We start from the raw sequence: 121,896 nt of genomic DNA on the forward strand, positions 1-121,896 counted from the left end.
GCTTAAATTTTATATAAATTGTTTGAATATGATTTTGTTGATGAACTCCTAGTATTGATTACCCAACTGAGAAGTACTGTTTTTGAAAAATCATTAAATATTAGGACAATTTGATTCTTGATTGGCCTCTCATATTTGTATCAACCAAGAAGATAAAATTATGACATCAGATAGGAATGTTTTTATTTAATATTTTCCTGAATTGAATGACATTGCTTTTGCCTGCAAAATAATATGTTGAGTGAGGAAGGGCATCAAGTATCCTTTGAATGATCTGGTTTCTCAAGAGTTTGACATACATATTCTTCTAATAAATTGAAGAGGTTTGGCATGTAAAAAGGTGTTTATGAAGATTCAATGTGTGTTATAATACACAGAACTTGAAGACCTCATTGTTAAATTTAGTAGACATTAATTATCTTCATGTTCTTACACAAGAGTAGTTTTTAGAAGAAAGATGCTAATTTTTATGTAGCAGCTCCTTATCTAGATGCATAGTACCTTTTCCTGCAAACAAATATAATCCTTTAATCAGAGGACAGAATAAGCCCATCCTTCACTTAAATCTTCATGTAATTTGAATGCAAGTGGTTATATTGGGACCCTAGAAACTAAGAAAAATTGTCAAATTAGGACAAAATTAGCACCTCTGCCTCTCTCTCTCCATCTCTTACCCCTCCCCCTCTCTCTGTGTCTGACTCTCTATTTGTCGGTCTCTCTGTCTGTCTGTCTGTCTGTCTGTGTCCCCTATCTGATTTAGGAAAGGTAAAGATCCTTTCCCAATCTGTTGGTGGTCTTTTTGTCTTATTCTCGGTGTCTTTTGCCTTGCAGAAGCTTTGCAACTTTATGAGGTCCCATTTATCAGTTCTCGACCTTACAGCACAAGCCATTGCTATTTTATTCGGGAAAATTTCCCCTGTACCCATATCTTCAAGGATTTTCCCTACTTTCTCCTCTATAAGTTTCAGTGTCTCTGGTTTTATGTGGAGTCCCTTGATCCACTTAGATTTGACTTTAGTACAAGGAGATAGGAATGGGACAATTCAAATTCTTCAACATGATAACTGCCAGTTTTGCCAGCACCAATTGTTGAAAATGCTGTTTTTTTTCCATTGGATGGTTTTAGATCCCTTGTCAAAGATCAAGTGACTATAGGTGTGTGGGTTCATTTCTGGGTCTTCTATTCTGTTCCATTAGTCTACTTGTCTGTCACTATACCAGTACCTTGCAGTTTTTATCACAATTGCTCTGTAGTAAAGCTTTAGGTCAGGCATGGTGATTCCACCAGAGGTTCTTTTATCATTGAGAAGAGTTTTTGCTATCCTAGGTTTTTGTTATTCCATATCAATCTGCTCTTTGCCCTTTCTAATTCATTGAAGAATTGAGTTGGAATTTTGATGGGGATTGCATTGAATCTGTAGATTGCTTTTGGCAAGATAGTCATTTTTACTATATTGATCCTGCCAATCCATGAGCATAGGAGATCTGAACAACATTATGAAGTAACCAGTATCCCAGAGCTCTTGACTCTAGCTGCATATGAATCAAAAGATGGCCTAGTAAGCCATCACTATAAAGAGAGGCCCATTGGACTTGCAAAGTTTATATATCCCAGTACAGGGGAATGTCAGGGCCAAACAGTGTGAGTGGGTGGGTAGGGTAGTGAGGGGGGAGGGTATGGGGGACTTTTGGGATAACATTGGTAATGTAAATGAGGAAAATACCTAATAAATATATTTTAAAATAAATAAATATAAGTAGACATTAAAAGCAAAAAAAAAATGGTATTCCATTTGGGCTTGAAAAATGAATCAGATGATATGTTTATTGGTTTCTCTATCATAGGTGTAGTTCTCTTTCAGAGGTGAGGTTTGGAGATTGATCAGCTAATAAGACTACTTGTTTGTCTTTCAGAGATGTGTATCTCAGCACCCATACGGTGACTGAAAACTCTCTTTAATCTAGTTCCAGGGCATTAATTTCTGTCCCCCATAAGATCTATATCCATGTGGTACACAGTTACATCTTCAGTGGAAAGCTCATAATCATACATTAGAGTAAATGAATTTGAAGTTAGACTCAGTTAACACTGACTTTGTTTTAGCCTATTGTGCATTCAGAATGTGACACGTGACATCATTCTAACCTTTACTTGCTTTTTTTTTTCAGATACTTGAACAAAACACATGAAAAGGAACAAACCCATGGTAACTGATTTTTACTGTGACATGGACTTCAAAGAGAAGTGTATGCTTAGCAGGGTGGTGGTGGCACATGTCTTTAATCCCAGCAAGTGGGAGGCAGAGGCAGTCAGATTTCTGAGTTGGAGGCCAGCCTGGTCTACAGCATGCTTTCAAGGATAGCCAGGGCTTTACAGAAAAATCCTATCTCAAACAAACAAACAAACAAACAAACAAACAAACAAAAACCAAAAAGCAAAAACCAAAAAGCCAAACACACAAAAAGCACAAAACAACAACAACAACAAACAAAAAAAAAAGCAAAAAAAACAAAGAAAAAAAAGGAAAAAGGAAAAAGAAAAGTATATTCTCACTTAATATCTGTTGAAAAGAAAAAAGGAATAAAATTATTGTAATGCTGTTTTGAAAACACTAACAGGTTTCTTTCCATGTGAAGTAACTTCTAGAAGGTACACTTATTTGCTTTCCCCTTGGGTATTTCCCCTCTGAGCTATATAAAGTCTCTACAAGCTTAGGAATATTATCTCACGGAAGCCAGGCATTGTAGCCCTGTTGTGGAATGGATTCCACACTCAGGTAATAGCTTTTGGGACAACTCCTACTTTGGTGGTTAGGGACTAACATTGGGACTAAGAGGTACAATGAAGGGGAAGCATTTGAGCCATAAATAATAAGCAAACAAAGAAGGTACTTATTTATTTTAGTGCTACAGTTTGTTTGCAGGACTTGATAATCTCATGCAAATATTCTAGCACAAAGATGTAGCAAAATCAGAGTGTTAGCATTCTTTCTAAACTCCTCAATACAGTTACCTGGCAACAGCCAGGTATGCCGGATTCATTGTAAAAGGGGCTGTTCCTCTAGCTCTTACCCTCTTTCTCTATTACCCTCTTACTCTCTTACTTTCTTCACTCTCTACACCTTCTCTCCCTAGTCCTGTACTCCTCTTCTTCCTCCCACCCACTATTTCTCACTCTCTGCATTTCACAGATTCTACTCTCTTAACTCCACTCCCCAGACCATAAACACACTCTGTTCCATACATTAGCCCACAGAGCCAGCCCCTTCTACGTCATCCAAAGTGCACCTCAACAAAACATATTCTGGTTCTTTCTTTCATTTCTTTTTATAAAACACAAAACTTCAGACTACTTTTTTAGGCTAAATGTTGCCTTTAATGAGGTAATTGTTCATTTAGGATATGTCTTGACATCTGCCAATATTCCAACAGGTAAACACACACACACACACACACACACACACACACACACACACACACACACACATATTAAGTAAGGTGGTGAGGAGTGTGTGATGTGTGTGGGTAGTGTCTGCATTTCTGAGGAATATGTGAATGGATATGATTAATGCATGCATGCATGAAATTTTCAATGAAAAAAATAGCCGCCTGTCAGTGGCACAGATCAGCAGTAGACATCTAGTGGACCACTGGCAGCTGCAGTAAACAGAGCAGGCAGAAGCACACACTTAGAAACCCAACAATCCCATGGCCTCCCCTCAGGAGCATCCATTACAATGTACAAATGTATAGTGGACAGAAGGGAGTGACAGAGAAACTGAATAGCTTGATCATTATGGAGAGAGGTAGAACTAGAAATATGAGGGTATATCCTCCTTAGAGAATCCAGCCTTGGACTTGAGGCCATGGCAATATCCCAGTTTACACAGGGCCTGAAGATGTCTGGTGCTGTGGCCATGAATCAGCATGGATCCCTGTCCATGTGTGTGGCTCATATTACCACTAAAAGTCAATTGGATATCCCTGGTCTAGACTGCAAAATTGGCACACAGTTCAAGGGTTTTGCAGAGCTGATGCCACCTTTCACCTGCTGCAGCCATTTGAAGAATACGTTCAGCACCTCACATGTGCATCATAGTAGAACTTACCCCTGTGGTGAGGTTATAGGTGAGCCAGCCTAGAGTGTGAGAGTGTGTGTGTGACAGTGAGATTGGGAGAGCTGTCACTGCCACTCACCTTCTGTGAGGCATCTCATCCTCATCACCTGAGGAAGTCAGGAGAGCTGTCATAGGAGTCAGGAGTATGGGAGTACCTTCTCCATCCCTTATCAGCTGTAGCATTCAGGAAAAAGTACCCAGCATCTTAACTGGGAACTACAGTAGAGCTGGCTCTGTTCTCCTGGATGAGGCATGAGATCTGGAAATCTGACTGTGTGCCTTGTTTTCTGCAGCACTGAGTCATGCAGCTGGGCAATGCTGGAGGATTTGCTCTCATGGTGCAGGAGCAATATAGTTATCCAGATGCTCAACTAAATGACCAACAAATTCCAGATCTAAGGTATCATGTCTGCCCACCACAACATCTATCTAATTTATGAACTTCTAGAATATGGGACAAAGTTGGTCCTGCAGATACAAAACTGCAGGATATCCATGACAAAGGGCAATGAATGAAGGTTGTCTCAGTGAGGATACAGTAAGGATGGTATAATACAATCCAGATGCCTTCAAATGATGCATTGAAATGAACCTTGGCAAGCAAAATGTGTGGACAAAGGGGTACACAATGAGACATATTGTGACATACAAAAGCTTCCCAAATGAGATGTTTGCTTTTTTTAACACTATTTAAAAAATTTTTGTCTTTTTTCTTTTCAATTGTGGGGAGGATGTAAGGACCAAGGGTAGATACAAAAGGAAAGAGATATGAGTGGAGATGTGTTGCCAATGTGAATTTTATAAAAAAATTATTAGAAGTGAAAAATAATACTTGTATTTAATCTATTTAGCAATAAAAGTGTAGAAGCCATTTCTTTTTCTAATACAATAAAGGTTAGGGCTTATTTTTCATCGAGTTTTTTCTGAGTTCTTTCTGAGTTCTTTCTGAGCTGGCACTTGGGCTTTAGTTCCATATGCATATATATATAGAAGCCTCTGAGTAAATATGTAAATAGATTAGACAGATATTAGGCATAACAAGCAAGTATGTGATAATGAATGCATAGTATGAACATATGTTTGTTTATGCATATTTGCTTATGTAAAAACTTTTCCTTCTGCAAGAGACACTCACTTCTTGTGGTTTAATAAAAGTTTATTGGCCTAAACCTCCTTCCAACCAAGCAAGCTAGAATTCAGGTTTCTGGGCAATATAGAAAAAAAAAAAAAACACCAGAAATTAATTCTTTACTTATTCCTCTGCTATCATGCAACCATTGTTAATCATGCAAACCAGCAGTTCTTAATGGTAAAATAAGGAAGGAAGTTTTTAGGTTAATTTAGAAGCTATCAACACACATTCAGTGTAGTTAGAGAGCTATAAAGCCAGAAATCATCACTCTTGAAAACTCTCAAGAGACCATCAGCCCTTAGAACACATTGTACGTCCAGTGCTTCATCTGACTACTTGCCAGGATCTTGGAAAAGGGATAGGGCTTTATAGAACATTCAAGGAAGAACAGCCAACTCTGATTTTAAGAATTAAACTCAAATAATTTGGAAGTTTTAAGGATTCCTAAGCCTCTAAGTTTCTATACATATTATATTTTCTCTCTTTTAACTAAGATTCAATAAAATATTAAAGTAAATACATAGATGGAATAATTTAGAATATTCCAAAATTAACAATGAAAGACTTCTAATGTATGCTTAAACTATTTTAAGAATTGCATTGGTGTACAAGAACCAGGTATATGATATTTATGAATAACACTAATAAAAATAAGAAGATAAACCAATAGCAGCTTAGCCAAAGCAAACCACAGCATTATTTTATAGGAATGTCCAATTCAGAAAAATGTGAGCTGGCTGATACTAAACTTCTCACAAGAATACTAGTTGAAGGAACAGGGACTCTTAAATTGGGAACAGAAAGAGTGTTATCTCTAAGAAAGAAAGAATTATTCAAGGCAGCTCAGCTATTCCCTAGAGTACTGACATTAAAGGCACATTACATACTATGGGCATCCATGTTTATGTAGTTTGCTCCTGAAATCTATGACTTATGGGAAGTCTTTTGCTAAAATAACTGATATGTAGAACATATAGAAAATTAGTGGGAAGAACTAGAGAGTAATATAGGAAGAAGAGGGTCTCTCAAGTGATAGTTAGTTGATATGTAGAGTAAGGACTGCCTATCTGGAAAAAACCATGCCAACACTGCAGTACCACTTCTACTCATAATGAAAAACAGCAAAGGATTATTGTATGCTAAATATTTTATTGACATCATTCTGCTATAAGAATGGTATTGAAGTCATCTGTCTTCTGTTCACCTGAAATAAATAAACAAAGAAACAAAGTTTGGTAGTAGAAAGATACACTGCGTAATTTCAACATATCCTAAATATCTTTTAGTTTCTTGGATAAATCTGTTAGAGTTTCACAGTTGACTGAGTGAATTTAAATCACATACACCACAGAATTATAAAGATTATTCATGTTTTAGATGTATCCAAGATCTATGTCTCTAGGAACAGGGTGGTCATCACTGAAGATTAGAGCATGGAATGAAAAATGGGGCATTTATTTACCTTCTCTCTGGTAAGGAAACAGATGGTTATGCAAAAAGTGACCACAGGTAATTTGGCTGTTCATTGTTTCCATGCTGGGGTGGGCCTTGATGGTTTCCTGGCTGAGAAGGTCTCTGAGGGCCTCCCTGTGGGGGTGGGCCTTGTTGGTTTCCAGGCCTAGGAGGTCCCTGAGGGCCTTCCTGTTGGGGTGGGCCTTGTTGGTTTCCAGGCTGAGGGGGTCTCTGCTGGGGGCCTCCCTGTGGAGGTGGGCCTTGTTGGTTACCAGGTCTTGGGTGTCCCTGGGGGCCTCCCTGTGGGGGCGGGCCTTGTGGGTTTCCAGCCTGAGGAGGTCTCTGCTGGAGGCCTCCCTGTGGGGGTGGGCCTTGTTGGTTTCCAGGCATAGGGGGTCCCTGAGGACTTCCCTTTGGAGGTGGGCCTTGTTGGTTACCAGGCCTAGGGGGTCCCTGTAGGCCTCCCTGTGGGTGTGGGCCTTGTTGGTTTCCAGGCTGAGGAGGTCTCTCCTGGGGGCCTCCCTGTGGGGGTCGACCTTGTTGGTTTCCAGGCTGAGGGGGTCTCTGAGGACCTCCCTGTGGAGGTGGGCCTTGTTGGTTACCAGGCCTAGGGGGTCCCTGTGGGCCTCCCTGTGGGGGTGGTCCTTGTTGGTTTCCAGGCTGAGGTGGTCTCTGCTGGGGGCCTCCCTGTGGGGGTGGGCCTTGTTGGTTTCCAGGCTGAGGGGGTCTCTGCTGGGGGCCTCCCTGTGGGGGTGGGCCTTGTTGGTTTCCAGGCTGAGGGGGTCTTTGCTGGGGGCCTCCCTTTGGGGGTGGGCCTTGTTGGTTTACAGGCATAGGGGGTCCCTGAGAACCTCCCTGTGGTGGTGGGCCTTGTTGTTTTCCAGGCTGAGGGGGTCTCTGCTGGGGGCTTCCCTGTGGGGGTGGGCCTGGAGGGGGTGGGCCTTGTTGGTTTCCCGGCCTAGGGGGACCCTGTGGGCCTCCCTGTTGGGGAGGACCATGGTGGTGTCCTGGGTGAGGAGGGTGCTGTGGTGGTCCCTCTGGTCTATTCACATCTTCCTCACTGCCATCTTCATCACCATCATTATTTTCATCAGAACTGGGAGGTCTTGGGGGCATTCCTCCAGGAGGTGGTTTTGGAAAATGATGACCATACCCTTGGCTCTTCTCTCCCCTCTCTATTCAAGTAAAGATAAAAATAGATGAGTTTATACCTTCTATTTCTTCCAGAATTACTGCCCCCCCACTCTAACTTTATGTCACTAATAGTTCAGGAAGCTTTATTGTGTATAAATCTTTTTCTTATATCACTACTCTTTGAATGAGTATTTGTCCTTAAATGCTGTGCAAAAAGGATATCCTTATGTAACATACACTTCCCAGACAGAAGTGGAGAAACGGTCATTCGGGGGGGTGGGGTGGGTATATTCTTTAAATATTGCTAGTTAGCGCTTGGCAGAGTAGGAAAATTGTAACAGCATGCTTTAATTTTCTTACATATAACATGTAGATCAAGGTCCTGTAAGCATGTGGAAAGCAAAAAATAAATCTAAGAAAAAGTTTTCCATTCTGTTTTCATGTGAAATATTTTAAAAATTAGACAGGTATGAATACAGAGGGAAGTACAAAAATAAATTAAAACTGTGACAAGTATAGGCTCTGTGTAGTTGTGTATTTTATGTGCAATCATAGCGTTCTAATTGGAATCACTGGGGAAAGAACAATTCTTTAGGCAAACCATAGGTTTGCAGAGGATTTTTAAAAGGAAACACCCTATATGTGCATCATATATAATATATTGCTTCAATCTGTGGAAGAAATAGAATATCTCTCTTTTTAACAAAGCCTAGCTTCGAGTTCTTCCAGTGTATGACCCTGCTGTAAAGTCAATGCTAGGAAGGTTTTCTATTTATCTCTGGGGAAGCATCTAGTCATTATTGTAATAAAATAAAGAAATAATAGAGTTATTACAGAATTGCATATTTACAGATGTAAATGGTACATAGAAGGTCAAGAGAGGATGGATCTGTTTTTACCTAGGAGCTGAGAATTTGAGTCTTCGTAGGTGATCTCTAGAAAATAAGCACAAAGAATTTGAAAGTTACTTATGACATTTTCTAGTTGCTGAGAATACTACCAGGATCATTTCGACCATTGGTAGAAATGACAATTTAGTTCCTTCTTATATGTATCAAACTTTACTGATACTGTTCATTAACATTACCACAACTTCAGGGAGACATGATTATAAAAGTTTTCCTTTATGATCTTAATTTCTTATATGATATAGCCCCAAGTATTTCATTCATTGAAATAAGAAAATATATTGCTTTCAGTAAAATATAAAATACAATGAATATTGAGCAGCTATCATGAAAAAAAGAAAGAGAACATAGGTCTAGCAACATGTTTCAGTGGCAAAAGCACTTACATAATGACTCATATTAAGTTCCTGAATCTATATGATAGAAGGATAAATGCTGCTACCAATAAGATGGCATCTGTCAGAATGTGCTTAAGCATTTGAAAATATGGAGACACATGGCTAGACACACTCAGAGACTTCCATATTTTTATGACCATCCATAAAATGAATATTAAAGTAATATTTAGAAGAAATTAACCCCTGATATTTATAGTTCATGTTGTACAGTTTAAAATTTGTTAACATTTGTTTTCTCTTAAAACCATTCCTAATATGTTTTTAATACTTTCCTCTTTCTCTGTCCTCTACACACAAGGCAAGCACAATCGACTATTGGTTTTTCATAACACCATAAAAAATAAGTTTCCCTCTGTAAACTACAACATACTTTCTTGCATCTTCTACTACAAAAAAGTCTTTTTTTGAATTTACTCAGGTTATTTTGTTGCAAGAATATTTGTAATTCATACCATAAGTATAGTTTAAGCTCTAGAAGTAAAATTATAACAAATGTTCTTCTATTTGTTCTCATAATTCTTTGCCTCTGTTCCTTTTCCATCTCCTTTCATTTCTCCCAGTCCTGAAGTGTGTTACACCAGTCAAATATCACTGTACCACTCTCTCCCCTACTTCATACCTTCATCTTGTCTCTGAGCTGAGCTCAGGACCAGCAAAGCTGCTGTGAGCAGGACAACCAGCATCTTGGAAGATTGCTCCCAAGGTTGTGCTGGAGGAAGGAAGGCCACAGTCTTTATAAGGAGGGTAGAACAAAGGCATCTTTCACTTCCTTACTGTAGAACACACTTGTGACAGGAGCATGCCATGCATCCCTGACTCTTCTTTGGGACTTTAGCCTAGCAGGATGCAGTAGGGCTGAGGCTATCAAGAATTCAGTTCTAGAGACAGGGTCTCTGGGATTGCTAGTTAGTTCATATTCTTGTTCCACCTATTGGGTTGCAGACCCCTTCAGCTCCTTGGTACTTTCTCTAGCTCCTCCACTGGGTCCCTGTGTTCCCACCAATAGGTGACTGTGTGCATGCACTTTAGTATTTGCCAGGGGCTTCATATCTTCTCAGATTGCCTACTTGGCCATCATTCAGAAGACAAGCCTTTTGGCATTGAAACTTTGTATGCCCCAGTAGAGGGGAACACCAGGATCAAGAAATGGGAGTGTGTGTGGGTTGGGAAGTAGGACATTGGGGAGATTATAGTCGTTTTTCAGGATAACATGTGAAATGTTAATGAAGAAAAGTTCTAATAAAAAATGAAAAAGAAAGAATTCAGTTCTAAATCATAGGGCATGATATTTGTGCAACAATGTGTAAGTAATACAGTGAAATTTCAGATATTAGAAATGAAATTCTAGTTTGATATGATTGTGACGCTCTCCTTGTTAGTTGTGATCCTTGGAGGATTTGCTTCTATACACACATGTATTTTTGTGCCAATATTCATACTCTTTGGATGACTTTCTGTTCATTTTTGTGGGTGATTAGGACACCAAGATGGAATATATAGTAAGTGAGACAAACAAGTCTGGAAGCTTATTTGTGCCCAGGTAAGCCTTCTGGAATTCCCAAGATCGGGTTCAAATTAGAGAAACTGTGATATCAAAGCACTGAAAGCAGGAATATTCTTTTCTTTTATTCCTTCTGTGTTAGGGAAAGAAAAGTGGAAGACGAGAACTCAGATAAGTTTTGGACCAGTCAATCCTAGAAAACATAGTTCTCACATGAAACACAAAATTATATAATTCCCAGAGAATGTCTCCATATCTACACTTTATTTAATTATTGATAACTTTGAATTATATTTTGTTCAATATTGCTTCCCTTTGGAATTATTCTTCGACTCTTAATTGGCTATAAACATAAATAAGGTGGTCTGTCTTCACTTTAAAATATACAAAGCATTGATTTCTCTGAATGTTTTTCAACATAGAGTATTTAATTTTCTATGTTTATTGCCAATGCTTCAATAATTACCTGTCTGATGAATTGCAGATGATTATGCCCTGTACTATACAGGGTCATGCTTATTATTACTGTATCTCAGTCCATCATCTTCTTACAACTCCCATAAAAAGCCTTGGCTTATTTGCTGAATCAGTGTTTTCTTTGTTCTTTTGCTTGTTTTCAACTTCACTTTATGGCTTCACTTGCCATATTTCTACCCAGGTAGAAATCTGGATTTGAACCTTAATGACAGCTTCATAATAGAACTCATGATTATAATGTTGTTTCTTTCCTTTCCTATCTTCTTTCTTTCCTTCCTTCTGTTCTTTCTCATTTTCTCTCTGTCTTTTTCTCTTTCATTCCTTCTGTTCTTAATTTTTCTCTGTCTCTTTCTTTCTATCTTTCTTCTTTTCTTTCTTCATTCCTTTCTTTCTTTCTTCCTTCCTTCCTTTTTTTCTTTCTTTCTTTCTTTCTTTGTTTCTTTCTTTCTTCTTTTTTTACTTGTTTTTTCTCTTTTTTTATTGGCAATAACTGATTAGAATATAGCTGGGTGTGGTATCTCACACTTTATTCCTAATACTCCAAGGCAGAAGCAGGTGGATGCAGATGTCTAAGAGTAGGATGAGACAGTTTTTTAAAGCTATGTCCAAAACAGCTTTTGCCCAGTGAAACCCTATCTCAAAAAAACAAACAAGGAAAGAAATGGTTTGGAAGATACTGTGCTTGAATGACTCTTCATGTGATATAAATGCTGTTTTATTCCTAATTCCTATACGTTTTTTTTTTTTTTTTCAGTTGCATGAGGCATCTCCTCAATGAGGAAAGAGTAAACAAATTGTTGCCTTTTCATTTCTGAGCTCAAATAGAGTTTTAATTATACCTCAACTTTTAAGTGTGGCTAGAAGAAATTTCAGGGGAATGTGGTTGCTGTAAAACAGAGATGGGCAATGAATGTATATTATCCTTTATCATTTGGGTAAGTCTACTATGCAATTCATATCAATATTCCAGGTGTTTCATTATGAAGAGACATAGGGATTATCTCAGAAAAAAATTACCTAATTGTCCTTTACTATAGATGATACAAAATTCTATGGTATTATCAGGTCGGTGGTTTGTGTTGTTATTTTCTGTTGTTGTTGCTTTCCCCGGAGGTGATGATCGATGTATTTGGAAGGGAGAATATCCTAGTATTTGGTAAATTTCTCTCATTCTGTGAAAATCAGAGACAATCTCACAAGATTGCAGTTTTAATGAAAGCAAGTAAAGGTTGATTTCTGAATATGATTTTTAATAGGATGGTTTTCTATTGTTTATATCTAGGAGATGAGAATGATTGGTAGATGGGGGTCTGGAACAGTTGTGGCCTACAAAGTCATCATGATGGGAATGTCAGATATAGAGCAGAGGAGAAAGCTAGGCAGACATGTGCATATTGGGTCTGGTGAAAAACTGCCTGGAACTCAGCCTACACCTGAGTTATGTTAGTTCTGGAATAAAGCAATTGATTTTGACAAAAATATTATGCAACTTAAGCCCTTTAGTAACCTTTTCCAGTGTCATCAATATGTGAAAGAAATTATTGCTGTATGAAAAAAAAAAGGTCACCTGGTAACTCAAGAGAAACCAGAAAAAGTCAATGCAAAGAATGGGACTGGTAACATAGTAAGTTATTAATGGCTAAGGTGGCTTAAGTAATAAGATTAACTGGAAGGGCTTTTGGGGACCTGTAGTGACTAAAGTACTTTATAGTGGCACTTCCATATGACTCCAGTGTATCACTTTTGGTTATGTATATGAATGTCTTTAAGTCATCATACCACATAAACACTTTCAATTTAACACTGCCTTATTCAAATTATCCACAGTATAGAACAGCACATATGGAACTTCAGATTTTGTTTTTCTGGAGATTCAGTATGGATGTCCATGGGGCTGGTCCGTCCCAGTACACGCTCCAAGGTTTCTTCTCTGTCCACATTCTTAAAAGTGTTTATTATTGTTTAATGAAATCCTGGTGAGTGTTCAGACTGATGTCAAATGGAATATTCTCTTAGATTTAATTTGCATTTGTATGATAATTTAAGATTGTTGAAAAATTACCAAATATTTATTAGACATTTTTATGTTTTCTATTGATATATTTCCAATCATGTTTGGAGAGCTTGCTTGGCCATTAAAGGATCATAATGGGAAATATAAGAGACATATCTGTTCAATGTTCTTTATTTACCACTTGAAACAAGAATGCATTTAGAATATTAGGCTCCTATCTGATATAGAGCTGGCAAAGCTTATTATCTTACTGTACTGATTCTACTAAATGAACTTAGCTATAATATGACTCTAATGAATTTCTGCTATACTTAAAGGTCAGTCCTTTCTTCAGTCATCATCTTAGAAGCTAACTCTTGCAACAAATGGGAACAAAAACAAACATCCATGCAGAGAAAAAATTCAGAGAGTGAGTAATATATCTCAACCCTTCCCCAAATCATGAAACTGTGTGGCAAAGGAGGTCTAAAAAGTGAAAGAGTCAGAGGAGATGGAGGACATCAATGGAACAGGTATTTTAAACACAAAAAGACCATCATATATGTGAATGCACAGAGACTTTTACAGCATGCACTGAACCTGGAGAGATCTCTACCAGATAATGACCTAGTGCTGAAAACAGAAGTGGTGAAAAAATTCCCATTCCTAACTCATAACATATTTTCTGCTGGGAACTACTTGCAAATAAAGATTTGGTTCTATCCAAGAGAATCCCACAGAGAAAATAAACTACTGCATGCCTAGGAGTATATGAAAAACATTAAACATTAAAGAACTCAACAATAAATTTGGAGCTTTCTTGCCTCATAAGATCATATCATGTCTTCCCCCAAGCCCTGCCACCAATAATTTCATTTTCTACTCAACGTTGTATCAGGTGTAATTCTCAGAGCTGCCATATGGATAAACAGTAATATATCCTATGCTTAGCAAATCTCTACGTTATGGTTTGAATATTTCTTTACTGGTAAGTTTGGAAAATCAAAAATTAATACATGAATATGTTAATTTAGCCTTTATCAATTTCCAGACAACTGACTGGATTGTGTTGGAATTCTCCTACTGTGACTGAAAGTTTGGCTCAGTGGTAAAGTGTGCTTGTAAGCCTCACAAACTGTGTTCAAATTCCCAGAATCAATGCAAAAATATGGATGGTCACATTTGTAATTATAACCTCAGTAATATATAAAGCAGAAGCAGGATAAGTTGTGAGATTACTGGTTGACAGCATCACACTATATTTTGTGAGATTTCATGTTGTAAGGGAAAAAGATGAAAATAACAAATCCTGACATCCTCTTCCAGTCTCCATCAATGCAAACTCACATATATGCAGTATGTGCTGCATTTATATATATAATGAAGAAAACTTTATCTTAGGAGTCTATGGTATATTGAATATGCTTTTTACAAGTAGTGATACTATCAGGAGGTGAGGACTTCTTGAATTAAGTATGTCATTGTAGGACACTTGAGTCTTGGGACTTTTCTCTTAGCTATTTGAAGACAACAGTCTGTTCCTGGCATTTGTGAAGGTGTAGATAGAATTCTCAGTTCCTACAGACCCATGCCAGTCTGGATGCCTCTATAAAACCCACAATGGCCATAACTGACTGTGCTGCAAAACCTGTAATCCAGCCCCAATCAAATGGTATCCTTATAAGAGTCGCCATGGGCATGGTTGCTCTTCATAGGAATTACTTACTAAGAAAGAGGTCCTTTGGAGTATACTGTTTCTTTCCTCAATGTGTAAGTAGGCTGTGCTGCTACTTGATTCCAGTGAAGTTGTTATCATGTGCATGACAGACAACCACTAAGAATCACACAACACTAGTAGGAGCTAGGTTTTAAATTTAAGCCTCTTACTAACTTATCACTCACAGTTTGGATTAAAGATTTCTGTTACATTTCTCCAGTTAATTCTCTAAAGGACACTTTAGCTACTTGACTCACCCTAAAGGTGATAGGATATCTAATCAAGTATCCACTGGCAAATCAGTCATTTTGCTTATGATTGTTAGTTTTACTGGAAACACTGAAAAGGTAAACCTGGAGCAGCTATCCACATATATTATTTGCATATGGTTATGGGATTGCTGTCCTTCCCCTCTCCTTCCCCATTAACACTGTCTTCTTTTTTTCTTCTTCTCTCATTTCTTATTTCCTTGTTATGTTTTGTCCATATTTTTCTTCCAAATCTAAACATTTTTGTCATGATTGGGCATCTCTCTTCCTTGAAATATATACAGCTTTTTTTGGGAGCACACATGTCTTCCCACACGCAGAAAATTACTAGAAAAGCAGTCATTTTAAACATAAAACGGTGTCTCTTTCCCTAAAGAGACATATAATCTATTTTTTCTACCCATAATTCTAGGGATGGGAATTTTTATTAACCTGGTGGTTTATGCTATATATAGAGCCAGGCTATATCAGAAAGGACTGGAGATACCTAATAGTTTAGGTAAACTTTGCATTTTATGTATGGCCAAAGGCTCCTGCAAGTTTGAACAGGACATTTACAGGTAGTCTAAATGAACTCTGCAGTATCTGTGTTACAGAGACCACACTAGATTATTTCTTTGGCTCTTAATCTTTGAGACTTTGCCGGGGCCTAGCAAACACAGAAGTGGATGATCACAATTAGCTAATGGATGGATCACAGGGCCCCCAATGGAGGAGCTCAATGAAATACCCAGGGAGCTGGGGTGATCTGCAACCCTATAGGTGGAAAGACAATATGAACTACCCAGTACACCCCCCACCAAGAGAACTCTTGTCTCTAGCTGTACATTTATCAGAAGATGGCCTGTTGAGCCATCAGTGGAAAGAGAGGACTATTGGTCATGCAGACCTTATACGCCTCAGTACAGGGGAATACCAGGGCCAAGAGGTGGGAGTGGGTATGTGGGTGGGGGAAAGGGTGTAGGAGAGTGTGTGGGACTTTTGGGATAGCATGTAAAATGTAAATGTTATAAATACCTAATAATAATAATAAAAAGACACTATGTATAGCTTATCTCTAGAATCTATGTCCTTGGATAAACTGGCATGTGACAAGTACTTTGAATTGAATTTTGATGTTATTATGCCTCCTTGTGCACACGTGACTTTTCATTACAACAGGAACATTTTTTCCTAAAATTGTACAGTGCTAAAACTGGCTGACAATAAACACTTTACTGTCAGAATCTAGATGCTTGAACTGCTATGTGTTCATGAAGTTCTGCTTGCCTCTGAACAATTGTCTGGCAGTTGTGGTCTTTGCAGGAACTCCCAGGCATCTTCCGATGGGGAAGTACTCATTTTATGACACAATCCTAAAACACTTTTAATAACTTCATCCATGAAATCACCATTTGGGCTCTATCTAGGCCTTTTTGGGACTACCTGTGGGATTATTTGGTGTTGTGTCTCATTGATATGCTTGACATTAGCCATTTCTCTTCTGCACTTACAAAAACATTTAAAAGTGTTTAAATGTATGTCTGGAGAGCCGCTTGGTAATACAAAGAATGTCTTCATCCATTTTCTCCATATCCTCAGTATATAGAGAATCAGTGTTTCTAATTTATCAGATATGAGTTGGAGAAGAGGCTATATTTCCAGTAATATTTTGTGGGCTTGCTCATGGCTGAGATATCTTTGAGGATTTCATCTTGCCTCCATATTAAATTATTTCCGGTAAAATATATTTTACCTCTCATGTCTTAGATTTGTATCATCTACTCTTTACTTTAGAATTGCTCAGAAGGCACAGCTCTGTTGACTTTGTTTTCCACAGGACTCTACTTCATCTAATGGGATATTTATGGAAATCAAATATTGAGTGCACAACCCTTCTCTTGATCAATAATATATTGAAGGGAGAACTCTATTTTCTTTCACTGTGAATGAACAGTCCAGTTCTTACCTTATAATAATAATTATTATGCATATCAACTGTGTATATAATTTTTATCCCATTTACTTATTATATAATAATTTTAATGATAGAATATATCAAAAATGTAGAGATGGCATGTAAATACATCTTTAAAATGTGAAATTTACATACATAGAGTTTATACAGTACTATCCAAACAGCCTTACATTTTAAGTCTTTGCCTTATTACTCTCTACTGTCACTATGTGTTGGCATGCTTTCAGAAATTCAAGCAGAACAGTTGCCCTTTTTAAATGAAAACCATTGCAGTGAGGAAGAAATGGTCAAATAAGCCAACAGGATATAGTTCATACAAACAATGACATACTTCTTTAAAGAATAGCTTGAATTATTACCTTGTTTAATATTGTCTCACACAAATCAACACTGCAGACAAACCAAATAATATTTAATGGCATTTTAAGTCCCTAGAAGTGGGGATTATAAAATCTTCATTGTTAAAGTAACTTTTATTATCTTGTAGTTGTTGTTAATTTAAAGGCTTATTTCCTCTGTCTGCAAAACTAGGCCTAGTCCCAGATGCTTCTAGCTTCTCTACAATCTTATCAAGGCCTAGAATGTTTCACCCTGAGACTTACTGCTGAATAAACTCAGTTTACCTTCTTATTTCTAATCTCACCTTGGCTGAGTCAACTCACCTGCTCTGGGTCAAACACCTCCTCAAGCTGACTGGTTCACTCTGAGTTCTTTTAAGCTTTTTCAGTAACTGTTCTGCTTAGTATTATTCTAACTTTGACAGTTCTAACATACTAACTTCAACTGTTGTACCTCTCTGGGTCCTTCTCCTGCCCTGGCTCAATATTTAACTGTGTCTAGCTTGTTCTCTGTCTTTATCCTGTCTGTAAAACTCTTCTGGTAAAAGTGGCTCCTTTGTCTCTCCCTCTAGCCTTCTGTCTTTAGTAGGTTCCCATTCCTCTGTCTTTGAGTGTTGGGCATATCCCATTCTTCCAAATGATTTCTTATTTGTCACTTTATCTGCTACTCATCTCTGTCAAACATGGGTGCTTCTTTCTGCAAACTAACTTCACCTTCATTGTTTGGGATTAAAGGATATGTCTGTATTCTAACTGACTTCTATTGTGATTGATTTCAAGAACACCAAAGCACAGAACAGAACAGAATATTCAACCAACACTAGCAAGGGAACCTTTCCCAGTATCAGTAGTTACAACATATGAAGATGATTCCTTCTACCATTAGTAACAACTGAGTAGAAAATCTTTAGGGTCACAGATCTTAACATTTCCACAAGGAAAATCTGGGAAAGAAGGAAAAGAATTCATGAAGAAAAGCATACAAGAATGGAAGTTTGTGATAATAAAATACTCAGAATTATTAGTTTATTAGTTGTCAGTTTTTATAATTTAATAGAAAACAAAGAGCATGTCCTGACTTGGTGTAAAGGTGCAGAATTCACACTCAATTCCAAATTTATGAACATCTCAGAAGCAAGAGCAAATTCTGCTTGGTGGATGCATGAGTTATTGTTGGAAATCAGATTTTCCTCTCATGTATTTGTGTGACCTCGAAATGTCATAACAAGTTTTTTTGTTTTCTTTTTGAACATCAATGACTGTCATTCTGTGAAACACTTAGGTAAATCCCAATATATCACATGTGTGCCTGCTTCACTTCCTTTGCATCAGGAAAAAAATTTAGTTCTATAATCTCATTATCATCATTATCATTTTAATTATCATAAACTGCACCACCAGCAGCTCTTTTGTTTGAATTTTGTTTTTCTGCTGATTTTTTTTTGGGTTATTGTTTTACTATTTTCCAAGTAATGAGAGGTAGTCATTGAGAGTGCAATGGGATGTCTTCTTTAGTTTCTTTTTGTACCTTTTGAGAGAGAGTCTTTGAGTAAACCTGTCAACATTTATTATTTCAGATAAATAGAATGGTGAGTTATTTCCTGTGATCCAACTGCCTCTACCTCTTATTGTTGAGGTTACAGAGATGTGCTGCCACTTTAGTTTCTTAGGAGTAAGGTCCAAAATCACGTGCTCAAGCTTGCATATAAACACTTTTGGCCAGTGAGTAATTTTCCAATCCACACTCTATCACTCTTTATAAAACCTGAGTATAATCTAACTTTTTAGTTACATTCAATGAACAGACATCAAATTAATATAGCTGTCATCAATATACATAAATCCAGAATATATTAAATTTTAAGAAATTTTATAGAAGTTCACAACATTTTATTCACATACATGTATAATATAAATTCAATAATAGTTCTCATTTTTATTGTTAGGCCAACATAAATATGATTTATCTCTTTTGATTAAGGCTCTCATTTTTCTCCCCAAGTTCTCCAGTAACAGGAGACATCTCATACTCAGTTTACTTAGGAATTTAGACTTCAGGTCTATTTCAATGTTGCCAGTGATCTTAATAAATTTATGTCATTCTTATCACAATTATAGGGATCTTTAGGGATGTTCCCTTCATCCTCTGGAACTTTCAAAACTAGTTGAAGTAAAAAAAAAATTAGAATAGATTATGCCGATAGTTTAAGTATTTCAAGATTCTTTTTCTTTTGTCTTGTTTTGTTTTGTTTTTGTTTTTGTTTTGGGTTTTTTTTCCAAGACCGGGTTTCTCTGTATAGCACTGGCTGTCCTGAAACTCACTTTGTAGAGCAGGCTGGCCTTTAACTCAGAAATCTGCCTGCCTCTGCCTTCCAATTTCTGGGATTAAAGGAGTGTGCAATCACTACCCAGCATTTCTCAAGATTCTTGAACCATAGTAACAAATAAAAATCTAGCTCACTGTGAAATAATACATCCATGAAAAAAGAGGATGATTTTGATTCAGCATAGTTTGATAAGCAAAACAGCGGGAGAGGGGGTGTTGATTGCTGGACTTCATTATTGTAATACCTGGACCTTGGTAGAAAGTACCCGGAGGAGAAAGTGTCCAAGTGAAGGAATAGAGGTTATTGGCTAACTTTTGGAATACAATCTTATGCTTTTGTTGTTGTTTTCTTTTTTAATCAGAAGGAATACAAGTTCCTCACCAATTCCTACTCCCCTGTATCCAAGAGGATTTCCACACCACCACCCACACCACCACATGAAAAGTGAGACTACTAGGATGGACAGAAAGTAATGGAAAAAAAAAAGACAGAAAAGGGGTCCACACACTCACCTTCATGGGCCGTACCACATAAAACACTAAGGGGAAAACTCACTGAAGAAGCAGTTGAAGGGGGCACAACAGCAGCACCATAAGAAGAAAAACAGATCAGCTCAATCATTACACAGTGCTTGTAGCAACAGGCAAAAATGAGCCCCCAGAGTAGGAGGTTTACAAGCAGCCAGAAAAAAAAATTTCCCCTCCTCAAACCACCTATCCAATTTTACTTCCCCTTCCTACTCACCTACCCACCCACTCCTTCTTCATTGCCCTAGTATTCCCATATAATGGAGCTTAAATTCCTCACTGGAACAAACGGCTCCCTTCACATATAAGCCAGATAAAGCCATCCTCTGCTAAAAATGCAGCTGGAGCTATGTGTCCATCCAGGTGTATTCTTTGGTTGTTGTTTTAGACCCTGGAAATTCTGGGGTGATCTGGTTGTTTGATATTGTTGTTCTTCCTATGGAGATGCAAACTCCTTTAGCTCCTTCAATCCTTCCACTAACTCCTCCATTGGGGTCCTCATGATATGTCTGATGATTGGTTCACAGCATCCTCATCTGTATTGCTCAGGCTCTAGCAGAGACTCTCAGGTGGCAACTATATCAGGCTAACGTTGACAAGCACTTCTTGGCATTAGCAATAGTGTATGGGTTTGGTTGCTGCATATGGAATGGATTCCCAGGTGGGTAAGTCTCTGGATGGCTTCTCTTTCAGTGTCTGTTCCTCTCTTTGTCCCTGTATTTTATTTAGACCGGAGAAAGTCTGTTTTAGAATTTTTGAGATGGGGCCCGTGCCTAATATCTGGATATAATCTCTACAGCTTCTCTCTTCTGTTTGTTGAGTATTTCAGCTAATGTCATCTCCTTTAGGTCATGGGAATCCTTTTGTTTTCTTGCATCTAGAACTTTCTGATGGCTACACCAGTTCCCCATTTCCCATTGCTAGATATCTTTGTTTAATTTTCTGACCCTCCGTACATATTCCCCATTTCCTCCCACCTTTTCAATTATTAAATGATAACAACCAACTATGAAAATGTAAATTTTAGATGCTTTGTCATACAAGAGATTTTAATAATGTTTGGAGTTCATGCTGAAAGTCAAACTTGGTCTTTCACTAAACATCTTTTTTGTAATATGCAATACTTGTATTAAAAAGAGGAGGAAGTTATCCTCCAGTGGTCTTTTTCAGTGTATCCAATGTGTATTCATGACATTCTACAGATCTGAATCAACACAATGCACATGTCTATGAAAAGATATTTGTGAGATTTTCATTGAGTCTCACAGGATATGTTCTAAAACTGCCAGTGACCAAGCTGGAGAATCAGAGAAAACAGGACAGGATCTGTCCCAGGAACTAGGATCTTTAACAACATTTTAAGAACTGCTGTTTCAGTGTAAGTTGGAGGCTCAGTTCTTTTCTAGTTTTATTTAGCAAATTTTTATATCCCAAATGCTTCCCCTCATTTCTAGCCCCCTTCCATAGTTCTTCATTCTACCCCAATCCCCTTTGACTCAGAGAGGGTGATCCCATACAACCTGCACATGCATCCTTTTTCCCTCAAGCATCAAGTCTCTACAGGACTCAGCAGGTCCTCTTTGAGGCCAGATCAGGCAGTCCTCTGCTACATATATAACAGGGGTAGGTCTGGGGGATCTGACCAGTCTGCATATGCTCTTTGTTTGGTGCATTTCTCTCTGGGAGTTCCTTGGAGTCCAGGTTAGTTGACATTTCACATTTCCTATGGGATTATTTTCCAATTTGCAGGATGAGTTCTTAAACTTCTATCAGAAACCGAGTGATGAATTGAGAAGATACTCACTAAAACCTTGTTCTGAATTCCTGCTCATATTATTTTTAATGCAGAAAGTTCTATTCTGGCATACATTATTCATAAGATATTAGTAGAATATTATTAGAAAGAAAGTTGTTGCATAGTTTTGGTTGAAAACCTAGAGTTATTTATAGTCCACCAAAAGGTAAAGGGAATTATCTAGATATTTGCATTTGGCTCTGAAATTCAATGGAAGTGTTTGTTCCATTTTGTTTTGTTTTGTTTGTGTATATGTTTTGTTTTGCTCAACTTGTGGAGACCTGAAACAATTTGTATGAAAGAAAATGAGAGAAGGACATCTGACTTTTTTTGTTTTTTTTTTTTTTAATTATCTTTTTTTACAGTCCAGTTCTCATGCCGCTTTGTCTGTCCTCCAAGAGATCCTCATCACATTTCTCCACCAACCTCCCTTCTCCAAGAGAATGTCTCCATCTACCCACCATGCCAGGACTTCCCACTCCATGGGTCCTTAAGTCTCTCCAGGGTTATGTGTGTCTTTTCTTAATGTGACCAGAACAGACAGACCACTGCTGCATATGTGTCCAGGAATTCCATAATTCAATTACAAGAGTCCCTGGTTTCTGTTCATTGGTTAGGACTAAGTATCTGTGTCTATCTCAGTCTGCTGCTTGTTGGGCCTTTCAGAGGGTAGACATGCTATGCTCCTGTCTATAAGTATACCATGGCATCTGAGTCATTCTGATTGGTGTAAGGTGGAATCTCAGGGTACTTTTAATTTGTATTTCCCTGATTACTGAAAACTTTGAACATTTTTAAGTGCCTCTCAGTTATTTGAGATTCCTCTGTTATGAATTATCTGTTTAGTTCCTTCAACATAAAACCATACACACTGTATCTAATAGAAGAGGAGGTGAGAAAGAATCTTGAACTCATTGGCAGGGGAATAGGTTGTGGTAGAGATTTATTAAACAAAATTACAAGGGCTCAGTTTCTAAGATCAAGAACTGATAAATGGGACCTTATGAAACTGAAAACCTTCTGTAAGGCACAGGATAAATCTGCAACCTACAGATTGGACATAAAATGGTTCCTCTTGTCCCATATCCTATAGAGTGTTAATATCTAAAATATGTAAATAACTCAAGGAACTAACCTCTCTTCCTTAAAAAAAAATCAAGCAAGCAAACAAACAAAAAAAAGGAATCACAAAAATATTAGGTAGAAAACTAGACAGAGAATTTGCAACAGGAATCTCGAATGGCTGAGAAGCACTTAAGGACATCTGACTCAAAACAAGAATTCTTGTCAAGTATGCACTTCTGTTGGGTTCTATGCTCTGCACACAAGGGTCCATTCTGACATATAAAGATTACTACAATAAAGAAATGGAACAATGGGTCTCTCTATAGATAATGTAACAATTATACAAAAACCAGACTGATGCCTTTTACACAATTTTTCATGCATGTATTCTGAATAGATTACATTTTTGAATTTAACATTTCTTTTCTGTACAATTGAAAATGATAAAGATTTTATCTGGGTTCATTTGTTTTTATGGGAAGGAATTATAGGTACATGGACTTTTCAGGTCCTTATATTTATTTTCGTGACTGTCTCTGATTTTTTGCATATATATTTGGGAAGAGAATCATATGTTAGATATTAAGAGGAGAAAGAAAAATGCTAGGGGGAGAGAAATGGAATTCAGTGGAGGAAACTGTAACACTTTTGCAACTCTATTTACCTTTAGGTTGCTGAGTGTGGAACACAGTCCCTTATTGTTTTAAATATCAACTAGTTTGTGCCCCTTTCCTGACCTTCTCCAGTCTCAGCAGAGTGTGAAAGACATTTGTGTATTATGAAAGAAAAATATCACTGAGAAACTCTTAATAGACAACAAAATCCATTCTACAGAAGCTGACATAGGAGACCTTTAGAAAAGTTCAGAGTATCTGCTGCAGGGCAGTCAGGTTTGTGTAGGTGAGAGCAGCCATGAGTGAATTGGGAAAATAGGTATACTTAACAGGTGTCAAATCTCAATTACATTTTCCATCCATTTCAGTTTGCTATGTTTGAAATAAAATATTGACTTGGAGGAATTAACAACAGAAATTTATATTTAGTTTTCAATATCAGAAGTCTAGTATTACTGGCCATATTTTCTTGACATGTCTACTGGATTTTAGATGATAGATTCCATTGCTAGATCTTCACATGGGGCTGTTCTCTTGGGCATGTAACCATATCTTTTTTCCCCTTGTCTTCTTTTATATCCCTGTATAAAAAAGATGCCAATATAAATCAGACAGGTAAGAAGACAGATATGCCTGCCCTTTAGTGAAGAGAAATATGAGGGCAAGATAACAGGTGAACTGTCATTTCAGGCTTAAAATACTCTCTGTAAAATAATCCTAGAGCACACGAGCACACATGTCTTGCCACTCACAAACAAATACTAGAAAAGCAGTCATTTTAAATAAAAAGGAAGTATTTTTAGGTAAAGAGACATATAATCTATTTTTCTACCAATAATTATAGGGATGGAAGTGTTTATTAGCATTGTGGTTTATGCTATCTATAGAGAGAGGCCATATCAGACAGGACTGGAGATACCTAATAGTGTAGGTTAACTTTGAGTTTTATGTCTGGCTAAAGGCTCCTCCAAGTTTGAACAGGACATTTACAGGTAGTCTAAATGAACTCTGCAGTATCTGTGTTACAGGGATCACACTAGATTATTCTTTTGGCTCTTAAGACACTACATGTAGTCTATCTCTAGAAAAGATGTCCTTTGAAGAACTGACATGTGGCAAGTGCTTTGAATTGAATTGTGATGTTACCATGTTTCTTTGTGCACAGGTGACTTTATTACAACAGGAACATTTTTCCTAAAATTGTACAGTCCTAAACCTGGCTTGCAATAAACTCTTTACTGTCAGAGTGTATATGTTTGAACTGCCACAAGTTCATGAAGTTCTGCTTGCCACTCAACCATTTCTAGCATTTGTGGTCTTTGCAGGAACTACCAGGAACTTCTGATGGGGAAGGACTCATTTTTTGACACCATTCTAGCCCACTTCTAATGACCCCATAAAAATCTCCATTTGCGCTCTATCTAGGCCTTCATGGACCTACCTGTGGGATTATTTGGTGTGGTTTCTCATTGATATGCTTGGCACTAGCCATTTCAATTCTGCACTTAAAAAAACATTAAAAATTGTTTGAATGTATTTCTGGAGAGCTGCTTGGTAACACAAAGAATGACTTCAACCATTTTCTCCATAACCTCACCATATAGCGAATCACTGTTTCTAATTTATAAGATGTGAGTTGGAGAAGAGGCTATGTTTCCAGAAATATTCTATATGTTTTTTTGTCCTGAAATGTTCATTGCTGAGACAACTTGGAGGATTTCATCTTGCTTCCAAATATATTTATTTCTAGTAAAACACATTTTAACTCTCATGTCTTAAGCCGATGTCATCTATTCTTTACTATACTATTGCTGAGAAGGCACAACTCTGGTGTCCTTGTGTTCCATGGGACTGTACTTGAGCTATTGGGAGATTTATGGATATCAAATGTCGAGTGCACCACCCTTCACTTGATCAATAATTTGAATAAACTGAAGGGAGAACTCTATTTTCTTTTACTGGAAACCAACATTCCAGTGCCTGCTTTATTATACAATTTATTATGCATATCATATGTATGTATGAATTTTATTCAATTTACTTAACATCTAATAATTTAAATGTTCCTCTGTCTGCAAAACCAAGGCTAGTCCCAGAAGCTTCTAGTCTCTTTACAATCTTAACATGGCCTAGAATGTTTTCACCCTGAGCCTTACTGTTAAATAAGCTCAGTTTTCCTTCTTATTTCTAATCTCTCCTTGGCTGAGCAACTCAGCTGCTCTGGGTCAAACCCCTCCACAAGCTGATTGATTCACTCTGTCTTCTTTTCAGCTTTTTCACTAAATGTGCTGCTTGGTATCATTCTAAATTTGACAGTTGTAACATACTAACTTTAACTGACCTAGCCCTCTGGGTCCTTCTACTTTTCAGGCTCAATATTTACCCATGTCTAGATTGTTCTCTGTCTTTATCCTGTCTGTAAAACTCTTCTGGTAAATGTGGCTCCTTTGTCTCTCTCTCTCTAGCCTGCTGTCTTTAGTAGGTTCCCATTCCTCTGTCTCTGAGTGTTGGGCATATCCCATTGTGCCAAATCTTTTCTGATTTGTCACTTCATCTGCTACTCAATTAGACATCTATTTCAAACATGGGTGCTTCTTATACAAACTAAATTTACCTTCATTGTTTGGGATTAAAGTGTATGTCTGTATTCTAACTGACTTCTATTGTGATGGATTTCACGAACATCAAAGCTCAGAACATAACAGAATATGCAATCAACTTTGGCAGGAGAAAATATCCTAGTAAAAGTAGTTACAACAAATGAAGATGTTTCCTTCTAACATTACTAATATCTGGCTAGACAGGCTTTAGTGCCACTGACATTAACATTCTCCTAAAGAAAATCTGGGAAGAGAAGGAAAGGGATTCATGTGGAAAAGCATGCAAGAATGGTAGTTTGTTATAATGAAATACTCAGAATTATTAGTATATTAGTCGTCAGGTTTGATAATTTAATAGAAAACAAGAGCATGTCTTGACTTGGGAGTATAAGTGCAGAACTAACACTCAAATCCACACGTGTGTACATCTCAGAAGCAAGAGCAAATTCTGCTAGGTGGATGCAGGAGTTATTATTGGGAATCAGCTTTTTCTGTCATGTACTTGTTTGATCTCAAAATGCAATACAAATTTTGACTTTGTCCTATGCTTATTTTTTTAGATCCCTGTTAACATAATATTAATGTTATGAAGTATCATTTGAGTAAACCTTCACATACCCAGAATGAGGTTAAATTTCAATATCAGAAAGTCCCTGGCGAATTTTACACCTAGTAAGGCTGGCAGTGCTCCCAAGGGACAGGAATTCCAGTGAAATTGGACCTTTGAGGAACGTTTGGACATTGAGGCAGGGGTGTATTGATATGCTTAAGGGATACTTTGGGGATTTGTGAACAGTAAGGGGTATGTGAAGTTCTATGCCTGAAATGGTGCTATAATTTAAATTACCATGAAAAACACCTTTAATAATGCCAGCCAGGGGTAAGCTGAAGATAGCTCCGATGATGCCATAGTGGAAGGGCTAGTGAGGGAGGGACCTTGAAGAGTGGTGTTATAGAACAGTTTGTAGCCTGACAGCTGGAGGAATGGAGCATAGCAGCCCTCTTTCTCATCACTATAATCAACCTTTTAATTCAGAGAAAGTGGGATAAACACAGAAAGGGAAAAGGGAACATTAGCCTGATCCTGGCAGTGCTGGTTATGGGCAGCCACCACCACCTCTGGAGAAGAATTATTCTTTCAAGGTTTTATATTCATGTTTATTCTTCATTTAACTTACAAAACACAATTATAGTTGAGTATTAAAATAAAAACAGTAGTCAAGTAGTAAGCATGTTATGATTAGAGTCCCAATTCCTTGTTGCATACACAATGTCAAAGAGTGACTGGTCCATAAGAGGTCTGATACAGAATATGATCTCTGAGGTGATGTTCATCATCCTCATACTCTTCTCCATTATAATGATGCTGTCTTTCTTGACTTGGATCAAAGTCTGCTAGTTCAATTTAATCCATTTCATCAGGCTTTTCTACTTCCTTCATTTCAGGAAAGAGTTTTCTAGCTAAGAGAGTTTATCAGAATAGAAAAAGCCATTTTTAGGAAAGTTTACCTGGGGAAGAATTCTTAAGATTGGCAATGATTGCAAGGAGGATGGGGACAAAGAACAACAGAGGGATAATCCAGACTGTACCTTGCTCTTGCAAGCAAGGAAGAGAACACACACCCAGAGGTCAGATTCCCATTTGCTCTGCAGGGATATTCAGGGGAATTATATAACAGCCTCCTCCCAAAATTAGTCAAGGTCATGAGTCTTAACCTGGTCACCATGAATAACCAAACTCAATTAGGATTTTCAAATCCCTAATCTAGAGTTTCTTGATGGTGGAGAGGAGGAAAAACCATGAAGAAAACCACAAAGGAAAAAAAATAACTTACAGATATGACACATATGATGAAAGAGGCAATAACAATCATTATGTACAAAACAAGGGACTCTCAGGTGCAGCTCAGAGACCTTATGCCTGGACGGTGTACTCAGGAAAGAAAGGGTGTTTGGGAACCATTCCCTGATACCACCACCTCGGAAACCAGCCCCTATGTTGTATACCAGAATGAGTTCAGACCAAAAGGGAAAATGGGCAGACAAAGACAAAGAAAGTAGAAAAGACAGCTTCCACATATTTATCACAGCACACTCTTCCAAAGACAAAGAAGAACAACAATGGCTACTGTGCATTGGTTTTCGTGCTAACTGCATTCTTGCTGCATGTTCTCCATTGAAACAAACTGAGACCAAATGAGTGGTTACAGTGATGGACAGACAGAAAAGACAAAAAAAGACAGAAATGAGGTCTACACACTTATCTTCATAGGACCTATCACATAAAACACTAAGGGAACAATTCACAGAAGAAGCAGCATCATAAAGAGAACACAGACCAAGTCAAAACATTTGAAAGTTCCTGTAGAAACATGCAAAAATGAACCCCAAGAAGAGGTTTTCAAGCAGCCACAAAACAATTTCCCTTCCTAAAATCCCGTATCCCCTTCCCCTTCTTCTCATGCTTCTAAGAGGATGTTCTCCTACTCACCTTCCCACCCAGTCCTTCCTCATCTCCCTAGCATTCCCATATACTGGAGCTTCAAGCACTCACAGGACCAAAGGTCTCCCTTCACATTGATGCCAGATAAGGCCATCCTCTGCTACAAATGAAGATAGAGCTATATGTCCCTCCATGTGCATTGTTGGGTTGGTATATTATACCAATTCTGGGAGAATCTGGTTATTTGATATTGTTGTTCTTCCTAAGGAGATGCAAACTCCTTCAGCTACTTCAATCCTTCCCCTACCTTCTCCATTGGGGTCCTCATGTTCATGCTGAAAGTCAAATTTGGTCATTTACTACGAAACATTTTTTGTAATATGTAATACTTATATCAAAGACAGGAGGAAGTTACCATCAATGGTCTTTTTCAGTGTATTGAAGGTGTATTCATGACATTCTTCAGATCAGAATCAACACAATTCACATGTCTATGAAAAGATATTCGTGAGAATTTCATTGAGTCTCAAAGGATATGTTATAAAACTGCCAGTGAGCAAGCTGTAGAATCAGAGAATTCAGGACAGGAAACTTCCCAGGAATTGGGAACTTGAACAAAATAGAACTGCTGTTTCTGTGTAGGTTAGAGGCTCAGTTCTTTTCTATTTTTATTTAGTAATTTATTTATATATATTTATTCCCCTCCTTCTGCCCCCCATGCATAGTTCTTCACTCTACACCAATCCCCTATGTCTCTGAGAGGGTAACCCCACACAACCTGCACATGCATCCTCCTTCACTCAAGCATCAAGTCCCTACAGGATTCAGCATGTCCTCTCTAACTGAGGCCAGCCCAGGAAGTCTTCTGCTACATCTGTGACAGGTGACAGTGGTGGGTATGGAGGATCTGACCACTCTGCATATGCTCTTTGTTTGGTGCATTAGTCACTGGGAGTTCCCTGGAGTCCAGGTGAGTTGACATTATAGATCTTCCTAGTGGATTATTATCCACTTTGCAGGATGAGTTCTTAAGCCTCTTTCAGAAAATGAGTGATGAATAGAGATGGCACTCAATAAAACCTTGTTCTGAATTCTTTTTCAAATTATTTTTCAATTTAGAAGGTTGTATTCTGGCATACATTATTGATAAGATATTGGTAGAATATTATTAGAAAGAAAGTTGTTGCATAGTTGCTGGAAATCCTAGAGTTATTTAAAGTCCATAATGGTAAAGAGTTTCCTCTAGATATTTGCATCATACTCTGAAACTCAATGGAAGTGGTTGTTTTTTCCTATTTGTTTTGTTTTGTTTTGTTTGTGTGCATATTTTGCTTTGCTCACCTTATGCAGACTTGGAGACAATTTGTAGGAAACCACATTAGAGAAGGACAGCTGACTTTTTTATCTTTAATCATTTTTTACAGTCAAGATCTCTTGCTCCTCGTTATCCTCCAGGAGTTCCTCATCACATTCACCCACCAAACCCCCCCATCTCCAAGAGAATGTTTCCATCCACCTACCCTTCCAGGACTTCCTACTCCATTGGACCCCAAATAACTCCAGGTTATGTGTGTCTTCTCTCACAGTGACCAGAAGAGATAGACCACTGCTGAATATGTGTCCAGCCTTTCCAGAATTCATCTAAAAGAGTTCCTTGCTTCTATTCATTGGATAGGAGTAAGTATCTGTGTCTGTCTCAGTCAGCTGCTTGTTCGGGCTTTCAGAGGGTAGATGTGCTAGGCTCCTGTATGTAAGTACACCATAGCATCTTAGCCATTCTGATTTGATGAAAGGTGGAATCTCAGGGTTTTTTTTAATTTCCTTGATCACTAAGAACTTTGAACATTTCTTTAAGTAAGTGCTTCTTGGTTATTTGAGATTCCTCTGTTGTGAATTATCTATTTAGTTCACTCAACATAAAACCACACACACTGAATCTAATAGAAGAGAAAGTAGGAAATAACCTTGAACTCATCGGCAGGAGAAATTGTTGGGGTGGAGATTTATTAAACAAAACTACAATGGTTCAGTCTCTAAGATCAAGAACTGATAAATTGGACGTTATGAAACTGAAAACCTTCTGTAAGGCAAAGGATAATTCTGCAAACTACAGATTGGACAAAAAAAAAAAGATTTTACTAGTCTCATATCACATAGAATGTCAATATCTTCAATATGTAAAGAACTCAAGAAGCCAAACTCTCCTCCTGACCGAAAAAAAATAAATGTGATATAGATGTAGGTAGATAATTTGCAACAGGAATCTCGAATAGCTGAGAAGAACTTCAAGACATCTGATACTTAACGTGGATTCTTGTCAAGTATTGACTTCTCTTGGGTGCTATGCTCTGCACACAAGGGCCAATTCTGCACTTTTCTAATATATACAGATTACTAATATAAAGAAAGTGAACAGTGGGTCTCTCTATAGATAATGTAACAATTATACGAAGACGAGACTGATGCCTTTAACACAAATTTTCATGCATGTATTCTCAATAGGGAACATTTTTGAACTTAAAATTTCTTCTCTATACAATTGAAAATGACGTGATTTTTTTCTGGACTCATTTGTTTTTATGAGAAGATATCATAGGTACTTGTTCTTTCAGGTCCTTATATTAATTATCTTGATTGTCTCTGCTTTTGCATACATATTTTGGAAGAGAATCATATGCCAGACATTATGAGGGGAAAGTAATGTGCTGTAGGAACAGAAATGGAAATCAGTGGAGGAAACTGTAGTCCTTTTGGAAGTCTATTTACCTTAAGGTTGCTGAGTCTGGAACACAGTCTCTTATTCTTTTAAATATCAATAGGTTGAACTTAAGTTGCCCTTTTCCTGACCTTCTCCAGTCTCAGCAGAATGTGAAAGAGATTTTTGTATTATGATAGAAAAATATCACTGAGAAACTCTACAAATACAACAAATTCCATTCTACAGGCACTGACATGGGAGACCTTTAGGAAGGTTCAGGGTAACCAAAATACTGTACCCTCTTGCAGGGCAGTCAGGTTTGTGTAGGTGAGAGCAGCCATGAGTAAATGTATAAAATAGGTCCACTTCACAGGTGTCAAGACTCTATTCCTGTTCTCATCATTTTCAGTTTCTTAAGTTTGAAATAAAATAATGATTTGGTGGAATTAGCAACAGAAATTTGTATTATAGTTTTCAATATCAGAAGTCTAATATTACTGGCCATATTTTCTTGACATTTCTACTGGATTTTAGATGATAGCTTCTTTGCTAGGTCTTGACATGGGGCTTTTCTCTTGGACATGTAACCCTATCTTTTTTCATCTTGTCTTGTTTTATTTTGTTGCATAAAAAACATGCCAATATAAATCAGAGAGTGAAGAAGACAGGTATGCCTGCCTTTTATTGTAGAGAAATAAGAGGGCAAGATAACTGGGGAACTGTCATTTAAGGTTCAAAATAATCTATTTTAGAAAAAAGTGCGGAGTACTCTACAGAGCCTCAGGGGAAGGTGGAGCCTGGGTGTTCAATGATATTCACTCTACAGAGTGCCATACTTCTAACTCAGGGTTAAATTCCTCTTTGTGTAGAGTGTTGCATAGCTCAAAAGGCAGAGATTAACTTATGTGGGTTAAAGGTCAGCATTTTCTTAAGCAGCTGTGCTACAGATTCTTCCATTTCTGGAAGCACTAACTGCAGTGGCCTTCTGGGTACAAGAGGTTTCCAAGGTAGATATACCTATGGAGGCCAGTCATCCTCTGAAGGCAATTAAATGAGATCAAAAATTTTTGCACAATTTGTCAGCATCAGATTTTCCACAGAAGAGAGGCTTACAACAAAACATCTCTGAGTAGATACACACAACACAACACATGTCCACAGGTGTTACTCCTGTAGCCTGCAGACGAATTTCAGGAGCCCAGTCAAAGAACAGAACAACCACAGGCATGAGGGTGATTTGGTAGCAATAGATATTGGCTAGGACAAAATCAACCAGCTTGACTGTCCCATTAATTGTCCCCAGAATGTTCTCTGGAATAATGTACCCTTCCCCAAGCCTTGAGTGGCTAGCCAGATGTTAATTATTTGCCACAGTCTTAAACCAACCTAGCCCATCTAGGGTGGAGTCTTCAGACCTAGATGCATGTCTTCTGTCTTCCACATCCACAGCTTCCTGCAGAAGAGGACTGCCAGAAAGCTTACTTTGCAACTCAATCCTGCTGAAACACACAACAGAACCCACTGGAAACAAAGGGATGGACCTTTTGATTTTTCATCCTATTCAGAAAAAAACAAACAAACAAAAAAGCATCAAACCTTGATCAAAGAACTTGGACTCTCTTCATTATTTCTCTTGTCTGCCCACTATATTCCATTCCACCTCTCCTTCCAGGTGTAAGTGGTCCTTAATGGCCTCTGGATGGCTCCATGTGGCACCCAAATGAAGGACCTGGACATTGGGATACCAACTGAGGGACACTCTTTTCTGTGTGTTTCCACAGAAAACTGTAGAACATATTTATCATGTATTGTGGTATGCAACATACAGCATTAATGTTAGCACTATAAATTTTGTCTTTTGAAAGCTGTTGATTGAAAGGGTGCAAAAAGGATACAGGCTATTCAAAGAAAGCATCAATCCAATGCTGATATGAGCTAGGGGAAACAGCACATTGGGAAGGGCACCATTATATAGGCAATTGACCACAGCCTCCAGGAGCTACTTCAGGCAAGAGGAATAGGGTATAAAGGAATACAAAATAGAATAGAATAGAATAGAATAGAATAGAATAGAATAGAATAGAATAGAATAGAATAGAATAGAATAGAATAGGATGGAAAGAATAAAAAAACAAGAAATAGATGTTAAATATACAAATGACATGAGAGAGAGAGAAAGAGAGAGAGAGAGAGAGAGAGAGAGAGAGAGAGAGAGAGAGAGAGAGAGAGAGATTGAGAGAGAGAGAGAGAGAGAGCTACAAGGAACATGACAAAATCAGGAGAGATAATGCCTGACCATTCTGGCCCCTACTGGAGATATACTTAGTTCTAGTTACATCAAGTTCTCTTCCCTCCACATATTGCCTGTCTTTGTTGCACACCAATCTTTCCATGTGTCAATTTGTGTCTGTTTTTCATTCATTGTCTGAGTGACTGTTGTTCTATGTTTCATGTTAAAATGAAACAAAATGTTTAAAGAAGCATGTGCTAGCTATCCATCTCTTGATTCAGTCTTAGCACAGCTTGGCCTGGTATAAGTTAACTAGCACCATTAGCCAGAAATCAAGCAAAAAAAAAAATAAATAAATAAAAAAGCACTGCTGAAAATCTCCTTTTAACGGGAGCAGCTACTTCTCAAATCAAGGGGAAATGAGCTGATAGCTGTTTTTCCCTAGGAAAACATAATCTCTGAAGTTGTGATTATTGCGTTTAGAAAATGATACATTTCTTTCTCTCTTAAAACTAGAGAAAGCAAGAAAAAGTAAAAATTTTGTTTGGTCTAAATGTATAAGAATCATGTAGCTCCTTCATTTTGTTTCTGACTTCTATTAAAGGTATAAATATGATCTGCATCTTTTGGTTATACAATATTGGCTTACAAGATATTTGGTATGATTAAAAAGGTGTAACATTTGTAACAGAAAGTTACCTTAAAAGTGGTAATCCGGGGTTGGAGACATTTAAAATAGCAAGTGGCATGATACAGCCCAGGAAATCAGTCCTCTATACTTCTAAATTGGGATAATATTTTAAGTAATTCTTGTCGTAGAAACTAGACTAATTAGGGATAAGATTTAAAACAATGTCTCCTTAATGAGGTATTAAGAGTTGTTCCTAGCCAGAGCAATTCGACAACAAAAGGAGATCAAGGGAAATCCAAATTGGAAAAGATGAAGTCAAAATATCACTTTTTGCAGATGATATGATAGTATATATAAGTGACCCTAAAAATTCCACCAGAGAACTCCTAAACCTGATAAACAGCTTTGGTGAAGTAGCTGGATATAAAATTAACTCAAACAAGTCAATGGCCTTTCTCTACATAAAGAATAGACAGGTTGAGTAAGAAATTAGGGAAACAACACCCTTCTCAATAATCACAAATAATATAAAATATCTTGGCGTGACTCTAAGGAAGTGAAAGATCTGTATGATAACAACTTCAAGTCCCTGAAGAACGAAATTAAACAAGATCTCAGAAGATGAAAAGATCTCCCATGCTCATGGATTGGCAGGATTAATATTGTAAAAATGGCTATCTTGCCAAAAGCAATCTACAGATTCAATGCAATCCCCATCAAAATTCCAACTCAATTCTTCAACGAATTAGAAAGAGCAATCTGGAAATTCATCTGAAATAACAGAGAACCTAGGATAACAAAAGCTCTTCTCAAGGATAAAAGTACCTCTGGTGGAATCACCATGCCTGACCTAAAATTTTACTACAGAGCAATTGTGGTAAAAACTGCATGGTACTGGTATAGTGACAGACAAGTACACCAATGGAATAGAATTGAAGACCCAGAAATGAACCCACACACCTATGGTCACTTGATCTTCGACAAGGGAGCTAAAACCATCCAGTGGAAGAAAGACAGCATTTTGAACAAATGGTGCTGGCACAACTGGATGTTATCATGTAGAAGAATGTGAATAGATCCATTTCTCTCTCCTTGTACTAAGGTCAAATCTAAGTGGATCAAGGAACTTCACATAAAACCAGAGACACTGAAACTTATAGAGGAGAAAGTGGGGAAAATTCTAGAAGATATGGGCACAGGGAAAAAAATTCCTGAATAGAACAGCAATGGCTTGTGCTGTAAGATCGAGGATTGACAAATGGGACCTCATGAAACTACAAATCTTCTGCAAGGTAAAAGACACAGTCAATAAGACAAAAAGACCACCAACAGATTGGGAAAGGATCTTTATCTATCTTAAATCAGATAGGGGACTAATATCCAATATATATAAAGAATTCAAGAGGGTGGATTCCAGAAAATCAAATAACCCCCTTAAAAATGGGGCTCAGAACTGAACAAAGAATTCTCACCCAAGAAATACCAAAAGGCTGAGAAACACCTGAAAAAATGTTCCTTAATCTAAAATGTCCTTAATCATCAGAGAAATGCAAATCAGAACAACCCTGAGATTCCATGTCACACCAGTCAGAATGGCTAAGGTGAAAAATTCAGGTGACAGCAGAGGCTGGCGAGGATGTGGAGGAAGAGGAACACTCCTCCATTGTTGGTGGGATTGCAAGCTTGTACAACCACTCTGGAAATCAGTCTGGCGGTTCCTCAGAAAATTGAACATAGTACTACCAGAAGATCCCGCAATACCTCTCCTGGGCATTTATCCAGAAGATGTCCCAACCGGTAAAAAGGACACATGCTCAACTATGTTCATAACAGCCTTATTTATTATAGCCAGAAGCTGGAAAGAACCTAGATGTCCCTCAACAGAGAAATGGATACAAAAAAATGTGGTACATTTAAACAATGGAGTACTACTCAAATATTAAAAAGAATGAATTTACGAAATTCCTACTCAAATGGTTGGACCTTTAGGGAATCATCCTGAGTGAGGTAACCCAATCACAAAAGAACTCAAATGACGTGTACTCAGTGATAAGTGGATATTAACCCAGAAACTTAGTATAGGGAGATATAAGGTACAATATGCAAAACATATGAAACTGAAGAAGAACAAAGACCAAAGTGTGGACACTTTGCTCATTCTTAGAATTGGAAACAATCACCCATGGAAGGAGTTACAGAGACAAAGTTTGGAGCTGAGACAAAAGGATGGTCCATCTAGAGAATGCTATATCCAGGGATCCACCACATAATCAACTTCCAAATGCTGACACCATTGCATACACTAACAAGCCTTTGTTGCAAGGATGGTGATATAGCTGTCCCTTGTGCATCTAGGCCAGGGCCTAGCAAACACAGAAGTGGATGCTCACAGTCAACTATTGGATGGATCACAGGGCCCCCAATGGAGGAGCTAGAGAAAGTATCCAAGGAGCTAAAGAGATCTGCAACCCTATCGGTGGAACAACATTATGAACTAACCAGTACCCCAGAGCTCTTGACTCTAGCTGCATATGTATCAATAGATGACCTAGTTGGCCATCACTGGAAAGAAGGCCCATTGGTCAGGCAAACTTTATATGCCCCAGTACACGGGAACGCCAGGGCCAAAAAATGGGAATGGGGGTGGGAGAGTAGGGGGGGAGGGGGTGGAGACTTTTGGGATAGCATTGGAAATGTAATTGAAGAATATATATAATAAAATAAATAAATAAATAAAAGTCATGAAGCGAATAAAAAAAAGAGTTGTACTGTCATGCAATCATTTTCATTTTTTTAATTTAAAATAAAAATATGCCTGTACTTGTCGACAGTGTTTTGTACTTAAAAGAACAATATTTCCAAGTTAGAACCAAAGAATCGAGGCTTTTGAAGAGATGAGTAGCAATTGAGAGCACTGATTGAAGTTCAGGGGAAACAACTTCTCTTTCCAGAACATAAAATTGTTCACAAAGTTGGATGTCTCCCACTTCAAGGGGATTCTCATAACTTCTTTTGATGTCAAGGGCCACCACTCTTGAATAAGATAAATACAAGAATTAATTAAAAAGACCGAAATAAAATACATATGATTAATTAAAGGAAAAGATTTTAGAACGAATTATGCCAAATGTAAAACCTTCCAAAATTTAACCGAAACGTTAGAAAAACAAATTAGATCAATAATCTGTAGAGGCATACATTCTGTAATAGAACTGTTTACAAAATAACGAAGGAAGAGATGGCTATATTGCTGAAATCGTCTTATCCTTAAATTCAGCAAATTATTTTCTATTAAAGAATAAGATTGATATAAAATGAATTGCCTTATTTAAGCCTCATCTACTACAAAGATATTTTCAATTTGCTCAAGAAAATATGAATTTCTAAGTATATTTTTTCAGTTTCTCAGCTTTAGAATACACCAATATTTTTTATTAATTCATTTTTTTCCTTTTTCTAGTTATTATTATGAATTTTCTTCATTCACATTTAAAATACTATCCTGAAAATCCCCTATTCTCTCCCTTACCCCTGCTCCCCTACCCACCCACTCCCACTTCTATGCCCTGGTGTTCCCCTGTACTAGGACATATAAAGTTTGCAAGACAAAGAGCCTGTCTTCCCTTTGAGGGCTGACTAGGCCATCCTTGGCTACCTATGCAAATAGAGACACAAACTCTGGGGTGTATTGTTTAGTTCATATCATGGTTCTTCCTCTAGGGTTGCAGACCCCTTTAGTTACTTGGGTACTTTCAGAAGCTCCTTCATTTAGGACTTGTGTTCCATCGAATAGATGGCTGTGAGCTTCCACTTCTGTATTTGCCAGGCACTGGCATAGCTTCAAAAGAGACAGCTAAATCAGGGTCCTGTCAGAAAAATCTTGATCAAATATACAATAGTGTCTGGGTTTGGTGTTTGTTGATAGGATGGATCACTGGGTGGGGCAGGCTCTGAATGGTCCTTCTTCCCCTCTTAGTTCCAAACTCTGACTCTGTAACTTCTTCCATGGGTATTTTGTTCCCCATTCTAAGAAGGAGCAAAGTTCCCACACTTTGTTCTTCCATCTTCTTAAGATTCATGTGTTATTCAAATTTTATTTTGGGTATTCTAAGTTTCTGAGCTAATATCCACTTTTCAGTGAGTACATATCATGTTTTTTTTTTTTTTTTTGTGTGTGTGTGTGTGTGATTGGGTACCTCACTCAGGATAATATACTCCAGATCCATCCATTTGCCTAAGAATTTCATAAATTTGTTGTTTTTAACAGTTGAGTAGCAATTCACTGTGTACTTGTACCATATTTTCTATATCCATTCAACTATTGAGGGACATCTGGTTTATCTCCACCTTATGCTTATTATAAATAGGGTTTCTTTTATTTTATTTTATTTTGTTCCATTTTTATTAGGTATTTAGCTCATTTACATTTCCAATGCTATACCAAAAGTCCCCCATACCCACCCCCCCCAACTCCCCTACCCACCCACTCCCACATTTTGGCCCTGGCGTTCCCATGTACTGGGGCATATAAAGTTTGAAAGTCCAATGGGCCTCTCTTTGCAGTGATGGCCGACTAAGGCCATCTTTTGATACATATGCAGCAAGAGTCAAGAGCTCCGGGGTACTGCTTAGTTCATATTGTTGTTCCACATATAGGGTTGCAGTTCCCTTTAGTTCCTAGGGTGCTTTCTCTAGTTCCTCCACTGGGGGCCATGTGGTCCATTCAATAGCTGGCTGTGAGCATCCACTTCTGTGTTTGCTAGGCCCTGGCATAGTCTCACAAGAGACAGCTATATCTGGGTCCTTTCAGCAAAATCTTGCTAGTGTATGCAATGGTGTCAGCGTTTGGAAGTTGATCATGGGATGGATCTCTGGATATGGCAATCACTAGATGGTCCATCCTTTCGTCACACTTCCAAATTTTGTTTCTGTAACTCCTTCCATGGGTCTTTTGTTTCCTATTCTAAGAAGGGGCAAAGTATCCACACTTTGGTATTTGTTCTCTTGAGTTTAATGTGTTTAGCAAATTGTATCTTATATCTTGGGTATCCTAAGTTTCTGGGCTAATATCCACTTATCAGTGAGTACATATTGTGAGCGTTCCTTTGTGATTGGGTTACCTCACTCAGGATGATGCCCTCCAGGTCCATCCATTTGCCTAGGAATTTCATAAATTCATTCTTTTTAATAGCTGAGTAGTGCTCCATTGTGTAAATGTACCACAATTTCTGTATCCATTCCTCTGTTCAGGGGCATCTGGATTCTTTCCAGCTTCTGGCTATTATAAATAAGGCTGCTATGAACATAGTGGAGCATGCGAAGATATGGGTACAGGGTTATAATTCCTGAATAGAACAGCAATGGCTCGTGCTGCAAGATCAAGAATCAATAAATAGGGTTTCTATGAACATAGAGGAGCATATGTTCTTATTACAAATTGGAATGATTTCTGGTTATATACCCAGGAGAGTTATTGCTGGATCTGCCCTTAGTACTAGTCCAGTTGTCTGAAGTATCCCAGGCTTATTTTAAGAGTGGTTGTACAAGCTTGCAATTCCACCAGTAATGGAGGAGTGTTCTTTCTCCACATCCTCACCAGCCTCTGCTGTCAATTGAATTTTTCATGCTAGCCATTCTGAGTGGTCTGAGGTGGAATCTCAAGTTTATTTTGATTTGCACTTCCCTTGTGATTAAGGATGTTGAACATTTTTTTCAAGTGTTTTCAGCCCTTTGATATTGCTCAGTTGAGAATTCTTTCTTTATCTCTGTACCCCATTTTTAATGGGGTTATTTGAATTTCTGGAGTTTAGCTTCTTGAGCTCTTTTTATATATTGGATATTAATCCCCTATTGGATTAAGGCTTGGTAAGGATACTTTCCAAATCTGTTGGTGGCTTTTTTGTCTTGTTGACAGTGTCTTTTCCCTTACAGAAAAATTTTCAGTTTTATGAGGTCCCATTTATGGAGTCTCAATCTTACAGAACAAGCCATTGCAATTCTGTTCCGGTATTGTTCCCCTCTTTCCATATCTTTGATGCTTTTCCCAAATTTCTCTTCTATAATTTTCAATGTCTATGGTTTTATGTGGTGTACCTTGATCCATTTAGACTTGAGCTTTCGACAAAAGATAAGAATGGATCAATTCACATTCTTAAACATGATAACAGCCAGTTGAGTCAGCACCTTTTGTTCTAAATGCTGTCCTTTTTCCCCGGGATGATTTAAGCTCCATTGTCAAAGATCAAGTGACCATAGGTTTGTGCATTCATTTCTGGGTCTTCAATCTATTCCATAGTTCTACATGTCTGTTGCTATACCAGTATCATGAAAGATGTAGTCACAATTGCTCTGCATTGCAAAATGAGGTCAGGCATGGTGATTCCACCAAAGTGTGTGTGTGTGTTTTTTTTTTTTTAATTGTTGAGAAAAGTTTTTGCTATCATAGGTTGTTTGTTATTCCATATTAATCTTCAAATTACTCTTCCTAACTCTGTGAAGTATTGAATTGAAATTTTGATGGGGACTACATTGAGTCTGTATTTTGCTTTCAGCAAGAAAGCCATTTGACTATATTAATCCGTCCAAACTTGAGCATGGGAGATCTTTCCATCTTAGAGTCACACCAAGATATTTTATACTATTTTGGCTAAAGTGAAGGGTCTAGTTTCTCTAATTTCTTTCTCATACCATGTATTCTTTGAGTAGAGGAAAGCTACTGATTTGTTTTTGTTAATTTTATATTCAATCACTTTGCTGAAGTTGTTTATCCACTGTAGGAGTTCAATCCTGGAATTTTTTTGGTCACTTAAGAAAACTACCATATCACCAACAAAGAGTAATATCTTAACGTTTTCCTTTTCAGTTTGTATCCCTTTGATATACTTTTGTTGTCTAACTGCTCTGGCTAGAGCACCAAGTACTATCCTGAATAGATAGGAGGGAATGGGAAGTCCCGTCTAATGCCATTTAGTTTGGGTCTGGTTATTGATTTACTGTATACTGGTTTTTTTAGGTTTATGTATGGCCGTAGTGGGCCATATATGATCATTCCAAGACTTTTCATATGAAAGGGTTTTGAATTTTGTAAAATGCATTTTCAGCATCTGATGAGATGATCATGAGATTTTTTTTTGAGTTTTTATTATAGTGGATGACCTTGATGGATTTCAATATACTGAAACATCCCTTAGATAAAGTGGACTTCACCAAAATGAATGATATTTTTATTATTATTGAATTTGGTTTTAGAAACTTTTATTAAATATTGTTATATCAGGAATCATATGTCAAATTGCTTTGAAGTTTTCTTTGTTGGGTATTTTTATTGTTTAGGTATCAGAATAAATCTAGCTCAATAGAACAAATGGAATAGAGTTCTTTCAGTTTCTATTTTTTGGATTAGGGTGAGGATATTTAATATTAATATTGAAAGTCTGATTAAATTTTGCACTAAAAACATTTGGTCCTGTTTGTTTGTTTTCTTTTTTTTGTTTTGTTGATTTGTTTTGATTTGCTTTGTTTTGTATAAGTTTAATGACTCCTTCTATTTCTTTACCTGTTATTAGACTGTTTAGATACTTTATCTGATGCTGATCTAAACTTTGTACCTGGTGTCTCTGTAGAAAATTGACCATTTCCTTTAAAATTTTCAGTTTTGTTCAATATGGGTGATTGTAGATGGAATTGATGATTTGGGAATTTCCTCATTTTCTACTATTATATCTCACCTTTCAATTTTGATTTTGATAATGTAGATACTTTTTCTGTGCCATTTAGTTAGTTGAGATAAGGATTCATTAATCATGTTGATTTTCTCAAATAATCATCTCTGAGTTTTGTTGATTCTTTGTATATTTCTCTTTGTTTTGACTTGGTTGATTTCAGCCCTGAGTTTGATCATTTTCTGCCATCTAATCTTCTTGGGTGTCTTTACTCCTTTTTGTTTTAGGGCTCTCAGGTGTGCTGTTAAGTTGCTAGTGTAGAACCTCTCCAACTTCTTTATGAAGCCACTCAGTGCTATGAGATTTCCTCCTAGCAGTGCTTTCATTGTATCTCATAAGTTTGGATATGCTGTACCTTCAATGTTGTCAAATGCCAGTAAGTCTTTAATTTCATTCCTTATGTTATTCCTGGCCATGTTATCACTGAGTAGAGAGTGGCCAGGTTCTATGGGTATATGGACGTTCTATTGTTTACATTGTTATTGAAGAGAAGCCTTAATCCCTGGTGACATGATAGAATCCATGTGATTAATCCAATCTTCTTGTATCTGTTGAGACTTGTTTTGTGACCAATTTTATGGTCAATTTTAGAGAAGGTACCATGAGGTGCTTAGAAGAGTTATGTTCATTTATTTTAAGGTAAAAGGTGTCTCTGTTTAGTTTCGTTTTCCCTGATTTGTCCATTAGTGAGAGTTGGATATTGAAGTCTCTCACAATTTTTTGTGGGAGGTTGAAGGTATATTTTGAGCTTTAGTAAAGTTTCTTTTATGGATATGGGTGCCCTTGCATTTGAGGCATAGGTATTCAGAATTAATTTTGTCTTCTTAGATTTTTCCTTTTTTGAGTATGAGAATTTATTTGCTAACTTTTGGTTGAAAGTCCATTTTATTGGCTATTACAATGTCTACTACAGCTTATTTTTCGTGATTATTTTCTTGGAATCATTTTCAGCCTTTGACCCTGAGGTAGTGTCTATATTTAATACTAAAGTGTGTTTTCTGTATGCAGAAAAAATTCTGGGTCTTTTTTTTTTTCCTTATTAAGTGCCTTTGGCTGTGTCTTTTTATTAGGGATTTGAATCCATGGATGTTGTGAGATATTAAAAACTAATGATTGTTGCTTCACGATATTTTTGTTGTTAGAGGAAGAATTATATTTGTATGGTCCTATTTTCTTGGGTTTGTTGTGCAAAGATTAATTTCTTGATCATGGTGGAGAGAAGATTCCCTCTTTTAATTTTTTTTCAGAGTTTTTCTTTTATTATCCTCTGTAGGGCTTTTTTAGTGAAAAGCTATTGTTTAAATTGCTTTTGACTTGGAATATGTTGATTTCTCCATCGAGGTGATTGAGAGTCTTGTTTGGTATAATAACATGGGCTGGTATATGTGTTTTTTTTTTTTTTTTTTTTTTGAGTCAGCCTCATAATTGTCTAAGATATTCTCGCTTTAAGAGACTATGTAGCATTGGAAATGTAATTGAGGAAAATATGTAATAAAAAAATTGCATGCATAGGCTTACACAGAAACCTCAACAAACCAGAAACTTGAATTCTGTGCTCTTCCACATTTATATTGTACTGAATTACTAGAATATAGGCTTCCTATTGATGCTTTGATAGCTCCTCACCATGCAGAGAAATGTTCACACGTGTTTTGAAATAATGGTGCTGACTAAAGCTAGAACAAGTGTGGAGGATGACTCTGAATATAAAGGTCATCAAGAAGCAATAAAAAAGAGAGAGACTATATAGAGAGATCTGTTGTAATTATGATACAAACCTTTTCAAGTGTATACCTTCATTTGTTACTTTTCCATTTTCTCTAAAGTGTAATTATTTAATATCCACACTAATGCCAGCTATGTGTCAGCAATGGTAGTCTGTGCCCCCATAGTTATATTCAATCCACACTCTTCCCAGTTTCCCAAGATTCAATCATTGTTGAACTTCTCACATTCCCATTTACCTGTCTCCTGTGGCCTGCCTGCTATAGTCATAGCTCTATCCCTTACAGCCCACCTCAGTAATCTTTAATGTAAAACACCATAGAGTCATAGTTTAGAATCACCAGCTAACACAACTGCTGGGTACAGAATATATTCTCCTAAACACATCAAATAGTCTATGTTAGAAATATTCTGCGATGGATTCAAGTGGATTCCACCACCAGAACTAACAGGTCCTGGAGGCAAATGGTACATCCCTTTGCTCCAGCCCCACCATCAAAAAAGGGCCCATTCCTTCTTCCTGAATTTTCTCTCTCTCTTGGACCCAGAAGGCCTCTGTCATCCTCTCTCCAGCAATTTGCTTCTCTCAAACTTTATTATCAAATCTATTAATTGAGGGAAATTCCAGTATACTCTCCCTTAATACTTTTAATATTATTTCTTATTCTATACATTTGGTGTCTTGATTATTATCTGACAGGAACAACTTCTGTTCTGATCCACTCTATTTCTTGTTCTGTCAACTTCATGTACTTCTATGGGCATCTCCAATTAGATTAGGGAAGATTTTTCTACGATTTAGTTGAAGGTGCTTACTGACATTTTGAAATCGAACTCTCCATTCTTTTCTATACCTATTATTCTTAGGTTTGTTCTGTTCACTGTGACTTAATTTTCCTGAATGTTTTGATTAGAGCTCTTTGTACTTATTTTCTTTGTCTGTTGTGTCAATATCTTCTATGGTGTCATCATTGAGGTGACAACTTCTGGGAAGTGTTTTCTGAAAGCACAAAGAGGCTGTGTTCCAGAGATGGCCAAGGTTGTACTCCTGCTGCAGCAGGACTTGGTAATATGTAAGGGTCACCCAGGTGGTACTGGTTTTGAAGGCATGAAGGGGTCATGCAAAGCAGCTGAGGCTCGGCACTGTGAGAGGCCATGGAAGGCCATTGGTGAGGGTGCAGCCTCAGTTGCAAATGAAGGCCCAGGACTGAAGGGGTCATGCAGTGTTTTGGAGATGCCAGTACCATGAGATGACCACCAAGAGCAGCAGCAGCAGTGGAGTACAGGCATCTGGAGCCTAGAGGATGATGTGTGTGCTACAAAGGGCGTGGCTGGAGAAGTGACCCAAGCCCTTGGAGGAGCCCAGAAGATCATGAGTTGGATCCCAGACATTGGGCGGTTGGAGATTGACTTTAGCTTTTGATTGTGACTGTGCCCTGATATTTTCCCTCTTGAAGGAAGAAACTGTTTTAGTGGAGCCCACAGTTAAGAGACTTTTAATTGTAAAAAGACTTTGAATTTTAAAAGAGATGGATATTTTAAAGAGATTGAAAATTTAAGAATATGTAAAGACTGTGGGACTTTTAAATTTATTTAGAATAAAACTCCTTAGATTCTCTCTGCTATTCCTTTTACTCTGTTGATGAAAGCGTCTGTAACTCCTGTTCCCTTTCTTAGGTTTTCCATTTAATAGGCTGTATCACTTTATGTTTTCTTTGAAGTTTATATTTCCTACTTTAGACCCTGGTTGATTTTGTTCAATTTTTCACCTGTTGGATTTTTTTTTCCCTGATTTCTTTAAAGGATCTAGGTTTCAACTTTAAGGGCTTCAATGTGTTTACATATACTCTCCTGTAATTTTTAAGGGATTTTTTATGTCCTTCTTAAGGTCTTCTTTCTTCTTCCTGAGATGGCATTTTAAGTCAGAATCTTGCTTTTCAGATGTGTCACCATATTGTCTTAGTCAGGGTTTTACTGCTGTGATCAGACACCATGACCAAGGAAAGTCTTATAAAAACAATATTTAATTGGGGCTGGCTTACAGGTTCAGAAGTTCAATCCATTATCATCAAGGTGGGAGCATAGTAGTATCCAGGCAGGCATGGCTCAGGCAGCACTGAGAATTCTATGTCTTCATCCAAAGGCTGCTAGTGTAAGACAGTCTTCCAGGTAACTGGGGTGAGAGTCTTAAGCCCACACCCATGTGACACACCTACTCAAACAAGGTCACACCTATACCAATAAGGCCACACCTCCAAATGATGCCACTCCCTGATCCAAGAATATGTTAACCATCACAGTTATCTAGGGATTATAGTGGTGGGAAAATTCTTTTCATATGGTACCAATATATATTGGTTTCTTTTCCTTTTGTTCTTACAGGTGCCTCCTACAATTTCATCATCTCTGATATTAACACCCTTTACTCTCATTAACTGGAGCTCTTTCCTCCTGTGAATCTGGTTATGGTAGACCAACTTGGGTCAGGCTTACTCTGGTTGTGAAAGTGTGTTTGGAATGCTTTATATTTGACCTGGTCTGTGCCAGACATCTTGGAGAAGGTCAAACTTTCTCTGGCTGTTGCCATGGGGTAGATGGTGACTGAAGCACACTATCTTCCCCTGGTTGCAGATGTGGACCAGAAGGAAGATGTTAGGAAATATTTCTATCATACTATTAGAAGTTCCATAAAACCTACAACTATCTCAGTATGTATAGAGAGTCTTAGTACAGACCAATGAAGGGTCTGTGATTATTCTGGCAATCTCTGTGAGCCTCTGTGAGTACTGGTTAGTAGATAATGTAGGAAATTATATTGTGGTATTCTTGAATGCTGTGCCTCTGTCAATCATTCCTTTGTATGTTGTGAAGGATTGCCTGATCCCTGAAAATATTTGGTTCTTTATCTCTGCATCTGCTCAAAAAAAAAAAAAATGGCCATCTATCCAAAAGCTATCTACCTATTCAATGAAATCCATATTAAAAATATAATTCAATTCTTCATAGATTGAGAAAGAGTAATTTTCCAATATATCTAGAATAACAAAAACAAAATAGGAGAAACTATTCCCAGTAATAAACGAATATCTGGGGTAATCACCTCCCTGATATCAAGCTACACTATAATCAATTTTGATAAAAACTGCATGGTATTTGTACAGTGACTGGCAGGTAGACCTATCAATAGAACTGAATATCCCAAAATGAACCCACACACCTATGGTCACTTGATCTTTGACAAGGGAGGTAAACCCATCCAGTGGAAAAAAAACAGTATTTCCAAAAATGGTGCTGGCTCAACTGGCAGTTAACATGTACAAGAATGCAAATCGACTAATTCTTATATCCTTGTACAAAGCTCAAATCCAAATAGATTAAGAAACTTCACAAAAAAACAAATACGCTAAAACTTTAGAATAGAAGGTTGGGAAGAGCCTACAACATATGGACACATGGGAAATACTCCTGAACAGAACAAAATTGGCTAGTGATGTAAGATCAAGATACAACAAATGGGACCTTATAAAATTGCAAAGCTTCTGTGAGGTAATGAACACTGTCAAGGAGACCAAAAGGCCACCAACAGATTGAGAAAAGATCTTCACCAATCATAATCCAATACAGGGCTAATATCCAACACAAATAATTCAGGAAGTTAGACTTCAGAAAACCAATACAAATTCTCTGGTGTTGGACACTAAGTGGGTTTAGGGGATTTGGGAAAGGAGGGAGAAACTCATATATGGCCAGAGCTCCGGAGCTCTGAGCAGGTGGACACAGGAGGGCTGCCAGAGGCGTTTCACTCTGCCACAGGTGGACATCTAAGCCACTTAACACACTCAACAGAGGTGAGCAAGGCATAGCCCCTGATACCAGGGGCCCTGGTGCAACAACCTCAGTCCCAGGATTATGGAAGAGAGGGCAGAGGGAGAGAGGTTCCCATGCAGGTGAGAGTCCTTAGTCCAGTCAGTGGCTGGAACACAGATAAGCCTTCAATCAAGAGATTTGAAACAGTTTATAAGAAGAAAGCCTATCCCATTATCAAGCATATCTGGCCTTGATGAACAAAGACAGTCTATGGTTTTGAACTTTATTGTAGAAAGGCAAGGGGAAAGGGAGAAGATAAAAGAGAGACACCATCCAGGGACAAGAGGAGAGACACAGGAAAAGGAGAGCAGAAGCAAAGCTAGAGTAAGAGGGAGAGAGCAAGAGGGAGAGATAGTAAGAGGAATGTGGCGAGTTTGAGGACAGAGCAAGGTGGGCCAAGCAGCCCCTCTTCAGGTGGGCTGTTATCTTGGTATTGCTAGGTAACTTGTCGGAGTCTAGCCTGAAGTTCCTAAGCTTGAGGCTAAGTCTAAGTGACTAAAAGCCACTCTTCTCCTATCGGAGATGTGGGGATTCAGGGTTCCAAGAGACATGAGGGACTGCCTGCCATCCCATGTATGTGAATTATCACCACAGGGTGTCAGGGTTCCTCACCTCACCTCGATTAGAGCCCAAACTGTATGTGCATAGCCCATTGCCACACCCTGAGCATATACCCAGAAGATGCTCCAACATGTAATAAGGATACATGCTCCACTATGTTCATAGCAACCTTATTTATAATAGCCAAAAGCTAGAAAGAAACCAAACATCCCTCAACAAAGAATGGATACCGAAAATGTGGTACATTTACACAATGGAGTACTGCTCAGCTACTAGAAACAATGAATTTATGAAATATTTAGGAAAATGGATTAATTTGTAGTATGTCATTCTGAGTGAGGTAAGCTAATCACAAAATAACACACATGTAATGGGTTTCTTTGTATAGCCCTGGCTGTTCTGGAACTCACTCTGTAGACCAGACTGGCCTCGAACTCAGAGATCCACCTGCCACTGCCTCCTGAGTGCTGGGATTAAAGGAGTGTGCCATCATGCTTGAAGAATATATCCTTTATTTACATTTCAATAGTTATCCCCTTCCATTTTTCCCCTCCAAAGGACATCCTCCCCCTATCCTCTCCCTAGTACCCCTGCTCACCATCCCACCCACTCAGGCTTTCTGGCCCTGGCATTCCCCCACACTGGAGATTACACCCTTCAATGGATAAAGGGCCTCTCCTCCCATTAACCCATAAGTGGATATTAACCCAGAAGCCTGAAAGCTTGGAATACCCAAGATAAAATTCACAAACCACATGAAACTGAACAAGAAGGAAGAACATATTGTGGATACTTCTATCCATCTTAGAAGGCAGGATCAAAACACCCATGGAAAGAGTTAAAGAAGCAATGTGTGGAGTAGAGACTGAAGAAATGACCATCAAGAGAGTATTAACTTGGGGATCCATACCATTTAAAATCACCAAACACAAACACCATTATGGATGCCAATAAGTGCTTGCTGACAGAAGCCTGACATAGGTCTACTGAAAGGCTTTGCTAGTGCCTTTCAGAGGATGATCCTCAAAGCCATCCACTGGGCTGAGAAGAGGATCCACAATACAGGAGCTAGAGAAAGTTCCCAAGAAGCTGAAGTGGTTTGCAACCCCATAGGAGGAACAACAATATGAACTATCCAGTAGCCTCAGAATTACCAGTGACTAAATCACCAAATAAAGAGCACTAATGGAAATATCAATTGCATATGCATCAGAGGATGGCCTAGGCAGTAATCAATGGGAGGAGAGGCCCTTTATCCATTGAAGGGTGTAATCTCCAGTGTGGGGGAATGCCAGGGCCAGAAAGCCTGAGTGGGTGGGATGGTGAGCAGGGGTACTAGGGAGAGGATAGGGGGAGGATGTCCTTTGGAGGGGAAAAAAGGAAGGGGATAACTATTGAAATGTAAATAAAGGATATATTCTTCAAGCATGATGGCACACTCCTTTAATCCCAGCACTCAGGAGGCAGTGGCAGGTGGATCTCTGAGTTCGAGGCCAGTCTGGTCTACAGAGTGAGTTCCAGAACAGCCAGGGCTATACAAAGAAACCCTATCCCCAAAAAACTACAAAAAAAAAAAAAAACAAAAACAAAACAAAAACAAAAACAAAGAAAGAAAGAAAGAGAGAGAGAGTGAAAGAGAGAATGAAAGAAAGATGAAAGAAAGAAAGAAAGAGAGAGAGAGAGAGAGTAAGAAAGAAAGAAAGAAAGAAAGAAAGAAAGAAAGAAAGAAAGGAAGAAAGAAAGAAAGAAAGGAAGGAAGAAAGAAAGAAGGAAAGAAAGGGAAAATGAAAGAAAGAATATATCCAGTAAAAAATTCAGTCTCTGTATCCCCTATTACTAGCTGATTTCACTAGGGTCACCCTAGTACATCTAGTGAATTTACATTGCCCTAGGTTTCTACCTTATCCCTGATAACTCTTTCAGTTCAAATCTTCCCTCCCAGGATTATCTCCTTTCATCAATCTTACTCTTTCATGCCCCCTGTTGCTATTCCCAATTTACCCCAGGGTGCTTACATAATCTATTTTAATTTCCCATCCCAGAAAGGTCCATGCATATCCCTTTACCCCTTTCTTGTTACATAGACTCTCTGATGTCTAGGACATATTTATTGAGTGCTGGAATTTTGCATAAAATTCTACCAAGGTTAGTAGCATGGTTAATTCGAGAAAGAGGGGCAAGGTGGCAACAGAAAGAAAAGCAGACAGGGAGAGGGACAGGAAGAAAGAGAGAGAGAGGGAGAAGGAGAAATTGGGTCCTATCTTTATATATGAATGATGGTTCAGTCACAGGTGAAGGTTGGAGATGAGCCAAGTGGATTCTGGGAATATGGTGGCTGTTTCTTTGGCAACAGGTGTGTGGATCTTTCCTACGTAATGTCACATGTTTCAGAAGTCCTCATAACAATAACCATGGAATTAAATTTCATGTAGATATTTATTATTATTTTAAAGAATTTATATATAAATACTGGGCTGAGCTAACACAGTACATTAGAATCTTACATCTTAAGCAGTTATTTGTCATCATTTTCTAAGCTAAAATAACCAGATGTGCTAGAGTTTGAAGTCTTCAGAAGAAAAAGTCATATTCCTACATCTACACAAAAGAACACAAATGTCAATGCAATCAGTTCCTATACCTACTTTCAGATTGTATCAGGAATAGAGTGTACCTTCCTTTACTCTCTTATTTAGCACTTGTTATTTATTGATGCTTCTGCTGATGTCTTTGTTGTTGCTGCTATTGCAGTTTGAATGAGGATCTCTCCACATAGTCCTGATTTACTTGGGACTTCTTATATAGAGAAAACACTAATATTTTTATAGTATTGGTATTAACGGTATGCATGACTAAGCCTAGAATGCTCTTCTTCCTTATTCTCTCTCTCTTTCCCTCCTTGTTCTGCTTCCCACTTCCCTTTCCATTATCCTTTTTATAACTTTAACTACGGGGAATAATTCCTTATAGAATGACTACTAGAACTATGTCATTTTCATCATGTGAAATATTGGCCCTGTTGCAAATGACGCTATACATTTATTATCACTCCCAATTTCTTATTTAGCTGAGGTCACATTTTGTTATGTGTTGGATTTACTTATTCCCTCATAAATTTCCCTCATACACTTTCATGATTTCATACTTCTTTCCCTATTACCCTTATTTCAGTTACATGTCATATTAGGATCCAGTAGCTAAACATTCATTTAGGTTTATTCAAATTTCAAATAAGAAACTTATTTTGATTAAGACAAGATTAAAATCTTTTAATTCTGTTGGAGGCTACTTTATTTTATACATGTAGAATTAGTACTTGGGATTTCCCATGAAGCATACACAGATAACACCACAACTCAGGTTCCAGCCTCTTAAATTTCCCACAAAAAAAAGGAAAATAATTCTATGCATTCGGGAAAAACAGAGGTTTATGTAACATAACTTATGCCACTTAAGAATAAAAAAAAAAGAGTTTCCACATTTTTAATATGTAAAACAGAAAGTATAATGCAGTGATTAGATGAAAAGTTAATAATAATTATTCATGGAAATGCACTATCATCTGAATATTATTTCATGGTTATTTAAAAACATGCTTTAAAGCTCTCTAATAAACTAGACAGAAAAGCCAGAATCACTGGGCAACATTTTTTTTTCTGAAACTACATGTTACGTATGTTCCATTTTCTGTTAAGTATTTCCTTAAATCCAAAATGTAACAATAAACAGTCAGAAATCCACTGTATTCCCAGATGTGCACATACATCATTGAGATTAACAATAATAACAATTTGACCTGAGAATATGGGGCATAATTGCTTCACAACAGCTAATGGATAATCAAACCTCAGAGGATTTTGCTCACTCCTGTTCCTACTATCATAGGGAATAAGTGAAGCATTTTCCACAAGAATATTTGCGAGGGAAACCTATAGGACATCACACTCAAGAGAATCTCCTCAAAGAGATATGAGAATGGATGAAGAGAAAAAGAAAACAAAGGAGAAAGAAATCATAGAAAAAGTGGAGGCCAGAGAGACAAACAGGACAATGTAAAAATAATTTGGTTTAAACTTTTTCAGTGAGGGCTGAGGATATCCCTTAGTCCATAGTTCTGTTTGAAGACATTAGCATTGGTATAGCCAAAATATCTGAGATTGAGAACAGGTGTCCCTTCCTCTTTGTCTTGTATTCCTTCTAACTTAAATAAGTATGGGTTAATATCACAATCCTCAGATAAGGAAATATCAACCATAAACATAGCAGTATGTCTTAAAGTTGACTGGAGTTATCATTTGCAGAAGTTCTTCTTCTCTCTAATTAACTTAGCCTAATTGCGGACTATCTTATCTTATCTTAGACTTATCTTAGCCTAATTGATATCTTAGCCTAATTGGATGTGCAAAGCTTTGACTAATAGAAGACACTTCTCACTTCAGTTATGCAGCATAATTGTTGAATCAGGTGAGCCATTCTATACAAGTTATTCTGCATGATAGACATCGAACTGATGTAGGTGGCTTAAAGCATAGCCATCCATGCTCTTCTAACTGATACTTTTTGTAAAATATGAAAAAAAATAATTCCTTCAATAATCTCTCTCAAGTCTATGGGTCTCTTTCAAGTATTTAATACTAAAAACACAGTGTCATCACAATGTGTTAAAAATTGTGCTTCTCAGTCCTTTGTGATTGTCTCCCACCATTTAATATGCCCCCATAAACAGGGATATATGAGTTTCCATGATATTTCATATGAGTTTGCTCATCTCATGTAATTTTAAAATATGCTAAAAATCAGAAAAGTATTTTACAGGATTTGACTCGTGTTTTCACATATCTAGACAATATTCTCTTTTTTAGAATCATTAAAAGATATATTATCATGTTCACCAGGTTACAAATATCCTGTATTATATTGCTGAACTCAATTCATACTATAAGACAGGAAGTTCTATTCCTTATGCAAGGAAGGTGAGTGTTGAATACTCAGAGACTCAAAGCATGATATTGCTCTTGCCTGACCTTACCTTCCTGTAGTGTGACTTGCATTTGAACTGAATTTAATAATAGAAGAACAGATGCACTCTCACCTTGCTAGTATTCTCTTCTTCATTTATTTGCTGCCAGTTCAGTTTCTGATAATAATCTGTGTTGTCTATGTGTAGGAATCCCTCATAAATATTTAAGTTCTTGGTTAAATGTTTCTGGTTAACATACGGAAGAAGAATTAGTTTGTCTCTACATTTATTTAATTTGTTTCAAAGCACCATCACCTATGTGGATATCAGAGAATAACTGGCAGATATTAGTTTTCCCCTTCTAACATGTGAACCCCAAGAATCTAAGACTCATCCTCTGGAAGAACAATAAGAAAGTAAATACTTTGAGTCAGCAAGAGGAGGCATTCTTAAGGATAGAGAGGAGCTGTCAGCCAAAGTCTCTTCTGGGCAAGAAATTATCCTCAGGATTTCCTAAGGACTTGACTTCTTCTTGATGAGGAACTCTTTCCTGGGTACTCGTTGGGTACTCGTTGCAATTTCTAATGTCAAGTTGTGACTGCCTGAGCATGAATTTTTACCTTGGGAAGACTAAGAAGATTGTTGCAATGCCCTCAACTGGGTAGAAAGGGTTAAATCTCCTTCAAGGAGAACAAGCGAATGAGCTTTGGTGAGATGGTACCTACTTGTCAAAGATGCTGACTCTTTATCTGGGATCAAAGCTTATATCACAGTGTTGTTCGTGTCACATTATTCACTTACTCTTTATTATGGTATGGTGAACTTTACACCCCTGTATTCCCAGAAAGGGAGCAGTCCACAAAGACTCACTTCTTATCCCCATGATAGAGCAAAGTAAGCAATCTCAGCCCTATGGAGAAGAACAAGGCTGGTATGCTGACTGTTGAATGGCATATATCTTTCTTAGAGACCATTGTATCTCTTCTAAAAAAGAGAAATAAATCACTCAAAAAATTAATGAAAAATACCTTCTATAACTTCAGATCATCTGTCAAGAGACTGTACATAATGTTGTTTAATTTCTTACATTTTAACCAATTTCATAAATAATAATAGATGATAATATAAACTGCAGAAGGACCAGACCTCCTTTCAAGTTAGACATGCTGAAATGTTCATTAAAGTTATATCAATATATCCTTATTATCTTATGATTACATGTGTAAGGATATTTCTGTTTGTAACAAGTGTTTTGTCAGAGTAAAGACAAAATTAAAGAAATAATAAAAATTTCCTGTATTAGTATGCTGACATTTATTACACTAGAAAACAGTAACTGGATTACATTAAAAAATACTGATCTACTAAAATGTATATTGTGCAGGTAATGGAGATAATGGAACATATGTGACTCAAACAGGTGTATTCATCAATAGTTTGCCCAGGGACCAGTATCCTACATAGCAGAGGATGCAGAATGATTTTAATAGCTGGAGGCAGTGGATAACTATGAGGAAACAATGTCAATAGAAATGATGCACATGTACACTCTCAGATACTGTGCTAACAGGCACAGGATCTGCACAGGACCAAGACAGATGGGGCTCCAGGTTTGACAGAAGGAATTAAAAACAGGTTCTCATCTATAACCAAGTGTTTATTAGCAAGGAGCCCCCATTTGCAAAGAAAATTTAATTTTCTACTGTAACATTATCAGCCTCATTTCAGAGTAGGTCATTTGCCCAGAAGCAGATGTTCAATACAAATCAAATTCACTGGTAGACTATGTTCATAGCAGCCCTATTTATACTAGCCAGAAGCAGGAAAGAACCCACATGTCCCTCAACAGAGAAATGGATACAGAAAATGTGCTACATTTACACAATTGATTAGTACTCAGCTATTATAAACAATGAATTTATGAAATTCCTGAGCAAGTGAATGTATCTGGAGGATATCATCCTGTGTCAGGTAACTCAATCACAGAAGAAGTCACTTGATAATCACTGATAAGTGGATATTAGCCCAGGAAAACTAGAATACCCAAGATACAACTTCCAAAAGAGAAGAAAATCAAGAAGGAAGACCAACTCCTGGACTTTTCTTTCCTCCCTAGAATAGTGAATAAAATATCCATGGAAAGAGATAAAGCTTAGAGCTAAGATGAAATGATGGACTATCCCCACCTGGGGTCCATCCCATAATCAGCCACCAAACAGAGACACTACTGCATAGGCCAGCAAGATTTTTCTGAAAATACCCTAATATAGCAGTCTCCTGGCAAGCTTTGCCAGTGCCTGGCAAACAAAGAAGGGGATGCTCACAGTCATTTATAGGAGGGAACACAGGGCCCCTAGTGTAAGAGCTACGGAAATTACCCAAGAGCTGAAGGGGTCTGCAAACCTATTGGTGGAACAACATTATGAAATAATCAGTATCTCCAGAACTCTTGTCTCTAGCTGAATATGTAGCAGAAGATGTCCTAGTTGGCCATCATTGGGAAGAGAGAAACCTTGGTCTAGCAAACTTTATATACCCCAATACAGGGGAAAGCCAGGGCCAAGAAGTGCAAGTGAGTGGGCAGAGGGGAGGGTATATGGTACTGTTGTGATAGCATTTGAAATGTAAATGAACAAAATATCAAATAAAATAATACTTATTAAAAAACTCACTGGTAGTTTTTGTTAGCTTTTTTTTTCAGCCTTATGTAGTTTTGCTTTGTTACCACAGGTGACAACATCAGTCTTTTACCTGGAATCCATGGTTGAAAGTGAGGTCATTCTGATCCCTGAAAGTAGTTCTCCAACTTTTACCTATGCACTGTAATAGGAACATGACCAAATATATATACAGGGACACAAGACACATATGTACACATCTGTAAACCACACGTGAGAGAGAGAGAGAGAGAGAGAGAGAGAGAGAGAGAGAGAGAGAGAGAGAGGGAGGGAGGGAGAGAGAGAGAGAGAGAGAGAGAGAGAGATTGGAAAGTTAAAGAAAAGAATAAGAACAAAAAATGATTTATACACAGATGAGAATTAGAATAGATAGGGAATTGAAACATATTGTTTATCTCTTCAATGGAAAGTGGTACTTTTCTGCTCATAGTGGCATAGTAGGATTGATGTAGGTTTCTATCCCAGTGATCCATTCTGTCTGATGATCCAGAATTTGTCTTTATCTCCTCAAATTTATGTTTTAATTTATCTCAGACCCTTTCTCTTAAATCTTGAGCGCTAAGTTCTAGTCATAAAATCTCTTTGAATGAAGGGTGTCACTTGTATTTTACAACAGACTAAGTAACAACTACATTATTTTAGAGTCAGGACAATCTTGATATCTGCAAGCACTATGATTCTGTCAGTCAAGATCCCTGCACCCTTAATTTTGGGCCCTAAATCAGAGTCAAAGTACCCATTAGTTTTAAGAATACAAATGCACTTTGTAAAGAATCTCCATAGAATTCTGTCTTAAAATTGTTTTGCACTTGGAACTGAGTTAATTGTAGCATGAATATTTTTGAAAATTATGCTTTAAATATGGCTTAAAAAATGGTTACAGTCAGACTCTAGGAGTTTTGGCCCAGCACTGGGAAAAAAAAATCAAGATGGGTAATGTTTTATTCTTACTTTTCCAAATAAAAAAGATAACTAAAGCCAAGAAAACATAGGAAATGAATAAATCTATACCAGGAAGCACAAGGCAAGATGACAGAAATACTGCTTCCTGAAGGCAGCCTGTGCCTAAAAGATGGAGCTGGTCTCCAGTACACCATCACTGTAAACAATACCACTGTGCAGGAGCTAGACCGAATCTGGTGCCAAACCCTCAGGAGAGGGTGCATGCAAATTAACGTGCCTGCAATCCCAGGAGGACACAAAGCCCTCTGCAGTGCTGGGGTGTATATAAGCAGTCCTCGCTGGGTTCTGGGTTCCTATAGCATCCTGGCATTCCTGCAATAAAGCTGTTGAGAAGAATCTGACCATGTTGCCTTTTTCCTTGCTGGACAAGTTGAGCACAACACATTGGTGGCCTGTATGGGGATCCGAGGATCTCGTGGATTCAGAACTCTTCACCTGAGGAATGGAGGTACCAGTAAGTTTCCCAAATTGATCCCCTGTAAAAAGAAGGCATATATTTTTCTCTCCCGTAGACCCAGTGTGGGTAGCTCTTAGTGTTGTTGTTTCATTTTTTGTAACTTCTGGCCTCTGCATTTCTTTGATAGAAGCAGTTAAGGCAGGTCAGAAAATTCTCCTGAAACAACAAGAAAGTATGTCAGAGGAAGATAGGAAACACGTAAGCAACAAAACAAAACAAAACAAAAAAGAATAGTGGCGAAAAAGAGAGAGAAAAGGAAAAGGGGAAAAAGGCAAGTTCAAAAGGAAAAGGAAATAGTGAGAAAGAAAAAGGAAAAGAAAAGGGAGGAAAAATAAAAGTAATTATTGAGAAAGAAAAGGAAATAGTGAAGATATATCCCTCTCTAAAGGATTTAAATTTATCAAGCTCCGCTTCCAGTGACTCAGAGCTTAGTAAAGATGATGAAGCTGACCTTGAAGAAGAGGCAGCTTTATATGAGAGGGAAAGGTATGATCTGGATTGGCCATATAGAGCCAACCAGATGAAAAAGGAGTATCGGTCAACAAAAGGACAAAAAGAAAGAAAAAAATTAGAAAAGAAAAGATTGGGCAGGGCCATCTTCGGCTCCAGACAATCGGCCACCTTCCTGGTGAGAGCACCGGGGTCCGACCAGCCTGAGAGGTTTCTGCCTCAGGCCCCTGCGGGAGCCTCCTTGGCTCCGAGACTCCGTGGAGGGCAGGATGCACGGGTGAGGGTGTGGAATACAGAGGCCAGCAGTTTCTGGGACAGGCGACAGCCAGAGAGCTTCTGAAGCAGCACCATCTTCGGCTCCAGACAACAGGCCACCTTCCTGGCCAAAGCAACACAGCTTCTGGGAAAGATTCTGTTTTGGGCCTTCATCTTCAGCCAGGAGGAGGTCCAAACACCAGATAACTGTACACTTTCCCTGAAAGAGGAGAGCTTGCCTGCAGAGACTGCTCTGACCACTAAAACACAGAGGAGAGAGCTAGTCTTCAACATCTGCTGATAGAGGGTAACAAAATCAACAGAGGAACAATCTCTAAACAAAGACAACTATAACAACTAACTCCAGAGATTGCCAGATGGTGAAAGGTAAACGTAAGAATCCTACTAACAGAAACCAAGACCACTCACCATCATCAGAACCCAGAACGCCCACTTCGCCCAGTCGAAGGCACCCTAACACACCTGAAAAGGTAGACCTGGATTTAAAAGCATATCTCATGATGATGGTAGAGGACATAAAGAAGGAATTTAATAACTCACTTAAAGAAATACAGGAGAACACTGCTAAATAGTTACAAGTCCTTAAAGAAAAACAGGAAAACACAACCAAACAGGTAGAAGTCCTTATAGAAAAACAGGAAAACACATCCAAACAGGTGATGGAAATGAACAAAACCATACTATACCTAAAAAGGGAAGAAGACACAATAAAGAAAACCCAAAGTGAGGCAACGCTGGAGATAGAAACCCTAGGAAAGAAATCTGGAACCATAGATGACAGCATCAGCAACAGAATACAAGAGATGGAAGAGAGAATCTCAGGTGCAGAAGATTCCATAGAGAACATCGGCACAACAATCAAAGAAAATGGAAAATGCAAAAAGATCCTAACTCAAAACATCCAGGAAATCCAGGACACAATGAGAAGACCAAACCTACGGATAATAGGAGTGGATGAGAATGAAGATTTTCAATTCAAAGGACAAGCAAATCTCTTCAACAAAATTATTGAAGAAAACTTCCCAAATCTAAAGAAAGAGATGCCCATGAACATACAAGAAGCCTACAAAACTCCAAATAGACTGGACCAGAAAAGAAATTCCTCCCGACACATAATAATCAGAACATCAAATGCACTAAATAAAGATAGAATACTAAAAGCAGTAAGGGAAAAAGCTCAAGTAACATATAAAGGAAAGCCTATCAGAATTACACCAGATTTTTCACCAGAGACTATGAAAGCCAGAAGAGCCTGGACAGATGTTATATAGACACTAAGAGAACACAAATTCCAGCCCAGGCTACTATACCCAGCCAAACACACAATTACCATAGATGAAGAAACCAAAGTATTCCACGACAAAACTAAATTCACCCATTATCTCTCCACGAATCCAGCCCTTCAAAGGATAATAACAGAAAAAAACCAATATAAGGACGGGAACCACGCCCTAGAAAAAACAAGAAGATAATCCCTTAACAAAACTAAAAGAAGACAGCCACAAGAACAGAATGCCAACTTTAACAACAAAAATAACAGGAAGCAACAATTACTTTTCCTTAATATCTCTTAATACCAATGGTCTCAACTCCACAATAAAAATACATAGACTAACAAACTGGCTACACAAACAAGACCCAACATTTTGCTGCTTACAAAAAACTCATCTCAGAGAAAAAGATAGACACTACCTCAGAATGAAAGGCTAGAAAACATTTGTCCAAGCAAATGGTCTGAAGAAACAAGCTGGAGTAGCCATCCTAATATCTGATAAGATTGACTTCCAACCCAAAGTCATCAAAAAAGACAAGGAGGGACACTTCATACTCATCAAAGGTAAAATCCTCCAAGAGGAACTCTCAATTCTGAATATCTATGCTCCAAATACAAGGGCAGCCACATTCATTAAAGAAACTTTAGTAAAGCTCAAAGCACACATTGTACCTCACACAATAATAGTGGGAGACTTCAACACACCACTTTCACCAATGGACAGATCATGGAAACAGAAACTAAACAGGAACACAGCGAAACTAACAGAAGTGATGAAACAAATGGGCTTAACAGATATCTACAGAATATTTTATCCTAAAACAAAAGGATATACCTTCTTCTCAGCACCTCATGGTACCTTCTCTAAAATTGACCATATAATTGATCACAAAACAAGCCTCAACATATACAAAAATATTGAAATTGTCCCATGCATCCTATCAGATCACCATGCACTAAGGCTGATCTTCAATAACAAAATAAATAATAGAGCCAACATTCACGTGGAAACCGAACAACACTCTTCTCAATGATACCTTGGTCAAGGAAGGAATAAAGAAAGAAATTAAGGACTTTTTGGAGTTTAATGAAAATGCAGCCACAACATACCCAAACTTATGGGACACAATGAAAGCATTCCAAAGAGGAAAACTCATAGCTCTGAGTGCCTCCAAAAAGAAACTAGAGAGAGCACACATTAGCAGCTTGACAACACACATAAAAGGTCTAGAAGAAAAGGAAGAAATTCACCCAAGAGGAGTAGAAGGCAGGAAATAATCAAACTCAGGGGTGAAATCAACCAAGTGGAAACAAGAAGAACTATTCAAAGAATTAACCAAAGTAGGAGTTGGTTCTTTGAGAAAATCAACAAGATAGATAAACCCTTAGCTATACTCACTAGAGGGCAGAGGGAAAACATCCTAATTAACAAAATCAGAAATGAAAAGGGACACATAACAACAGATCCTGAAGAAATCCAAAACAACATCAGATCCTTCTACAAAAGGCTATACTCAACAAAACTGGGAAACCTGGACGAAATGGACAAATTTCTGAACGGATACCAGGTACCAAAGTTGAATCAGGATCAAGTTGACCATCTAAACATTCCCATATCCCCTAAAGAAATAGAAGCAGTTATTAATAGTCTCCCAGCCAAAAAAAAAAAAAAAAAGCACAGAACCAGATGGATTTAGTGCGGAGTTCTACCAGACATTCAAAGAAGACCTAATTCCAGTTCTTCACAAACTATTCCAGGAAATAGAAACGGAAGGTACTCTACCCAACTCATTCTATGAAGCCACAACTACTCTGATACCTAAATCACAAATGATCCAACAAAGATAGAGAACTTCAGACCAATTTCCCTTATGAATATCGATGCAAAAATCCTCAATAAAGTTCTTGCTAACCGAATCCAAGAACACATCAAAACAATCATCCATCCTGACCAAGTAGGTTTCATCCCAGGGATGCAGGGATGGTTTAATATACGGAAATCAATCAATGTAATCCAGTATATAAACAAACTCAAAGACAAAAACCACATGATCATCTCCTTAGATGCTGAGAAAGCATTTGACAAAATCCAACACCCATTCATGATAAAAGTCTTGGAAAGATCAGGAATTCAAGGCCCATACCTAAACATGATAAAAGCAATCTACAGCAAACCAATAGCCAACATCAAAGTAAATGGTGAGAAGCTGGAAGCAATCCCACTAAAATCAGGGACTAGACAAGGCTGTCCACTCTCGCCCTACCTATTCAACATTGTACTTGAAGTCCTAGCCAGAGCAATTAGACAACAAAAGGAGATCAAGGGGATACAAATTGGAAAGGAAGAAGTCAAAATATCACTTTGTGCAGATGATATGGTACTATATATAAGTGACCCTAAAACTTCTACCAGAGAACTCCTAAGCCTGATAAACAGCTTCAATGAAGTAGCTGTATATAAAATTAACTCAAACAAGTCAATGGCCTTTCTGTACACAAAGGATAAACAGGCTGAGAAAGAAATTAGGGAAACAACACCCTTCTCAATAGTCACAAATAATATAAAATTCCTTGGTGTTTCTCTAACTAAGGAAGTGAAAGATCTGTATGATAAGAACTTCAAGTCTCTAAAGAAAGAAATTAAAGAAGATCTCAGAAGATGGAAAGATATCCCATGCCCATGGATTGGTAGGATCAACATTGTAAAAATAGCTATCTTGCCAAAAGCAATCTACAGATTCAATGCAATCCCCATCAAAATTCCAACTCAATTCTTCAACGAATTAGAAAGGGCAATCGGCAGATTCATCTGGAATAACAAAAAAACGAAGATAGCAAAAACTCTTCTCAAGGATAAAAGAACCTCTGGTGGAATCACCATGCCGGACCCAAAACTTTTCTACAAAGCAATTGTGATCAAAACTGCATGGTACTGGTATACCGACAGTCAAGTAGACCGATGGAACAAAATTGAAGACCCAGAGATGAACCCGCACACCTATGTTCACTTGATCTTTGACAAGGGAACTAAAACCAACCAGTGGAAAAAAGACAGCATTTTCAACAAATGGTGCTGGCACAACTGGCGGTTATCATGTAGAAGAATGCGAATTGATCCATTTCTATCTCCTTGTACTAAGGTGAAATCTAAGTGGATTAAGGAACTCCACATAAAACCAGAGACACTGAAACTTATAGAGGAGAAAGTAAGGAAAAGCCTCGAAGATATGGGTACAGGGGAAAAATTCCTGAATAGAACAGCAATGGCTTGTGCTGTAAGATCAAGAATCGATAAATGGGACCTCATAAAATTTCGAAGCTTCTGCAAAGCAAAAGACACCGTCAATAAGACAAAAAGGCCACCAACAGATTGGGAAAGGATCTTTACCTATCCCAAATCGGATAGGGGACTAATATCCAATATATATAAAGAACTCAAGAAGGTGGACTCCAGAAAATCAAATAACCCCATTAAAAAATGGGGCTCAGAGCTGAACAAAGAATTCTCACCTGAGGAATAACGAATGGCAGAGAAGCAACTGAAAAAATGTTCAACATCCTTAATCATCAGGGAAATGCAAATCAAAACAATATGGGATTCCACTTCATTCCAGTAAGAATGGCAAAGATCAAAAACTCAGGTGACAGCAGATGCTGGCGAGGATGTGGAGAAAGGGGAACACTCCTCCATTGTTGGTGGGATTGCAAGCTTATACAACCACCCTGGAAATCAGTCTGGCATTTCCTCAGAAAATTGGACATAGTACTACCTGAGGATCCCACAATACCTCTCCTGGGCATATATCCAGAATATGTCCCAACCGGTAAGAAGAACACATGCTCCACTATGTTCATAGCAGCCTTATTTATAATAGCCAGAAACTGGAAAGAACCCAGATGCCCCTCAACAGAGTAATGGATACAGAAAATGTGGTACATTTACACAATGGAATACTACTCAGCTATTAAAAAAATGAATTTATGAAATTCCTAGGCAAATGGATGGACCTTGAGGGTATCATCCTGAGTGAAGTAACCCAATCACAAAGTAACTCACACAATATGTACTCACTGATAAGTGGATATTACCCCAGAAACTTAGGATACCCAAGATATAAGATACAACTTGCCAAACGCATGAAATTCAAGAAGAACGAAGACCAAAGTGTGGACACTTTACCCTTTCTTAGAAATGGGAACAAAACACCCATAGAAGGAGTTACAGAGACAAAATTTGGAGCTGTGATGAAATGATGGACCATCTAGTGATTGCCATATGCAGGCATCCATCCCATAATCAGCTTCCAAATGCTGACACCATTGCATACACTAGTAAGATTTCGCTGAAAGGACCCAGATATAGCTCTCTCTTGTGAGACTATGCCGGGGCCTAGCAAACACAGAAGTGGATGATCACAGTCAGCTATTGGATGGGTCACACGGCCCCTAATGGAAGAGCTAGAAAAAATACCCAAGGAGTTAAAGGGATCTGCAACCCTCTAAGTGGAACAACATTATGAACTAACCAGTACCTGGGAGCTCTTGTCTTTAGCTGGATATGTATCAAAAGATGGCCTAGTCGGCCATCACTGCAAAGAGAGGCCCATTGGACTTGCAAACTTTATATGCCCCAGTACAGGGGAACGCCAGGGCCAAAAAGGGGGAGTGGGTGGGTAGGAGATTGGGGGGGTTGGGTATGGGGGAACTTTTGGGATAGCATTGAAAATGTAAACGAGGAAAATACCTAATAAAAAAAAGATTAATTCTGCCAATAAGCAAAACAAAATAAATAAATGTCCAATGTTAGAGATAAAAAAAAAGAAAAGAAAAGAAAAGAAAAGAAAAGAAAAGAAAAGAAAAGAAAAGAAAAGAAAAGAAAAGAAAAGATTGTTTGTAGCACCTGACAAAGTTCAGATGGGAAATTTAGGAGCGTGATTGGGTACCTGAGTTACTTCACATTATGTAGCAACTCAAAAGATAGAATTACGTAAAGATCATTTGAAAACATTGAATGCTTTCCAGAAGTTGTTAGGAGATATAAGTTGGATTCGTCCATATATGAGGCTATCAAATTTTTAATTAATCCCTCTTTTTGATATATTGAAGGGCGATCCACAGCTTTCATCACTTCATGCTCTCACCCCTGAGGCCTGAGTAGCATTAGAAAAAGTAGAAAGGTGTTTAGAAAAGGCCAAGCTGTGTAAATGGAAAGAGGAGAGGACATCCTCCTATGTGTTTTGAAGATATTCTGTCAAACAACAGGAGTGTTGTGGCAGTCAGGTCCTCTATTATGGATTTATGCTCATGTGTCTCCCAATAAAACCCTTGAATATTATCCCATTGCTATAGCTGAATTAGTGATTTTGGGCATTAAATTGTGTATTCAACATTTTGGAGCACCCCCTCAGAAAAATCATTACACCTTATAATGCTAATCAAATATAGATCCTACGTTCTTTGATAGATAATTGGGCCCTATTGCTCTGTAGTTTTGATGGGGAATTAGATAATCATTATCCCAAAGATCCTTTGCTACAATTTTTTATTGAACATCCAGTGATTTTCCCCAAAGTCACAGCATCTAAACCCATATCGGGTGCATTGGATATTTATACAGATGGTACTAAAACAGGTGTTGGTGCCTATGGAGTTGATTCTCAAAAACCTGTTCTTTTTCAATACAATCCTGGCACCCCACAACTTACTGAATGTAAAATTGTGTTGGAAGTATTCAAAGATTTAAGGAATCTTTTAATCTAGTCTCTGATTCGGCTTATGCAGTAAATGCAGTGCGTGCATTAGAAATTGCAGGAACCATTACACTACTAGCCCTGTGTGCACCATATTATTAGAGTTACAAAATTGATTTGGAAAAGAACACTTAAATTTTTTATTCAACATATCCGAGCTCGCTCTACCTTGCCAGGCCCTATGGCTGAAAGAAATGCCTTAGTGGACACTAGCATTTGCATGGAATTTATTTTTCATGCCACCCCACTAGAGCTTACAAAAGATTTTCATTAATTGCATCATGTTCCTGTTGCCATACTTCAGCAGAAATTTGATATCTCTTCAGCCTCAGCATGAAATGTGGTGTTACAATGCCTACAGTGTGTACAATTTAACTACCCTCCTCATGTTGGTATTAACCCTCTTGGATTGCTTCCTCTAAAACTGTGGCAAATGGATGTTACTCATGTCTCAGCATTTGGAAAATTAAAATATGTTCATGTTTCAATTCACACCTCTTCAGGTGTCATTTTTGCCTCTCCCATGTCCAGTGAGAGATCCCGCAACGTTGTTGGCCATTGCCTAGAAGCCTGGGCAGCTTGGGGAAAGGAGGATACTTTAAAAACTGATAATGGCCCTACATATACATCAAAATCATTCCAAAACTTTTTGAAAATAATGCAGGTTGGTCACTCTACTGGCCTTCCCTACAATCCACAGTGCCAAGGCATTGTGGAAAGAACACATGAACCTTAAAAGAACTCTTACAAAAACAAAAAGGGGGAATAGCCGATGGCCGGCCACCCAAAGAACAATTCTCTTTAGCCCTCTTTACTTTAAATTTTTTAATCCAAACATGGTCATTCGGCTGCAGATAGGCATGCCATGACCTCGCCTATCCTTAAACAAGATGTCAAATGGAAAGATGTCCTAACTAGAAAATGGTATGTCCCAGATTCCTTTATTTTGAGATCCAGGAGAGATGTTTGTGTTTTTCCACAGGGTCAAGAACACCCGATTTGGGTACCAGAGAGGCTGATGCAAAAATTGCTCCCCCCCTACAGAGATATAGATTGTAATAGTTCTGGAAGGACATGTTATCTAGCAGAGTGTTGGCAGGGTATACTGCTGTGGTTGTGAAACTTCCCACCTTTGTGCCTATAGTAGATTTTGAAATGATTGCCACATATGCCCATTGGTACCCCTTGTATAAAGTTGTACAAGCTAATTTCTCTCAGGCTCTTGAACAGAGTCTCTCTTATCTGAGTAGGAAATTGGTCAGCTAAAGTAGAGCAGTTGTCCAGAAAGCTGCTCCTCCAAATTGCCAAACTTAACAGCACTCAACTGGACCCCGTCACCTTGGGGGACTTCAACTCCTGGATCTCCAGTGCCTTCTCATTTTTTAAGGAATGGGCGGGAATGTTGGCCTGGGGGGCAGTGGTCCTCCTGGGTTGTTCTTTTGTATCTGGCTATTGTGTCGACTGAAAGGAGAGCATGCTCAGTATAAGGCAGTGATGTACCAAGCATTGATGGCGATTAAAGATGGCCCATCTCACAATGTTTGGCTGGCCTCTTTAAAAAAAAATAAGAGTTCGCCCTAGGTCATCTGGCAGTTGTAGTCACACAGATCCACAGTATCCAGTGACAGGCAACTTTCCTTAAGCACAGACAAACCTAAGACATGGGGCCTGGAGGCAATAGGGTAACCCTAGGATGGGTAAGGCTGTGACATGAAATAATTGACCTAAGACAGGAGCTATAGCCAATGGACAGAATTGCCCAGACCTAGTCCAGCATTATATTATTAAACAAAAAAGGGGGAGATGTAGGCAGCAGGCGCCTAAAAGATGGAGCTGGTCTCTAGTACACCATCACTGTAAACAACATCACTATGCAGGCGCTAGACAGATCCTGGCGCCATCCCCTCCTGAGCGGGTGCATGCAAATTAAAGTTCCTGCAGACTGACCAATCCCAGGAGGACACATAGCTCTCCCCAGTGCTGGGGTGTATATTAGCAGTCCTCCCTGGGTTCCCGGGGTTCCCATAGCATAGAGGCTTTCCTGCAATAAAGCTGTTGAGAAGAATGCGACCATGTTGCCTTTTTATTTGCCAGATGATATGAGCACAAAGCCTTCCCTGATGCACACTACCTCCAGCAAAATCAAAATAACAGAAAATAACAATCAGTAGTCATTATTATCTCTCAACATCATTTCAAAGAGTTCTCCAGTGAAAGACATAGGGAAACAGAATGAATATGAAAATAAGATCCACCATTCTGCTGCATAAAAGAAACACTTCTTATCAATAAATATAGATATTACCTGAAAAAATAGTGTTGGAAAAATATTTCCAAGAAAATGGACACAAAGCACGCCTTAGTAAGCATTCTAAGATGTCATAAAATAGACATGCAACCAAAACTAATCAACAGAGACAGAAATGACATTCCATGTTTATCAAGGTAAAATATAGTAAGATGATATCTCAATTCTGATCTATGCCCCAAATGCAACTATACCTACATTTGTAAAAGAAACATTGCTAATGTTTAAATCACACATTGAACCCCACATATTACTAGTTTGGGACTTTAACACCCCACTCTCATTAATCCACAGATTAACCAGAATGAAAGTAACTAGAGAAATTGCAAAACAAAAAGACATTCAGAAGTAAAGGGACCTAACAAATATATATATAATGTTTTATGTAAACACAAAATAATATACCTTCTTTTCAGTATCTCACAGGTCCTACTCTTAAAAGGACCATATAATCAGTCAGAAAATATCTGATAAGACTATGCCATGTTGCCTATCCTTGTGTTCTGTCAGAGCAATAGAAACAAAAAGGGAGTAAGAAGGGGACAGAAGGGGAAAACCTGTGAAAGATTTCTGTATAAGAACACAATCTTATGAAAATATTACTTTATTAACACATTTGCATAAAACAAAAAATGTTTTATTACTCAGTAATGTGATGCTGAAATTAGGGAGAAGATATGAGACTAGAAGGTAAAGAAATGGGACTGAAGGTCAGTTTTATTACAGAAGATAGAACAGCAAATAGAGGACACTGTTGTACTTCCAAAACTAACTGGAGGTAACAGATATGGATTGAAGAAAATGTAACTTATTGGTGAATTATTTAATAGCAGTGTTATTAAAAGACCTTCATAATTCCTATAAATTTAGGAATTCTTATAGTATCATCAAAAAGTATTAAGAAATCATCTATTTGTACATATTACATCACTACAAGTGAGTATATATCTTACTGGTTCTGCAGAGATCTGAACAAATGGATGGGGAAAGACCAAGTGATTCTTAACGGTATTTACTTTTTTATTGGTTTTTGTATTTATTTCAAACGTTGTCTGTCTTTCCATTTTCCCCTCTGCATCCCCCTCACCCCCCGACCATCCCATCCTCCTCTATTTTGCCTCTATTCCAGTGTTCCACAATACACCAAACCCTATTCCCACCTCACTGCTCTACCATCCACTTATGCTGTGGTTTCAAGCTTTCACAGGGCTTTGGGCACGAAATCACATTGATGACAGATAAGGCAATCTTCTGCTACATATGTAGCTGGAGCCACGAAAACTTCTATGAGTACTTTTTGTTTGGAAGTTTAGTCCCAGGGATTTCTGGGTCTTCAGGTTGTTTAATATTGTTGTTATTCCTATGATATTGCAGAAAGAGGATGGCAACACTGATAAGACTGAAACTCCAGGATTCTGAGATTCTAGGACTTTCCATTCCTGCTCCTTGTTTGATTCTGGTTCAACTACATTGAAAAGTGTTTCTTCCAAAGACTTGTTTCCAGAACTATTTCAGAACAGCTAGCTTACCTATCTTGCCTTTAAGATTCTTATAGTCATAATGACTGGTATGCAGTTAGCTTTCTCAGCATATAGTGACTGGAAGGCAAATAATGCCAGCAAGTTCTCCTTTGACAAAACCAATTTTCCTATTTACCTTTTGGCTCCCAAAATTCTTTGCCCCAATTGAGCTGGAAGCAGGAAAAAGAAATTCATCATCCTGGTCTTTTGTATTGTGTAGGATTGATCGGCTATTTTGTGAATTATAGATATGTCATTTAAAGCATAATTTACAAATTGTGTGGCTTTGTACATGGAGGGAACTAGAGAGCATAGACTCAGGGATTTCGACCTTTTCTTTCCTTTTCTCTATGCTTCCTTCTTAGGTGAAGGAAGTGACCTGGAAGAAAATAAAGGGGGGATATAATATTTCAAAGAAATTAAATAAATAGACAAATAGGAATATATTATCAAATTACTGTTAAATCAAATATTGCATACCCATATCTTACAAGGGTAGTAATATTTATAATGGATGCAAATTTGAAGGTATAGTTTCTTATGCTGGTACAGAATTTATTTTGATACATATTTAAGTTTTACATTGCTATGAGTTTCTTATGTTGATAAAAAATTGGTTTTAATATTGTTACTCTTATATAGGCAATGTGCCTATGCAACACATTTAAGCATTGAAAGTTTAGACCCAGTACTTGTGTAAATTCTATTACAAACATTTTTTATATAAATAAGCAATACAAGTTAAGAGCCAGTTAGCAAACTCATGGTTCTTAGGTAATTAAAAAGGAGTTTTCAAGATATTTTAATTAAAAATGTCTGAGAATAGTCAGGGCTTTACAGTTCAGAAAGGGTTAGCAATGATAGATAGTCTTCAAAGATATCAGAAGTCGATAGAATATGAATATTTTGGCCATTTTTTTATTAATAATAATTTGACTAGAGACACGTGTGCTCCTCACAGTACCCTTTTCTGGTATTCAAATGAGAAATTGAGTTTCAATGGAGTTGCTCCATTTGTGGTGAAACAGCCCTTAGGCAAGAATGCCTTAAATTCATTTATAGACAAAATAGTGTTCAGGAAAACTACTGACTGATAATCTCTGCAAGACAGCATAAGGAGTACTTCACAATCCTGTATCACAAAGGACTCTCGGATGGTTTTTGGCCAGAAAGCTGAATACTCTTGCTCCATTGTTATGAAGAATGACAGACTGTTCCATTGATCAGTTGTGTCTATAATTTGGTTAACTTTTGGAAACTATATTTTGTTCTCTTTATATTTCCAGGTAATATATAAGTAATTCACAGATTTCTGATAGGGTTGAAGACTGCATGTAGTCTCATAGCAAAACCAAGCTGTTTTGCACTGAGAAAAATGATATAGGTTTGAGAGGATGGTTGTCTGATGGTATAAAATCTAAAACCAGGACATAATTCTAGGAAGATTGTAAGCCTATTAAATTTGGGTAGATAGCATAGTGCTTTATCTAATGGATAACAAAGTTGGACTGACTGTTAAGAATTTCAGTGTTTCTTATACTTTATAACTTGAAAAATAATAATAGTTGTGCTCAAGTTATATCTGAGAGAAAACAAACTTTTAAATGCACAGAAAGGGGGAAATGTGACCTAGTGCTATTTGTATTTTGAATCTAATCCTGCTTCGTCAAAAGGGTACTGCCCAAACAAGAAATATATCATATACTCAGGATATATCAAGTGAAACTTTCCCCCATTTTAACTGGTTAAACTAAGGCTAGAGCCTGGGATTGGGTAGTGGAAGAAAAAGTTAAGGCTGGGACTTTTAGAGAGGGTGAAAGAGGAAGGGCAAGGGGAGATAAAAAGAGAGAATCGAGAGAAGATGGAGGTAGAGTAGGTAGAAGGAATATGGAAAATAACCATGTGGCCTGGAGGAGCCACAAGTAACAAGTGATCTCATTGTGGGAGAATAGTGTAGTATAGTTTTGTATCTTGTCCCATCCAGCAGGACTTAGTAATTCTGTGGGTCATGGAGGACTGTGAGGCCTGCAACAGAAACCGATGGAGAAAGGGAAGCAAGACCAAGCAAACAGTTGTCAAGGTCTGTTTCATGGAGGCTAGGAGCCTGATTATAAGCACACAACAAGAAAAAATTAGTGAGAGATCGAGGGGTATAATAAAATACATGAAGAGGAATGGATATCTGGGGCAGATGCTGATCGCAGGCATTTTGAAGCTTATCTTAGAATATTGGCCCTAAAACTGTCCCCGACTGCCTTCAAACATTCTGCAGTTTATCTTGGAGTGCCATAAACAGTCCCAGGCACCAAATGGAGACATGGAGGAGGAGGTGAAGGTGGCTTTATCTAAGCAGTTTCAGGAGCCAAGTGGATACATGAAGGAGGGAGTGAAGCTGGAAGTCCAAGGTGCCAGGTGGAAAAAATGAAGGAGGGGGTAACATAATTCCCATCAAAGTGTCAGGCGGATCTTCAGGGTGAGACTTGTTGAGGGCCTAGTTTCCCAAAGTTTGGTCTCTCACAGTATTTGCCCAATTTAAGCATTCAGCTTATGACTGAGTTTTGTGTTCTTAGTATGGACTTATTGGAGTTGGTGATTTGCTGCAACATTCAAATATCTGTTTGTTATTCTATTTGGATACATCTGACAAGGGATTAAAAGTATTGACTTGGCTGGCCTCAAAATGGCCTTCATCCTTTCTCATTTACCAAGTAGTGAGACATCTGACACATTTAATATTACTTACAAGTAGTGTTTAATTTTTAAGCAATGTTTGTAAGCAAAATATTCTTTGATAGCAGGTTTCATTGATTGACTTTTGCTTTTTTTTTTTTTTTCCTAAAATAGGTTCTGTCTTCCACATAAATGAATGTGGATAACATGTACTGATTCTACCTTCCATTAAAACAATATTTTACATTTTAAAGACTTGTATCATTACTCTATGTTTTTATGGGAATAGTGGACAAATGAAAATATTAAAAAGTTAAAGGTTGGATTATGTGTCTATGAAAATAGTAAGACAAACTTCATGTCAAATCTGGACCCAAGATTTAGGCTAGGTGCATGCTTGTCAGTTCTGATTATTTTACTATTAAAATATAGAAGATTACAAGAAATCCACATAACTATCCTATGCTTTACATAATATGAAATCAGATGGGTCATCAGGCTGATGGATTTCTTCAGGTAATTGTACATATATTCCGAAGAAGACATATTTGGCACTTGGTGTTACCCTCTGGATAGGTAAAAACATAACTATTTTCCTAAGACTCATTGTGCTCATAGACTCAATTGCATAGAACTATTATATGTTTGTTCCTCTATTTGTTTTGATGGTTCTGTCAACCTTAGATGGAAGGAACTGGGGATGAGTGATTCTGAGTGAATTAATGCAGAATTTTAGGTAACAAAAGTTCCAAGAGACAAAGCATATAGAAGGAGTAAGAACAAGTCACCTTTTACATGGAAATCACGCTTTTTCTTGGATTGTTGCATCATGAATCACTGTAGCAGGTTATGTATGGAATCTTCCAGTGTGAGACTCCTTTCCTTTCTCTCCCCCAACATGAGTTACATGACGAAGATACAATTTTTTGTTAGGTTTGGTTAGGTTTGGTTTGGTTTAGTTTGGTTTGCTTTTTGAAAAAAATATTTGTAGAAACTCACAAGGTGCAATACCAGTAAATTATGGAAGAACCACAGAGAAGATGCAGTTATAGAGATGTAAGCAATGAACAGGTCTCAGAAAGTGCGTTCTTATAATCCCAATGGTGCTAAAGCCCATAACTAATCCCCTTTCATTAACTATGGACTTTGAAATTAATATTGTCATATGATTAATGATTTTTCCATTCTCCTCTAAGGTTATTTCTTGCTTATTTTTTGTAGCTTCCAAATATACAAAAAGAAATCAGAGATTAATTTAGTCAAAGGTTATTTTTTTCACATAGACTCTGATGGTGCAAGGCGAAGTTTACTATTCCATAAGTACATTTGAATCAGCAAACCCTTTCTTTAGATTCCAGGGAGTGAATGCATTTCTAGAGTCACCTGTGTGTTTCAATGTCCTTTTATCTGAGAATGCCTGAGAATTCCATTATCTATTTGATTGTGTCTGAAGAGATTCATTTTGCTTTTTAAAAATAAATAAGGAAATCTCAGTCTCTAAACATGGCCATAATCCATGGTAATAGGGCTAGGCTTTCTATATGAGAACAGAATATTTGGGAAAAATCAGAGCTCGTAATACTTTATACAGATTTTTTCACCAATTCCCAAACATGTATTCAAATACCAAAAAATATACTTGATATTTTTATTTCACGTCTATGTGGCACAGTCTACTATATAGTCAAATTTTCTATATCTTCCAAATACATCTCAAAAGTGACAAAACACTCTAGCTCTCCTAGCTCTGAGCAGTCCACACTCCTTCCTCAAAACCCACTAATACTCCATGAATGCTCACTTAACATATTTACTATAATTCCTACTAGCCTTCATAACAAATGTTTGGGTGGTAATCTAAAATAGTCTCCTTTGGCAGAAGTGGTAATGTAGGTACAAGCCAAGGCAGGTAAAAGAAGTTGTGGTCTAGCAAAAAGTCAATTATGAAGTTAGCAGTAATTACCCAAGGACTTGAAATTATTTATATGCTTAAGAATTCAAGGAAAGAAGTATTTAGCTTGGAATAAATTTCTAGTGAAAGGTTTCTGGTTTCCTTCTGCTGAATTGCAATTTCAGCTTTCATAGACAAGTATATTTGTATAATAAAATGGTTGTTTTTCACTTTCTGCTGATACAATATGCTGTGCTTCATACAGAGATACCACTGTGGATGAATTGCCTATTACTGATTTTGAAATAAAAATAAATGGAAAAACAGATTATGTTATAAGGCCCCTCTTCTGTGGTAGATTGTTCAATATACTGAATAGTTAAGATTTTACTTGTAGGAACACTCTATGACCAAACCAACTATTATTAAACATATATATATATATTTTAAATAGAAGGTTGTTTATAGCTCAGAAGTTCATTCCATTATCGCCATGTTGGGTAGCATGGCAACATCCAGGCAGGAATAGCTCTGGACAGGGAGTTGAAAATTCTAAATCTTGATCCAAAACAGACGGAAGACAAACTCTTCCAAGTGGCCTATTGAAACATCTCCAAGACCAGCTCTAAACTGAAATACTTCTTATAACAAGATCACTCATATTCCATCAAGGCCACATTTTCTAATAGTGTCACTCCATTGGCTAGCCATATTTAATCCACCACATTCTGCTCCCTAGCTTCCATAGGCTTGTTCAAACACATGAGTCTATGGAGGACATACATAGCCATAGCATAATATAAAATACACTCAATCCTGCTTCAAAAGTCTCATAGTCTATAAAAGTTTCACCAATTTTAAAAATCTAAATTCCAAAGTCTCTTCTGAGATTCATCCAATCACTTAACAGTAATTCTGTGTAAAAATCAATATCAAAAAGGCCGATTAAATACTGATACTCTCACATGATATACACTACCATTCTTAAACATCATGCTTAGGAAATACTGGACCAAAGCAAGCCAAAAGCTAGCTCAGCAAACTTCAAACTTCTACATCTACGTATCTGATATCAAAGCACTCTTCAGCTCCCCATTCCCCTTATTTCTTTGATACTGTAAGAAACTTATTTTTCTTGGATTCGTTTTACTCCCTGTTAGCAGCTTTCCTTGGCTGGTGTCCCATGGCTCTGACTTATACAACATCTTGGGGTACTCAAGGTAACTTCAAATTTACAACTTCTTAATCCAGTGTCTACAGTCTAGACAAAATAATCTGGGTCCCTACAAAGAGCTTGATTCTCTTCTCCAGCCCTGCTTACCATAGCATTCTAGGGCTAATTGGAAACTGCATATAGATGAGCTGTTTCCGGTTCTGAAAGTAAATGGAAACATTTGGTTTTTTTGTTTTTGTATTTTTCAGATAAGTTTGAATCAGTGTCAGAAATTTATGGATATATCTTTCTTCATGTTATGTTATGTGTATTTCCAATATTCATGGATGTCTTCGAGGAGATTTAATACCCATTACAAAGCTGGTTTATGTGATCCTAATTTTATATTTTTGTTCTGGAGGAAACACTCTGTATTTGGAAGAAAAAAAAAAAAAAAAAACACTACTAGAGTTGATACATTTCTTCCGTTACCGGGTCTCTGAGACTCAAATTTGGGTCACTGGCAACTTTTTTTTTTTTTTTTTTTTTTTTTTTTTTTTGCTTTTGGGTGATCTCACTTTTAAAGGATTCTAAATATAAATTAGCACAAATATTGAGGCCAATATTGGAATCCATAAAGAAACTTTGCCAACCCAATTCTTTTTCTGAGTTTCTTGATAACTGGAGATTTTACTTGAAATCCATTTCCATTTGCAAAAAAAACTAAATATTTTGTTACTTCATATTTTATTTTATGTTCCCATATTTCTCCACTTTCCTACTTTGTGTTATGACTTGCATACAGATGTTCAAATCAGATTCTAAGAATGACAGCATGTATGTAATGTTTGCCATTTTGAGTCTACTTTTATTTGTTTTTTTTCTTAATTTGATGACCTTTATTTCTGCCTGTTTTCCTAGAGATAACAAATTTTCTTTTATTTTCTCAGAATACTAAATCTCAACTTTTTATTTGTTTCACATGTTAACCAATCATTGGGCACATATTCTGGATCAAGTCTTGGTTACTGAAAATAGTGTATGCATTCACTTAAGTAGGCCTATATCTCTGGAGCATGTTGAAATGGTACAGGTAAGATCAAGTCTTGGGTCTTGATCAACTTAAATACTGATTTGCATATGGGCAGTTTTTAAAATTGACGAAACATAATTACCCTATCTAGCACATCCTGTTCATATTCTTCATGGTAGTCACTGTAGGCAGCTGGATAAATATGCATCTATTCTTTAAATATACAGTTTCATTATAACAATGGAAATTACTTCTGAATTTATAGTTAACCTTAGAACAAAATCCCAAAGCGAAAAGGAAAATAGTATATTTTGTTATATATATTAGGATCCAATACATTAATATAACATTTCTTTTTTGTGAAGCCCGATTATTTTATTTCATCTTTAACTATATACTATGAAAAGAAAGTATGATTTACAGTTTCAGATCTGTTACTACAATATACAAACAAGGTATAGATATTTAGAATATGTTACAGTTCTTTAAATATGTAATAAATTTATTAGCTTTTAGAAGTCATATACTCAGACTCAACAAAGATTTCTTTTTTGTTGTTTTTTTGTTTTGTTTTGTTTTTTATTGGGTATTTATTTCATTTACATCTCCAATGCTATCCCAAATGTCCCCAACATGCTCCGCACCCATTCCCCCAACCACCCACTCGCACTTCTTGGTCCTGTCGTTCCCTTGTACTGAGGCATATAAAGTTTGCATGACCAATGGGCCTCTCTTTACACTGATGGCCAACTAGGCCATTTTCCGATTCATATGCAGCTAGAGACACGAGCTCAAGGGTGGTACTGGATAGTTCATATTGTTGTTCCACCTATAGTATTGCAGATCACTTTAGCTCCTTGGGTTCTTTCTGTAACTCCTCCATTGGGGGCCCTGCAATCCATCCAATATCTATCTGTATTTGCTAGGCCCCAGCATAGTCTCACAAGAGATAGCTCTATCTGTGTCCTTTCTGCAAAATCTTGCTAGTGTATGCAATGGTGTCAGCGTTCAGAAGCTGATTATGGAATGGATCCCCGGATATGGCATTTTTGATTATCTATCCTTTCGTCACAGCTCCAAACTTTGTCTCTGTAAATCCTTCCATGGGTGTTTTGTTCCCAATTCTCAGAAGGGGCAAAGTGTCCACACTTTGGTCTTCGTTCTTCTTGAGTGTCATGCCTTTAGCAAATTTTATCTTATATCTTGGGTATCCTACATTTCTAGCTAATATCCACCTATCAGTGAGTTCATATTTTGTGAGTTCCTTTCTGATTGTGTTACCTCACTCAGGATGATGCCGTCCAGGTCCATCCATTTGCCTAGGAATTTTATAAGTTCATTCTTTTTAATAGCTGAGTAGTACTCCATTGTGTAAATGTACCACATTTTCTGTATAAATTCCTCTAGTGAGGGGCATCTGGTTTCCTTCCAGCTTCTGGCTATTATAAATAAGACTGGAAGGAATGTAGTGGAGCATGTGTCCTTGTTACCAGTTGCAAAATCGTCTGGATATATGCCCAAGAGAGTCATTGCAGGATCCTCCAGTAGTACTATGTGCAATTTTCTGAGTAGCCTCCAGACTGATTTCGAGAGTGGTTGCACAATCTTGCAGTCCACCAACAATGGAGAAGTGTTCCTCTTTCTCCACATCCTTGCCAGCATCTGCTGTCACCTGAATTTTTTACCTTAGCCATTCTGACTGGAGTGAGGTGGAATCTCAGGGTTGTTTTAATTTGCATTTCCTGATGATTAAGGATGTTGAACATTTTTTCAGGTGCTTCTCAGCCATTTGGTATTCCTCAGGTGAGAATTCTTTGTTCAGCTCTGAGCCCCATTTTTTTAATAAGGTTATTTGATTTTCTGGAGTGCACCTTCTTGAGTTCTTTATATATATATTGGATATTAGTCCCCTATCTGATTTGGGATAGGTAAAGATCCTTTCCCAATCTCTTGGTGGTCTTTTTGTCTTATTGTCGGTGTCTTTTGCCTTTTTTTTTTTTTTTTTTGTTTTGCAGAAACTTTGCAACTTTATGAGGTCCTATTTGTAGATCCTTGATCTTACAGCACAAGCCATTGCTGTTCTATTAAGGAATTTTCCCCCTGTACCTATATCTTCAAGGCTTTTCCCTACGTTTCTTCTAAATAAGTTTCAGTGTTTCTGGTTTTATGTGGAGTCCCTTAATCCACTTAGATTTGACCTTAGAACACAGAGATAGGAAAGGCTCAATTCACATTCTTCTACATGATAACCCCCAGTTGTGCCTGCACTATTTGTTGAAAATTCTGCCTTTTTTCCACTTAATGGTTTTAGCTCCCTTGTCAAAGATCAAGTGAGCATAGGTGTGCGGGTTCATCTCGGTCTTCAATTCTGTTCCATCGGTCTACCTGTCTGTCGGTATACCAGTACCATGCAGTCTTTATCACAACTGCTCTGTAATACAGCTTTAGGTCAGGCATGGTGATTCCACCAGAGGTTCTTTTATCATTGAGAAGAGTTTTTGCTATCCTAGGTTTTTGTTATTCCAGATGAATATGCCGATTGCCCTTTCTAATACATTGAAGAATTGAGGTGGAATTTTGAGGGGGATTGCATTGAATCTGTAGACTGCTTTTGGCAAGATAACCATTTTTACAATGTTGATCCTGCCAATCCATGAGCATGTGAGTTCTTTCCATCTTCTGAGATCTTCTTTAATTTCTTTCTTCAGAGACTTGAAGTTCTTATCATACAGGTCTTTTACTTTCTTAGTTAGAGTCACACCAAGGTATTTTATATTATTTGTGATTATTGTAAAGTGTGTTGTTTCCCTAATTCCTCTCAGCCTGTTTATCCTTTGTGTAGAGAAAGGCAATTGACTTGTTTGAGTTAATTTTATATCCAGCTACTTCATTGAAGTTTTTTATCAGGCTTAGGAGTTCTCTGGTGGAATTTTTAGGGTCACTTATATATACTACCATATCATCTGCACAAAGTTATATTTTGACTCCTTCCTTTCCAATTTGCATCCCCTTGATCTCCCTTTGTTGTCGAATTACTCTGGCTAGGACTTCAAGTACAATGGTGAATAGGTAGGGAGACGGTGGTCAACCTTGTCTAGTCCCTGATTTTAGAGGGATTGCTTTAAGCTTCTCACCATTTACTTTGATGTTGGCTACTGGTTTGCTGTAGATTGCTTTTCTCATGTTTAGGTATGGGCCTTGAATTCCTGATCTTTCCAAGCCATTTATCTTGAATGGATGTTGGATTTTGTCAAATACTTTCTCCACATCTAACAAGATGATCATGTGGTTTTTGTCTTTGAGTTTGTTTATATACTGGATTACTTTGATGGATTTCTGTATATTGAACCATCCCTGCATCCCTGGAATGAAAACTACCTGGTCAGGATGGATGATTGTTTTGATGTGTTCTTTGATTCGGTTAGTGAGAACTATATTGAGGATTTTTGCACTGATATTCATAGGGGAAATTGGTCTGAAGTTCTCTATCTTTGTTGGGTCTTTTTGTAGACTTCATAGAATGAGTTGGATAGAGTACCTTCTGTTTCAATTTTTGGAATAGTTTGTGAAGAACTGGCATTAGATCTTCTTTGAAGGTCTGATAGAACTCTGCACTAAACCCATCTGATCCTGGGCTTTTTTTGGTTGAGTGACTATTAATGACTGCTTCTACTACTTTAGGGAATATAGGACTGTTTAAATCATTAACCTGACCTTGATTTAACTTGGGTACCTGGTATCTGTCTAGGAACTTGCCCATTTCATCCAGGTTCTCAAGTTTTGTTGAGTATACCCTTTTGTAGAAGGATCTGATAGTGGATCTGATGGATCATTTGCTTGTAAAATTGTTTTGCAGCCTTTCATTCTGAGGTAGTGTCTATCTTTATCCCTGAGATTGGTTTCCTGTAAGCAGAAAAATGTTGGGTCCTGTTTATGTAGCCAGTCTGTTAGTCTATGTCTTTTTACTGGGGAGTTGATTCCATTGATATTAAGAGATATTAACGAACAGTGATTGTTGCTTCCTATTCTTTTTGTTGTTAAAGTTGGCATTCTGTTATTGTGGTTGTCTTGTTTTACGTTTGTTCAGGGATTACCTTTTCACTTTTTCTAGGACCTGGTTTCTGTCCTTGTATTTTTTGTTTTTTACTGTTATTATCTTTTGAAGGGCGGGATTCATGGAAAGATAATGTTTGACCTTGGTTCTGTCATGGAATACTTTCATTTCTCCATCTAAGGTAATTGAAAGTTTGGCTGGGTGTAGTAGCCTGGGCTGGCATTTGTGTTCTCATAGTTTCTGTATAACATCTGCCCAGGCTCTTCTGGCTTTCATAGTCTCTGGAAAAAAGGCTGGTGTAATTCTGATAGGCTAGCCTTTATATGTTACTTGACCTTTTTTCCCTTAAAAAAAATACAAGGACTGAAATCATGCCCTATAGAATGCAAGAAAGTAATCCTTCAACAAACCTAAAAGAAGACAGCCATAAGAACAGAATGCAAACTCTAACAAAAAAATAATAATAAGAAGAAAGATATACTTTTCCTTAATGTCTCTTTATATCACTTGATTCAATTCCCCAATTAAAAGACATAGACTAACAGACTGGCTACACAAAAAGAACCCAAAATTATGCTGCTTACAGGAAACCAATCTCAGGGAAAAATACAGACACTACCTCAGAGTGAAAGACTGGAAAACAATTTTCCAAGTACATGGTCTGAAGAAACAAGCTGGAGTAATCATTCTAATATTTAATAGAATCGACTTCCAACCCAAAGTTATCAAAAAAGACAAGAGACACTTCATAATCATCAAAGATAAAATCTTCCAAGAGGAACTCTCAATTCTGAATATCTATGCTCCAAATACAAGGGCAACCACATTCACTAAAGAAACATTAGTAAAGATCAAAGCACACATTGCACCTCACACAATAATAGTAGGAGACTTCAAGACATCACTTTCTTCAATTGACAGATCATGGAAACAGAAACTAAAAAGGGACACAGTAAAACTAACAGAAGTTATGACACAAATTGATTTAACAGATATTTACACAACATTTTATCCTAAAATGAAAGGATATAACTTCTTCTCATCACCTCATGGCACCTTCTCCAAATTTGAACATATAATTGGTCACAAAACAGGTCTCAACAGATACAAAAAATTGAAATTGTCTCATCCATCTTATGAGATCTCCATGGACTAAGGCTGATCTTCGATAACAACATAAATAATAGAAAGCCAACACTCACGTGGAAACTGAACAACACTCTTCTCAATGATACCTTGGTCAAGGAAGGAATAAAGAAAAAAATTAAAGACTTTTCAGAGTTTAATGAAAATGAAGCCAAAACATACCCAAACTTATGGGACACAATGAAAGCATTTCTAAGAGGAAAACTCATAGCTTTGAGTGCCTCCAAAAAGAAACCTGAGAGAGTACACACTAGCTGCTTGACAACACACCTAAAAGCTCTAGCAGAAAAGGAAACAAATTCACACAAAAGAAGTAGAAGACAGGAAATAGTCAAACTCAGGGGTGAAATCAGCCAAGCAGAAACAAGAACTACTCAAAGAATCAACCAAATGAAGAGCTGGTTCTTTGAGAAAAACAACAAGATAGATAAACCCTTAGCAGATTCACTAGAGGGCACAGGGACAGCATCCTAATTAACAAAATCAGAAATGAAAAGGGATACATAACAACAGATCATGAAGAAATCCAAAATATCATCAGATCTTTCCACAAAAGGCTATACTCAACAAAACTGGAAAACCTCGATTAAATGGACAAATTTCTAGACAGATACCAGGTACCAAAGTTCAATCAGGATCAGGTTAATCATCTAAACAGTCCTATATCCCCTAAAGAAGTGGAAGCTGTCATTAATAGTCTCCCCACAAAAAAGAGCCAAGGACCAGATGAGTTTAGAGCAGAGTACTATCAGACCTTCAAAGAAGATCTAATTCCAGTTTTTCACAAACTATTCCACAAAATAGAAGTAGAAGGTACTCTACTCAATTCTTTATATAAAGCCACAATTACTCTGATACCTAAATCACAGAAAGACCCAACAAAGATAGTGAACTTCAGGCCAATTTTTGTTATGAATATCGATGCAAAAATCCTCAATAAATTTCTCAGTAACCGAATCCAAGAACACATCAAAACAATCCTCCATCCTGACAAAGTGGCTTTCATTCCATGGATGCATGGTTGTTTTAATATATGGAAATCAATCAACATAATCCACGGTATAAAGAAACTCAAAGACAAAAACCACAAGATCGTCTCCTTAGATTCTGAGAAAGCATTTGACAAAATCCAACAACCATTCATTATAAACATCTTGGAAAGATCCGGAAATTGAGGCCCATATACCTAAACAAGATAAAAGCAATCTACATCAACTCCATAGCCAACATCAAAGTAAATGGTGAGAAGGTGGAAGCAATCCCACTAAAATCAGGGAGTAGACAAGGCTGCCCACTTTCTCCATACTTATTCAACATAGTATTTGAAGTCCTAGCCAGAGCATTTTGACAACAAATGGAAATCATGGGAATACACATTAGAAATGAAGAAGTCAACATACCACAGTTTATAGGTGATATTATAGTATATATAAGTGACCCTAAAAATTCCAACCAAGAGCTCCTAATCCTGATAAATAGCTTCAGTGAAGAACCTGGATATAAAATTAACTCGAAAAAGTCAGTGACCTTTCTCTACACAAAGGATAAACAGGCTGAGAAAGAAATTAGGGAAACAACATACTTCACAATTGGCACAAAAAATATAAAATACCTTGGCCTGACTCTAAGGAAGTGAGAGATCTTAATGACAATAACTTCAAGTCTCTGAAGAAAGAAATTAAAGAAGAATACAGAAGTTGGAAAGAACTCCCATGCTCATGGATTGGCAGGATCAATATAATCAAAATGGGTATCTTGCCTAAAGCAATCTACATTTTCTATCTTTTTTTTATTACGTATTTTCCTCAATTACATTTCCAATGCTATCCCAAAAGCACCCCCTCCCCCCCCACTACACTACCCACCCATTCCCATTTTTTACCCCTGACATTCCCCTCTACTGGGGCATATAAAGTTTGCCTGTCCAATGGGTCTCTCTTTCCAGTGATGGACGACTAGGTCATCTTTTGATACATATGCAGCTAGAGTCAAGATTCCCAGCCTAGTCTCACAAGAGACATCTATATCACGGTCCTTACAACAAAAGCTTGCTTGTATATGCAATGGTGTCATCTTTTGGAGGCTAATTATGGGATGGATCCCTGGATATGGCAGTCTCTAGATGGTCCGTCCTTTTGTCTCAGCTCCAAACTTTGTCTCTGTAACTCCTTCCATGGGTGATTGTTTCCAATTCTAAGAAGGGGCAAAATGTCCACACTTTGGTCTTCGTTCTTCTTCAGTTTCATGTGTTTTGCAAATTGTACCTTATATCTTGCTATACTAAGTTTCTGGGCTAATATCCACTTATCAGTGAGTACATATCATTTGAGTTCTTTTGTGATTGTGTTACCTCACTCAGGATGATAGCCTCCAGGTCTAACCATTTGCCTAGGAGTTTCATAAATTCATTCTTTTTAATAGCTGAGAAGTACTCCATTGTATAAATGTACCACATTTTCTGTATCCATTCCTCTGTTGAGGGGCATCTGGGTTCTTTCCCGCTTCTGGCTACTATAAATAAGGCTGCTATGAACATAGTGAAGCATGTGTCCTTTTTACCGATTGGTACATCTTCTGGATATATGCCCAGGAGAGGTATTGCTGGATCCTCCGGTAGTAGTATGACAAATTTTCTGAGGAACCGCCAGACTGATTTCCACAGTGATTGTACAATCTTGCAATCCCACCAAAAATGGAGGAGTGTTCCATTTTCGCCACATCCTCACCAGCATCTGCTGTCACCTGAATTTTTTATCTTAGCCATTCTGACTGGTGTGAGATGGAATCTCAGGGTTGTTTTGATTTGCATTTCCCTGATGATTAAGGATGTTGAACATTTTTTTCAGGTGCTTCTCAGCCATTTGGTATTCCTCAGGGGAGAATTCTTTGTTTAGCTCTGAGCTGAATCATTTAATGGGGTTATTTGATTTTCTGGAGTCCACCCTCTTGAGTTCTTTATATATTTTAGATATTATTCCCCTATCTGATTTAAGATAGGTAAAGATTCTTTCCCAATCTCTTGGTGGTCTTTTTTGTCTTATTGATGGTGTCTTTTGCCTTGCAGAAGCTTTGCAGTTTCTTGAGGTCCCATTTGTCAATCCTCAATCTTACAGCACAAGCCATTGCTGTTGTATTCAGGAATTTTACCCCTGTACCCATATCTTCGAGGCTTTTCCCCACTTTCTCCTCTATAAGTTTCAGTGTCTCTGGTTTTTTGTGGAGTTCCATGATCCACTTAGATTTGACTTTTGTACAAGGAGATAGGAATGGATTGATTCACATTCTTCTACATGATAACAACCAGTTGTGCCAGCAACATTTGTTGAAGATGCTGTCTTTCGTCCACTGGATGGTTTTAGATCCCTTGTCGAAGATCAAGTGACTATAGGTGTGTGGGTTCATTTCTGGGTCTTCATTCTATTCCATTGGTTTACTTGTCTGTCACTATACCAGTACCATGCAGTTTTTACCACAATTGCTCTGTAGTAAAGCTTTAGGTCAGACATGGTGATTCCACCAGAGGTTCTATTATCCTTGAGAAGTGTTTTTCCTATCCTATGTTTTTTGTTATTCCAGATGAATTTGCAGATTGATCTTTCTAATTCATTGAAGAATTGAGTTGGAATTTTGATGGGGATTGCATTGAATCTCTAGATTGCTTTTGGCAAGATAGCCATTTTTACAATGTTGGTCCTGCCAATCCATTAGCATGGGAGATCGTTCCATATTCTGAGATCTTCTTTAATTTCTTTCTTCAGAGACTTGAAGTTTTTATCATACAGATCTTTCACTTCCTTAGTTAGAGTCCCGCCAAAATATTTTACATTATTTGTGACTATTGAGAAGGGTGATTTTTCCCTACTTTCTTGCTCAGCCTGTTTATGCTTTGTGTAGAGAAAGGCCATTGACTTGTTTGAGCTAATTTTATATCCAGCTACTTCACCGAAGCTGTTTATCAGGTTTAGGAGTTCTCTGGTGGAATTTTTAGGGTCACTTATATATACTATCATATCATCCGCAAAAAGTGATATTTTGACTTCATCTTTTCAAATTTGTATCCCATTGATCTCCTTTTGTTATCGAATTGCTCTGGCTAGGACTTCAAGTACTATGTTGAATAGGTAGGGAGAAAGTGGGCAGCCTTGTTTAGTCCCTGATTTTAGTGGGATTGCTTCAAGCTTCTTACCATTTACTTTGATGTTGGCTACTAGTTTGCTGTAGATTGCTTTTTATCATGTTTAGATATGGGCATTGAATTCCTGATCTTTCCAAGACTTTTATCATAAATGGTTGTTGGATCTTTTCGAATGTTTTTTCCGCATCTAACGAGATGATCACGTGTTTTTTGCCTTTGAGTTTGTTTATGTAATGGATTACTTTGATGGATTTTCATATATTAAACCATCCCTGCATCCCTGGAATAAAACCTAGTTGGTCAGGATGGATGATTGCTTTAATGTGTTCTTGGATTCGTTTAGCAAGAATTTTATTGAGGATTTTTGCATCGATATTCATAAGGGAAATTGGTCTGACATTCTCTATCTTTGTTGGATCTTTCTGTGGCTTAGGTATCAGAGTAGTTGTGGCTTCATAGAATGAGTTGTGTAGAGTTCCCTCTACTTCTATTTTTTAGAATAGTTTGTGTAGACCTCGAATTAGATCTTCTTTGAAGGTCTGGTAGAACTCTGCACTAAACCCATCTGGTCCTGGGCTTTTTTTTGGGGGGGGAGAGACTATTAATGACTGCTTCTATTTCTTTAGGGGATATGGGACTGTTTAGATCGTTAACTTGATCCTGATTTAACTTTGGGACCTGTTATCTGTCGAAAAATTTGTCCAATTCGTCCAGGTTTTCCAGTTTTGTTGAGTATACCCTTTTGTAGAAGGATCTGATGGTGTTTTGGATTTTTTCAGGATCTGTTGTTATGTCTCACTTTTGACTTCTGATTTTGTTAATTAGGATGCTGTCCCTGTGCCCTCTAGTGATTCTAGCTAAGGGTATATCTATTTTTTTTATTTTCTCAAAAAACCAACTCCACATTTGGTTAATTCTTTGAATAGTTCTTCTTGTTTCCACTAGGTTGATTTTCACCCCTGAGTTTGATTATTTCCTGCAGTCTACTCCTGTTGGGCGAATTTTCTTCCTTTTTTTCTAGAGCTTTTAGATGTGTTGTCAAGCTGCTAGTGTGTGCTCTCTCCAGTTTCTTATTGGAGGCACTAAGAGCCATGAGTTTCCCTCTTAGAAATGCTTTCATTGTGTCCCATAGGTTTGGGTATGTTTTGGCTTCATTTTCATTGAACTCTAAAAAGTCTTTAATTTCTTTCTTTATTCCTTCCTTGACCAAGATATCATTGAGAAGAGTGTTGTTCAGTTTCCACGTGAATTTTGGCTTTACATTATTTATGTTGTTATTGAAGATCAGCCTTAGGCCATGGTGGTCTGATAGGATGCATGGGACAATTTCAATATTTTTGTATCTGTTGAGGCCTGTTTTGTGACCAATTATATGGTCAATTTTGGACAATGTCCTGTGAGGTGTTGAGAAGAAGGTATATCCTTTTGTTTTAGGATAAATGTTCTGTAGATATCTGTCAGATCCATTTGTTTGATAACTTCTGTTAGTTTCACTGTGTCCCTGTTTAGTTTCTGTTTCCACGATCTGTCCATTGATGAAAGTGGTGTGCTGAAGTCTCCCACTATTATTGTTTGAGGTGCAATGTGTGCTTTGAGCTTTACTAAAGTGTCTTTAATGAATGTGGCTGCCCTTGCATTTGGAACATAGATATTTAGAATTGAGAGTTCCTCTTGGAAGATTTTACCTTTGATGATTATGAAGTTCCCCTCGTCTTTTTTGATAACTTTGGGTTGGAAGTCGATTCTATTAGATATTAAAATGATTACTCCAGTTTGTTTCTTCAGACCATTTGCTTGGATAATTGTTTTCCAGCCTTTCACTCTGAGGTAGTGTCTGTCTTTTTCCCTGAGATGGGTTTCCTGAAAGCAACAGAATGTTGGGTCCTGTTTTTGTGGCCAGTCTGTTAGTCTATGTGTTTTTATTGGGGAATTGAGTCCATTGATATTAAGAGATATTAAGGAGAAGTATTTGTTGCTTCTTTTTATTTTTGTTGTTAGAGTTGGCATTCTGTTCTTGTGGCTCTCTTCTTTTTGGTTTGTTGAGGGATTACTTTCTTGCTTTTTCTAGGGCGTGATTTCCATCGTTGTATTGTTTTTTTTTTTTTTTTTTTCTTTTCTGTTATAATCCTTCGAAGGGCTGGATTCCTGAAAAGATAATGTGTGAATTTGTTTTTGTCATGGAATACTTTGGTTTCTCCATCTATGGTGATTGACAGTTTGGCCGGTATAGTAGCCTAGGCTGGCATTTGCGTTCTCTTATTGTCTGTATAACATCTGTCCAGGCTCTTCTAGCTTTCATAGTCTTTAGTGAAAAGTCTGGTGTAATTCTGATAGGCCTGCCTTTATATGTTACTTGACCTTTCTCCCTTACTGCTTTTAATATTCTCTCTTTATTTAGTGCATTTGTTGTTCTGATTATTATATGTCGGCAGGAATTTCTTTTCTGGTCTGGTCTATTTGGAGTTCTGTAGGCCACTTGTATGTTCATGGGCATGTCATTCTTTAGGTTTGGGAAGTTTTCTTCTATAATTTTGTTGAAGATATTTGCTGACCCTTTAAGTTGAAAATCTTCATTCTCATCAACTCCTATTATCCATAGGTTTGGTCTTCTCATTGTGTCCTAGATTTCCTGGATGTTTTGAGTTAGGATCTTTTTGTGTTTTGTATTATCTTTGATTGTTGTGGCAATGTTCTCTAAGGAATCTTCTGCACCTGAGATTATCTCTTTCATCTCTTGTATTCTGTTGCTGGTGCTCGCGTTTATGTTTCCAGATTTCTATACTAGGGTTTCTTTCTCCAGCGTTGTCTCACTTTGGGTTTTCTTTATTGTGTCTACGTCTCTTTTTAGGTCTAGTATGGTTTCGTTCATTTCCATCACCTGTTTGGATGTGCTTTCCCGTTTTTCTATAAGGACATCTACCTGTTTGGTTGTGTTTTCCTTTTTTTCCTTTAAGGACTTGTAATTCTTTAGCAGTGTTCTCTTGTATTTCTTCAAGTGAGTTATTAAAGTCCTTCTTGATGTCCTCTACCCTCATCAAGAGATATGCTTTTAAATCCGGGTCTAGCTTTTTGGTTGTGTTGGGTTGCCCAGGACTAGGTGGGGTGGGAGTGCTGTGTTCTGATGATGGTGAGTGTTCTTGATTTCTGTTAGTAGGATTCTTACATTTGCCTTTCGCCATCTGGTATTCTCTGGAGCTAGTTGTTATAGTTGTCTCTGGTTAGAGCTTGTTCCTCAGGTGATTATGTTAGCCTCTATCAGCAGACCTGGGAGACTAGCCCTATTCTTAGTTTCAGTGCTAAGAGTACTCTCTGCAGGCAAGCTCTCCTCTTGCAGGGAAGGTGCCCAGATATCTGCTGTTTAAACCTGCCTCCTGGCAGAAGTTGTGTTCCACTCACCATAGGTTTTATGATCCTGTGGTGGATCCTGTGTGGGTCCTTGCGTGTGTCTGGAGACTCCCTGGGCCAGGAATCCTGGTGCTGCACTGGACCTGAAGGGACTTGTGCCTCGGATCAAGTCGGGTTATCTGCTTCCTTAATTAATGCAGTCTTAGGTCCCTCGAGATTGGATTGGAGCAGGTGTTGTGTTCCACTCACCAAAGGTATTAGGATCCCGTGGTGGATCCTGTGTGGGTCCTTGCAGGTGTCCAGAGACTCCACAGGCCAGCCCAATCTACATTTGCAATCCCCATCAAAATCCCAACTCAATTCTTCAACTAATTAGAAAGGGTAATCTACAAGTTCATCTGTAATAACAAAATACCTATGATAGCAAAAACTCCTCTCAGTGATAAAAGAACCTCTGGTGGAAGCACCATGTCTGCCCTAAAGCTTTACCACAGAGCAATTGTGATAAAAACTGCATGGTACTGGTATAGCGACAGACAAGTAGACAAATGAAAAAGAATTGAAGACCCAGAAATGAACCCTATGGTCACTTGATCTTTGACAAGGGAGCTAAAACCATCCAATGGTTTTCAAGAAATCATGCTTGCAAAACTGGCAATTATCATGTAGAAGAATGCAAATTGATCCATTCCTATCTCCTTGTACTAAAGTCAACTCTAAGTGGATCAAGGGACTCCACATAAAACCAGAGACACTGGAACTTATAAAAGAGAAATTGGGGAAAAGCCTCCAAATGATGGTCACAGGGTAAAAATTCCTGAATAGAACAGCAATGTCTTGTGCTGTAAGATCGAGAATCGACAAATGGGACCTCATAAAATTGCAAAGCTTCTTTAAGGCAAAAGATACAGTCAATAAGAGAAAAAGGCCAACAACAGATTGGGAAAGGATCTTTACCTTTCCTAAATCAGATAGGGGACTAATATTCAATATATAAAAAGAACTCAAGAAATAGGACTCCAGAAAATCACAATACCTCATTAAAAATGCGGCTCAGAACTAAAAAAAAAAAAAAAAAAAAAAAAAAAAAAAAAAAATTCTCATCTGAGGAATACCTAATGGCTGAGAAGCACCTGAAAAAATGTTTAGCATTCTTAATCAACAGGGAAATGCATATCAAAGCAAGACTTAGATTCCACCTCACACCAGTCAGAATGGCTAAGATCAAAAATTCTTGTGACAGCAGAGTGGATGTGTAGAAAGAGGAACACTCCTCCATTGTTGGTGGAAATGCAAGCTTGTACAACTGCTCTGGAAATCAGTCTGGGGTTTTTAGAAAATTGGACATAGTACTACAGGAGGATCCTGCAATACCTCCCCTTGGAATATATCCAGAAGATGTTCCAACTGGTAAGAAGGAAACATGCTCCACTATGTTCATAGCAGCCTTATTTATATTAGCCAGAAGCTAGAAAAAAAAAGATGCCCCTCAACAGAGGAATGGATACATAAAATATGGTACATTTACAAAATAGAGTACTGCTCAGCTATTAAAAGAATGAATTTATGAAATTCCTAGGCAAATGGATGGACCTGGAGGGCATCAACCTGAGTGAGGTAATCCAATCACAAAAGAACTCACATAATATGTACTCACTGATAAGTGGATATTATCCCAGAATCTTAGAATACCCAAGATACAAGATACAGTTTGCAAAACACATGAAACTCAAGAAGGACGAAGACCAAAGTGTGGACACTTTTCCCCTTCTTAGAATTGGGAACAAAACACCCATGGATGGAGTTACAGAGACAAAGCTTGAAGCTGAAACCAAAGATGGACCATCTAGAGACTGCCATATCAGGGCATCCTTCCCATAATCTGCCTCGAAATGCTGACACCATTGTATACACTACCAAGATTTTGCTGATTGGACCCTGATATAGCTGTTTCTTGTGAGGCTATGCCAGAGCCTAGCAAACACAGAAGTGGATGCTCATAGTCAGCTATTGGATGGATCACAGGTCCCCCAATGGAGGAGATTGAGAAAGTACACTAGGAGCCAAAGGGGTCTGCAAACCTATAGATGGAACAACAATATGATCTAACCAGTACGCCCCAGAGCTCATGTCTCTAGCTGCATATGTATCAGAAGATGGCCTAGTCAGCCATCATTGTAAAGAAAGGCCCATTGGTCTTGCAAACTTTATATGCCTAAGTATAGGGGAACACCAGGACCAAAAATTGGGACTGGGTGAGTAGGGGAGTGGGGGGCGGGGTAATGGGTACTTTTGGGAGAGCATTGGAAATGTTGATGAAGTAAATAACTAATTTAAAAAAAGTTGTATTTAGTCAAGTTTTATATGTGTTTGATGCTGACAAATTTTCTAAAATTCCTTCATGTGTTACCTGGCTATACTTTGGATTATGGGAATGTAAGTTCACCTAAGATCAAATGTTGGCTAATCTAATCTTTTATACATATAAGTGGTGCCACATTCGTTTAGATTTCAAGTGTTTTTTGCAACATTGTTTCCATTTGCAATGTTTTACTCTGTATTGATAATATTTCTGATTACAAGGCAGTGTTTGGTGGTGAGCAGTTTACAGATATTCTGTAATTTAAACTATCTTTCAGGAGGAATGTAGGAGCCATATAAGACTAAGAAGACTTGAAAAATTTATGAGGCTTTGGAAATTCACATACCTTACAGGATTGAGAAAACACAGATATGACACAATTCAAAATGTTATTTCTCAAAAATTATAAAGAGAAGGAACTATTCTAGGAGAGAATAGCTCTTCAATAGCTTTCTTCTTCCAGGGCAAAAAGAGCTGATATTTTCATAACTCACTATCCATTTTTAGATCTAAGACCATGGGAAAAATCGTTATTTACACAGATTCACAACAATAGCAAAATCACAGACATGAAGTAGCAACAAAATAATTTTATGTTTGAAGGTCAATATGAAGTAGAAACAAAATAAATTTATCATTGAGGTCATCACAACATGAGTAAGTTTATTAAAGGGCAGCAGCATTAGGATGTTTGGTGGGCTTTCTAATTCTATGTTTTCAAAATATTTCTATGGCTCAAGAGAACAGTTTATCATTAGATCAATCATTTTGGCATTGTTTAATGCACATGAATACATCAAAGCTTCCCATCTACGCATATAAGATTTATAGCTTAACTTAGTACCGCTAACATTATTACTGCAACTCCTAAAGACTTTTGCAAGACAATGTGTAGAAAATATTTCTCTGTCATCCTTGGAAAATACTTCTGATATACATGAAACTGTGATTCTGTCCACAAAATCCATACCCTCATCACCCTCAGACTGTGAGCCTCTGCACGAATTTGTATCACTAAATATTCTGAAATGCCATTAGATACAATGTCCCATTATTACCAAGAGTAATATCTGCTGTTCTCTATACTTCCATCTCTTTGAAAAAGTGTAGGTTTTCCATCCCTTGATGTTATTCTAAACAGTTGATTCTCTTTTATAGAACCTACAAAGCTGAATATTTAAAAACTTTGTGAAGTTGGACATGGTGGCCCACACCTTTAATCCCAGCACTTGGGAAGCAGAGGCATGTGAATTTCTGAGTTCGAGCCCAGCCTGGCCTACAGAGTGAGTTCCAGGACAGCCAGGGCTACACAGAGAAACTCTGTCTCAAAAAAAAAAAAAAAAGACATTCTGAAGTATCCTGCAATATCTAATATGAACTTTTAGAAATGAGTGTCTATTGCAATTCACTGACATTAATTTGGTGTCCAAGTGACAATAATATACTTAGCTAAGTTTGCTCTCTACCTTGTGTGCAAATAATGAGAAAATGACTGCCTACTCTATGATGTTCAACATTAATAAATGTTAGAAATAATTTATTTAAATGCAGTTAAATAGCCAATAGAGTTCTTTTTGGTAACGTCAGCCAGGTACAAATATTACTGAAAATAGGTCTTTTATCTTGAGGATTTTTTTTCCAGAGATGAGGACTGAACCCATGTCCTTGTGTTTGCTAGGCAAGCGCTCTGTCACTGAGTTAAATCCCCAACCCCTTGAGAACTTTTATATTTTAAACTTTCTCATCTCTTTAGACTGATTCATTATACTGTCAGTTCTTAGATTCAGATGACCTAAAATTGGATCTTAAACATTATATAGGTATAATTTGTAAACTATTTTTAAAATGAGGATGGAATTACATAATGTCTTCCATCTCTTTTCTTCCTCTGACCTCCCCCCCCTCCGCCCTGTGTTCCCAATCTTGCTGTCTCTCAAATGTAATGACATCTTTTTCTTTTATTAGTTGTTGCATAGTTTTTTTTTCTTGGAATATATAACCTGCTTAAATTTTATGATAACCCTTTGAATATGACTTTGTTGATGAACTCCTAGTACTGATTAACCAAGAAGTACAGTTTTTGAAAAATCTATAATATTAGGACAATTTAATTCTTATTTAATTGGCCTCTCATATTTCTATCAACCAAGAAGATAAAATTATGACATCAGATAGGAATGTTTTTATTAAATCTTATCCTGAATTGAATCAGCTTGCTTTTGCCTACAAAATAATATATTGAGTGAAGAAGGACGTCAAGTATCCTTTGAATGACCTGGTTTCTCAAGAGATTGGCATACATATTCATCGAATAACTTGAGGAGGTTTGGCATTAAAAGGGTGTTTATGAATATTCAATGTGTGTTATAATACACAGAACTTGAAGACCTCATTGTTACATTTAGTAGACATTAATTATCTCCATGTTCTTACACAAGAGTAGTTTCTAGATGAAAGATGCTAACTTTAAGATAGCAGCTCCATATCTAGATGCATAGGGCATTTTCCTGCATCCAAATAAAATCCTTTATTCAGAGGGCAGAAGAAACCCATCCTTCCCTTAAATCGTCATGCAATTTGAATGCAAGTGGGTATTTTGTGACCCTAGAAACTAAGAAAAATTGTCAAATTAGGACAAAATTAGCACCTCTGCCTCTCCCCCTCCATCTCCTTACCCCTCCCCCTCTCTCTGTGTCTGTCTCTCCATTTGTCTGTCTCTCTGTCTATCTGTCTGTCTGTCTGTGTCCCCTATCTGATTTAGGATAGGTAAAGATCCTTTCCCAATCTTTTGGTGGTCTTTTTGTCTTATTGTTGGTGTCTTTTGCCTTGCAGAAGCTTTGCAACTTTATGAGGTCCCATTTATCAATTCTCGACCTTACAGCACAAGCCGCTGTTGTTTTATTCAGGAAAATTCCTCCTGTACCCATATCTTCAAGGATTTTCCCTACTTTCTCCTCTATAAGTTTCAGCGTCTCTGGTTTTATGTGGAGTCCCTTGATCCACTTAGACTTGACTTTAGTACAAGGAGATAGGAATGGATCAATTTGCATTCTTCAACATGATAACTGTCAGTTTTGCCAGCACCATTTGTTGAAAATGCTGTCTTTTTTCCACTGAATGGTTTTAGATCCCTTGTCAAAGATCAAGTGACTATAGGTGTGTGGGTTCATTTCTGGGTCTTCTATTCTGTTCCATTAGTCTACTTGTCTGTCACTATACCAGTACCATACAGTTTTTATCACAATTGCTCTGTAGTAAAGCTTTAGGTCAGGCATGGTGATTCCACCAGAGGTTCTTTTATCCTTGAGAAGTGTTTTTGCTATCATAGGTTTTTTGTTATTCCAGATCAATCTGCTGATTGCCCTTTCTAATTCATTGAAGAATTGAGTTGGAATTTTGATGGGGATTGCATTGAATATGTAGATTGCTTTTGGCAAGATAGTCATTTTTACTATATTGATCCTGCCAATCCATGAGATAGGAGATCTGAACAGCATTATGAACAAACCAGTATCCAAGAGCTCTTGACTCTAGCTGCATATGAATCAAAAGATGGCCTAGACAGCCATCACTGTAAAGAGAGGCCCATTGGACTTACAAACTTTATATGCCCCAGTACTGGGGAATGTCAAGGCCAAAAAGTGTGAGTGGGTGGGTATGGTAGTGAGGGGGGAGGGTATGGGGGACTTTTGGGATAACATTGGTAATGTAAATGAGGAAATACCTAGGAAAAATATTTTAAAAAATAAATAAAAGTAGACATTAAAAGCGAAAAAAAAGATATTCATTTGGGCTTGAAAAATGAATTAGATGATATGTTTATTGGTTTAACTATCATAGATGTAGTTCTCTTTCAGAGGTGAGGTTTGGAGATTGATCAGCTAATAAGACTACTTGTTTGTCTTCCAGAGATGTGTATACCAGCACCCACATGGTGACTGAAAACTCTCTTTAATCTAGTTCCAGGGCATTAATTTCTGTCCCCCATAAGATCTATATCCATGTGGTACACAGTTACATCTTCAGGGAAAAACTCATAATCATACATTAAAGTAAATGAATTTGAAGTTAGACTCAATTAATACTGACTTTGTTTTAGCCTATTGTGCATTCAGAATGTGACACGTGACATCATTCTAACATTTACTTGCTTTTTTTCAGAAACTTGATCAAAACACATGAAAAGAAACAAACACATGCTAACTGATTTTTATTGTGACATGGACTTCAAAGAAAAGTGTATGCTTAGCAGGGTGGTGGTGGCACATGTCTTTAATCCCAGCAAGTGGAAGGCAGAGGCAGTCAGATTTCTGAGTTGGAGGCCAGCCTGGCCTACAGCATGCTTTCAAGGACAGCCAGGGCTTTACAGAGAAATCCTCTCTCAAACAAACAAAGAAACAAGCAACCAAAAACCAAAAACCAAAAAGCCAAAACACACAAAAAACACAAAACAACAACAAAAACAACAAACAAAAACAAAAAGCAAAAAACAAAGAAAAAAAAAGGAAAAAGGAAAATGAAAAGTATATTCTCACTTAATATCTGTTGAAAAGAAAAAAGGAATAAAATTATTGTAATGCTGTTTTGAAAACACTAACAGGTTTCTTTCCATTTTAAGTAACTTCTAGAGGTACACTTATTTGCTTTCCCCCTGGGTATTCCTCCTCTGAGCTATATAAAGTCTCTACAAGCTTAGGAATATTATCTCACGGAAGCCAGGCATTGTAGCCCTGTTGTGGAATGGGTTCCACACTCAGGTAATAGCTTTTGGGACAACTCCTACTTTGGTGGTTAGGGACTAACATTGGGACTAAGAGGTACAATGAAGGGGAAGCATTTGAGCCATAAATAATAAGCAAACAAAGAAGAAGGTATTTATTTATTTTAGTGCTACAGTTTGTTTTCAGGACTTGATAATCTCATGCAAATATTCTAGCACAAAGATGTAGCAAAATCAGAGTGTTAGCATTCCTTCTAAACTCCTCAGTACAGTTACCTGGCAACAGCCAGGTATGCCGGATTCATTGTAAAATGGGCTATTCCTCTAGCACTTATACTCATTCTCTATTACCCTCTTACTCTCTTACTTTCTTCACTCTCTACACCTTCTCTCCCTAGTCCTGTACTCCTCTTCTTCCTCCTGCCCACTATTTCTCACTCTCTGCATTTCACAGATTCTACTCTCTTAACTCCACTCCCCAGACCATAAACACACTCTATTCCATACATTAGCCCACAGAGCCAGTCCCTTCTACCTCATCCAAACTGCACCTCAACGAAACATATTCTGGTTCTTTCTTTTATTTATTTTTATAAAACACAAAACTTCAGACTACTTTTTTAGGCTAAATGTTGCCTTTAATGAGGTAATTGTTCATTTAGGATATGTCTTGACATCTGCCAATATTCCAACAGGTAAACACACACACACACACACACACACACACACACACACACACACACATTAAGTAAGGTGGTGATGAGTGTGTGGTGTGTGGGGGTAGTGTCTGCATTCCTGAGGGATATGTGAAAGGATATGATTAATGAATGCATGCATGAAATTTTCAATGAAAAAATACGACCTGTCCGTGGCACAGATCAGCAGTAGACAACTAGAGGACCACTGGCAGCTGCAGTAAACAGAGCAGGCAGAAGCACACACTTAGAAACTCAACAATCCCATCCCCTCTCCTCAGGAGCATCCACTATAATGTACAAATGCATAGTGGACAGATGGGAGTGACAGAGAAACTGAATAGCTTGATCATTATGGAGAGAGGTAGAACTAGAAATATGAGGGTATAACCTGCTTAGAGAATCCAGCCTTGGACTTGAGGCCATGGCAATATCCCAGTTTACACAGGGCCTGAAGATGTCTGGTGATGTGGCCATGAATCAGCATGGATCCCTGTCCATGTGTGTGGCTCATATTACCACTAAAAGTCAATTGGATATCCCTGGTCTAGACTGCAAAATTGGCACACAGTTCAAGGGTTTTGCAGAGCTGATGCCACCTTTCACCTGCTGCAGCCATTTGAAGAATACGTTCAGCACCTCACATGTGCATCATAGTAGAACTTACCCCTGTGGTGAGGTTATAGGTGAGCCAGCCTAGAGTGTGAGAGTGTGTGTGTGTGACAGTGAGATTGAGAGAGCTGTCACTGCCACTCACCTTCTGTGAGGCATCTCATCCTTATCACCTGAGGAAGTCAGGAGAGCTGTCATAGGAGTCAGGAGTATGGGAGTACCTTCTCCATCCCTAACCAGCTGTAGCATTCAGGAAAAAGGACCCGGCATCTTGACGGGGAATTACAGTAGAGCTGGCTCTGTTCTGGGTGAGGCATGAGATCTGGAAATCTGACTGTGTTCCTTGTTTTCTGCAGCACTTAGTCATGCAGCTGGGCAATGCTGGAGAACTTGCCCTCATGGTGCAGGAGCAATATAGTTATCCAGATGCTCAACTAAATGACCAACGAATTCCAGATCTAAGGTATCATGTCTGTCCACCCCAACATCTTTCTAATTTATGAACTTCTAGAATATGGGACAAAGCTGGTCCTGCAGATCCAAAACTGCAGGATATCCATGACAAAGGGCAATGAATGAAGGTTGTCTCAGTGAGGATACAGTAAGGATGGTATAATACAATTCAGATGCCTTCAAATGATGCATTGAAATGAACCTTGGCAAGCAAAATGTATGGACAAAAGGGTACACAATGAGACATATTGTGACATACAAAATCTTCCCCAATGAGATGTTTGCTTTCTTTTTAACACTTTTTAAAAAAAATTTGTCCTTTTTCTTTTCAATTAGGGGGAGGATGTAAAGACCAAGGGTAGATACAAAAGGAAAGTGATATGAGTGGAGATGTGTTGCCAATGTGAATTTCATAAAAAAAATTATTAGAAGTGAAAAATAATACTTGTATTTAATCTATTTAGCAATAAAAGTGTAGAAGCCAATTCTTTCTCTAATACAATAAAGGTTAGAGCTTATTTTTCATCCAGTTTTTTTCTGAGTTCGTTCTGAGTTCTTTCTGAGCTGTCACTTGGGCTTTAGTTCCATATGCATATATATAGAAGCCTCTGAGTAAGTATGTAAATAGATTAGACAGATATTAGGCATAACAAGCAAGTATGTGATAATGAATGCATAGTATGAACCTATGTGTGTTTATGCATATTTGCTTATGTAAAAACTTTTCCTTCTGCAAGAGATACTCACTTCTTGTGGTTTAATAAAAGTTTATTGGCCTAAACCTCCTTCCAACCAAGCAAGCTAGAATTCAGGTTTCTGGGCAATATAGAAAAAAAAAAAAACTCCAGAAATTAATTCTTTACTTATACCTCTGCTATCATGCAACCATTGTTAATCATGCAAACCAGCAGTTCTTAATGGTAAAATAAGGAAGGAAGTTTTTAGGTTAATTTAGAAGCTATAAAGTTAGAGAGCTATAAAGTCAGAAATCATCAGTCTTGAAAACTCTCAAGAGACCATCAGCCCTTAGAACACATTGTACGTCCAGTGCTTCATCTGACTACTTGCCAGAATTTTGGAAAAGGGATAGGGCTTTATAGAACATTCAAGGAAGAACAGCCAACTCTGACTTTAAGAATTAAACTCAAATAATTTGGAAGTTTTAAGGATCTTAAGCCTCTAAGTTTCTATACACATTATATTTTCTCTCTTTTAACTAAGATTCAATAAAATATTAAAGTAAATACATAGATGGAATAATTTAAAATATTCCAAAATTAACAATGAAATACTTCTAATGTATGCTTAAGCTATTTTAAGAATTGCATTGGTGTACAAGAACCAGGTATATGATATTTATGAATAACACTAATAAAATAAGAAGATAAACCAATAGCAGCTTAGCCAAAGCAAACCACAGCATTATTTTTTAGGAATGTCCAATTCAGAAAAATGTGAGCTGGCTGATACTAAACTTCTCATAAGAATACTAGTTGAAGGAACAGGGACTCTTAAATTGGGAACAGAAAGAGTGTTATCTCTAAGAAAGAAAGAATTATTCAAGGCAGCTCAGCTATTCCCTAGAGTACTGACATTAAAGGCACATTACATACTATGGGCATCCATGTTTATGTAGTTTGCTCCTGAAATCTATGACTTATGGGAAGTCTTTTGCTAAAATAACTGATATGTAGAACATATAGAAAATTAGTGGGAAGAACTAGAGAGTAATATAGGAAGAAGAGGGTCTCTCAAGTGATAGTTAGCTGATATGTAGAGTAAGGACTGCCTATCTGGAAAAAACCATGCCAACACTGCAGTACCACTTCTGCTCATAATGAAAAACAGCAAAGGATTATTGTATGCTAAATATTTTATTGACATCATTCTGCTATAAGAATGGTATTGAAGTCATCTGTCTTCTGTTCACCTGAAATAAATAAACAAAGAAACAAAGTTTGGTAGTAGAAAGATACACTGCGTAATTTCAACATGTCCTAAATATCTTTTAGTTTCTTGGATAACTCTGTTAGAGTTTCACAGTTGACTGAGTGAATTTAAATCACATACACCACAGAATTATAAAGATTATTCATGTTTTAGATGTATCCAAGATCTATGTCTCTAGGAACAGGGTGGTCATCACTGAAGATTGGAGCATGGAATGAAAAATGGGGCATTTATTTACCTTCTCTCTGGTAAGGAAACAGATGGTTATGCAAAAAGTGACCACAGGTAATTTGGCTGTTCTTTGTTTCCATGCTGGGGTGGGCCTTGATGGTTTCCTGGCTGAGAAGGTCTCTGAGGGCCTCCCTGTGGGGGTGGGCCTTGCTGGTTTCCAGGCCTAGGAGGTCCCTGAGGGCCTCCCTGTTGGGGTGGGCCTTGTTGGTTTCCAGGCTGAGGGGGTCTCTGCTGGGGGCCTCCCTGTGGAGGTGGGCCTTGTTGGTTACCAGGTCTTGGGGGTCCCTGGGGGCCTCCCTGTGGGGACGGGCCTTGTGGGTTTCCAGGCTGAGGAGGTCTCTGCTGGAGGCCTCCCTGTGGGGGTGGGCCTTGTTGGTTTCCAGACATAGGGGGTCCCTGAGGACCTCCCTGTGGGGGTGGGCCTTGTTGGTATCCAGGCTGAGGGGGTCTCTGAGGACCTCCCTTTGGAGGTGGGCCTTGTTGGTTTCCAGGCTGAGGGGGTCTCTGCTGGGGGCCTCCCTGTGGAGGTGGGCCTTGTTGGTTACCAGGTCTTGGGGGTCCCTGGGGGCCTCCCTGTGGGGGCGGGCCTTGTGGGTTTCCAGGCTGAGGAGGTCTCTGCTGGAGGCCTCCCTGTGGGGGTGGGCCTTGTTGGTTTCCAGGCATAGGGGGTCCCTGAGGACCTCCCTGTGGGGGTGGGCCTTGTTGGTATCCAGGCTGAGGGGGTCTCTGAGGACCTCCCTTTGGAGGTGGGCCTTGTTGGTTACCAGGCCTAGGGGGTCCCTGTAGGCCTCCCTGTGGGTGTGGGCCTTGTTGGTTTCCAGGCTGAGGAGGTCTCTGCTGGGGGCCTCCCTGTGGGGGTGGACCTTGTTGGTTTCCAGGCTGAGGGGGTCTCTGAGGACCTCCATGTAGAGGTGGGCCTTGTTGGTTTCCAGGCTGAGGTGGTCTCTGCTGGGGGCCTCCCTGTGGGGGTGGGCCTTGTTGGTTTCCAGGCTGAGGGGGTCTCTGCTGGGGGCCTCCCTGTGGGGGTGGGCCTTGTTGGTTTCCAGGCTGAGGGGGTCTTTGCTGGGGGCCTCCCTTTGGGGGTGGGCCTTGTTGGTTTACAGGCATAGGGGGTCCCTGAGAACCTCCCTGTGGTGGTGGGCCTTGTTGTTTTCCAGGCTGAGGGGGTCTCTGCTGGGGGCTTCCCTGTGGGGGTGGGCCTGGAGGGGGTGGGCCTTGTTGGTTTCCCGGCCTAGGGGGACCCTGTGGGCCTCCCTGTTGGGGAGGACCATGGTGGTGTCCTGGGTGAGGAGGGTGCTGTGGTGGTCCCTCTGGTCTATTCACATCTTCCTCACTGCCATCTTCATCACCATCATTATTTTCATCAGAACTGGGAGGTCTTGGGGGCATTCCTCCAGGAGGTGGTTTTGGAAAATGATGACCATATCCTTGGCTCTTCTCTCCCCTCTCTATTCAAGTAAAGATAAAAATAGATGAGTTTATACCTTCTCTTTCTCCCAGAATTACTGCCCCCCCCAACTTTATGTCACTAATAGTTCAGGAAGCTTTATTGTGTATAAATCTTTTTCTTATATCACTACTCTTTGAATGAGTATTTGTCCTTAAATGCTGTGCAAAAAGGATTTCCTTATGTAACTTACACTTCCTAGTCAGAAGTGGAGAAACGGTCATTCGGGGGTGGGTGGGTGGGTATATTCTTTAAATATTGCTAGTTAGCGCATGGCAGAGTACGAAAATTGTGACAGCATGCTTTAATTTTCTTACATATAAAATGTAGTTCAAGGTCCTGTAAGCATGTGGAAAGCAAAAAATAAATCTAAGAAAAAGTTTTCCATACTGTTTTCATGTGAAATATTTTAAAAATTAGACAGGTATGGATACAGAGGGGAGTACAAAAATAAATTAAAACTGTGACAAGTATAGGCTCTGTGTAGTTGTGTATTTTATGTGCAATGATAGGGTTCTAATTGGAATCACTGGGGAAAGAACAATTCTTTAGGCAAACCATAGGTTTGCAGAGGATTTTTAAATGGAAACACCCTCTATGTGCAACATATATAATATATTGCTTCAATCTGTGTAAGAAATAGAATATCGCTCTTTTTAACAAAGCCTAGCTTCGAGTTCTTCCAGTGTATGAACCTGCTGTAAAGTCAATGCTGGGAAGGTTGTCTATTTTTCTCTGGTGAAGCTTCCAGTTATTATTGTAATAAAATAAAGAAATAATAGAGGTATTACAGAATTGCATAATTACAGATGTAAATGGTACATAGAAGATCAAGAGAGGATGGATCTCTTTTTACCTAGGAGCTGAGAATTTGAGTCTTCGTAGGTGATCTCTAGAAAATTAGCACAAAGAATTTGAAAGTTACTTATGACATTTTCTAGTTGCTGAGAATACTACCATTATCATTTTGACCCTTGGTAGAAATGACAATTTAGTTCCTTCTTATATGTATCAAACTTTACTGATACTGTTCATTAACTTTACCACAACTTCAGGGAGACATGATTATAAAAGTTTTCCTTTATGATCTTAATTTCTTATATGATATAGCCCCAAGTATTTCATTCATTGAAATAAGAAAATATATTGCTTTCAGTAAAATATAAAATACAATGAATATTGAGCAGCATCATGAAAAAAAGAAAGAGAACATAAGTCTAGCAACATATTTCAGTGACAAAAGCACTTACATAATTACTCCTATTAAGTACCTGAATCTATATGATAGAAGGATAAATGCTGCTACCAATAAGATGGCATCTGTCAGAATGTGCTTAAGCATTTGAAAATATGGAGACACATGGGTAGACACACTCAGAGACTTGCATATTTTTATGACCATCCATAAAATAATTAAATATTAAAGTAATATTTAGAAGAAATTAACCCCTGATATTTATATTTCATGTTGTACAGTTTAAAATTTGTTAACATTTGTTTTTACTTAAAACCATTCCTAATATGTTTTTAACACTTTCCTCTTTCTCTGTCCTCTACACACAAGGCAAGCACAATCGACTATTGGTTTTTCATAACACCATAAAAAATAAGTTTCCCTCTGTAAACTACAACATACTCTCTTGCATCTTCTACTACAAAAAAGTCTTTTTATAAATTTACTCAGGTTATTTTGTTGCAAGAATATTTGTAATTCATACCATAAGTATAGTTTAAGCTCTAGAATTAAAATGATAACAAATGTTCTTCTATTTGTTCTCATAATTCTTTGCCTCTGTTCCTTTTCCATCTCCTTTTATTTCTCCCAGTCCTGAAGTGTGTTACACCAGTCAAATATCACTGTACCACTCTCTCCCCTACTTCATACCTTCATCTTGTCTCTGAGCTGAGCTCAGGACCAGCAAAGCTGCTGTGAGCAGGACAACCAGCATCTTGGAAGATTGCTCCCAAGGTTGTGCTGGAGGAAGGAAGGCCACAGTCTTTATAAGGATGGTAGAACAAAGGCATCTTTCACTTCCTTACTGTAGAACACACTTGTGACAGGAGCATGCCATGCATCCCTGACTCTTCTTTGGGACTTTAGCCTAGCAGGATGCAGTAGGGCTGAGGCTATCAAGAATTCAGTTCTAGAGACAGGGTCTCTGGGATTGCTAGTTAGTTCATATTGTTGTTCCACCTATTGGGTTGCAGACCCCTTCAGCTCCTTGGTACTTTCTCTAGCTCCTCCACTGGGTCCCTGTGATCCCACCAATAGGTGACTGTGTGCATGCACTTTAGTATTTGCCAGGGGCTTCATAGCTTCTCAGATTGCCTACTTGGCCATCATTCAGAAGACAAGCCTTTTGGCATTGAAACTTTATATGCCCCAGTAGAGAGGAAAACCAGGATCAAGAAATGGGAGTGTTTGTGGGTAGGGAAGTAGGGCATTGGGGAGAGTATAGGGGTTTTTCAGGATAACATGTGAAATGTTAATGAAGAAAAGTTCTAATAAAAAATGAAAAAGAAAGAATTCAGTTCTAAATCATAGGGCATGATATTTGTGCAACAATGTGTAAGCAATATAGTGAAATTTCAGATATTAGAAATGAAATTCTAGTTTGATATGATTGTGACTCTCTCCTTGTTAGTTTTGATCCTTGGAGGATTTGCTTCTATACAAACATGTATATTTGTGCCAATATTCATACTCTTTGGATGACTTTCTGTTCATTTTTGTGGGTGATTAGGACACCAATATGGAATATATAGTAAGTGAGACAAACAAGTCTGGAAGCTTATTTGTGCTCAGGTAAGCCTTCTGAAATTTCCAAGATCGGGTTCAAATTAGAGAAACTGTGATATCAAAGCACTGAAAGCAGGAATATTCTTTTCTTTTATTACTTCTATGTTAGGGAAAGAAAAGTGGAAAACGAGAACTCAGATAAGTTTTGGACCAGTCAATCCTAGAAAACATAGTTCTCACATGAAACACAAAATTATATGATTCCCAGAGAATATATTCTTATCTACACTTTATTTAATATTGATAACTTTGAATTATATTTTGTTCAATATTGCTTCCCTTTGGAATTAGTCTTCGACTCTTAATTGGCTAAAAACATAAATAAGGTGGTCTGTCATCACTTTAAAATATACAAAGCATTGATTTCTCTGAATGTTTTTCAACATAGAGTATTTAATTTTCTATGTTTATTGCCAATGCTTCAATAATTACCTGTCTGACTAATTGCAGATGATTATGCCCTGTACTATACAGGGTCATGCTTATTATTACTGTATCTCAGTCCATCATCTTCTTACAACTCCCATAAAAAGCCTTGGCTTATTTACTGAATCAGTGTTTACTTTGTTCCTTGCTTGTTTCGACTTCACTTTATGGCTTCACTTGCCATATTTCTACCCAGATAGGAATCTGGATTTGAACCTTAATGACAGCTTCATAATAGAACTCATGATTATAATGTTGTTGCTTTCCTTTCCTATCTTCTTTCTTTCCTTCCTTCTGTTCTTTTTCATTTTCTCTCTGTCTTTTTCTCTTTCATTCCTTCTGTTCTTAATTTTACTGTCTCTTTCTTTCTTTCTATCTTTCCTCTTCTTTTCTTTCTTCATTCCTTTCTTTCTTTCTTTCTTCCTTCCTTTTTTTCTTTCTTTCTTTCTTTGTTTCTTTCTTTCTTCTTTTCTTACTTGTTTTTTCTCTTTCTTTATTGGCAATAACTGATTAGAATATAGCTGGGTGTGGTATCTCACACTTTATTCCTAATACTCCAAGGCAGAAGCAGGTGGATGCAGATGTCTAAGAGTAGGATGAGACTGGTTTTTAAAGCTATGTCCAAAACAGCTTTTGCCCAGTGAAACCCTATCTCAAAAAACAAACAAGGAAAGAAGTGATTTGGAAGATACTGTGCTTGAATGACTTCATGTGATATAAATGCTGTTTTATTCCTAATTCCTATACGTTTTTGTTTTCAGTTGCATGAGGCACCTCCTCAATGAGGAAAGAGTAAACAAGTTGTTGCATTTTCATTTCTGAGCTCAAATAGAGTTTTAATTATACCCCCAACTTTTAATTGTGGCTAGAAGAATTTTCAGTGGAATGTGGTTGCTGTAAAACAGAGAGGGGCAATGAATGTATATTATCCTTTATCACTTGGGTAAGTCTACTATGCAATTCATATCAATATTCCAGGTGTTTCATTATGAAGAGACATAGGGATTATCCCAGAAAAAATTACCTAAATTGTCCTTTACTATAGATGATATAAAATTCTATGGTATTATCAGGTCGGTGGTTTGTGTTGGAATTATTTTCTATTGTTGTTGCTTTCCCCGGAGGTGATGATCGATGTATTTGGAAGGGAGAATATCCTAGTATTTGGTAAATTTCTCTCATTCTGTGAAAATCAGAGACAATCTCACAAGATTGCAGTTTTAATGAAGGCAAGGAAAGGTTGATTTCTGAATATGATTTTTAATAGGATGGTTTTCTATTGTCTATAACTAGGAGATGAAAATGATTGGTAGATGGGGGTCTGGACCAGTTGTGGCCTCCAAAGTCATCATGATGGGAATGTCAGATATAGAGCAGAGGAGAAAGCTAGGCAGACATGTGCATATTGGGTCTGGTGAAAAACTGCCTGGAACTCAGCCTACACCTGAGTTATGTTAGTTCTGGAATACAGCAATTGATTTGGACAAAAATATTCTGCAACTTGAGCCCTTTAGTAACCTTTTCCAGTGTCATCAATATGTGAAAGAAATTATTGCTGTATGAAAAAAAAGTCACCTGGTAACTCAAGAGAAAACAGAAAAAGTCATTGTGGAGAAAGGGAATGGTTACATAGTCATTAATGGCTAAGGTGGCTTAAGTAATAAGATTAACCGGAAGGGCTTTTGGGGACCTGTAGTGACTGAAGTACTATGTAGTGGCACTTCCATATGACTCCAGTGTATCACTTTTGGTTATGTATATGAATGTCTTTAAGTCATCATACCACATAAACACTTTCAATTTAACACTGCATTATTCAAATTATCCACAGTATAGAAAAGCACATATGGAACTTCAGATTTTGTTTTTCTGGAGATTCAGTATGGATGTCCATGGGGCTGGTCCATCCCAGTATACGCTCCAAGGTTTCTTCTCTGTCCACATTCTCAAAAGGGTTTATTATTGTTTAATGAAATCCTGGTGAGTGTTCAGACTGATGTCAAATGGAATATTCTCTTAGATTTAATTTGCATTTGTATGATAATTTAAGATTGTTGAAAATTACCAAATATTTATTAGACATTTTTATGTTTTCTATTGATATATTTCCATTCATGTTTGGAGAGCTTGCTTGGCCATTAAAGGATCATAATGGGAAATATAAGAGACATATCTGTTCAATGTTCTTTATTTACCACTTGAGACAAGAATGCATTCAGAATAGTAGGCTCCTATCTGATATAGAGGTGGCAAAGCTTATTATCTTACTGTACTGATTCTACTAAATGAACTTAGCTATAATATGACTCTAATGAATTTCTGCTATACTTATAGGTCAGTCCTTTCTTCAGTCATCATCTTAGAAGATAACTCTTGCAGCAAATGGGAACAAAAACAAACATCTGTGCAGAGAAAAAATTCAGAGAGTGAGTAATATATCTCAACCCTTCCCCAAATCATGAAACTGTGTGGCAAAGGAGGTCTAAAAAGTGAAAGAGTCAGAGGAGATGGAGGACATGAATGGAACAGGTATTTTAAACACAAAAAGACCATCATATATGTGAATGCACAGAGACTTATACAGCATGCACTGAACCTGGATAGATCTCTACCAGATAATGCCCTAGTGCTGAAAACAGAAGTGGTGAAAAAATTCCCATTCCTAACTCATAACATATCTTCTACTGGGAACTACTTGCAAATAAAGATTTGGTTCTCTCCAAGAGAATCCCACAGAGAAAATGAACTACTGCATGCCCTGGAGTATATGATAAACATTAAACATTAAAGAACTCGACAATAAATTTGGAGCTTTCTTGCCTCATAAGATCATATCATGTCTTCCCCCAACACCTGCCACCAATAATTTCATTTTCTACTCAACGTTGTATCAGGTGTAATTCTCAGAACTTCCATAAGGATAAACAGTAATATATCCTATGCTGAGCAAATCTCTACATTTTGGTTTGAAGATTTCTTTACTGGTAAGTTTGGAAAATCAAAAATTAATACATGAGAAAATGTTAATTTAGCCTTGAACAATTTCCAGACAACTGACTGGATTGTGTTGGAATGCTCCTACTGTGACTGAACGTATGGCTCAGTGGTAAAGTGTGCTTGTAAGCCTCACAAACTGTGTTCAAATTCCCAGAACCCATGCAAAAATATGGATGGTCACATTTGTAATTATAACCTCAGTAATATATAAAGCAGAAGCAGGATGAGTTGTGAGATTACTGGTTGACAGCATCACACTATGTTTTGTGAGATTTCATGTCATAAGGGAAGAAGATGAAAATAACAAATCCTGACATCCTCTTCCAGTCTCCATCAATGCAAACTCACATATATGCAGTGTGTGCCGCATTTATATATACAATGAAGAAAACCTTATCTTAGGAGTGTATGGTATTTAGAATATGCTTTTTACAAGTTGTGATACTATTAGGAGGTGAGGCCTTCTTGAATTAAGTATGTCATTGTAGGACACTTGAGTCTTGAGACTTTTCTCTTAGCTATTTGAAGACAATAGTCTGTTCCTGACATTTGTGAAAATGTAGATAGAATTCTCAGTTCCTACAGACCCATGCCAGTCTGGATGCCTCTATAAAACCCACAATGGCCATAACTGACTGAGCTGCAAAACCTGTAATCCCAATTAAATGGTATCCTTATAAGAGTCGCCATGGGCATGGTTGCTCTTTATAAGAATGGAAACCCTTACTAAGATAGAGGTCCTTTGAAGGATACTGTTTCTTTCCTCAGTGTGTAAGTAAGCTGTGCTTCTACATGATTCCAATGAAGCTGTTCTCATGTGCATGACAGACAACCACTAAGAATCGCACAACATTAGTAGGAGGGAGGTTTTAAGTTTAAGCCTCCTACTAACTTATCACTCACAGTTTGGATTAAAGATTTCTGTTACATTTCTACCATTAATTCTCTAAAGAACACTTTAGCTACTTGACTTACCCTAAAGGTCACAGGATATCTAATCAAGTATCCATTGGCAAATCAGTTATCTTGCTTATGAATGTTAGTTTTACTGGAAACACAGGAAAGGTAAACCTGGAGCAACTATCCTCATATATTATTTGCATATGGTTATGGGATTGCTGTCCTTCCCCTCTCCTTCCCCATTAACTCTGTCTTCTTTTTTTCTTCTTCTCTCATTTCTTATTTCCTTGTTATGTTTTGTCCATATTTTTCTCCCAAATCTAAACATTTTTGTCATGATTGGGCATCTCTCCTCCTTGAAATATATACACCTTTTTTTGGGAGCACACATGTCTTCCCACACGCAGAAAAGTACTAGAAAAACAATCACTTTAAACATAAAACGGTGTCTCTTTCCCTAAAGAGACATATAATCTATTTTTTCTACCCATAATTCTAGGGATGGGAGTTTTTATTAACCTGGTGGTTTATGCTATATATAGAGACAGGCTATATCAGAAAGGACTGGAGATACCTAATAGTTTAGGTAAACTTTGCGTTTTATGTCTGGCTAAAGGCTCCTCCAAGTTTGAACAGGACATTTACAGGTAGTCTAAATGAACTCTGCAGTATCTGTGTTACAGAGACCACACTAGATTATTTCTTTGGCTCTTAATCTTTGAGACTGTGCCAGGGCCTAGCAAACACAGAAGTGGATGATCACAATTAGATAATGGATGGATCACAGGGCCCCCAATGGAGGAACTCAATGAAATACCCAGGGTGATGGGGGGATCTGCAACCCTCTAGGTGGAAAAACAATATGAACTACCCAGTACAACCCCCTCCCCGGAGGGCTCTTGTCTCTAGTTGCACATGTATCAGAAGGTGGCCAGGTCTGCCATCAGTGGAATGAGAGGACTATTGGTCATGCAGACCTTATATGCCTCAGTACAGGGAATACCGGGGCCAAGTAGTGGGAGTGGGTGGGTGGGTGGGGGAAAGGGTGTGAGAGAGTGTGGGGGACATTTGGGATAGTATTTAAAATGTAAATGATATAAATACCTAATAATAATAATAAAAAGACACTATGTATAGCTTATCTCTAGAATCTATGTCCTTGGACAAACTGGCATGTGACAAGTACTTTGAATTGAGTTTTGATGTTACTATGTCTCCTTGTGCACACGTGACTTTTCATTACAACAGGAACATTTTTTCCTAAAGTTGTACAGTGCTAAAACTGGCTGACAATAAACACTTTACTGTCAGAGTCTAGATGTTTGAACTGCTATGTGTTCATGAAGTTCTGCTTGCCTCTCAACAATTGTCTAGCAGTTGTGGTCTTTGCAGGAACTCCCAGGCAACTTCCGATGGGGAAGTACTCATTTTATGACACCATCCTAAAACACTTTTAATAACCTCATCCATGAAATCAACATTTGGGCTCCATCTAGGCCTTTTTGGGACTACCTGTGGGATTATTTGGTGTTGTGTCTCATTGATATGCTTGACATTAGCCATTTCTCTTCTACACTTACAAAAACATTTAAAAGTGTTTGAATGTATGTCTGGAGAGCTGCTTGGTAATACAAAGAATGACTCAACCATTTTCTCCATATCCTCAATATATAGAGAATCAGTGTTTCTAATTTATCAGATATGAGTTGGAGAAGAGGCTATATTTCCAGTAATATTTTGTGGGCTTGCTCATGGCTGAGATATCTTGAATGATTTCATCTTGCCTTCATATTAAATTATTTCCGGTAAAATATATTTTACCTCTCATGTCTTAGATTGGTATCATCTACTCTTTACTTTAGAATTGCTCAGAAGGCACAGCTCTGTTGACCTTGTGTTCCACAGGACTCTACTTCATCTATTGGGATATTTATGGAAATCAAATATCGAGTGCACAACCCTTTTCTTGATCAATAATGTATTGAAGGGAGAACTCTATTTTCTTTCACTGTGAATGAACAGTCCAGTTCTTGCCTTATAATAATAATTATTATGTATATCAACTGTGTATATAGTTTTTATCCCATTTACTTATTATGTAAAAATTTTAATGATAGAATATATCAAAAATGTAGAGATGGCATATAAATACATCTTTCAAATGTGAAATTTACATACATATAGTTTATACAGTACTATCCAAACAGCCTTACATTTTAAGTCTTTGCCTTATTACTCTCTGCTGTCACTATGTGTTGGCATGCTTTCAGAAATTCAAGCAGAACAGTTGCCCTTTTTAAATGAAAACCGTTTCAGTGAGGAAGAAATGGTCAAATAAGCCAACAGGATATAGTTCATACAAACAATGGCATAATTCTTTAAAGAATAGCTTGAATCATTACCTTGTTTAATATTGTCTCACACATATCAACAGTGCAGACAAACCAAATAATATTCTAATGGCATTTTAAGTCCCTAGAAGTGGGGATTATAAAATCTTCATTGTTAAAGTAACTTTTATTATCTTGTAGTTGTTGTTAATTTAAAGGCTTATTTCCTCTTCTGCAAAACTAGGCCTAGTCCCAGATACTTCTAGCTTCTGTACAATCTTACCAAGGTCTAGATTGTTTCACCCTGAGACTTACTGTTGAATAAACTCAGTTTTCCTTCTTATTTCTAATCTCACCTTGGCTGAGTCAACTCACCTTCTCTGGGTCAAACCCCTCCTCAAGCTGACTGGTTCACTCTGACTTCTTTTAAGCTTTTTCAGTAACTGTTCTGCTTAGTATTATTCTAACTTTGACAGTTCTAACATACTGACTTCAACTGTTCTAACTCTCTGGGTCCTTCTCCTGCCCTGGCTCAATCTTTAACTCTGTCTAGCTTGTTCTCTGTCTTTATCCTGTCTGTAAAACTCTTCTGGTAAAAGTGTCTCCTTTGTCTCTCCCTCTAGCCTTCTGTCTTTAGTAGGTTCCCATTCCTCTGTCTTTGAGTGTTGGGCATATCCCATTCTTCCAAATGATTTCTGATTTGTCACTTTATCTGCTACTCATCTCTTTCAAACATGGGTGCTACTTTCTGCAAACTAACTTCACCTTCATTGTTTGGGATTAAAGGGTATGTCTGTATTCTAACTGAATTCTATTGTGATTGATTTCAAGAACACCAAAGCCCAGAACAGAACAGAATATTCAACCAACACTAGCAAGGGAACCTTTCCCAGTATCAGTAGTTACAACATATGAAGATGTTTCCTTCTACCATTAGTAACAACTGACTAGAAAATCTTTAGTGTCACAGATCTTAACATTCCCACAAGGAAAATCTGGGAAGAGAAGGAAAGGAATTCATGAAGAAAAGCATACATGAATGGAAGTTTGTGATAATAAAATACTCATTTATTAGTTTATTAGTTGTCAGTTTTTATAATTTAATACAAAACAAAGAGTATGTCCTGGCTTGGTGTAAAAGTAGAGAATTCACACTCAATTCGAAATTTATGAACATCTCAGAAGCAAGAGCAAATTCTGCTTGGTGGATGCATGAGTTATTGTTGGGAATCAGATTTTCCACTCATGTATTTGTGTGATCTCGAAATGTCATAACAAGTTTTTTTTTTGTTTTCTTTTTGAACATCAATGACTGTCATTCTGTGAAACACTTAGGTAAAGCCCAATATATCACATGTGTGCCTGCTTCAATTCCTTTGCATCAGGAAAAAAATTTAGTTCTATAATCTCATTATCATCATTATCATTTTAATTATCATAAACTGCACCACCAGCAGCTCTTTGGTTTGGATTTTGTTTTCCTGCTGTTTTTTTTTTTTTTTTTTTTTTGGTTATTGTTTTAGTATTTTCCAAGTAATGAGAGGTAGTCATTGAGAGTGCAATGGGATGCGTTCTTTAGTTTCTTTTTGTACCTTTTGAGAGAGAGTCTTTGAGTAAACCTGCCAACATTTACTATTTTAGATAAATAGAATGGTGAGTTATTTCCTGTGATCCAACTGCCTCTACCTCTTATTTTTGAGGTTACAGAGATGTGCTGCCACTTTAGTTTCTTAGGAGTAAGGTCCAAAATCACGTGCTCAAGCTTGCATATAAACACTTTTGGCCAGTGAGTAATATTCCAATCCACACTCTATCACTCTTTAGAAAACCTGAGTATAATCTAACTTTTTAGTTACATTCGATGAACTGACATCAAGTTAATATAGCAGTCATCAATATACATAAATCCAGAATATATTAAATTTTAAAAAATTTATAGAAGTTCACATCATATTATTCACATACATGTATAATATAAATTCAATGATAGTTCTTATTTTTATTGTTATGCCAACATAAATATGATTTATCTCTTTTGATTAAGGCTCTCAATTTTCTCCCCAAGTTCTCCAGTAACAGGAGTCATCTCATACTCAGTTTTCTTAGGAATTTAGACTTCAGGTCTATTTCAATGTGTCCAGTGATCTTAATAAATTTATGTCATTCTTATCACAATTATAGGGATTAAATTCTTTAGGGATGTTCCCTTCACCCTCTGGAACTTTCAAAACTAGTTGAAGTACAAAAAAAATTAGAATATATTTTGCCGATAGTTTAAGTATTTCAAGATTCTTTTTCTTTTGTCTTGTTTTATTTTGTTTTTGTTTTTGTTTTGGGTTTTTTTTTTCAAGAAAGGGTTTCTCTGTATAGCCCTGGCTGTTCTGAAAGTGTGAACTCACTTTGTAGAGCAGGCTGGCCTTTAACTCAGAAATCTGCCTGCCTCTGCCTTCCAATTTCTGGGATTAAAGTAGTTTGCAATCACTACCCAGCATTTCTCAAGATTCTTGAACCATAGTAACAAATAAAAATCTAGCTCACTGTGAAGTAATACATCCATGAAAAAGAGAGGATGGTTTTGATTCAGCATAGTTTGATAAGCCAAACAGCAGGGGGGGGGGGTGTTGATTGCTGGACTTCATTATTGTAATACCTGGACCTTGGTAGAAAGTACCCGGAGGAGAAAGTGTCCAAGTGAAGGAATAGAGGTTATTGGTTAACTTTTGCAATACAATCTTTTTGGGTTTTTTTGTTTGTTTGTTTTTTTTTTGTTTGTTTGTTTGTTTGTTTTGTTTTTTTTTTGTTTTTTGTTTTTTGTTTTTTTAGGAAATCAGAAGGAATACAAATTCATCACCCATTCCTACTCCGCTGTATCCAAGAGGACTTCCCCACCACCACCCACACCACAACATGAAAAGTGAGACTACAAGGATGGACAGAAAGTAATGAAAAAAAAAAAAGACAGAAAAGAGGTCCACACACTCACCTTCATGGGATGTACCACATAAAACACTAAGGGGAAAACTCACTGAAGAAGTAGTTGAAGGGGGCACAACCTTCGCACCATAAGAAGAAAAACAGATCAGCTCAATCATTACACAGTGCTTGTAGCAACAAGCAAAAATGGGCCACCAGAAAAGGAGGTTTACAAGCAGCTAGAAAAAAAATTTTCCCTCCTCAAACTACCTATCCAATTTTACTTCCCGTTCCTACTCACCTATCCACCCACTCCTTCTTCATTGCCCCAGTATTCCCATATAATGGAGCTTCAAGCCCTCACTGGAACAAACAGCTCCATTCACATTGATGCCAGATAAGGCCATCCTCTGCTACAAATGCAGCTGGAGCTATGTGTCCATCCAGGTGTATTCTTTGGTTGTTGTTTTAGACCCTGGAAATACTGGGGTGATCTGGTTGTTTGATATTGTTGTTCTTCCTATGGAGATGCAAACTCCTTTAGCTCCTTCAATCCTTCCTTTAACTCCTCTACTGGAGTCCTCATGCTCTGTCTGATGATTGGTTCACAGCATCCTCATCTGTATTCCTCAGGCTCTGGTAGAGACTCTCAGGTGGCAACTGTATCAGGTTAATGTTGACAAGCACTTAGCATTAGCAATAGTGTATGGGTTTGGTTGCTGCATATGGAATGGATTCCAAGGTGGGTAAGTCTCTGGATGGCCTTTCTTTCAGTGTCTGTTCCTCTCTTTGTCCCTGTATTTTATTTAGACAGGAGAAAGTCTGTTTTAGAATTTTTGAGATGGGGCCCGTGCCTAATGTCTGGATATAATCTCTACAGCTTCTCTCTCCTGTTTGTTGAGTATTTCAGCTAATGTAATCTCCTTTAGGTCCAGGGAATCCTTTTGCTTTCTTGCATCTAGGACTTTCTGATGGCTACCCTAGTTCCCCATTCCCCATTGCTAGACATCTCTGTTCAACTTTCTGACCCTCTGTACATATTCCCCATTTCCTCCCACCTTTTCAATTATTAAATGATAACAACCAACTATGAAAATGTAAGTTTTAGATGCTTTGTCATACAAGAGATTTTAATATTGTTTGGAGTTCATGCTGAAAGTCAACGTGGTCTTTCACTAAACATCTTTTTTGTAATATGCAATACTAGTATTAAAAAGAGGAGGAAGTTATCCTTTAGTGGTCTCTTTCAGTGTATTCAACGTGTATTCATGACATTCTACAGATCTGAATCAACACAATGCACATGTCTATGAAAAGATATTTGTGAGATTTTCATTGAGTCTCAGAAGGATATGTTCTAAAACTACCAGGGACCAAGCTGGAGAATCAGAGAAAACAGGACAGGATCTGTCCCAGGAACTAGGAACTTTAACAACATTTAAAGAACTGCTGTTTCAGTGTAAGTTGGAGGCTCAGTTATTTTCTAGTTTTATTTAGCAAATTATTTATATCACAAATATGTCCCCTCATTTCTAGCCCCCTTCTATAGTTCTTCATTCTACCCCAATCCCCTTTGCTTCACAGAGGGTGATCCCATACAACCTGCACATGCATCCTCTTTCCCTCAAGCATCAAGTCTCTACAGGACTCAGCAGGTCCTCTTTGAGGCCAGATCAGGCAGTCCTCTGCTACATATGTAACAGGGGTATGTCTGGGGGATCTGACCAGTCTGCATATGCCCTTCGTTTGGTGTATTACACTCTGGGAGTTCCTTGGAGTACAGGTTAGTTGACATTTCACATCTTCCTATGGGATTATTTTCCAATTTGCAGGATGAGTTCTTAAACTTCTATCAGAAACCGAGTGATGAATTGAGAAGATACTCACTAAAACCTTGTTCTGAATTCCTGCTCATATTAATTTTAATGCAGAAAGTTCTATTCTGGCATACATTATTCATCAGATATTAGTAGAATATTATTAGAAAGAAAATTGTTGCATAGTTTTGGTGGAAATCTTAGAGTTATTTATAGTCCACCTAATGGTAAAGGGAATCATCTAGATATTTGCATTTGGCACTGAAATTCAATGGAAGTGTTTGTTCCATTTTGTTTTGTTTTGTTTGTGTGTATGTTTTGTTTTGCTCAACTTGTGGAGACTTGAAGATAATTTGTATGGAAGAAAATTAGAGAAGGACATCTGACTTTTTTTGCTTGTTTTTTTTTTTTAATTATCTTTACTCATTTTTTACAATCCAGTTCTCATGCTGTTTTGTCTGTCCTCCAAGAGATCCTCATCACATTTATCCACCAACTCCCCTTCTCCAATAGAATGTCTCTATCCACCCACCATGCCAGGACTTCCCACTCCATGGGTCCTCAAGTCTCTCCAGGGTTATGTGTGTCTTTTCTTAATGTGACCAGAACAGACAGACCACTGCTGCATATGTGTCCAGGAATTCCATAATTCAATTACTAGTGTCCATGGTTTCTGTTCATTGGTTAGGACTAAGTATCTGTGTCTGTCTCAGTCAGCTGCTTGTTGGGCCTTTCAGAGGGTAGACATGCTATGCTCCTGTCTGTAAGTATTCCATGGCATCTGAGTCATTCTGATTGGTGTAAGGTGGAATCTCAGGGTACTTTTAATTTGTATTTCCCTGATTACTGAAAACTTTGAACATTTTTAAGTGCCTCTCAGTTATTTGAGATTCCTCTGTTATGAATTATCTGTTTAGTTCCTTCAAAATAAAACCATACACACTGTATCTAATAGAAGAGGAAGTGAGAAAGAATCTTGAACTCATTGACAGGGGAAGAGGTTGTAATAGATATTTATTAAACACAATTACAAGGGCTCAGTTTCTAAGATCAAAAACTGATAAATGGGACCTTATGAAACTGAAAAACTTCTATAAGGCACAGGATAAATCTGCAGCCTACAGATTGGACATAAAATGGCTCCACTAGTCCCATGTCCTATAGAGTGTTAATATCTAAAATATGTAAATAACTCAAGGAGCTAACCTCTCTTCCTTAAAAAAAATCAAGCAAGCAAACAAACAAAAAATGAAACCACAAAAATATTAGGTATAGAACTAGGCAGAGAACTTGCCACAGGAATCTCAAATGGCTGAGAAGCACTTTAGGACATCTGACTCAAAACAAGAATTCTTGTCAAGGATGCACTTCTGTTAGGTTCTCTGCTCTGCACACAAGGGTCCATTCTGACATATAAAGATTACTACAATAAAGAAACTGAACAATGGGTCTCTCTATAGATAATGTAACAATTATACAAAAAACAGACTGTTGAATTTTACACAATTTTTCATGCATGTATTCTGAATAGATTACATTTTTGAATTTAAAATTTCTTCTCTGTACAATTGAAAATGATAAAGATTTTACCTGGGCTCATTTGTTTTTATGGGAAGAAATTATAGGTACATGGAATTTTCAGGTCCTTATATTTATTTTCATGACTGTCTCTGATTTTTTGCATATATATTTGGGAAGAGAATCATATGTTAGATATTAAGAGGAGAAAGAAAAATGCTAGGGGGAGAGAAATGGAATTCAGTGGAGGAAACTGTAACACTTTAGCAACTCTATTTACCTTTAGGTTGCTGAGTATGGAACACAGTCAATTATTGTTTTAAATATCAACTAGTTTGTGCCCCTTTCCTGACCTTCTCCAGTCTCAGCAGAGTGTGAAAGACATTTGTGTATTATGAAACAAAAACATCACTGAGAAACTCTTAATAGACAACAAAATCCATTCTACAGAAGCTGACATAGGAGACCTTTAGAAAAGTTCAGAGTATCTGCTGCAGGGCAGTCAGGTTTGTGTAGTTGAGAGCAGCCATGAGTGAATGGGTTAAATAGGTATACTTCACAGGTGTCAAATCTCAATTCCATTTTCCATCCATTTCTGTTTGATATGTTTGAAATAAAATATTGACTTGGAGGAATTAACAACAGCAATTTATATTATAGTTTTCAATATCAGAAGTCTAATATTACTGGCCATATTTTCTTCACATTTCTACTGGATTTTAGATGATAGATTCCTGTGCTAGATCTTCATATGGGGCTGTTCTCTTGGGCATGTAACCATATCTTTTTTCCCCTTGTCTTCTTTTATTTCCCTGTATAAAAAAGATGCCAATATAAATCAGACAGGTAAAAAGACAGATATGCCTGCCCTTTAGTGAAGACAAATATGAGGGCAAGTTAACATGTTAACTGTCATTTAAGGCTTAAAATACTCTCTGTAAAATAATCCTAGAGCACACGAGCACACATGTCTTGCCACTCACAAACAAATACTAGAAAAGCAGTCATTTTAAATAAAAAGGTTGTCTTTTTAGGGAAAGAGACATATAATCTATTTTTCTACCAATAATTATAGGGATGGAAGTGTTTATTAGCCTCGTGGTTTATGCTATCTATAGAGAGATGCCATATTAGACAGGACTGGAGATACCTAATAGTGTAGGTTAACTTTGTGTTTTATGTATGGCCAAAGGCTCCTCCAAGTTTGAACAGGACATTTAGAGGTAGTCTAAATGAACTCTGCAGTATCTGTGTTACAGGGATCACACTAGATTATTCCTTTGGCTCTTAAGACACTACATGTAGTCTATCTCTAGGAATGATGTCCTTTGAAGAACTGGCATGTGGGAAGTGCTTTGAATTGTATTGTGATGTTACTATGTTTCTTTGTGCACAGGTGACTTTATTACAACAGGAACATTTTTCCTAAAATTGTACAGTCCTAAAACTGGCTCACAATAAACTCTTTACTGTCAGAGTCTATATGTTTGAACTACCACAGGTTCATGAAGTTCTGCTTGCCACTCAACCATTGTCTAGCAGTTGTGGTCTTTGTAAGAACTACCAGGAATCTTCTGATGGGGAAGGACTCATTTTATGACACCATCGTAGCCCACTTTTAATAACCCCATAAAAAATTCCTTTTGGGTTCTATATAGGCCTTCATGGACCTACCTGTGGGCATATTTGGTGGGGTTTCTCATTGATATGCTTGGCACTAGCCATTTCAATTCTGCACTTAAAAAACTTTAAAAATTGTTTGAATGTATTTCTGGAGAGCTGCTTGGTAACACAAAGAATGACTTCAACCATTTTCCCCATAACCTCACCATATAGGGAATCACTGTTTCTAATTTATAAGATGTGATTTGGAGAAGAGGCTCTGTTTACAGTAATATTCTATAGGTTTGTTGTCCTGAAATGCTCATTGCTGAACTTGGAGAATTTCATCTTGCTTCCAAATATATTTATTTTTGGCAAAACATGTTTTAACTCTCATGTCTTAAGCAGATGTCATCTATTCTTTACTATACTATTGCTGAGAAGGCACAACTCTGGTGTCCTTGTGTTCCACGGAACTGTACTTGAGCTATTGGGAGATTTATGGAAGTCAAATGTCGAGTGCAGCACCGTTCACTTGATCAATAATTTGAATAAACTGAAGGGAGAACTCTATTTTCTTTTACTGGAAAACAACAGTCCAGTGCCTGTTTTATTATAAAATTTATTATGCATATCATATGTATGTATGGATTTTATTCCATTTACTTATCATCTAATACTTTAAATGATAGAATATTACAAAAATGTAGAGATTGCTTATAAATAAATCAATCAAATGTGTAATTTACCTACATATAGTTTATACAGTACTTTTCTAACAGCCTCATGTTTTAATTCTTTGCCTTATTACTGTGTGCTGCCGCTTTGTGTTGGCATGCTTTCAGATACCGAATCAGAGTAGTTGCCCATGTTAAATGAAAAATGTTGCAGTGAGGAAGAAGTGGTCAAATAAGCCAACAGGATATGTTTCATGCAAACAATAACATTATTCTTTAAAGAAAAGCTTGAAACATTAGCTTGTTTAATATTGTCTCACAGCAGCCAACACTGCAGTCATGCCAAACACAATTCTAATGGCATCTGAAGTCCCTAATAGTGGGGATTGTGAAATCTTCTTTGTTAAAGTAACTTTTATTATCTTGTAGTTATTGCTAATTTAAAGGCATATTTCCTCTGTCTGCAAAACCAAGGCTAGTCCCAGAAGCTTCTGGCCTCTTTACAATCTTATCAAGGCCTAGAATGATTTCACCCTGAGTCTTACTGTTGAATAAGGTCAGTTTTTCTTCTTATTTCTAATCTCTCCTTGGCTGAGCAACTCAAATGCTCTGGGTCAAACCCCTCCACAAGCTGATTGATTCACTCTGTCTTCTTTTCAGCTTTTCCACTAAACGTGCTGCTTGGTATCATTCTAAATTTGACAGTTGTAACATACTAACTTTAACTGTCCTAACCCTCTGGGTCCTTCTACTTTTCAGGCTCAATATTTACCCGTGTCTAGATTGTTCTCTGTCTTTATCCTGTCTGTAAAACTCTTCTGGTAAAAGTGCCTCCTTTACCTCTCCCTCTAGCCTGCAGTCTTTAGTAGGTTCCCATTCCTGTCTTTGAGTGTTGGGCATATCCCATTGTGCCAAATCTTTTCTGATTTGTCACTTCATCTGCTACTCAATTAGACATCCCTTTCGAACATGGGTGCTTCTTATACAAACTAAATTTACCTTCATTGTTTGGGATTAAAGTGTATGTCTGTATTCTAACTGAATTCTATTGTGATGGATTTGAAGAACATCAAAGCTCAGAACATAACAGAATATGCAACCAACACTGGCAGGAGAAAATCTCCTACTAAAAGTAGTTACAACATATGAAGATGTTTCCTTCTAACATTAGCAATATCTGGCTAGACATGCTTTACTGTCACTGACATTAACATTCTCCTACAGAAAATCTGGGAAGAGAAGGAAAGGAATTCATGTCGAAAAGCATGCAAGAATGGTAGTTTTTGATAATGAAATACTCAGAATTATTAGTATATTTGTCGTCAGGTTTGATAATTTAATAGAAAACAAAGAGCATGTCTTGACTTGGGAGTATAAGTGCAGAACTAACACTCAAATCCACACGTATGTACATCTCAGAAGCAAGAGCAAATTCTGCTAGGTGGAGGCATGAGTTATTATTGGGAATCAGCTTTTTCTATCATGTACTTGTTTGATCTCAAAATGCCATACAAATTTTGACTTCGTCCTATGCTTATTTTTTTTAGATACCTGTTAACATAATATTAATGTTATGAACTATCATTTGAGGTAAACCTTCACATACCCAGAATGAGGTTAAATTTCAATATCAGAAAGTCCCTGGCGAATTTTACACCTAGTAAGGCTGGCAGTGCTCCCAAGGGACAGGAATTCCAGTGAAATTGGACCTTTGAGGAACGTTTGGACATTGAGGCAGGGGTGTATTGATATGCTTAAGGGATACTTTGGGGATTTGTGAACAGTAAGGGGTATGTGAAGTTCTATGCCTGAAATGGTGCTATAATTTAAATTACCATGAAAAACACCTTTAATCATGCCAGCCAGGGGTAAGCTGAAGATACCTCTGATGATGCCATAGTGGAAGAGCTAGTGAAGGAGGGATCTTGAAGAGTGGTGTTATAGAACAGTTTGTAGCCTGACAGCTGGAGGAATGGAGCATAGCAGCCCTCATTCTCATCACTAGAATCAACCTTTTAATTCAGAAAAAGTGGGATAAACACAGAAAGGGAAAAGGGGATATTAGCCTGATCCTGGCAGTGCTGGTTATGGGCAGCCACCACCAACTCTAGGGAAAAATTATTCTTCTTTCAAGTTTTTATATTTATGTTTATTCTTCATTTAACTTACAAAACACAATTATAGTTGAGTATTAAAATAAAAACAATAGTCAAGTAGTAAGCATGTTATGATTAGAGTCCTTCCCCAATAGCCTGTTGCATACTCAATGTCAAAGAGTGACTGGTCCATAAGAGGTCTGATACAGAATATGATCTCTGACATGATGTTCATCATCCTCATACTCTTCTCCATTATAATGATGCTGTCTTTCTTGACTTGGATCAAAGTCTGCCAGTTCAATTTAATCCATTTCATCAGGCTTTTCTACTTCCTTCATTTCAGGAAAGAGTTTTCTAGCTAAGAGAGTTTATCAGAATAGAAAAAGCAATTTTTAGGAAAGTTTACCTGGGGAAGAATTCTTAAGATTGGCAATGATTGAAAGGAGGATGGGGACAAAGAACAACAGAGGGATAATCCAGACTGTACCTTGCTCTTGCAAGCAAGGAAGAGAACACACACCCAGAGGTCAGAATCCCATTTGCTCTGCAGGGATATTCAGGGGAATTATATAACAGCCTCCTCCCGAAATTAGTCAAGGTCATGAGTCGTAACCTGGTCACCATGAATAACCAAACTCAATTAGGATTTTCAAATCCCTAATCTAGAGTTTCTTGATGGTGGAGAGGAGGAAAGACCATGAAGAAAACCACAAAGGAAACAAATAACTTACAGATATGACACATATGATGAAAGAGGCAATAACAATCATTATGTACAAAACAAGGGACTCTCAGGTGCAGCTCAGAGACCTTATGCCTGGACGGTGTACCCAGGAAAGTAAGGGTGTTTGGGAACCATTCCCTGATACCACCACCTCGGAAACCAGCCCCTATGTTGTATACCAGAATGAGTTCAGACCAAAAGGGAAAATGGGCAGAGAAAGACAAAGAAAATAGAAAAGACAGCTTCCACATATTTATCACAGCACACTCATCCAAAGACAAAGAAGAACAACAATGGCTACTGCACATTGGTTTTCGTGCTAACTGCATTCTTGCTGCATGTTCTCCATTGAAACAAACTGAG

General features: G+C 37.7%; 2 protein-coding genes and 2 pseudogenes across 2 annotated transcripts; all 4 read right to left on the reverse strand.

Annotated features, from left to right (window-relative positions):
* Positions 1 to 6,383: 6,383 nt before the first annotated feature.
* Positions 6,384 to 9,853, reverse strand: Gm4736 (predicted gene 4736). The gene is made up of 3 exons (NM_053251.2): positions 9,762 to 9,853; positions 8,736 to 8,771; positions 6,384 to 7,877 (listed from the first exon to the last, which is right to left on the reverse strand). Exons 1-3 carry the CDS (start codon positions 9,823 to 9,825, stop codon positions 6,739 to 6,741), a joined length of 1,239 nt encoding a protein of 412 aa, NP_444481.2. The 5' UTR covers positions 9,826 to 9,853; the 3' UTR covers positions 6,384 to 6,738.
* Positions 9,854 to 32,278: 22,425 nt separating this feature from the next.
* On the reverse strand, positions 32,279 to 44,040 carry Gm43978 (annotated as a pseudogene).
* Positions 55,684 to 121,218, reverse strand: Gm18912 (predicted gene, 18912; annotated as a pseudogene).
* Prb1 (proline-rich protein BstNI subfamily 1) lies at positions 98,958 to 102,684 on the reverse strand. The gene is made up of 4 exons (NM_198669.1): positions 102,616 to 102,684; positions 101,587 to 101,622; positions 99,291 to 100,731; positions 98,958 to 99,032 (listed from the first exon to the last, which is right to left on the reverse strand). The coding sequence occupies exons 1-3, from the start codon at positions 102,677 to 102,679 to the stop codon at positions 99,317 to 99,319; spliced, it is 1,515 nt and encodes a 504-aa protein (NP_941071.1). The 5' UTR covers positions 102,680 to 102,684; the 3' UTR covers positions 98,958 to 99,032; positions 99,291 to 99,316.

This window comes from Mus musculus, chromosome 6 (genome assembly GCF_000001635.26).
Source record: "Mus musculus strain C57BL/6J chromosome 6, GRCm38.p6 C57BL/6J".
In the NCBI taxonomy this organism is placed as follows: domain Eukaryota; kingdom Metazoa; phylum Chordata; class Mammalia; order Rodentia; family Muridae; genus Mus; species Mus musculus.

Bases quoted from the DNA above. Each gene is read 5' to 3' on its own strand.
- Gm4736 (NM_053251.2), bottom strand. From the start codon at position 9,825: ATGCTGGTTGTCCTGCTCACAGCAGCTTTGCTGGTCCTGAGCTCAGCT. The intron at 8,772-9,761 runs GTATGAAGTAGG...CTTATTTTCTAG, and splicing joins AGCTCAGAGACAAGATGAAG to AGATCACCTACGAAGACTCA. The intron at 7,878-8,735 runs GTAAAAACAGAT...TTACTTGAATAG, and splicing joins CTCAAATTCTCAGCTCCTAG to AGAGGGGAGAGAAGAGCCAA.
- Prb1 (NM_198669.1), bottom strand. From the start codon at position 102,679: ATGCTGGTTGTCCTGCTCACAGCAGCTTTGCTGGTCCTGAGCTCAGCT. The intron at 101,623-102,615 runs GTATGAAGTAGG...CTAATTTTCTAG, and splicing joins AGCTCAGAGACAAGATGAAG to AGATCACCTACGAAGACTCA. The intron at 100,732-101,586 runs GTAAAAAGAGAT...TTACTTGAATAG, and splicing joins CTCAAATTCTCAGCTCCTAG to AGAGGGGAGAGAAGAGCCAA.